The sequence below is a fragment of the Streptopelia decaocto genome (assembly GCF_964273445.1).
Source record: "Streptopelia decaocto genome assembly, chromosome: 6".
NCBI classification, from domain to species: Eukaryota; Metazoa; Chordata; class Aves; order Columbiformes; family Columbidae; genus Streptopelia; species Streptopelia decaocto.
In genome coordinates this window covers 62,433,420-62,577,598 of record NC_138660.1, presented here as the reverse complement: position 1 = coordinate 62,577,598, position 144,179 = coordinate 62,433,420, and the positions used below count along the sequence as shown (strand labels likewise).

The following is a 144,179-nucleotide window of genomic DNA, read 5'->3' as shown; positions in this document are numbered from 1 at the left end:
GCAAGCAAGATAAAAGACTTTTAAAAATGCATCTAATGCGGAGATCAGGATGAAATTCTGAGTTATGTTGCCTCCAAGGCTGCTGCTGTACTGGGAGATCTGCACCTCAGCAGCCCACTAAAGAAACCAGTCCCAGCACAGAGGCAGTTTTGACAGGGAAAGGTGAGCTGTCTGCTGATGTAGCAGTAACACCTGCCACCAAAAATCACATTAGAACAGTAAAGCAGGGGGTTTACGGCAGATGCAGAGATGCCGGGCTGCTGTGGGCACAAGGGTGTCCATTGAATCACCCCCTGATGGGCACAGAAGTGCTGACAGAAACCTGCAGCACGACCGGCGGTTATTCTGTCCACCCTGCTGGGAACTGCCTGGATGCAAGAGAGTATCACCCTCTCATTTTTTTTTATCAGTGTCTGTTATTTCAATATATTAGAGCTGAGATATTCAAAGCTGCCTGAGGGTTTGGAGAATTAGATTCAAAATGTTCTAGGCAGTTCCGAAAATTCCTAAGAGAGTGATTTTACAATGCTATGAGTCTGATCCTTCAATCCCTCCTTGTGTAAGAAGCGCTTACTTAGAGAAATAGTTTAAGTAGTATTGTCTTGGAGCCAAATTTTGACATTTAGCTGCTGGCCATGCCAGTAGCACATTTTTTCTCATGCTCTCCAAGCTACAAGTAAACTCAGAGTGAGCAAAATCTACCGTCTTGCCTTTGGGCAAGGTGCTCCCCAGGATGTGCACCAAGAGAGGAAAACCTGTAATTCGGAGATGCTGTAATTGTGAGAGACGCACTCAGCGCACCTAAGTGGAAAACGGGTTCCTTACATGCTGTGTGAGAAGTGGGAAAGACTTTAATTATTTTACAGAAAAAAAAATGTGTCTTGGTTTGTTTGCCTGCTATTGTGCTGTGGGTTGTTTGGTGGGTTTTTTTGTGGGCTTAAAATCCAGCAAAATTAACGGGCACAGAGAGAGGAAGAACAGACGCACATGTCGTACCATGATACATTTGCTTGTAATTAAAAGGTGCAGCAGAGAACAGGCTGCTCCGAGTCCTGAACCAACTACCTGCTGAAGGTACAGAAACCAGTGGGGAGCAGTTTCGGTGTCCCAGGACAGACAAAGCCCACGCGGATAAAAGACAGACTGATGACCATCATCAGTCAGACACAGACAGATAGAAGGTAAAGCAAGCTTAACTCTGGTTTTAAAGTGATGGAGGGATAAACAGGGCCTACCAAAAGTGTACAGTCCAGGGGGGATGAGACACGTTAGGCTTTTTGCATTAATTTTCAGGGAAACAAATATATGCAAGCAGTTCACTCAGTTAATCTTTCAGCCAGTCTAACCAAGCCCAACAGAAAGGCTTGAAGGCCCTGTATTCCTAACCCAGTTTATCGGCACAAAAGCTGAGACAGCGATGATGCACTTGACAACCCCATCAAGAAAACAGCTGCAGCGTGAATCAGAGCTCGGTCATAATCAAGCTCCAAAACAGGCACAAAACAGTGAGAAACCGGACTTGAGGAGTTCTGCATTTTGTAGGACTAACTACTCTAACACATTTCTCTCTACCACTAAATTTAGTGGCTGGTTTTCCTTCCCAAAGCATTTAGATTATTGTATCTCAGGTGGTAAAAAAGGAGATGGGGTGGAATGCTGATTTGATTTAAAAAAACAGAATGAGCAGCGGGATTTCATTTGGAAAGGAGCACAGAGACAGACCCATCTTTCGGAAGAAACAGCCAGGAGAAAATGAAAAACAGGTCATATCTCATGCTGAAACCACAGTGCCTGTGAAGAAAATCTGGCATGAGTAAACGATGGGAGCAAATATTCTCAATTCAAGTCTAAAATAGCACTTCCAGGCAATTCAGCCAGTGCACCGGAATGGGTGTTCAGACCCCACAAAGTAACCTTGAACAAGGTGTAAAAAATGCTGTGCGTAAGAAGCTGGCATGAGTTTCTAAAATGCTCTAAGTGTCTGATTTGATCCAGTGAAGGGTTATGAAATGAGGAAAAGCTGAGGTTTCTCCACCTTGCTCCCAGCTGGTAACTGCACTCATCATTCTTACTGTATGTAGGAGACGATGGCGCACTGTGTGAGGATGGATTTTGTTACACAGGGTAGAGATGAAGAGCCTAGATGGTATTGGCAAAAGCCTGTCAGGGACTTCAGCATCACAAAACTCAGACTAAAAATGATGGTAAGCTCAGATCTGTGTTACTCTTTATCAAATTCACTACAGCTTGGAAAGTTCAGAGGTGTGGAGGAGTTTTGCCCACGCCTACGGCAGATTCGGTTCTCTAACACAATCGCTGGATTTCAGTAACTCTTCTCTTCTGTCCGTATCTATTAAAGTCTTCTCCTTAGTGCCTGCTGGTTCTCAAAATACACATGACAAACATCAGAGGATTTTTCTGCAACACATTTAGAAAGCTCCACAATGCCGAGATTAGAGAAGGATGCTACACCAATAAAAGCAAAACCCTTATAAAGCCTTTGAGGAAAACACGAGTTCCTACACTTTCTTCAATATACTTTGGTTTCTAAAATGCACTATTCCAATCACTTCTCAAAAATGATTTAAGCATATTTGGATGAATAACTTGCCACGTATTTTCAACTAACACCTATCTAACAGCATACCATTTTATTAGAAACATTTCCAGGTCTTGCAGAAAGTAAAATATAGATTCAAATAAGCATGGTTTCAGTTCTTCAGATGAAAAGCTACCCCAGTTAGTGACACATAGTACCAAACCATATCCTAACGTGCAAGAATCTTGGTCTAGTTTATGAACCACATATTAACCTTGATTAATAACATGCCTAGGAAGAGCTTGGACACAGTAATTTCCCATGAAGGCAGTATTTTACTAAATCTCCTACACCCGGATGTTTAGGACAGTTTCACTACATTTCAACCCTTGCAACTTTATATTTGTAGGTGGGCATTTGCTGCCTGTCAGCACCCAGCTCCCCATTCCTGAGCAGGTCGTGCCTTTTAGCTCCACACAGCTCGTGCACCGGAGAAAATCTCCTTTGTCATTTGCGCACGTTGAAACTGCGAACGTTGCCAACGCAGCATCTGAGCGTTGCAGCAGTACCTGGGGGTCCAGCCCGGTCTCCGTCACACTCAGTATAGTCCTTGCCTCCAAGGAGCTAATTCGCAATGAATAATTTAGGTGACAAACTTAAGTCTGCTTGAGAAATACCCATGAGCAGATTTCAGTTTCTTCAACCGCAATCATTAGTCAAAATATGCTAAAATAAAGGTGGGGTGAAAGAGGTTGAGAGGAAGAAAGATGAGGGAAAAATGAAGGGGATCATGCCTGTATTTCTGGGCAGCACAGCATGACTCAGGCTCCTAATTTCTATTCCTCATACTCAATAGATGACATTAATTTGGGCAGAAGAGAGAGAAAAAGCCTTTCCAGACTATGAAAGTAGCTTATATCAGAACTAAAGAACTAATGCAAGTTTCACCACTTTCCATTCCAAGTACAAGACTGTCTACTTTAATTACGTTTTTTCTATCATACAGAGGCACCAGGGTGCCTATAAGAAGGGGTGGAAAATCCTGCTTAGTGCCTACCCCACATGCAGAATTCCTCTACAAAGCACAAGCAGAACTCAAGTAAAAGCCTAATTCTGGGCTCATTCCATGTCCACCAACCAGAGTGACGACATACTAACGACAAGCAAGCTACTGCAGAATTACACCAACACACTTACACAACGATATTGCCCCAAACATTACAATACTTAATATCTGACCTATCCCTTATCAGATGACTTTGCTGCTCCAGGTTTAAGGCCTTGAGGACATTCGTGCCACTTTTTTCTTCAAGTCTAACATCTGACTTGCCACTTGAATTTCTCTAGGAAAGGGAAAGGAGCTAAACTGTATTTTACTGTTACCTAGTAATTGCTGTCTTTTTTTTTGTTCAAGTAAAATAAAGCATCTATTTGATTAAAAATGAGCATGTGGCACTTAGAATATTGTGTAAGTAGCTGAGAACTGGTTCCCTGACTCATAATGATCACGTGCAATTTTTAAGACTGAACACCGAAACGTACAGTGTCTGCCTTCTCTTTAGTCCTTCAACACAGAATAACAATTTTGAATTAAAAGAAAAGTGTCCCCACTCCCTTCCTTCCCTTCAGCAAGTTTGGCAGCTAAATTACTGCCCCAGGAGCGAGCACAAGCATATGCAACTCTGTGGTATATTAGCAGGATTCTTTGACAGGCTTCTTTATTTTTCTAAACGTGAGCGAGGGATGTTTGTTATATTTCTTATACAAGCGAGGTTCACAGTGAATATCACACACAGCGATTAGTCAGGACTAAAAACATTCTTTACAAGTTCAGATTCTAAATGTCCCCTTCAGAAAGATGATGTTTGGGGTAAATAATTGCTCGGGATTGTCTAGAAAGAAGCTTATCAACGTAAGTACCTCCCAGGCAGGCAGCAGTTCAGTCTGCTGAAGACACAGCTCTGGATGGAGCTGCTTCAAAGACGGAGAAGATAACTAGACAGATCTGCCTTGGAGGCAGGTCATCGACAAGGGGACATCTCCTAGACAGGTACCTGTTCTTGTCTGCCTGGAAAGTGAGTTCTGAGCCTTTGTACAGCACCTTTCAGGCAAGGAACTGATTCGGGACTGCCTAGAAGGCAGGTCAGCAGGCAGATCCGCCTAACAGGCACAGAACTATGCGAGTCTGCCTCTCCGTACCTTCAAAGATCCCAAGACAAGAATTTCATTGTAATGATTTCAGCAGAAAGCCATTATTTCCTGTAAGAAATAATTTTCAGTACAGATGCTGGATATGTCAAACTGCAGTTTCTTTTAACGACACATTCTTAATGCCAGACACAAGAACAGAATTCCTTTCTACAAGGTTCTGGTGGTATTCTTAATATAAAAGGAAATGTTCTTTTATAAGATTTGGCAGCGGGTTACTACAGAGAGAAAAATGTCCAAAAGAACTGGAAAAAAGAAAACTGACAACAGACACACTAAGAAATTGTATGAACTCTACCCACATAAACACAGATGTTGGCGCACTGTTTTCTGTCCCATCAATGTAAGCAACAGCAATGATTGCAGTGAAGGTTTAGATACAATTGGCAAAAGCAATAGAATTAATTTAAATAGCATTCATTTCAAAAATATCTCCAATCAGCGAGGACCAGTGTTCTGAGCGCTGTGATAGTGTGTGCTGGCCCAAAGTGAAGCAGAGCCTTGGACGGAGAGTGCTTAATGGCAGTCTGAAGTGAGAAAGAAAACACCGTGGTGCTCATCAGGAGTTGTTTATTAGGGAAAGGTTGTATATCCCTAAGAAAGATTCGGCAGCATCCCCTGTGAGGGAAGAGCGCTGTTGTGGACAGTCATCTGGCTAGTGGGCTATCCCAGCCTATTGGGACCCCACAAGGCAGATTGGAAGCTGTAGTTGTTTTAAAAGAAATAGAAGCAAGAAAGAAGAGATGTACGAGGTTCCAAAAGGTGCTGTAAGACAGGTAGTAAAGTGAGCGCATTGCAGGGAGAAAGAAGTGATAGCTGTTGCTGTAGTGCAAGTTGTATTATATAAAAGACAGAAAAGAAGGAAATATAAACCAGTGCTCCAGTTGCTAAATTTAATATTCTGTTCAGACCAACTGATGTAGTAACCAGTATGCTGTAAAATATTGTGACAGTGAGTTCCCACAATATAATATCCCAGAACACTTCATATTATTGATGGTCTCTTTGAGGGTAATACCAGGCACAGCAAAGACACCTGTCTTGCAGGGCGTAGACAGAAAACACAAGCCAAACAGCATTTATTTCAACTAAACCAAAACAATTTGGCTCAGTTCAGAGCACCGGTAAGACACACTTTGTACCTGCACAATCTTTAAAGACTTGTGTTATGCGGGACCACCTGGTCTGCCAACTGTCAGCAGGAATCTTAATGAGAGTGACTTATCTTTTCTTAGTGATATCCCCATAGGCACCTGAAGAAAGGTCAAATAATCTTTGTAGACGGATTTCAGTGTCTGAAAGCTTGATCTTTGGTGTGCAATCTGTAATATATGGAAAAGACTTACTATATAACAAATTCAAGGAAGAAATTCTATAGTATAAATAGAATTCATTCATATAGTTGCAGTATACATGAGATTGTTATAGTCTGCACAGCCCCTTAATCTAAATAGCTTAGTCAAACTTATTTTACATTATCCTTCTACATTGATAGAGCCAAAATTTCATACCAAAAGCACAATACTGGCATCAATCCATCTTTGTTTGGCATCAGAAAGTAGTCTTTTAAGCTTTCAGACTGTAAACTCTTTGTTTGCCGTAATTCACTTATTATTTATTAATCTGTATTATTCCAGCTCCAAAGAACCACTGAACAGACATATTCATCAATAGCTTTGGATTTAGGATTAGGATAGAGTTAATTTTCTTCTGAGTAGCTGGCACAGTTCTGTGTTTTAGATTTAGAACAAGAATACTGTTGATAACACACTGATGTTTGGGTCGTTGCTGAGCAGTCGAGGACTTTCCAGCTTCTCAGACTAACAAGCAGGTGGGAGTGCAGAAAAGGTTGGGAGGGGGCACAGCCAAAACTGCTGACCCCAACTGGCCAAAGGGATATTCCATCCGGTGTCATGATCAGTAGATATTTAAGGGGAAGACAAAGGGTTGAAGAATGAGTGAGCGGCTGTGTGGGGCTTAGCTGCCACCTGGAGTTCAACCACAACACCATGCCTGGCCACACAACTACGCTTAAAGACCTTCCCCACCTGCCAGGCCGCACTGGGAATTGTCGCTCCAGTACACCTATTTCTCTACACGGCACTACAAAGCTGGTTGTCTTCTTTACAACACACATTTGAAACAGAAATAGCTCTGTTTTTATACACAGACACACACACACATATATTCCACTTCACCGTCTCTCAAAAAAATTGAGAATATGAAGAAATTTACCTTCACACCCACCCTCTAATATTAGTGTCATATTTCCACCAGCAGCTTAAAACTGGCTTCTCCGGTGCCAGACTGGAACAAATTGCTAACCAGTGAGGACCAACTCTTGTATTCTGCTTTTGTAACACTGAGCAATTATGAAGTAACCTTAAAATCTTGTCTACAGTTCAGAAATTGATTATTATTCTGATTATGCCATCAGCTACAGTGGTGCAGAGACGGATTAACTCGACCGGTGACAATGAAGTCGGTTCTGACTTGAACCTGAGTGACTGAAATTGAATCTGTCCTCTATTTTAATTTGAACTATGGAATCATGATCACAGATGTCTTTGTTAACAGAAGTGTTAGTGTTCAATTGAAGTACAAAGGAGAATAAAGTGAAGAATCTAAAGAATGTCAGATTTTTAGTATCTTCATAGAAGGACACTCAAAAAGCTAAGAAGAGGGAATGAAACCATACAAACAACTTCAGTTGTGGTTATATTGCAGAAGCTCCAGTAATTATACAGTCAATTATATTTCTTTCATAGGTTTTGGGATATCTTTCTATTTGCCAGCCCTACGCACTTGAAAGGAACTATTGAAAATACATCTTTTAAAGTATCTACAAAATCTTGAGTGGTATAGTGCTCTCCATGAAAGGATATTGTAAAACTACAAATACGAAAAAAAGCAGCTCTCTTTGCAAGATCTGGCAATCATGGGGGAGGGAAGATGGAACAAATCAAATGGCAAGAAGCATTTTGAAGTGTTTGCAATAGTTCTTCCACACAAGTGGACGATTCTACATCTCATGTTCATGTTCATTATTACAGCAGTTAGGTATTTTTTATACCTAAAATTCAGTTGCATTTCTACAGTAGCATCCCACCTGTTTAAAAAAAAAAGAAAAACCACTGGTCTCTTTGATACCTAATAATATATCACAGAATCACAGAATCGACTGGGTTGGAAAAGCCCTCAGAGATCATCAAGTCCAGCCCTTGGTCCAACTCTAGTCCGTTTACTAGATCATGGCACTAAGTGCCATGGCCAATCTCAGTTTAAAAACCTCCAGGGCCGGTGAGTCCAGCACCTCCCTGGGCAGCCATTCCAATGCCTGACCACTCTCTCTGCACAGAATTGCTTTCTAATAGCCAGCCTCAATTTCCCCCAGCAGAGTTGAAGCCCATGCCCCCTTGTCCTATTGCTGATGCCTGGGAGAAAAGACCAATCCCCACCTGGCTACAACTGCCCTTCAGGTAGTTCTAGAGAGTGCTGAGCTCACCTCTAAGCCTCCTCTTCTCCAGACTAAACCACCCCAGCTCCCTCAGCCTCTCCCCAGAGGTTCTACTCTTATAGATCTCTGTGACCTGGAAAACTCTAGGGAAGCTAGAAAAACTGGGTTATCCAGGAGTGATCCAACCTGCAAAGCCTGGATAAGACTTTGGAAACAAATGTAGGAAAGCATTAGTTTCTGCAAAGGCAAAACCATGGAACACGGGGTAGTGAGACAATACACAGACTGACCATCATGCTGGTGGCATGTCGAAGTGAACAGAAAGAGCACAAGCAGTTGGTACTTTGTCATAAGAAAAATTTGAAAAGTCCGTAACACTTTGCTAGATGGTGCTTCAAGTCTCTTTTGTCTATAAAAGCAACCAGAGCACTTTCCAGCAGGGCATGGTTGGGGCACGGACTCACATGGGAAAGAGCAGCTTCCACCAGAGCTCTGGATCCTCACCACCATGAGGATTTCCAGACGGACTGGCAAAGGATCTCAGCCCCCAAACCACACGCCACAGCTGAACCTTATGGCCAACATCTTCCCAAGCACCAGTCAGGCTCAGTTGGGAGGGATTTAAAAGCAATGAAAGAAGAGAGAGGTTAGGGAGAGCTCTGGCTACGTTTTGCTTTAATGAACAAAAAAGCCTCTGCACAAATACTGCTTGCAAAACATTCTGTTTCCGAGGGCAGGTATACTGTCCTTATATCATTTCAATTTGACAGAGAAAAGAATGTGCCTTGTCATCATTCCGCTGAATGCAACCACGATCAAAAATTACTTCTGAGGCAGTTAATAACAACTTTGAGAGTATCAGCAGAATCGTGTAAAACACCACTTAGATTTGGCAAGTTTAAACAGTTTTGAAATAACAGGTGAGTAATATATTTGGATTTGCTTCCGTGGGCAGCCAGAGCAGAGAAAATTACTGTAAGACAAATTTTTTGTCAAAAACTCAAGATAAACAACTCAGCTGCTTTTTGTCAAGAGTAACAGAGTGGGCGTACAAATAAAACGCAGTAGGCAGGATGTCTCTGGAGTTTAACAAGGCCCCCAGCACTCCACCACGCAGAAAACTCGTTAACACACCGGAGAATCACGGCACAGATCAATTCAGATGAAGAACAGCGATTGTAAGTGAAGAGATTGCAAGTGAAGAGGTAAGTGTCATGCTGAATCTGGCTGGGCAGAATATCAAGAAGGGACTTGTTAGATCCCACATTAATCAAGCAGGCGCAGCCCAGGGCAGAGCTGGTCCTGCTCCTCCCCTGCCTGGGTTCAAAATGTGTAGAGGATATTTATTAAAATCCAGAAGGTTCACCATCCCACCTGACATGACTTAAACACCTGAAGCCTTAAATCCACCTCACGTTTAACGTTTCTTCATTTAAAGTGCACTGTGCAAGCCCTCCTGCCCAAAAAATTCTCCTGTATAGTTCCATATTTTGACTACTCCTCAATCTTCCCTCCTTAAAATCATTCTCTTACAGAACCTTTATAGGGTAAAAAGCCATTTAAAAGATTATTCCGTCAACACGTATTGTATGGCAGTCATATTTATTAAGAGCATCAATAAAAGTGGCAACTCCGTCATCCAGGTTTGTTGTGAAGGACAGAAGTAGTTGTCACAACCAGCCAAAGTCACAGACAGACACACATATAATGAATAACATTTTGTCAAATGTATTGTTCTCACCTGTGTGGACATTTCCAGCCATTGACGTCCTTTATTTGTTTCTCTTTGTTAGATCCCTATGGAGTCTTCCTTGAATCTGCCAAACGTGAGTGAAACATCTCACGGACCTGCTTTCTCACAGCGTCAGAAGCATCCTGGATATTAATGTGCAAACAGGAGCATCACCGATTGCTCCATACACACTCACAGGCCTGGTGCCTCTTTGTGACAGAGAACAGCTCACAACTATACCAAAATTCAGGGATGTTCAATATTCCTCCCCTATGAGGAGCAAACACAGCACACCTATGGCAACAGGAGCACCATGGTGTGAGGCAGAAAAATAGGAACACTGTCATGCCAGAACAAACGTTTTTTGTCTATAGGATTATTATGTATTGCTGCTCTTGAATAAACAGGGGACTCCAGCTGAAGTCAGGGGGATCTGCGGGCACAGAATGATGCCATAAACTGTTTTTAAAGGCTCTTTTGTCTCTTTTGTTATAAGTGAAACAAATTTGGGTTATACTTCCTATATAATGGAAATACATTTGGAAGGTTCCTTGGCTGTGAGCACAGCCATTCTGAGCCACTAATTGGGACTTTTTTCTTTTGTTATCCTTTAATTAACTTGCTCTCTTCACAGGTAGAGCTTTTCCAAATTATCTTCAAAATTCTTCTTTCTTTTATGTAGTTCCTATTAACACTGTTCTTCAAACAATGAAGGCAAATTAAGAAATGCCAGCGACTAGACTGCAACTGTATCAATCACATATTTCATATTTCCAGTCTTTTGGATATTGTTGAATGTCTTCCTTACCGTGGCCGTCAGATACCTTTCTTCATGTAGCATGAAGGCAAATTTCAGGGCAAACCTTATCGCTACACAGAAAATACTGCCCAGTCTTCTGCTTTACATTCATGCAGCCCCATTCTTGCTTGTTATTAGCAATTCAGCAAATTGTAAAATAACAGCAATCCTGCGTTACCGCACCTTCCTTGAGGAATACGCTCCCCCTAGCACTTGCATAAATGTTATCCCAATCAATAACCTAGTAATTACAGTCACCAGCTTTTTGGCCCTTTTACAAGTCTCCTTATCTGGAAAAAAAAAACATTGCTTGCTCTACTTTTTCAAACTGCCTTGGAAACAGAACTAGAATCATTCAGCCACCCCTTTGTCCTTAACCCCTGAATTAGCTATCGCTGTAATGTCAGTGAAAATCGTTTTGTTCTTCTCTGCAGACACAGCAACATTTTCTTCCCGAGTTCTCCTTATTCCTTTTCTCATTCCTCCAGTTTATCAATAAGCCATAAATTCTGATTTTGGTAATACTCGTAGTAGATTTGTCTCAGGGTTCTTTTTGTTGAGGGGGCTTGCTTTTGTTTGTTTTACTTCCAGTAATTAAAAGAAAATCTCAAGAAACTGAAATGCTAACGACAGGACAACTGTGGTAAGCAAATGACTGAGCCTGACAAACAATTATCAACAGTGCTCAGCTCCTAGAACATACCAAGGGTGAAATCCTGCCTCCATTAAAGTCAATGGGAGTCTTGTCACTGACTTCAGCTGAGCTAGAATGTCACTCTAGAAATATTGTATGTGAGCAAATGGGAGAAACCCACATGGAAGACAGTGCAAGCTTGTCTGGGAACTTCATTTCTCAGGAAACTAAAAGCAGCACTTCTAAGTATTGAAATTCAACTTTGTAACTTTCTAGATCATTTACTTTTTCAAAGGTTAAGCAGACAGAAGACAGAGCTTTTAACACTATGGAAGTATTATATAGTTACATTCACACACTCTAGGGAAAACTATCACTTGCATGATTCTGAACCCGGCCTTCCCAGCACCTGATGATGAAGAGCCACATCCCGCTCCGCACCCCAAAGGAACCGCTTTGGATCAGTGGCAGGGTGTTCGCCGGCCCATCGGCCTCGTCTTTCTGCTGCCTTTGCTACCAAAGAACCTCGACCTGAAACTGTGTGTATGGCATCGACGTTTTGTTACAGAAATCATAAAAATCTCAAAAACATCAGCTGATGGGAAGCTAGAACCTCCCCCCCTTCAAGTAATATACATATTAATCACCTTAAAGAAGTTTTGCTCATTAGTATGCTGATGTATGGTACAATTAAAACAGGCTGGCAAACAGAGCTGATGAACACAGCACATAGATGTAGCCCTGCAAGCTGGTACTAGATGTATTTTGAGAGGCCATGACTCCCAGCCAAACATGTCAAAGCAGCTGTCTGTCCTGAGCGTGCGCGTCCTCGATTAAAGAGATATGACTCTGCTAATCCGGCCCTGATGGGGCAAGAAGGATTAATACTTAGACAATATCACTGCCACAAATAAGCTTCTGGGATCACAAAAAAAAAGTCAGTCAAGGATGCTTCATTGGGTAGACATGATTCATTTGAGAAAACCTGCACCGTGACCTTTCATGAGTTTCTGAGAGCAGGCAGGCTGTCAAAGTTCTATGGAGGAAAGAGGAGTAATCAACCAGTGCTCATGATGACCTTTTAATAAGTAAATGGTTGAGGCCGGCAGGCATTCTGAACAGAATGAGGAATTGGTTTTGTATCTGTGTCTAGTGCTTGCTGGGGAGGGTGATGGAATCCACTCCTGTGCTTGTTCTATTAGCTCCTTCCAAGTAATACATATATACATATATAGGTATATGTGCACAACTGGAACGGCGCAAGGGGGTGCAGATTGGGTAAAACTGTCAAAGTCTGCGCACCCTGAGAGCAGGGACGGGGCCGTTCCCACCACGACCCGGCTGCCGCGGGCGAACCTGCGCCCGCTGGAGCCCCCCGGCCCCCGCCGCAGGGCGCAGGACAGAGCACCCGGCTCCCTGCAAACCGCCGTCGCGGGCTCCCCTCGGCCCGCGGAGCCCCCGGCAGCGGGGAGGCGGAGGAAAAGGGGGGGGTTTCCCCGGGAGCCGCTGCCGGATCGAGCCCTTCGCGGCCGCGGCGACAGGTGCGGCGGCCCCCGGCTAAAAGCAGCAACCGCGCCAGGCACGACCTGCCGCGCTACCGGCGGGACACGGGGCCGCGGCGGCGGGCAGGGGCAGGGGCCCATAAAAGTCATGGGGCGGCGGGGCGGCGGCGGCGGGCGCCATGAAGGGCGGCGGGGGGGCGGCGGAGCAGGCGCGGGCAGCGGGCGGCGGGCGGCGGCGGCGGGCGCGGGGCGGCGGCGGGCGGCGGGCGGCGGCCAACGCGCGGGAGCGGGACCGCACGCACAGCGTTAACACGGCCTTCGGCGCCCTCCGCCGGCTCATCCCCACCCGGCCCGCCGACCGCCGGCTCTCCAAGGTGGAGACGCTGCGCCTGGCGTCCAGCTACATCTCGCACCTGGCCAACGTGCTGCTGCTGCAGCGGCGCCAGGCCGAGGGCACGGCCACCGCACAGCCCTGCCCGCAGCCCTGCTCGGAATCCTGCTCGGAATCCTGCCCGGAGCCCTGCCCGCAGCCCCCAGCATCCAGCGCCACCACGCCGAGGCCCATCTGCACCTTCTGCCTCAGCGAGCAGCGGAAGCGGGTAAGGGGCAGCTCCCCAGCATCTCCCTTCGGGCACCGGGATGGTGTCTTGCAGAGGGTGGTTATGGGTCTAGTTTGGGATTGTCCCAACCGAGGGTTTGGGGGTCTCCCTGGTGTCTCCTGACCTGTTTTTTATCCCTCGTACAGCACCGAGAAGGAGAGAAACCGCTGTCTGGTCCAGCTTTAAGTGGACACTAAATCGGCCAAGAAGCTCGCGCCAGCCTTGTACGGACGGTACAACTGCTCTGGGTAACATCGCTGCACTCATGCTATACATTTACACTTAAATAACACAGGCCTAAAAAAGTTGCTTTTGAAGCCTATGTGCTTTGTTTCGCTTTGCGACAGGTTTATTCAGGGTATTTTGCAAATTAAATCGAACGCTGTTGAGACACTTGCACCTGGTGCGGCAGCTATTTTAGTGCGAGAAACGTTAAACCTCAGCAGCCAAGCCCTGAGCCTGATGTCTCCTAAACCTATCTCACATGATGAAACTTGAACTTGCAAATGCACAGTGTCCCCTGTCAGGAGAAGCTGTCACGAACATGTCGTGCCGTACGCCCTCAGCCCGGCTGGGCTGCACGCAGTGCGGCCGCCCACTCCTCCAGCTGTACGCTTAGTCCCGGCCTGCGGGGCTGAGACCGACAGCTGACATGCTAGGGCGGTTTGAACGATGCTGGAGGATTATTTTAAGGTGTTCACAGAAAGTCAGGAAACTTCCAGAGAAAGCACCACCATTTGCTGTGCACATAGGCACGGGATGTAGCCAGGACAGGAGAGGGAAGCAGAGAAGTGCTGCGTAATCGACGCTCTCTTCTTATTAATGGTGAAAGTCGTGCCAGTCCTCTAAAAAGAATCACAGAATCATTTCAGTTGGAAGAAACCCTCAAGATCATCGAGTTCAACCATAACCTAACTCTAGCAGTAAACCTTGTCTCTAACAACCTCATCTAAACACCTTTTGAACCCCTCCAGGGATGGTGACTCCACCACTGCCCTGGGCAGCCTGTTCCAATGCCTGACAACCCTTTCCATGAAGAATTTTTTCGTAATATCCAACCTAAACCTCCCTTGGCACAACTTGCGTCCATAGCGTGGGTTGTTCCTAAATCTGGCAAGCACAGGGTAGGGAGGGTTTCCCAAGGGCTCTCTGCATTTCCCCGTCACCCAGATCATTCCCAAGTTGTGCCTGTACATCACCGATGCCATTTATCTCCCTCGGTTTATTAACTTGTATACTTTTTTATTTTTTAGAAGTCTAAAAAGCAAATGCGCATTTTACGTTTCCAGTTTTGGACATCAGCAAAGCAGCAGGCTAAAATCTTAAACCCCACTAACAGTGGATTTAAAAAAAATCATATAGATAGTTTAATTTTGCAATGTTTTTATAGTTATTTATAATATATTTAATTTGGCCTTAATTAATCTTAACTTACTACTTCGGGAGGCACTCTGTATTCTTTAAAAGCTTGGTAACGGTACCACTCTGAGGAGCTCTCCAAGGAATCCTTGTCTCTGTTTCTGTCCCCGATGCCATCTGCTCGCTGCTCCCGCCAGCCCCGCTGCTCCCGCCAGCTGGGAGGACTGAAGAAGCGGCGCCGCGTTGCTCACTTTGCTTTCTGCCCAGAATTTTCTCATCTTCCCCCAAGTGCAAAGCAAATCCTGGCATTTATTATGAAGAACAAGATCTTGGTGTATCGCTCATGCAACTTCACGTTGTTTACTTTTCCCTCTCCCCTCCCCAACGTGCACTGACCGACTTTCCTTTATCATGAGGAAAAAATCTGTTGTACCTCCAGAACCTGCTGTAAATTTCTCCTTTAAATCCTAATCAGGAAACGCACCGAAGCAAAGTCCCAGCAACTCCACATCACGTCAGTCTACCCACTTATTAAAATCTACATGCTGTGTTTTCCTGGATTGAGAAGATGCTTTTTGCTTTTAAAAGGTTTCTATCATTATTTTATTTACTAAATGGCTGCCAGATGATGATCTTTGTTTTGCTTTGGCATTGATTGGTGAAGCTGGAACTCTCTCATGTTTATACAGAGTGAGTTTTAATTTATCTATTGTTTCAGCATGTGTGTGGGGTATAGATTTCCACAAACATCTCTTCCTGTTTGGTTTTATATTTGAAAAAGTTTGTCTTTTAAAAAATTATTTACTTTATAATTAAAGCTGATCTTACAGCTAAGCTCTGTGTTCTTAGGAACACATTAAAGCAAAGCGCCTGACCTGCTTTACGGACAATTAGTACTAATTTACTCATTTAGCTGTATCATTCAGTATGATACCCTAAAATGACAAAAAATAATGCAGTTTTAAACAATTTTAGCAAAATTTTGCACTGCGTATGCAAAATTTTGCGATTCATAAGACAATAAGATTAATTACTTCAGGTTTTAAAAGTGTGGTGATGTTATTGCAGTTTTAAGAGTGGTTCTTGGCAAACGCAGCTTATTTGGATTTAATAGGATTATCTCTATACTTAGTTATTAAAGGAAATGAGCATAAAAATTGAGGTCCACTTGAAAGTCCACATGAAAGCTCATGACTTGAAACTCGTGAATAATCTGCTCAATTCTACAGGAATTCGGTGCTCTCACTATAAATGGGATTTTATCCCCTTGTTTTTGTATAGCATTTATACAAAATGCTTTTCGATGACAAAAGCAGGAACAGGCTGTTATGACTTGGCCATATCTCCTGTTGCATGTGGCTCAGTGTAGCCTTAAATTGTGCTCTCTTTACTCAGGAGAAACTGTTGGATTCAACTGGGCTTGAAGATTTCAGTATAATGCTTAGGGTTTCAATTACTAAATAACATTGGAATTCCAGTAACACTGATTGATCATGGCAGAAATTAGGCCCCAGAGCACTGTGGCCCAAATATCCATAGTATAGACAGGTAATATCTATCCAAAACAACTATGACACTGAGTTCTCCAAGGAGCAGACTTCAAGCCTTTGTTTATACATATGTAACACTCTGTATTTAAATGGGGGCAGATACTTAACTTTGCCTAAGTCTATTTATAATTTAAAATTTCTCTACCCTCAGGAGCAAAAATAAAAGCTACAGGACTGAGCTGTTGCTGTGTACCGAGTTTTCTAGACACCTAGGGAAAAACAATTTAATTTCTAGAGACACAGATGAATTGAGTGCTCAGATTTCACATCTAAAGAGCTCACTCGTCATTGGGTGTTTTATTGAATTTGTACTGTGTGAGTTTATGTGTCTTATCAGCTCTATTTTTTTAATCACTTGGTGGAAAGGCATTGTGGCATGCACGGATCTATATTTATAAGCCAAATTTTTGAAACTCAGCTGTCTAAAAGCAAGTACCATGTTTTCCCCCTCTTGTTCTGCCAAAGACATTGTATTTTCCACATATTTGTAAGTTCATTCTGTATGTATGAACAGAGACATGCCTAATGCCAATCCCATCTTTGTTTTCCTGTATACGCTTGGCTATTCAATTTACATGATGCATGAATAAAGCAGAAATGGTGAGATATACACCATGTGATCTTAGATCCTATTAAATGATTGTTAAAGTATTCCAAGCATAGTACTTTGTATAAATCATTGTACTTAGCCTGGTACATCACAGCATAAAACCAGCATCAAGCAAAACGAATAGATCATGTTGCTGATTTTACTGGTTAAGTTTAAAGAAGTATTTGAACATATTACTTGGGTGTTTATGGATTAATTATAATGTAAATCAAAGCAGTTACATGTTAGCTACTATTTTCAGTTCTGTTCTACAAAATGGAAGTTTCCTTTCTAATACTTTCTTGGGATATGTGCTTATTTACAAACATCTGTATTTGTTTGCAAAATATGCTTATATTTGCTGAAATAAACAGTATTTTTGTTACGAAATTAAACAATAAATGATGAAAACTATGGCGTTAGTTCTATAGCCATCTCAGTTAAGATATAAGTATTTAAGCTTTTTCTTACACTTTTTCAAACCTATCTATACAAGATTTCAGCAGCATATATATATGTATGTATGTCCATAGCATATGTATGTACATACGTACTACGTGGCACAAAAGATGCATCCTAGGTGCTTTCAGGAAATTGTAGGGCGTAACGTTTCCCCATAAGCAATTTTCTTTGGATGTTACGTGTTTGTTAGCAGGATTCGTGGTTCCTAAGGCAGCAAACAGAGCATCAGTGCAAGAGGACAAGCTTCTCAGTCAACTGATTGCATTAAACCTCTGCCAAATTTACCCTTTGAAAAAAACCTTCTGCTCACCAAAATGATTCTCTTTGGCCCTCTCTGAAAGACAAACATTAAATAATAAATCTTTACTCACCGTACTTAATCTTGCATCATCACATACTCCCCCCTTATATATATTCTATATGAAACTGTATAAGCCATTTCACAGAAACCATAGGAAATCGACCATAAATTAGAGTCCACTGAAAATTTCAGACGCAAAAATCTTTGATGCCACTGGTTACCAGATTCTTTCATAACAGACCTTCGACTTCCTTCCACTAAAAAAAGATGTTTTCTGTGTTCTGGCCTGTTGCACTGTGAGACACCAGACACTATGTTGAGAGAATCTCTCAAATACATAGAACCTAGGACAGCTGTCTAAATACCACTTTTCAAAAGGGAGTAGTAACGTCCTGATTGATAGTGAGAACTAATAGATAATAAAAGGCTAAGAGAAAGGCTATGTATAAAATTAGCTAAAATAGACTGTATGCTGCCAAGGCAAAAGATCTAGGGGGGTATATTATACCAGGAATCCTTTGAAAGTTGAAAAAAAGTGGTTCTAAAGAATCAACATGGGGCTTGTGGGGGAGGAAGGGAGAATTATTACTGGGCTAAAAAATACTGTAGAATTTTGTGAAAGCTAAGAAAAAAACATTACTTAATAGTGAGAAGAACCGAACAGTCTGCTCTGAACATCTTTCTTCAAAAACGATTTCAAAATTTGGATATAGATTCATAGCCAGGCAGCTCAGTGTCTTATTTCACCTGAAATCCTGTAGCTATTGCAACATAATACAGAGTTTCAGAAACCTTGAAGATTCATCCCACTTTTGAAGCTGTACAGAAATGAATACAGGGTTCCTCGGGAGAGGAGGAGGAGGAAGAGAGGACAACGATGAAGAGTAACCGGGAGCCCACGGAGGAGGAGATTCTCTGTGCTGCCAAGAGAAATCCTGGTTAAAGTCCAGGTCAGCACTTACCCCTACAAATGCTCTAATCATCGTAACCCTCCCTCATTCTCTGGACAGGAGTGCGTATAAAGAGTATTTGGTGTCTATTTGGGACTCCCAAGCAGCCTCTGGTTACCGGTATCTGGATATTCAGCTCTGCAAGGACTGTGCTGCAACTGGCCATGAGATGGGCAACCAAAGAGAGTTTTGTTGCTCTTTTAATGGATATTTAGATATTTATCATAATTTAGGCAACTGGGAAAGGTCCTCATGAACTGCTGTGCTACAATCAGGCACCTAAATTATGGCTAATAGAAAATCAGGATGTACGTATGCGTCCATTTTCCCCAGCAGAAGGCTAATTTCAGGCAGTCCTTCCTCCAGCTTCTGTTTCCTGACCCCCCAGCTGTGTCACTGGGTCACTGGAACTTTTTGTGGACCCCCTCTGAAGCCAGATGAGGTAAAGCATATATGTTAAAATTAAAAGAAAGAAATAAGCCACACACAACAACAAAACAAATGCATAACACACCCCCAAACTCCCAAAGAAATCCAGCTCTTGCAAGGATTTGACATCCCGATACAAGTGAACTATGATGCACCAAAGAAAGTGTCCACTGTTAGTGTAACAAAACACGTAAGATACCAGTTGCTTTAGAAAGGCCTTATCTTCTCTCATTCATTTACTATGTTCACATCACAGTAGTGTTGTGAGGTTTTAATTAAAGATTTGGAAATTGCTATGGGTTCTTTCAAAGGAAAAGCCAATATAAATAAGACAATTACACTGAAATGGATGATGAAATAAGTAAGTGATAAAAGTAATCCTACTTGTTATGGCATCTCTGTCTAACATCTGATTGTCTTTCCTTCACATTATTAAAGGAAACCCTATTTTCCAAGCATATGTATGCAGATCATTTTTAAATGCAAAGATTACAGAAAAAGGTAATTCTTTGAAGAAGAGAACAGTGCTTGGCGGAAAGGGGAGGCATCTGTCAGGTCCTGATAAGATCAGACAGCCGCGCTTTAGCCTGAAAGCGTGTCGTGAAGCGAAGTTTTCCTAGGGAAATAACATCTTTGCTATGAAAAGGTGCAAAATGTAATGAATTCTCCAAATAAACAGAGAAAATGGGAACTCTCAGAGCTCATTTTTATCTAAAATACCAGCCCTATATCAGGAGGAAAAAAGAGGATGAGAGGAGGATAACGTCTTACCAGACAGTAAAAAATAAGGTGTGGGAGGGTCATCTCTCTTTATATTCTCAATCAAATTAATCCTTTAGATAATAATCAAAGGTAAGAGGAGACTTCAGCAGCAATAATCACTGCAGAAATAGTACAAGGGCTGGGACACCCAGGACAGGGCACAGGAAGAAGGGTGGTTAAAATGGAGATGAGGAAGAAAACTGGGCAGAAATCAAGGAGAGGAACACAGTGAAAGGACAAGCAGCAATAATGACAAGTTGCAATGAGGTTGTTCCCTTTTTCTTTTTTTATGCTTAAGGAAAGATGTTTCTCACTACAAGCACGGTTAAGCACTGGGACAGCTTGTCTGGGGAGACTGTGGAAACCTCCTTGGAGAGCTTCAGAGCTTCATGGTGTGAGGCCCTGAGCAGTCTGGTGGAACTTTGAAGTTCAGCCTGGCTTTGAAAATGGAAAATGCATTGAATAACTCAAGAGGTCCTCCTCAATCTTATTCTTCATATGATTCTATGAAATGATGAGCTTGTGGTTCCCTGGAAAGGAAGGCTGTAGAACAGAATAATAAGAAAAAATCTTGAAAAATGCAATAGAAAATGGAAACAAAATGTATACTTCTGGACAGTGCCAGGATCTATTATTCTGAATGAAAATGAGGGGCATCCAGGTCTGATTATCAATGGAAGAGCGAAAAAAAGGAGGAACTGCACATGCCTATAAAGGGGATTTCCAAAAATAGAATCAGTCAGAGACAGGGCTCCATTTCTATAAGAAGGACCTGCCAGGTTTATTCTGGGCTTGAATTAGTAAAAAGGCTTTTATGATTTGTTTGAATGATGGATTAAGATTTAAATTTACAGGTGATAGCTTTGGAGGGTAGGACTAGAATTAGAGATGAACTTAAAAAGAAAAATAAAAGGAGAAGAATCATTCTTTAAAAAATGCGCTTCAATATAGAAATATACATAGTGCTACACATGGAGAGGAATTATCTACTGCACAAAAAAATATGGAGAATGATAAGCAGAAAATGCTTTTTGATGTGTTGCATATCACTAACATGACAAGCCTTTGCAAGAAAAGTAAACCTCACACGGAATGCATATTCCATCCAGACCCCTTTTGGCACTATTTTCTATGTTTATCAGAACTTCCCCGAGTTCTATCTGAAATGTCTAGCTGGGTGCAAAATCTCTTAAAAAATGTAACTTTAAAGAATAGTATGTGTAGAGAAATACAGAGTCTTAACTACTGTGCCTGTGCAAATGAAATGATGGAGGGGGACTTGAGATTGTGACTGCCGAGCTAGGTAACAGTACCACAGGATATTTGTATCTTATTAACTAAAAAAGGTCTACCAAGGATACCTGCAATGGTATAGAAAGAAGTTATGAGACTCTGAAATTGTGAAGGGTAACATTTAAAGAACACATGGTGCTGCCAGTGACTGGAGCCTGAGCGTATGCTAAATACATGGATGTACAGTAATCAGCGTGTCAGAAGTGCATGACAGAAATTTGAACATGATAGGAGGTATAACAAACTGATCCAAGATACCTGCATAGGAAAAAGGAGCCAGGCTGAGGGTGGGAAGGTCCTACTGTGTGCTGGTTTGTTGCCACTGCAACCCATTATTTTTATTTGCTACACTGCTCAAAGAAAATCTGAGTGGAAAAGACAGGCTTTAATAACAGGTGCTGTGAAAGATAACAGCCTAAGCGAGCGTCTCTGGCTGAGGCAAGAGGCAGCCTCTGGAACGCCCAGTATCTGTGCTGTGTAGGTGCAAAGCTCCAAGCCTGGACTAGCCAGGCGTAGTCAGGACCAGCAAGACAGACCTGAGGAGAAACGGCTGACAAAAGCGATCCACACCATTCCTGCACTGCACAAAATACAGCTGAGTCTGGCTAGGGGCAGGGTAAAAATCAAAGACTACTTTTCTGTTCCATAAAGCACGTTACTGCTTATTTTAGCATCTGTAATGAGACGAAGGAGAAATAAAATGCATGTTACGGTGCGCCTTGACGTCGCAGCAAATGCCGAAACATTGCAGTGTACTTCGTTACATGAGACATTCCGTTGATTGGCACATTTCAGCTGTCACTAACGTATTACACATCCTCTTCTGGGCAGAAACGATTTCTCACTGTCATCTTGGTGTGTTTGCCCATACCCATGTTGTCCAGCTTCCCGCAGGATGGGAAATACGCAGGAAAAATGACTTAACAAGTCACTACTGTTAGGAAAACACCAGCACTCTCAAAATGTTTTAATTAAGGTGGTTAAAGTGTTTAATTAAAACTATTTAAAAGACCCATTCTCATTTCCATTATGGACTTTAAAGATTTTATGGCCTCGAAGTGTATAAAGTGGTCCAAAAATAGCCATAACATAAATAAGAATTAAGGAACTTATTTTTATTGACATTATTTATAGTTACTGATCTTCTCATGTTGGTGCAATTATCTGATTCTAAAAGGCTAGCAATTTCACTGCATTACCCTCCAGATCTGGTTCTCTTTCATAACTAGTTTAGCAGATGCAAAAATAAAGAAAGAAAAAAAAATAAAAAGAAAGGTTAATGATCTAAGTAATGTAGAAAATAAAGGCTGTTGAAAGACAAGATTGGGCAATTCCTGCACCAGTGATTTGGAATTTGTTGCCCATCACCTCCATCTGCTGAAAGTTGCTGCCTATACCAGCAGAAACAGATTAAATCCTGGACTGACATAATAGCTGAAACCAGATCAACAGCAGTTTCAAAGGGCACATTGGACTGTTAGTTGTGGTTAAGGACCCGGTTACTTTTGCCAGCTCCGCCAGCCACTTAATCTGCCGCAGGGAAAGACACGCAGTTGGGGCAATGGCGTCTAAAACTGTACAGTCAGGAACTGCACAAACCTATTGTCAATATCCAGATTCATTTAGATTTCAACAAGACTTGGGTCTTTGAAAATGAAATTATGGTTTTAGGGGAAAAAAAATTCAGATGCTGATTAAAAATGACAACACACACACACATCTAACATCACCCCCTACATCCTAACACAGTTCTGTGTATGTGCTTCTAGACCAACCACTACCTGAACTGCACTAAAACTGACCAGTGTTGAAATGAGCAGGAACATGAGCGACCACCTTTGTGTATCCCAAACCGAAAACATGGTCAAGTTAATGCAGAATAATGTATAGGTGTGAACATCAGCTAAGAAGTGATGAACAGAGTGCCTGACCTCTACGTGTTTGCTGCCAGCTTAATTCCACAAAGATATTGCTTGGACTCGGTGATCTTAAGGGTCTCTTCAAACCAAAATGATTCTATCATTCTACGATACTGAAGGAGGTATGTTCTGTCCCTGCTGGCCAGGACAAGCCATGGAGCCAGTCATGGAGAGGAGGAGTTGGTAGAGATGCTCTGCTCAGTGTATTTATTCTGTTTTACATTCTAAAGACATAGAATTGAAATAAGCATTTTAGTAACTTAGCTCCAAACCAGCATATCGTGCAATCTCCACCAAGAGGGTCCCCAAGCGCAGAACTGCTGTTCCACAACCAAATGTCAGCAGAGCAGCTGAGCAACGTACAGGCCTGGAGGAGAAAGGGAGAGAGCTCTGTGCTGACCAGGGGAAAAATAACAAAGAACCCTTCTGTGTGGTTATTTGATGACATACGGTACATAATTTGAGCTTCCTTGTGAATCCCTGACAAGTCAATCTGCTACACAGAACTGGATCATTATATCAGATAACGTCCAAGTCCCAATTTTTGTCAGGATTGGTACTTCATTATGGCCATTTTAGGCAGAAATGAAGCCCGCAGCTCAGTTTGCCTCAACATTTAAGGAGAGGTTTCAGTTGCTAATAACTCTGTGTCACCTTGGAAAATTAAAATAGTACCTGTGGTTCTGATTGTGTATGAAACCATAGCTAAAACAAATTTCATGGCACTGATTAAGTGTTGTGTTCACCAAACTTTAGAATCCCATCATGGCTCTTTCTATATGGGTGTTTGCGTATGCTACACAGTGAGTAAGAAAAATCAGATTTCAGGTGCTTATAAGCCTGACAAATAGACACTGAAGTGGCCTTGAACACAGTGATGTAGTGACAGAGAGGAAATGGAAGTATTCAATATTCTGAGGTTCCTGAGCCCTCTGCAGATGGCTCTTGAATGCTTGTTAGTAACCCAGAAATAAAAGAAAATAAAATAAAGTGCCTCCAGTTTTGTTGAGGTTTGTTTTGCTTGTTTTGCTTTTTTGCATTGGCAAAATAAATAATTTTAATGCATGCGATATAACGTGAATAATAATAGTGTAGACGCTAAATTGCAGCTATTACTTTAGGTGTTCATCTCTGAACGAAATTAATGCAAGATTTAGCAAGTCCCTTGTACAGTAAAAACTCTCCAACTTCATGAGGTTAGTGTGCATTTCTGTGTTAATTAGGAGCTTTGTGAGATTTAATTCAAGGTTGCTGACGGAAGGCTTGTGATCGGGAGTATTTTAAACTTGTAACTGACAGCAACAGCAGCGCCACAGCCTATTGCCTTAGTTGGACTGTGCATTCTGCTCATCTTCACACCCCAACATCTCATTAAATAAGACGGTGCTTAAGAACTCATTAAAAAATGTGCATATATTTGTATATATTCATCTTTGTACAGGTCTGCGTTTTATAATTGATTATATAATTAAAATGCAGAAATCACATTATATGCTTTTATTTTTGTGCCTGTTTCCATGTGGCAAGTAGACCTGTGTGCAGAAATGAATTAATAGATGACCAGATGACCTTAAAATATTTATATATTATAAAATCCACTTAAACATTCACTTTCAGTGAATGAAGACAATATTAGCCGGTATCTGATAATTAGGTACCATTAGCACATACATACAGATAAATTTTAATCTGTTCTACTGCGGTGAAACTATGAGAGTTTAATATTTTTAACTTAAGAGCTTCGCTGGTTTAGGTTTCATATACATGCAGGTGTTACAATTCTGAAATAAAGTTTAACATTAAAGTCCCAAAAGATTAGAATACTGAGACTTCCTCTAATGATTGTCAGGCACTTGTGAGCCATAGCAAAAATTTCTGATCTCTTAACACAAACCTCCCTAACCTTCCAGCAAGAATAATTCTGTATCTTTAAATAAAATTAGATGATTTGGCTTGTAGGTCTGATGAAACATGTAGAGCACATAACAGATTAGAACAACAAATTGGCTGTTATTCAGTAATATACACAAGTGTGACCCTGAAAAGGTCAATAGCCAAATACTTTGTTCAAGTAGGGAAAGTTAAATATAGACTGTGCAAGTGTCGTTTATATAAATTGGTGATGTACAGTAGCCTTTGAAGGCCAATAAGAGTGAAAAAGTGTATTTAATTATCTAAAATTGAATTGACCTGTACATGAGAAAAATATGAAATATGAACAATGCAGCAGTTTTATAAAAGAAAGGAAGCAGCACTTTTAAAGATTATTACAATTTCTATTGATTTTGTGAATAATAGTGTCCTTGATTATTTTGTCTGTCTTTCCACGTATTCAGGCAGCCCCTACAAATGAAATTTAATTATTGTTTAAACAGAATCTGAGCACATCCTCAAGCGCAATAACGCAACTAGCAATAGCCCAACAACTGCAGGACGCAGAATCCAGCCCAAATTTGATTGTGCCCCAGCATGCTGCAAAACCGCACTTGTTATCAGACAAAGCCAAGGCAGCCAAGGGATTAAATCATGTACCTGTTGCTTGAATTCCTGTTTCTCCCTTTAAACAAACACTCACGTATATCCAGTGCTTTCTGGCCAAGCCTACAGACGGTGCAGGGGCAGCGACACCCCGCTGATGGCCAAAGCGGTAAAATCAACTTTATTTTGAGATATTCTTCACGCTTCCCTTCAGTGGAAGTTCTTTGAAATGTAACATTGGTGTTAATACAACCAAAGACCATACCCAGCCAGGACATTTCTGTAAAGGCTGCAGGATCGCAAACAAGATCTGGAGTTGGCAGCTGCTTTGTCATCCATGCCAGTCGTAGATGCCAACATAGAAGATTGATATAAAATTGCGTGATGTGGTATATTTAAAATGTACATCAAACTACAGAATTTATCAGGCTGGATTCATCACTAATTTTATAAGTACATCTTCCACACAGCTTAACCTTTTGAAAATACCAGCTATTACTGGGCCAAAACCATCTTTTAGCTTTTGAAGGTTTTGAAATTCAAAATGTACTTGGCACTTCTGTTTCAAGTAAAGATTAAAAGCTAGTAAAAAAGAGTTCCACACTGAGCTAAAACCACCCCAGAATGGTGTTATAAATATGCAGAGGCTACGGGGAATAAAAACAAAAGACCATTCAGCAAAGAAAGCTGCTTCCTTTTCAGGATCAAATGTGATCTCAAGACCTAAAAGAAAAAAGTAAAAACTACCAGCAACCACACAGAATGAGAATCTGTAGCAAAATGTAGAAGTATTCTTCAGCAATATGTAAAAGAGCAGGGAAATATGAATCAGGGATGCAATAAACCATGGTCAGGCATAATCAGCTATGACTAAAAATTCTAAAAATGATACTTAGGTTGTTTAATTTGAGGCATTCAACCTACACACCTCAGGAGGGAATCTGTCAGTTCCTGCCTCTGAATCGCATGGAACAGCTTTGTTCCCCGTTTAGGCTTCTAGACTGAGGCACCCAAGTCAGTCTCTGGGAATCCTCACTGAGATGACAACTCCCAAGCTTCCTGCAGAGATGGGGCAGGTAACTGCAATGAGGCTGAGGAACAGATGCTGCTGAATCCCCAAAAAAAGAGCTTAGTGTTCTCAAATTGAATACATCCAATAGTTACCATTAATAAAGCCTGACAGCGTGGTTTGTCTAATAAAGCAAACAAATTCAGGCTTGAAAAGAGAGAATACACTGTGTATGTTTTTAAAGGTTGGATGGGATAACTTGGGAGCTACAAATTCATTGGTCTGACGTCAATAATATGTGAATCTTTCGAACACACTTCAAAGGAAACAAACAACTGCCCCGTACACTGACCAAAATAGCTTTAGCCATGCCTGAGCACTTTCTCAAGAGAGAAAAAAGTAAAGGAAAAAAAGAAAAAGAAAACCAGAACAAGACTCTACACCTATTTGTAGGCAAATGAGCATAAGCAAGGCAAACACGGAGCCATCGTGTTCTCGGTAATATTCCACGTGCAGCTGTGAATATTTGCATTCATGCCAGTTGATCTGCAGAGCTCTGAAGTGAGGGCAGGGAGTGTTGGCCACGGTACCGGAGTTATCGACTGCTCTTCAAACACTGTAACCGAATCCTTCGCATCCTCCTGGACTCTACCAGGACTGAGCAGATGGAGCCTCACTAAGCAGCTCATTCAAACACAAATGCATAACAAAGTGATAAACATTAAGGGCTTGACATGATACCAAGGCAGAGGAACAAGAACAGTTTCGCTAAAAGTGCTTCTCGCTTACATCTTCCTGTGGTGCTTCCAGTAAAGCGAAGAGTTCATGGCTTAAACCAGGACCAGCAGTATGTAATTAAGTCTAAAATAAATCTGGTTTACATTAAAAAACAATGAAATGAAAACCAAAGAAAGGACCCTTTGTGACAGCACAGCCTGACTCTACTTTTATGTGATGCATGAACTTCAAGCAGCTCTACGATTTTCTGAGCTTTTGCATCCTTGCAATTAAGGCAGAACTTATCGCTCACACCCTGCTCTAAGAGACGCCTTCCAGCTTGTTTTGGGGGCTTTTTTGAAAGGTCTGGCACATTTCTCTTTCATTCCTACTGCAGCTGAATTTTGGATTTTTTTTCTCAAACAAAGCTTTAGAGAACAAATAAAGTGAGGATGAAACATTATTCTTGCTGAGCTTTTTAATTTAAAGAGAGTTGTGCTCTTCTTTCCTTTATTCTTTGTTGTTGTTGTTGTTGTTGTTAATTCCTTGACATCTTAGGGTCAGTAGAAAATACAGCATTTAGGTATCTCTCTTTCCTGAATCCATAGCAGAAACCATCCATTCCTTTGGGATAAACAAGCTGAGAGAAGACTCTCTTTTGTTCTCTTTACCATAACTGGAGCAAAATTGCTTGCACCACTGCATTATAACTTCATTTTAAAGGGGTTTTCTTAATAAATGGAAAGTAAGAGTCAGACTATAGAAAGATAGACAGTGGTAGAGAAGGAGATCTGCAAGTGGAATAAACTTCAAAAGAGTTTTCTCCTACTGTGTGGATATCACATTCTAATTCTGACATGTTCTTCCTTCTCATAGAGTAATTCTGCCTGCAAACTTTTTCCTATCAGCTCTTTTGAGTTTAATAACATTTTCACATACTATGTGATCTTGTGCATTCCAGCCCTTACACGTGGCCCTACAGTTTTGTCAGGACGCATTCCTGTCTCATTTTATTAAATACCCCGGGGACAATATTAGTTGCAACACAAGCAAGGAAAAGAATGTGAAATGGAGTCTTAATTCTGAATTCCCTGACCAGTCTGGTTGTTCAAATAGACATAAAGAGTATGGAAGAAATCCAAACAGGAGAAGGAGAACAGAGTTTTCTGTGTTTATTCAAAGGATAACGATGTCCTAAGGGAACCAATAAAAGAAAATGAAATTGTACAAAGGACACCTCCAGTACATCTAGTAAATCTTGTAGGAAAACACAACAACAAAAATCAATAATAAAAAACTCTTTGCAAGGATGCTAAATAAAGCAAGCTAGGAACAAGCCCTTTTGAAATGCATATATTGTAGGCTGAGTTCTAAGACTTCAAAACCATTATTCACAATCCAGGTTGAAATTCAATAAAGATGTTTACCCAGTGTTTACACCCTCTTTTATGCAACCTGAGTTTATACAAATTACCAGGGAAAGAGGGAACACGGCAAATCTCTTCAGTATAGTACACACCACATACAGTTTCTGCGCAAAACAATTTTTGCATTTCCCCAACAGCTGTATACATGTTTAAGGAAGGTGTAATGTGCTGGCTTTCTCCATTCGCATAGATGGTTACTCCTGTTAAAACTCGTTGTTTTTTGTTGAAGAGGAAGAGCGAAACAAACACATGAGTTCACATCAACAAAGCAGCACATTGCACCTCTTCACCAACACACCAAAAACTGCACAAGGCGCAACAGTATGCCAAAACCAGTCTGATTATTCTATATAGCAGGCTTGACACAGTGTATTTTTTATATTCTGCTCACTTGAAGGGGATAATCTGTCTATTGAAAGTAAGCACAACAAAAATAGAATCTAAACGGGTTTTGCGTAAGCTGGGAAACAGGATGGGGGAAAGTCACCAGAGTGATGCCTGATAGAAGGGCAGGAATGTGTCTTCAGATGTGCTACAAATTAAACATATTAAAAACCAAACCAAATATCTCACTGTTGTTTTAAAAGACAAGTTCCTATATACTTATCCAGTGCTTTGAACTCTGCAAAGTTTTCAAAGTGAATTGTTTTGAGTGAGACCTGCACACTTCAGCAGTACTTCTGTTTTCAGGTAACTCGAAATGTATCTTGAAGATTATTTGTACATAAAGTATTGGCATTTCAAGTGGTTGAGTCTTAATCTGCCAAATGATATATCTTAAAATTACAGCAAAAGCCTGGTTTTAGTATATTTAAGGTCTGGTCATGCATTCCAGTGTATCAATATTAAAGAAGCTTGGCAAAAATAGAGGCTATGGTTGAAGTTCATATTAATAAAGCACAAGGTCCTAAAGAAGACTTTGTATCTCACACAAGGCATTCTTAAAGATTTAACTGCCAAAAATACTAATGATATCGTAAGATTTCTCTACACTGGACCCATATTTCCTCTGGAAGAGTTTCCCACAGTTATTATTCACGGTTATTAAAATGAATGCGTATACAGAACATACAGCGAAAAGTCCTTTTTTCAGGACTAAAATCAGCATCGCATTTACATTTCAGAAAGTGCTGAATGATGACAATGATAACTCTGAAATGATTTACTGCAATCAAACTTTGTGCCACTAAAATAACTCCTACTCTAAAATACGTAACGCTAAATTAAATACAGGAAAGGTTCGAGGAAAAAGGCCTCGGTACTTATTGCGTCATATTTTATAACTAAAAGGCTCGCTGTATCCAAGTTTTAGAACACTTAATAATTACATTTCCATCTCTTTTTTTCCCTTGAGGAGCGCTTTATCACAGGGGGGCACAGCTGAGTAGGGATGGTCTCACTGACCTCTCCCTTCTCTTAAAAGTCCAAGATTAATTCCCATTTACTATAAGTGATCAAAGTTTTATGGACTAATGACAGTTTAAAATACTTTTTTCCCACTTTTACTGCAATGCTGTCATTAAGACTAACAATCTAAAGTAGCTAAGAGAATGAGTAAGCAAGATGATTTACACAGATGATAGTGCAATGGTAAGAAGTGGGGAAAGATTCTGTGAAATTTTTTGTAGCTGAACCATTAAAAAGATTTACACCAAGGTCTTTAAGTGAAAAGAGAGCATTGCCAAAGGAGTCTGGCAAGCTCTTCTATCAATAAAATACTCTGCCCCATAAATTTAGCCAAACTCTCAGCTTAAAACCTGCTTAAAAGCTCGAAGGAACTTGCTTTGTTACCAGAGATAGCCCACCAACCCAGTACCCAAAGACACTGCCAACAAAAATCAGTCAGGGTAGCAACACTGATAAATGTTCCACATCCGTTGCACCCGCTATGCTTTTTCATGAGTCCATATACAAAAATTCAGGAAATATTCAGCATGAGGGAGGACGGGTCCTAATACAAGACAAAGTTGCGTTGAAATTATTTAGGGTTGGGCATAACATTAAGACATTAAAAACCCGCCTGGACACCTTTCCTGTGTAACCTCATCTGGGTGTTCCTGCTCCAGTGGGGGATTGGACTGGATGAGCTTTCGAGGTCCCTTCCAACCCCTGACATTCTGTGATTCATGGCAAGGCTTCAAAAAATCTTGCCATACAGAAGACTCATCAAATATGTATATATTCTTATAAGGTTTTGGGTTTAACCTCTTGCAGCATGTTCTTTAGTTAGAGGTCAATTTAGTACAAGCTTATATCTTTTCGTATCCAACCTCCTACCATTTCTGTTCATTAGATATACTCTCAGGAAGCAATAATCAGGTCTGGATACAGGTGTAGGGCAGGTTCAAAGTCAAGGCTTGATTTTATGACTGTACAGAACATACATTTGTGATTTGAAAGCAGCAGTATTGATAAGGTTTTCGACAAAATTTCAAGAGAAAACAAGGGAAAGAATATGGGATACTTTCTGCTGCTCAGTATACCATAACATTATTTGTTCGGTGCTAAAAATGGGCTTAAGGAGCGTTTTCACAGTCGTTGCTTCAAGATCAGCTGTTCGCGACATTTCCATCAACTTGGACTACAGCCCATCCAGAACTAGAAAACAGGTGCCAACTGATTTTGGACTTCAACCAAAATCAGAACAGTAGGGATGGGCACTCGTGCCCTCCCCCTCCCCCTGAAATTCTGAATAAAGCAATGAACATAATGTGGGGCACTCCAGCAATCGAATTCTAGCAGGCAGAAAAGCAAGTGGCCATGGTGGTGGCGAAGGAAAAGAGCCTGTCACTTGCTTTGGCTTTTTATGACATGATAGTTCACGCATCTCTGCTGCCTGAGGACAGCAGGTTGCCACCATTTAGACATCCCTGAGCCAAATTCTTCAACCTCCAAACAGAAATACATAGAAAGAAATCCACAGGGATGGTTGCCAGGCCAGCTTGTTGACCACTGCGTACATCCTGTGCAATTTTATTCCGCAAGCTGATTCAGGACACAGCCTTGGATAACTGGACCACCATAGTAGCCTTCGGTTTCTATGGAAATGTAAAATAAGCTGAATGTAAAATATGCTGAATATGTAAAATAAGCTGACTATCAAACAGGAATTGTTGTGTTCCTTTAGCCAAGCAAGGATGAAAGGGAAAGACACCAAAAAGGGTGGAACAATCCCTCCCCGCCCCAGCTCCATAACCAACACCTTTTTCAGATCATTGATGCTATTTGGCAGTCTATAGGCAGGCGGAAACGTCAGGAAATTTAAACCACTCTGGTTACACAAAGGTTACAAACACTCTGCCAGTATTTACCTGTACATCCTTGGAAAGAGGCACAGCCTTTCCTCAGTCGAGCTTTGAGCACTTTGAGGTCCAGCTTCCACTTCTCCAGCATTTGCCCAGGTCTTGGACTACTCACTGGACAATATCAACAGCCAGCTCTAAGTTAGTGGCACAATAAAATAATACAAAAAATTCATAGAGACCAAACAGCGCATCACAGGAAACTCAACCTATAAGTCTTATTGTCAACCTTTTATCTCCATCACCGAATAAACTCCTCTACCCAAACACAAATATTATCTATTGTTCTCCAAAGTACATTTAGTGTTTCTGGTGGTATTCTGAATGAGATAAAAAAATATATTGAAGATTACTCATGAAAGTGTTTGCCATTTTTTCCTCATTTTTGGGTCAGAATTCTAAGTTTTAGCAATTAAATTTATTATTTCAAATAGCAAGAGAACCTGTCCCAGCATTACATTCGTTCATTCAAAAAGAGGCATTCACATGTGCATATGGAAGACTTTAAAGACAGATATGGCCTATAAACAAGAAAGAGGACAGAATGGGAACTTCATCATGACAAAGTTTTAACTGAACACAGAGATTTTTAGCTGCTTTACATTCACCACAAAAGCCATTTATCAACCATCAACAAGGCGGGTGAATCAAGCAAAGCTGGGAAATGAGAGAAGATGACTCAGGTAACAAGAGGATGCGATGTTTGGGAAGACATGATGGGAAACAAGTGGACACACAGTTCATCCACATTTGGATATTATAGGTAAGCTCCCAGCACTAGGAACATGGGCTCACGTGAGATGCTTTGGACTGCTTCTGCTATCTCAATCCTTAAGAGTCAAAATTGTTTCAAAAAGCAAAGAGACTCTAGACGTTTTTGTAGTTAGGAGACGGATAGCTCTTCTGCAAATGCAAATACATCAGCTCACTAATGGCATATGGTAAGATTGGTCATAAACAGAATGATTTTACTCTCTAGTCAATATTCAGACATACGATCAAGCTGTCAGGATTTTTATATAGGTTCCTTTTTCACGGGAATGAGGGAAGAGTTGCATATATTTCTCTATACCTATACAAAATATTTAGGAAAATTTAGGAGGCAACTTTCACAGAAACACAGAAACACCCCCCCCCACACACCCCGTTTCTCCCTTAGGGTCTTGTACAGCAGCCTGGAAACCAACACGGATTGTGCACGGAAAAGCAGTTTTCAGAGCGATTCATTAAAAGCCCTGAAGGATGCTTGTTGCTTATATATTCTCCCCAGATGATGTGTTGACTGCACATATACAAACCCTCATTCCTTACAGACCTGGTCCCAAAACATTGAGTAAAAGAGTTAAAAGTGGAAACACACATTACTCATTCAAGTGTGTGAAGTTAGGGAGGTTCAGAGGGGATTAAAATGTCATATTTGCTACCAAATCTTTCCACACTAAGTACTGTTTACTGCACACGTTCACACAACGTTCCCCTTTGGCTGCACAATCGTCAGCTTTCAGATTTGTAGAACCGTTTCAATCTCAAGTGTCTTACTTGAGGGAAATGCTGCATATTTCTCTTGTTCACAGTATGTTGGGAAAGACATGAAATTTGCTCGTAAAGAAGTAGCTTATTTTCTCCCACATTTCCCCTCTAATGTGAAATATGACTTTTACATACTGCATATTGATCACTTGGGCACTATTGTGATTTATAGCACTTGTCTCACTCATTTTCATAGCATTTTTTTTTTTTATTCTGAGCAATTTTTTTTTTGCTCGGCTTTGTCTTTCAGTTACTGGTTGTCTTCTACCTACACAAATTTGATAGTATTTGCCAGTATTTGTTCTGAGCACCTATAGTGCCTTTTGCCAGTAGATGGCAGCATGTGGCTGCTTAGCTCGAACTGTGCAAAATGCCTGCGGGGAAACAAACTTCAGACAGAAACAATTGAGTCTTTTTAAACTCATATTCCTCTATATTCTCTCACTGCAAAATACTGTGGTCATGTCTCTTGCATGTCCTTCAGAGGCTGAGTCAAAGAGTGAAGTTTTCCTTGATTCTTGGTTTGGGTTTTCATTGTTTGTTCTGTTGGGTGAGGGGTTTTTGTGTTTGTTTTTGGTCTTGCTTTTTCCAAACTAAAGTTTTTCAGAAATCAAAAGATTTCTGGAAAGCAGAGATAAGCTGGATGAAGTCTCTTGGCACGGATATTCAGAAAGGTTTGTAAATTTGGAATTCCAGCCTTGTATCTGCAGTTCAGGACATCATTTCTAGCAACAAAACCAGCTCTTCCATCCCTGCCTCTTCAGAATTCTTGACCACACAAGATATTTTCCTGCTATCAAACAATGTACACACATATATAACAATTTCTCCCTTTTCTATGTGTATAAAAGGCAGCAGGAGTATACCTATGTGTATATACCAAACAAATTCAAAATAACAAATTCCAAAATCTTACTACTCTCTTTGGTGACTTCCATATGATAATTTTAATAGAAACAAAACTCAAGCATGTACAGATTTCAGTTATTCTAAATTCCTCATTCTTTGCATTTTCAAAACCAAAAATGGGCTTGAGATAATGAGCACTGCTATCTGCTATGGTTTGCTCCTATGAGTAAGCAATTATAATAAATACTGTGGGCAACATAACAGAAGTGCATTCTCCTCTCCCTTGTACGCAAGGCTTATTTCAATTCCTGTTATGTGGTTCTTTCAGGTTACAAATTTTGGGGTGTATTTACAGCAGAGTTTTCACAGTGTATAGGCAGCCTTTTCATGTATTAACAGATCCCGGATATATCCTTTTTACTCTCTGACAATATTGGAGCTTACCAGTATATTTGATTGGTTATTTTATAAAAGTGCAAAGTATCAACAACCAGCTCATACATCATGTCACGTTGACACTATAGCCAGAATGACTTGGCCATTTCAAATTACATGTTAAGGAAACAAGAATCTATTTTGGATTGTTAGTGGTTTTTTCTTACCTGAAATGATCTCTTTAGCTGCCTTCTGTCCCTCAGAAGCGGCTAAAATTCCACATTTTCCACGTTGCCAGTAGCAGCTGCTTCGGCACTGTAGTGAAAGAAAGCCCTTCCGTCAAACAATATAGTGTTTTATATTACGACGTATCACACACACAATTGATCTTAATAAAACAAGGTCTCGCAAGGGCCTTCTAACAAGTGAAAGAATGTGGATTTTTTTAAAGCAGCGAGTCCATTTGGTTTGAGCTTGTCAGGGCAGTTTGCATGGCTTCCACGTCAGGGGTATGGCTGGAGCACATGGCATTGATGGGAGCACTGGTTGTGAAGCCTGGGCTCCTGGTGGGCTCATGTGCCAGAGCCACAGGGTCCTCCAAGCATCTGAGGTCTGGGACCTCAGATCAGGGTCTCTCACCACCCAGCTCCTGCTCCCCCAGGACTCTCAGCACCCCAGGTTTCTCCTTGCAGCTCCTTGGATTATTAAGTCTCTAAAAGTCCATCTGTCAAGGAGCAGAAGTTGAAACCAGCTGCTCATTCCTGGAGAGCATCGCCAGGCAATTATTGCCATAGACTATCTCAAAAAGTCCAAATTTCAATATGCCTTTGAGGTTCAGTGTGTTTTGAGTCAAAATAGGTGAGATGCAAGGAAATATGTAAAAATCCTTTGTACTGCTAAGCAATATTAATGGAGTAAAATGATGGTGAGATTTAAAGACCCCCAAGGTAATGACAATTTAAATGGTAACAATTATAGTGATGAATGGCAGTAAAAGGTCTACATCAACCTGATACTGTGAACACAGGTTGAGAGATTTTCCACTTCTCCAGCTACTTATTCTGCTCTAATATATCCTACTTGCAACTATTGCTTCTCAATTTCCGCACACACCTTATATTCAGCATGGCAACTGATGACACAATTCTTAATCTTATTGATAAATACTCTTCTCATCCTCTGATTTCTGTTTTATGTTCTCTTCATTTCCTTTTTAGTTTACCATTAATCTCATTAAGCATTATTTCCTCCCTGACTTCCCTTTCCCAGTGTTTCCTCCCCTATTTCTTCAGGTCTTAATAAGTTTGATGTACCATAATATTGGGGAGAGGGAGGAATATTCTCTGAAGTAGCACTTAACAAAGATAAGGTTAAAAGAGGGGCAGCAGGATCTGATGTCATTATATGTTCAAATAGTGCTAATAGTGCATGAGCAGGCATGCCAGAATTCACCAGCTGTCCCTAAAGGTACAAGCCAGCTTTCTGTTTCCTCACATCATAGCCCAGTTAAACCTCTGTTGTAACATATCTCAGCACAAAAAGATTATAAAATCTGCTCCACTAGAACTGGAGCTCTACTTTATCTGCTTTCAGAAACACATTGCTCTGTAGAGATAACTAACACAGCACAAGTTTAATAGTATTATAGTATTTGTTGGAGCAGAGTGGATGAGCTTGCATAACAGGAGAAGATTCTTCACAGATAGATTATAAATATAGACAACGCAATCTATCTATTTATATAGTGATATGTATATATAGATATAGATATATATGTATATAATAATATACATCTATAAATAATATTTTATATAGGGATGAACTATGATACTACAAAAAATAAGCAGAATTTGGCTTAAATTTGAGTCATGAATGGGAAACAGTTCTGGACATAGAAAGAGGGAAGAAACGAATCCTCAAATTAGCAGGGGCAAGAAGATAATTGCTCTGCCTCCAGCTAATAGAACAGCCATTGAGTTGCAGCTAATAATATCTGATCTAGACAGTTTCAAATGTTTAGGTTAATTGGCACCTAAATGCAGTTAGAAAACAAGAGATCAAAATTTATTAGGAGCTACATTCTCACTCCCTGGGCCCACTATTAGGACAAAAAGCAGGGCCAGAAATTACAAAGACAACGAATTTCTAGGTAAGTGTGTGGATATAAAAGAATCTGGATCCTTAATTTTGGCTATGTTCACCTGGATGTGCAACTTCCAAGCCTTTGGCTTTTCCAGATTACCACATGTACCATTTTTATTGATTAATTCAGTGTCTGAAAAGGATTTAGTCTTGTCTTTGACACCAATCCAGGACAAAATGCCCCCTGCCTGCCTGCTGTGCCTGTGTCTCCCCATCTTCCCGCAGACCTTCAGCCAAAGCAGTTTTATATTGTAAAAAAAGTTCTCTGAAATTCTTCTCAGACAAGCTGGTATTTTGTTAGGGCTTTTTTCCACCCAAGAGAGATTACATGACTGCTGACTTATGTGCATACTTTAGTTCTGCTGTCCTTATAATTTGTCTAGGTTGACAACATACGCTGTGTCCCACATCTTCAGTGAGCTCCCATAGGTGTGCCAAGTGCCACCAGTGGCAGATGATGGCAATGACGGCGGCTTCAGGTCAGCAATCCAGCCAGATTCAGTAGCGAGTTCTGTTCTGGTGAAGTCTCCGTTATAAACACAGAAGCCCCTGACAACAATTTACTTTGGCAAATTTTTGGAATTCTGGTTTATGTGGCTGGCTGTTGTAGGCAGACACGTATTTCACACATTGTGCAATATATAACCAACATCACCGCAGCTAAAAGTTTAGAACTGCTGCACATTAAGAAGAACCACTCTTCTCTTTAACCATTCATAATTTTACTGTTGAATAAAGGGTCTCAGATTTCATGCGGTCTTTCATAGTTTTCTAATATTGCCTGCTTTAGGCAGCCCTTGTCCTTGTGTAAGCTCCCGCACCTACAAAACTATTTTGCTTAACTGTTTATAAAACAACTTCTCAGTTCTGACACTGCCAGAAAAGTTTCAGATAAACTATCTGTCCCTCTCGTTGTTTCCTTATATGCATCAATGTTTTGGAAATGAAGCCAATTCACACAAATCAGACCTAGATTGTGAAGAGGCAGGACAGCTACAGACACCAGCTGTGATGCACGACTGAAGCTCCAACTGGATAAACTACAGCTGAACTTGAAAAGCCTAAGCACAAAAGATCTGAAGATATTTTTTAATAACCTGGCCTTGTTCTGAAGGAGAAGTAGGAGTTAGAAAGGATAAAAAAAAATATATGGGCAATATAAGCTGCACTCAGGCAAACTGAAGGCAGGATTTGATGTGGTTTTCTCCGCAGGCAAGTTCTTGGGTATGCAACAGTCCCACTCTGGGTCACTTTAGGCAACTTCTGCCATGCACAAAGAGATTCTGGAAGGAGGGTACACACCATGTAAAAGTACAATCCAGCTCACTATCATCCAGTACACAAAAACAATTGATAGGAATAACGAGCTACCAGTCCAATGGCTGAGAAGTTCACTGCTCCAGAGATGACATAGAACTAACATTTGCCAGCCAGGCAAATCACGTGAGCAGGGTTTTCTCTATCTTTCCAGACAGGATGATCCTCAGTGCTGCAGAGTTGCTGTCCTTGGTCTCCTTTTTTTTCTCCTTAGGATTGTTTATCTTTCCATGTCTGTTTCTCCTTTTGAATCCTTGAGCTGCCAACTGTACCCTTCTCAGCAACCTTATCTCTGCAGTTTCACCTTTCTCATGTCACAGGCTCTGCTCTACATAAGCTTTTGCAGCTCTTTCTATCAGTTTAGCAGCTTTCTCAGAAGTCTAAGCTGGGGTTACACAAGCATGCAGTGTTCAAGCTGGGGCTTGGATCACAGACAGCTGAACCGCTGGGAGGAGGGTTACAGGTATGACAAGCTATTCTGGAAAAAAGCTATTGACATTACGTTATGAAAAGCTGTCTCTTTTATTGTCAGATCATGTTGCTGCGAGGGAGCAGAGAGCAACAACACACACTTAATAAAATAAAAGAACCTCTTTGCATCTCATTCAACTCTGACACAGCAGCGACGGCAGCAGAGGATTCATTGTTTGGGAGCACTGATCACACAAAAGCAGATAGAAGTGCATAACAGACTCTTCATTTGTGCTAAGAAGTTAAGTAACAATAAGCCTACTTATGCCTGCAGATGGTTCAGTGCCTATAATGTTTGGTTTGGGTTTTAATGCAGAAATACCGAAACCTGTTAGTGGCAATGCTGAATGACCTCCTGCCTACAGTCAGTGATTTTCTTTTAATAGGGAACACACACTACAGAGCGGCTGATTGTATTTTGAGTCTCATTAGGCAGCCTAAATGAAAGGACAAGAGGCACTAGCTAACTGTTGCTGCCCTGACGAGCAATTAAGGATCCAGCAGCCCTCACGGGTAAAAACCTGCACACTCTGGGAACACAGCGGCATAGGAAAGGTTGCTGTGTATAACCAGCCTATGCAACATGTGCCAGGTGTGACACTGCAGGAGAAGCACAGAAAGAAACAAAAGGCACAATGGATGTCACAGCCTCGCATGTGGGACTGTGTGTCTTGTGAGATGAAGAAATGTCCGTATCTTACCGCATAATTGCATCTAACTGTGTAAACCCACTGCTTTATTAAGTTGGATTACTATATCAGTGTTTTCTACCTTTTCTCATTTGGCAGGCCCTTAAAAATGTTCCAATATTCTAATGCTGTAAATGCAAACCAACTTCTAATTAGCGTGTTTTTCCCAGTTATTCTTCTTGATCGCTGAAAAAAAATCACAAACCTCAGGACAAGAACTCAGGAGCCACTGAACTAGACCACTTGGCATCAGCACAGGTCTGCTCTTGGGCTACTCCTATTCACACATAAACGGGGTTGCAAAAATAAATGTACAGTAAAAATAGTTAAGCATTTTCAAAGTCCCTCCAGCTGCTGTGAAGAGAAATAAAAATGACAAGTCAAGCAGACAGAAGCCACCTCCCTATAATGCTTTTTCTTTTTTTTACCGTTCCAGGGTCTTTCCATTCCTCACAGTAAGGTTTGTCTTGCCCAACACATTATATTAAGCAATTGAATATCGGCCATCCTACAAAATTAACTAGGGTAAGTGTTTCTAGAAAACCGTTACAAGTGCTGCAAGCTTGTGGACATAGCAATTACTGAGCAAAAATTGCTGGTAACTTCAAAGCTTTCTGAAGTAACTTTGGAGGAGCTTATATATGTCAGATTCCACCTGCCTAAACTTATGTCCACTGTTGCTTTGACATGACATCGCTACTGATGACAAGACACAGAGCATTATCTGTTTATACCAATGATTTTGACTCCTAAAATAAATTCTGAGCTGTGGGCCTTTCAATGGGGAACACACTGTTGAAGGTTTCTACTTGCTACACTTCAACATTCACAATCTAGCTACAATGTGCCTTATGTGATCTGAAAATAAGGAGGGAAAATCTCACGCTATCTTTTAGGAAATATTGAATCCTACAAAGCGTATTTCCTTTGATTCATTACTTTATTGATGATATTTGCTGATTGAAAAGCTACAGTAGTACTTGCCCCCACTAATCATAAGATCAAAGAAGTCTGTTAGGGTTTTAATTTTGGTAACGCTTTTGAAGAATGTCTTCTGATTCGAGAAACCTAACTTTTCTCATCCACCTGGGCATTTTATTTTTGTCCTCCCTCCTGATGCCACTCTCAAAAGAAAAGAAAAATTAAACTGTCAAATCTTTCTTTCTCTAATTCTAAGACTTTTAAAGGTGGCAGAGGCTTTCATGGGTCTTTTCAACTTAGCCTTAGAACCATAAAAAATTGACAGAACTGCGCAAGCAAGACAAATGAAGAGCGTGATAGATTTCTCAAAGTCTTGGTGGATAAAAATCAATGTAACAGGACATATATATGCCTCTTGCCTCTGTAAGTGAAAGAAAACCTCTTCAGAGTCACCAGCAGGAACATTCCATTCCTCATCTTCCAGTCACAGCAGGTTTACGGTTTTGTGAGCAGAGGGATGATGTCTCCTGTTCAGTCCAGCAGTATCAGACCTGTTGATAGTGGTGATGTCCGTTAATATCCAATTTTAGATTCCTGTAACCTCAAGGCCATTGTGGACTAATTGATACCACACTTTCCAGATCAGGGGAATCCTATCCTGTTCCAGACCTCTCAAAGGTAATGTAACATTCATTATTGTACTTCAATTTTCATATAGGTATCTACCTCCTGAGCTGGATGGTAGAATAAAATCTGAGATCAACACAGAACAAACTGCAGTGCGATCTTATATAGGAAATGCTAATAGGTGACACATAAATTCTTGCTGCACTCCTTACATAAGCCAACTGATCTTAATATACTATTTTTTTAGGCAGCTTGCCCTTGTTTAGACAGCTTTTTCCAAACAATAGGCAAAGCCAAATAGCATTGACTGGAATATGTGGCAAACTTAATTGCAAACCCCTGGCTGTGCCCCAGGGCTTCTGGTCCAACAAACAACTTCCCCCAGCCAGGCTTCTTTTTCCCCACCTTTGTTTGAATTTCAAGCACCTGGTCTCCAGAGGTCATGGATTTTTCAAATAAAATCTCAGCAAATGCAAAACGAAAAGCAACAAAATAAACTGCTTTGTTACATGGAAGACCCCTTAGGCCCTCTGATTTATTCTAGTGCTCAACAAACCTTTGCGGCAGGCTTTGCCAGTCCTCTAAAATAACTGTGCTGGAAATTAAGATCTGCTCTGTCCTCATCCATAGGTGGAAGCTCTTTCTCCAGAGGGTGAAAGCACAACTTCATCCAAAGTTCCTCAGTGGTTCTGGGCTGGATTCTAAACAAAAATAAGAGGCTTATGTTGGTTTCCCCACTCCTGAACTACCCTTCCCAAGGTACATCCCTCCTCCCCCAGCAGCTACGAACACAGCTGGGCCACAGTTTAAAAGTGAATGTAGCAGACTGTCGCTTGCTCCAGCAGCTACTGTGCCTGAAAAAGGAGGAGATATTTAAAATAAAATGAAAAGATGCTGGTTTTAGTGCTGAAAATAAGGTGCTGAAGTCCACGATCACCTTTACAGTGAAAAATAATTTCCATTTTAGATGTTAGGAACGTTAAACAGGAGTTTTGCCTTACCATTGAAACTGCAACATTTTATTTTGAATATCAAAGGAAACTTTTGATTTTTACTATGAAGCAGACAAAAAGGCACCTTTAGAAGTCTGGACTCACAAATGAGTAACTAACTAGAGGCTGCAATGGTCTGTGACACCTAGACCACATTTAACAGCAGCAGGGTTTGTATTACAGGCTGTAATTCTTTGATCCCATAACCGTGGCACTGAGTGTAGGAAACCAGCGGCATGAATTGCGCTTCCTCTCCACCTCAGCTGCCTAAAGCCAAACTTACAGACAGGATCTGGAAAACACTAACTCTTTCATAGCGGCACGACATGAGGAACGCTCGAAAAATTTCCTGTTTCACTGGGACAGAAAAAATCTCTTTGTGAATAATTGGCATTGTGGAAGATAAAGGAAACAAAGAACCTGGGCTAATTTTCAGAAACAACCTGTTATATACTTTAGCGTAAGAGCCTGCATTAGTCGTTAACCTGCTATAATTGTTCTGACAACATAACACACATTCTGGATGTTTTATGAAGAATTTTATCTTGAGAGGCATCAAAGGCCACTGGGATATGTACTGCGGTCTAGCCTGGGTAGATTTAGGGTAATTAAAAATAATAAAAGAAAAAGAATAATACAATCTGACAAATGCTGATATACAATGTGAGAGTAGATGCAGAACACAATGGCTTTTAAGTTGCAAATTATGTAAATAAATAAATACACTTTTTGGTCAATTTGGCCAGAAAAATGGCTTTTTTAAAAACTACATGGGACCTTCTCAAGGAAGAAAAAGGTACCATTTTCTCTATCTTTGAAAACATTCACATGGGCATGTTATGTCTCTAAGCTACTTTATCCGTTACTAGCTAAAACTCTAAACATTTTAAAATATTTGTGTTGTCTTTTAGAACTACCCAGAGTTCACCTTGATCCTCAGTAATCATGCATGTTCCATGCAGATTTTTTCTTATTACTCCCCATCCAAAAGTTGACAGTAAAAAAATGGCATCTTTTTGTATAAGAGATTATGACTGTGTGTAATAAAGCTGAAAGTGAAGTGGATTTGAGTGTTCACTGAACCAAATATCACATTATTTTTTCCAACACTAGGTGAATCCAATAGCAAATTCTAATCTGTCAAGTCACAATCACCATGTTAATGTGGCTCTGTGCTTATTTTTTCATTGTATTACGTTGGATTTTTTTTAGCAGAATCACACAGCAAATATTTTTCTCACAATGCAGATTTGCTTATTTTGTCTCCTAGATCAAACATAAGCTACATGGTACAGGTGTGCTGATATGGTTTATTCATATTCTATCAAAAAACAGTTGAAATATGGAAACTCTTCAAAATTCTTAAAAAAAATATTTTAGAATTTAGAATCTTAGCACTAAAGTAAATAGAGCAGCCACAGCATAAATGAATCTCACATGGAGGTCCATTCTAAATGATGAAATATTCCTTTGCAAGAAATTAACTGGTGAAATAATACATCCATTTATGATGACAAAACATATTAAAAATTCTGAAGTTGGGGAAAAAACAACAACTGAGAATATTAATGCAAGGCATTCTGCCCTCAGATGCTATCATTGCTCTGTGTGAATATTTAGTATTGCAATAACTCTAGCTCATATGACTTTTAAAACCACTTTTATTTAATAGCTTTTTTTACCCAGTTACAGATAACTCATTTTCCTTTAAAGAAAAATTTTCAGCATTACTTTTTTTCATTATTATATCTTCCAAAATCTTTTCCATATTCCTGTTTTCACAAGTCTAGCCATAGTTTATAAACTTTGGAAGTTTAACTATTCTAGTAAATTATAATACATCTAGTAGATTTTAAAATAAAAATGTGGAGAACGTGATCAATCTTAACTTTTTACCGAGTGTCAAGCACTATATTAAATCAGAATTAATCTATACCTAGAGTATCCCCTGCACTTTGACATAGGAACATATGAATATATTGTGAGTGATACAGTAGATTAAATAGATAACCTTGTTTCACCTGACATAATTACTCCTATGGCTCCAGTTCAAGACAGTTTCTCTGTTGAGGATGTTTTTAAGTGACTCAATCAATGATGTTTGGCAGATGCTAAAACACTTTGTTGAAAAACTCCTCACCACAGGCTGCAGCACTTCCCTGACCGGGAACTCCTCATCATCCAAACCATTCCATTCACAAACCAACTAGGTAAATAAATACATAATTAAAAACATAACAAACAAACCCAAACAAAACAAACAAACAAACAAAAACAAACAAAAACACCAAAAAACAATACACACACACACACACACAAATAACATGCATTTCTTGTGACTGTTACAGCTGAAATGCTACAAATTCTTCCTCATGTAATAAGATATTACTATCAATGGGAATAGATGTAATCACGAAAAATAAAAAAGCTGAAATGAAGATCAATCACCAAATCGTCCTCTGGGTCCCTTTGTATCAATTCCTTTAACATTTGCTCAGGTATTTTACCTGGCATTAGACTTTGACTAACAATTACTTATTTCCAGATGTCCCTTTTTTATTCATTCATTTTTGCTCATAAAACATTTTAAATGTATTAATTGCCACTACTGCATACCTCTCAGTTTTAATTAGTGACCTGTTCTCACCAATCTCCTTCCAGTAGTGTCAGCATGTCTACTAAAAGTTTTGCTTCACCAAAACATTGTATTTGTTCGTAGCATTTGATCTGGATGCACCTTTTAATTTACTCACAGATCTGTGCTCATTGGTGAGCTGTGTTATACTTCAGCTGCTTGGATTTTTAAACTTCTTTGAATATATGCAAACTCGAGGAACTCAAAAGGAGTTAGTAGGTACTGGTGACTCATCTGTCTCTCTTTCAAATGCTTTTGAAGATGACAAATAAAGTTAAAGAGTACAGAAGAAAAACAGCTCAACACATGGCCTTCTAAAGCCAAGCTTTAAATCCCTCCGAGGATCTGAACTAGAGTTTGTCAGGGCTACAGCACAGATCCATCACCTGAGTCCAAGCAGGAGCAGTAAATAGCAGCAGCAGACCATTATTCTCTATTTAGACTACTCACTACACAAAAACCCACTACGCTAGCTGCACTGAGAAAAAGACTTGGTGCGTAAGCCCGAATTAACTGATGTGAGAGAAAATTCCAGTGGAGAGGCAATCTCTGCTTCAAGCCAAGCTTCCAGGTCAACTTAAAGACAACTGAGCACCTCAGATAAACGAGGGAATGATGAATAAAGAAAATTGAGAAGCGAAGAGGATGGAGAGCAAAGAGACAGAAAGCGCTGCTGTTAATGCAGCTGTAGAGAACTTAAGGTTTTAAATTTATTTGAAAGTCACTATACGCAGCGAGACAACAAATCAAAATATTCTGGTAGCAATGTATGGATCCTGAAGAACAGGGAGACCCGGGAATACCGATGCAGAATACGTCAGCTTGACAAGTCTTTCTTGGGGAAACAGCGCTACTAATATTCCAGCATGGACTGGAGGAAAACTATTAGGTACTGCAATACAAATCAATGGGAAGCTGGTATAGGCTTATTTGCCTAGCGCATAGCTAGGATATTTGGAGATGTCCATCATAGAAAATCAACTTGAAATGATTAAACAAACCAAAAACTTCACATTGTTCAAATTAAATTAAAGGGTAAATAAAAATAGGCTTTTAACTTAGCTGCCTGGTGTCTCAGAGTCAAGTGTCAAAGCCTAGCTTGATGAAAATTTACTTAATATTTTAAGATAAGCACAGATCACAAAAAAACAGCAAAATGTTGATAACAAAAGCTAATGTATTAGAGGCCAGAAAATGTAATAAAGCTAGAATCATAAAAATCCACATGAAAAAGTAGCCAAGATTCTTCAGCTTCCTACAAGGCCATATGGAAAGAAAAAACACAAAGCACTCTCTCTTTAGGATGAAGAAAGAACTAAAGACAGTTTAGGTGTGCTCTCAAATTAATTTCCTGCTTTACTTTTCTATATGAATGAAAATTCTGAATGTGAAGTCAAATGTAGCTAATACAAAGGGCAAAAGAAAATGGAAATGGAAGTTATAATATCCATTGTAAAACCGAAGTCCAACAGCTGATTTATTCAGAGAAGTGCAGATGCGGAAGCGCTGGCAGGCAATTTCACAATTCTGAAATAACCAACATGGGAAACTGCAAGTCAGGTAGAAGAGATTCGTAATAAATCTATAAAAATCAGGAATGGTTTGTATGTAGAACAGCAAATGCAATTTGTATCCCTAAGAATAGAGAAAGGAAGAGAAACACAATATCAGCAAACATGAGCTTTAGAAATGTGCAAACTGCTGAATAAAATCTGGAGGGAGAAGACAAAGGCTTAGAAACATGGGTAAACAGAAAATGAGATAAATTTGGTTGGATTTAGTTTGGGATCAGTTTTTATTTGGTTGTTTTTCTCTCCCTGCACCCCCCTTTTTTTTTTCTTCAGAAAGGTAGATTATTCTAGGATGATGAATATTTCATTACCTGCCTTTGATTAGGCTACTAATTTTCTAGACAAATGAAATAGGGTCATCTATCAGGACTTCAATCAAAATGTGATTGGATGTCATGTGGGAAAACATTAGATAGGCTGGAGAAAGTGATTAGGAAACAGTTGTGACGAAGGTTAGGTATGGTTTAACAGCTGGTATTCAAGATCTGAAAGGAAATAACTAATAGAGTTCATCAAAGATAGATCTTGGGACTACTACTATTCAATAAATGAATTAGCAATTCTGGCAAAAATGTAGGACCTTGCTATTGAAATTTGCTGCTGACACAGAATCGGTAGACTGCCAGTAGCGTGAAAGGTCTGGCTAAAATATTGGAACAACTGGAAGAGTAGAAAGAGAGAAAATATAATTGTGATGTATTCTTGAAAAGGAAAACACAACAACACCAGAGAATGTATTTGAGACTGCCTGGCTCACACAATTAACAAAATTTGAAAGGGAATCTATACCTTACAAACTTTTTCAACTACACATTGTTGGAAGGTGGAAAAAGAACCCATTAAGATAAAGCAGTGACTGCAAAAGGACAAATGTGTATAAACCCAGATATCAACTGGAAATTAGAAGAAGGTTTTCAAACGCCAGAGGACTGAATTTTTTGAACAGCTTCCTAATGCACTGTGGGACTCCCCCCACTCCTCACTAGCTAGTTCTAGGTTGGATCTTGAAGAGTTTCCGAAAATAATCTACATTTCACTGTCTGCAGTCAAGGGAGATGGACTGAATGACACAGGCAGCTCTTTCCAGTCCAGTGTTCCTAATATTTGGAAACAGAGTGAGGAGACTTAGGACTTAGAAGAGCAAAGGCTGGTGTCAGTGTTTTAAACTAACTCAGAGGAATGAGATTTGAGAATTTAATTGAGGTTGAATGATGGATGGGTTTGATGCTAACTACAGGTTTTTCTTGTTTGTGCTTATAAATTACTTGATAAAGGAATAAAAATTACTATTGACTTTGTGCACAAGCATTAGGCATCATGTGTTAATCAGATATTTTTTGCTGTCTTGTAGTAGCCAAGATGGTTTAGTAGGACCCTGAGCTCAGAGTTTAGTTTTTCCACAGCTGGTTTACCAATCTCTTTCTAGAGAGATTAGGATTACTTCCTGCAGTACCGACCACGTTTCCTAAAATGAACCAACTCCTTGTTATTGTGCCTTAAAATTAGACCAGAAAATTTTCCCTTTCCCATTTAAATGACATTTGAAGATCATGCTAACGCACCAAAGCAGGGGAATGCAAAGCTCAGGCCTCACATTCTGTTCTTAACCAACATTACCATGACTTTTCTGGGAAGCGATACAAGTAAGAATAATACTTATCACTTGCTGTTCACTGTGCTTTTCATCTTCAAAGCGCTTTACAAACATTTACTGCTAGTTAATCTGGAAAAAGTATGATTTAAGACCAGCTTCTGATAGCCTGTGTGACAAAGTTAATGTCATTTAAATCGAATCTGTTTGTATTTAATAGGATAGAACTACAGTACTTTAGTTTAAACACTATTGTTCCATTAAAAGCCAATTACAGAAATTCAGCCTTCCTTGAATTCATAGAGCACAGCTTTTCATTTTCAAAAAGATCTATCTAAATGCTTCATCCGAATTTAGTCTTCATAATTCTAACTAATTGCATAACAGTCTTTTCACCCCGCTGCATAATGCAATTCGTCATGAGGAACTAAAACCTCGGCGCCGCACTCGCCGGCAGTACCGCCTGCCAGCACCAGATCGCGCTCAAGATATTTTAATTTATTGTAAGGATCCCTGTCTCCTGGCTGGTCCCTGCGTGGGGTGCTCCACACCAGACCCTTGGGCACCTCCACAGAGAGTTTCCTTACGGTTAAGCCGGTAACAGATTAATTTATGTGTGCAAAATTGTAATTTCAGACCCATAAGAAACGTTACTTTTTCAATACTAAACAAAGGCATAACAGCATTTACTTATTTTTCATCCAGGATGGAAAGGCACCTTTGGGATTCAAATTCTGATAGGTGTGGTTTATGCTGATAATTCGATGTTAAAAATCAAATCAAATGGTAGCACGACAGATTGAAGACCACTAAAGCAAACAGTTAAAAAGCAACTTCTAAATATTGTTATTAAAAGTAACCATGTGGATTACATTATAATATATTGACTTAGTGACCGTCACTGGTTTGGATAGTTCTCTCAATGTTTTTTTTAATCTGATACAAATTAACCAATTTTAAAGGTTTTCTGTTTGTGTGAAACTTCCTTTGCTACACCTTTCCTGAGCCCAAATGACAGAATGCGATCTGTGGCCTGATCGCATCCATTCATTTTATGAGATGCCAAGAAGCAGAGCTCGGAGAGGAACCAGCGGGGTGTAACAACTAAATAACCACAATCATTATCTGGGAAAATCTTGTCTGCTCTCAAGTGCAGCGAGGCTGTTCCACTGGCAAGGATTTTAGAGACTGAAAACACAAAGATAGTAAAAATGTAACCTGAACATAGGCTTAGTAAGAAGATGCAACAGGACAACCAAGAAATAGGAGGAAACTGATCTGCAAAGGGCAGGTAGGGTTTGGAAACTGAAACCACTACCTGCACCTCAGCACAGAGATCTCGTGTATCACATCGCGTGTGAATTATCCATCGGCAAACACCACCAGACCTGACGCAGGTGTCACCGTGACAGGTGAGGGTGCCACCACCGCAGTCCCAGGCCACACGGAGGCACATGTGCTGAACGTGGCCGGGGTTTCCATCTAACCCTGGGCTCTGGGGCTCAAAACTTTATTTCCCCTTTCAAGGTCACAGCATTACAAGTTTGTCAATCACGCAGCTTGGAAACGCAGGAACAAAAGTCTCATGCTGATCTTAAAAACAGGTCTGGAGCATATTCATTAATTTACGTTATTAAATTGATATAACGTCAGAGTTATTTAGAGACAGATTCTCCAGCCCTGTGGGTTCCCAGCACATTCAGGCACCATCTCCCCCGGTCCTGCTCGCCCCACGGTGCCCGCAGCACCTGCCCAGCTCCAGCCGCGCACAAGGAGCCCCCTGGAATCTGATGCTGTCCCCACAGCCATTCGAGGGGACACTGTCCCCACAGCCATTCGAGGGGACACTGTCCCCAGCTGGCAGCCCCGTGGTGTCCCCCGGGCAGGCCGGGCTGTCCCACCGTGTCCCCTCACAGCCGGGGAGGAGAAACACGTTGAGTTTCCCCGCAAGGACCACGGCTTCCCACCCGTGTGCGGGTGACAGACCTACCCGAGAGACACGGAGCTGCGACAGGGGGTTTCCTGCAGAAATGGAGCTGGGGAGGGGAACATTAAGCCAAACCCTTCACCTGTCTTTCACACAGCAGAGCTGGCGGCCATGGCGGGGCCGGGTTGCGGAGACTCCCTGAGGGAAAGGAACCCCGGGGTCGCTTCCCCACGCTCTGGCCCCGAGAGCCGCCGTTCCCCTCCGGGCAGGGCGGCGAGAGGCGGCTGCGGGCGGAGGAGGCGCCGCCGCGGCTTTAAACTCGCCGGGAAGGGAAGGGAAGGGCAGGGTAGGGCCGCCCCGCCCGGGGCAGCGGGGTCTCCGCAGCGCCCGGCGGTTTCGCGCCGCCTCCCCCTCCACCCCCCTCAACGGCTTCTCCTCAACTTTAGCCCGGCCGGGCGACTCCTCCGCCCCGGTGGCACCATGGCCGGCAGCGAGGCGGCGGGCTCCAGCTCTCGGGACGGGTTGTGAGGAGACCCCCCCCCCCCCCCCCCCTCTGCCCCGCGGGGGGAGCCGCGACCGCCCGGCCCGGCAGCGCCGCCACCGCCTTTTCTTCCTTCTTCCCGCCTCCCGCCCGCCATGGCCGCCCGCGGAGCCGAGCGGTGCGGCGGTGCCGGGGTCTCTCCGCCGCCTGGCAGCGCCCCGTGAGGGGGGACAAGCGGGGCGGTGTGTCCCTGCGCTCAGCGCTGCCCGCCCCCCCCTCCCCACACCGCCTCCCCGGAGCGGAGATGTGCGAGACCCGTGCGAGGGGAGTCGCCTCCTAGACCGGCAGCCAGGATGGTGCACCTGCAGCCCCTGCCCCTCATCGTGGTTCAGGGCGTCCTCCAGCTCGTAAGTCTCCTTCCCCGCGTCCCTCTGCCCCCCCACCGCAAGACTTTAGGGAGAACCGGCGCCTTTTCCCACCGGGGAGGCGCGGTGTCCTCGGGTGGCAAAGGCAGGCTGGCTCCGAGCAGCCTCCCACAGCCCCACACCTACTCTTATTTCGGGTTTTAATTCTTTTTTTTCTAAGTGTGCTTTTCCGCGCGTTTGCTGCTCGGCGGGCTCGTTCGGAACCGCGGGGCTCTCGGTGCCCGAGCAAAGAGCGGCCCCGGGAGCCGGGGCTGCCCCGGTACCGCGGGCGGGCGCGTTTGTGAGGGCGACACCCCGAACCGCCCGTTCCCGACAAGTTGTTTTGCTGTCCTCAAGTGCCTCTTCCCGTGTGCGGGACACGGCGGGTTGTGTGGGCAGAGTCACCTGCGCTTTGCGAGCTCCCCCGTTAGTGCCGCCGTTCTGCAGCCCCGGCGAAGGGTTTTGGTGTAATTTGTATTACGAACCGCCGCACACGCCTGGATTAGGTGCTGCACGACGTGGGGGAATTGGGGGCTGACGTGAGAAGGTGAAATGCGGAGCTCAAACCTGTGTAATGGGGAAGCAAAGCGCTTGGAGTCAGGCGGAGAGCAGAACTTGTCTCCAAACCAGCGAATTATCCTGTTTGAGGGGCATTAATGCTAGAAAACAAATGATCTAAATCCTCGTTGCAGTTTTAAAAGAGAGAACTTGCATTCGCAAACAAGTTAGGCGGTCTTCACTGTAAAAAGTATTAGTAAAATGCTATTTTGAAATTGTTTAAGGAGGGTGTTTTGTTTTGTTTTGTATTTTACTTCCATAATTCATGCTGCAAAAGTTCTGCCTCCCTTCGCCAGCTGCCTTTTAGCTGAAAGTTTGTCACTGCAGTCAACAGGGAGTGTGTAATAAACCCTGAAGGGATTAAACACCCTCCTTAAGAACTGGAGTCTAATATTACAGCGTGAGTTGATTGATTAGTTTTTGAGGAAGCTTATGTCAAATTCTAATCCGGTTTTGGATTGTGCTTGTCGTGTAATGTTTTTTGCTCCAGCACTTTATCATAGGAATGAAGTAGCGAGCTGCAGTCCTGCGATAAGGCACACATTTCTTTCACACTCCTATCCTTTTGGACAAGAAAAGGCTGTTTACATTCTTCACATCCTTGCAGCCCAGTTCCCAGCTAAACAGGGGTGAGCAATGGGAAAGGAAAGCAGTAAATGGATTACAAAGTTGCTGAGCAGAAGAGAACTAAATAAAAACGCTCCTTCTTCATACCTACAACCTCTCACTCACACCCTCCCTTGTTTTCTGGATGGTGTTGGGAAGTCGCTTGCTGTGGTCTTAAGTGCTTGGAGTGAAGGTTGGGTACAGAAGCAAAGTTGCTGTCTTGAATCAAACGAAAATAATGTGTAGTCAGTGCAGGTTTTCAGGTGGATGTGCCACTCAGCTCACCCAGAAGTATTCTTTTTCTTTTCTGCATTCTTTATATACAAACCAGAAAAGTTTTGGAGTCAATTAGTTTCACAGCTTACATACATCAGCTTAAATAATAAAGCAAAATGAGAATGTGTGAGGTACTTTTAAAGCATTTTAGGCATACCTTTTAACGCTGATCTATTACTTAAAAGTTGTGTAAATACTACTACTGCCAGAACTTCTGGTTAACATCTGGTTAAATTTTCAGCTGCTTATTAATTGAGTTTGGAAATATTTGATGCCAGTGGTAATGCACTGAATAAAAGTCTCTGTGCTAGTCTTTGTTCTCTGGACAGTATTGGAGTGCCTGATGCCTTTCTGGAATCTAACTAGCATTTTAGCAGGCAGACATTGGTGATACTAATTCTTGTCTTTTTAAAAAAATTATTTTTTAAAGCAAAGATCAACTTGGTTAATAATAGTACAACACTAAAGGCTCATCCTTTCAGCCAAGAAAGAAAAAAATGTGGGTTTCAGTGCTGCGATTCAGCAGCATTCTAGTAACCCAGAAATGCTACCATCAACCCTTCCTGATGGTGCAATCTTAATTTTTTATGAAATCAGGGACATTAGAATGCAAAATATTTTGGCACTGCATTTTAGTGAATGTAGAAGTACTTTTTAAACTTAAAAAGCTTGCTTGGCTTTCAGATACCTGAGTGTGGCATGTACTTACCTACTTTTTAAAGATGCACAAATGTAGGATAAAAAAATGTGTAAAACTTCACAAATTTGAGGAGATGCTAAAGATCATGGCGGACAATCTGGCTGAATTTCTGAAAGCGGTGTTAGGTGATTGTTTGTATGCTGCATCTAATACTGTTCAATCAGAAGCTCATGTTTAGTATTTCCTTAATACAGTATGGATGTGTTTTTGTAGCGTATTCTTGGATTATTATTTTGATTAATAGATGGTGTACCGGTATGCATGCAGTATGAATACGTACAATGTTCTTAAACTCCTTTGCCTGTTGGGGTGTATTAAACAGCAAGGAAGCCTGCTGTTGCTTCAGTCGAAGGTACCAACTTGCTTCTGTATAAATGCATTTATCTTAAAACTCAGGTTTACCTTATGTTGTCCATATAGATCAAAACAATCAGTTGCAATGCACAGTCAGTACATGTCTGGGCTGTTATTGATAAGAAGACCAGAAATGGTTGTATTGTATTATATTAGCAGGTACTATTGCTTTACTATGATTTTTCAGTAAGCTCTTTCAATTGGCACATAATTGCTGAATGCCCTGTTAGTTGTCTCTTCATAAATAAACGGGGGTTACATGTTGGGGATTGAAAAGACTGAAGTGTTAGGGTTATATGGTTTATATTGTGCCTTCTAGTGTTTTGTTAAGTTAGTTTTAAATGCGTTAAAGGGATGGGGCTTCTGCTACTTCCTTGGGAATATTAGCAGTAATTTTAAAGAAATCTTCTTTAAAAGAATTAAAAATGTTGTCAGTAACCTGCATTTTCTTTTCACATTATTAATTAGCACCTTTAAAATGTCATTTTTCACAACATTGTTTGAAACAGCTTATGTGAGGTCTTCAAAATGTGGGAGATTTCCCCCTTTCCCTCAAGAAAGAAACAGGAGGAAAAAAAAAAGGGCTGTATACAGGTTTTGAATCAAGAAGCAGAGTTTGCTTTAGCAGTAGACACTTTCCTTTTGCCTTGGCAAGGTACAGTCACAGACAGGACCTGTGGTTCTATAGGGTAATGGGGCACCTTAATTATTTGTTTATTCCTACATCTTTGCACTCTGAAATTAATAAAGGATTACAGCAGCATTTTCTAGTGCCTATAGTTAAAGTTGCAACAGAATTCCTATCAAGAAACTGTCTCATAACATTATCAGAGTTGTCACCGTGTTATAAACCCAGGAATCAATTATTTTACAAAGCCTTAAAAGCAATTAATTTTTCCCAGTAGTGTTTGTATAGATGAGAAATAATTAGAAAAAAGACAAAGTACATTATTTTAAGATTTTTTTTTTTTCTCCTCCAAGATTGAAGTATAGCATTTGATATGAGGGAAATACAATGACAGATTATGTTTGCCTTGGACTTTTCAAGGACTGGGATTTTTTACCCATAATGAAAACCATTTTGTCAAACAATTAAGCCAAATTTTTTACAGAGGTTTTTTTTAAAACTGAGTTTAACAACTTGAGCTGAGAAGAACATTTATAACTTGCTGTAGTACAAGACATGACTTCATATGCAGAAATAGCTTGAAAACTGAGATAAAGCTGCATTTCCATTTAAAATATGTACACCATGTAGGGCATAGAAACACAGAGGTATGTTCCTCCTGGCTACTTTAATTTTGTCTCCTTAGCCCTGCAAACGTGGTCTGTGTAACGTGCCCTTGCAGTGAGAATCAGAAATAAGCACCGTGCAAAACTCCCAGCTCCGTTTCAGAAAGGTAAACGCTTCCCTCTGGTCATCTGGAAGTGCATAGGTGTAATTCCATCCCTCTTAATTTCAGGGAGATCTTTCTCCTGAAATATACTGGGCCCAACATCTCATTTATTTTAGTATATTTTGGTATTTTTCTTGATGCTGTAGGCATTGTAAGCCTCCATCTCATTCTTGTGTAATAACAGAAGCAACCCAAGGAATGCGGGCTGTTGGAAGATGAAGACAGCTCAACAAATGCTGGTTTCAGCAGCTTGAGAATTTATTATCCTGAATGAGGAGTTGTGGCTTAAAGTGGATGGGGCTAGGTTTAGTTTACATAGGAGGTTAACGTGCAACACTAAACCCAGCTTGTCCTGACGTCACATCTTTTGACCTAGTTCTATGGAATTGGTGACTGATATTTTTCAGTTCGTTTGTAGGTTGACTGGGGCACGGAAAGGTTAGAGATCCCGTTTTAAACCTCTACAGCGAGTCTGTTTGATGTCCAACAGACCGTGAGACACCCCAGGCTTCCCTTGCATATAGGGCATGTAAAATCCAAGTCTCAACCTTTCCATCTGTAATGTGGAAAGTACTTTTCTGTATCTCAAAGTGCTTTACCATACATGTCAGAGATGTGCTGTAAGTACTACTTATTACTGGTAGCGCAGTGTAGCGGACAGGGAAGTGAACGGGAAGATTGATGGAGCCCAAACACCAAATTGGGATGTGCTAATAGTCCCACCTTTCTGGTTTCCTTCCTTGGATTCTGCAGGGAGCTCGAGCACAATGGATAGAAAGGAAGCCGCCATAGAAATCGCTCACTGCTCTGGATTTTCAAGGCATCAAGACTCAGAAGTACAACTGTGCTCTAGGTGTGCAGAATTCCTCAGATACTGTTGAAAATTTTACCCTTAATCAACAGTTCACAAAGAAAAACATACAGAAGCAAGAGCTGCTTGATGTGGGGTGGGAAGGGAGCACTGGGCAGTAACCCTTACTGTGGGTGAGGTGTGAACATGTATTTGGCTCGACTATTGAATAAGACGTGGTAATTCATGGCATTTCTGCACTAAGGGAAGATCAGTGCTAGTCTATGCTGAATGGTTTAAGACAAAAGCTGTGATTCCATAAGTGTGGGTTGTATCTTAGTCTCTTCTGCGCAGGGAAGACTGTTGCTTTCAGTCTTTCACGCACACTTGTCCATGTATCAAAACCCAATGCAGTGAGGAAAAAGGAATAGTTTTTTGCCTTCATCACAAAATCGCTGTGATGAAGTGACTGTTTAAAAGCAAATGTACTTCACAGAACAGTGCATTTGCTCTGTTAGTCTGTCTTCTAGTCCTGATTTTCGCCCAGCTCTTAAACCCACCACTTGGCTATACCCACTATAAAGCAAAAATAGCGGCCTTGAAATTTTTACTGGATCAAATCTTGCAGAACTGGAAAAGAGCAAAGTGAAAGTTCCCATTCATGTGACTATGATAAATTCATCCTGGATTTGATGGGCAGCTTTGACCTTTCAATTCAAATCTTAAATATGCTTTTGTGTATTTCCCCGACCCCATTCAGCATTCCCATTCTGGTTTCGCGCTCTCAATTTCCCACCATGTTTGTAGCTGTAGTCTATACAGTTTGTTTAGGTAGTTAAAGAATCAGAGTTGAAGAAAATAATAGGTGGAACTGGTAGTAGGTTCTTCTTCCAACACTAGTCTAATTAAGAGTGGAGAGGGAATAACGGGCTATGAAGATGGGCCCAGAGTTAAGACTAAGTAGTTTTGTCCTCGCAGCGGAGATTTCAGCGCTGGTATGATGCTCTGCTCTCCCTGGCATGGCAGTGCTTACTGTAAATACAGAATTTGAATGACTTGACTGTAATTTAAGGTAGAATTAAAGAACATTAAGAGCTGTAGTTCTTGAGATGGGTTTTCTCTTTGTTCCAAACGATTGGTAGTAATAGATGCTATTATTAGCAGGGAAGTGAAAATGAAAGAATAGGGAGAAATAAAAAATAAAACTAGGAATCTAATGTCTCTAAAATCAGTTTTTATGTGCATTGGGACCCATTATGGTTATTGTGTCATTACAGTGCAGAGTGGAGGTTACTTTGAATGCCCTAATTCTGCTTCTCCAGATCTAGCATGTTTGGTTTATGTTCATGCTAAGTCGAGAATTTCATGACTTTATAATACTTGATTTTGCTGATGACCAGGTATTTCTAATACCACGAATCCACCAGGATTCCACCTTAATGTCTTCTTATTGTACCCATTATCTAGGAAAATACAATACTGTGCATAGAGATATTTCTATATTTTTTTCTGTTATTATGTATTATGAGGGAGAGGAAGAAGATGGAAAGAAACCAGTTCCATAGGCAGATGGAGTGAGCCTGAGGAGTTCCTGCAGGAGAGAGACAGACAGACTGACAGTAACAAAGTATTCCCAAGCTGAATTTTCTCCTTACTCCAAGCAGTTGAGTGGTTCTTAGAAGAAGAAACGTTAGAGTTTGTAGAACAGGAATAGGTACATAACAGTAGCTTTGTAGTTGGACTTCATGGTCCTTTATGGTCAATATGTATTACATACATGCCATCATTATTTTGTGTAACTGAGGAAACAAGAGCTATGTAAGTGTAATAAAATAGAGCCTCGGGGTACATTAATTGGTGTTAATTGATGTGACTTATGGCTTAGGATTTTTAACCCATGACTATTAAGGTGATGCTGCATGTGTTTTTCTGAGTTGGATTTTAGTGCTGTACCACATGCTTTTCTCAAATAAAATTCTGATATATCTACATTTTTAGTACAATAACATGATAGTTTGGTATTTTTTTTGTATTTTTATGTATTTAAAGTACAATAAACTGTATGTGGGTTATAGTCATCTTAGAGCCATGTATTTGGAAACTGAGTAAATTCAGGGTTTGTACTAAACAGAATATGTGAATGACATAAAGAAAAAGCTTTAGCCCTGCCCTTAAGTAGCACTTTGAGGAGGAAAACATAAAACATGGAAAAAAAAAAAACCCTGAATATCTTTACAGTATATTTTGATATAATTTCAGGACAAAGTATAATTATATTTATTTCATATACTGTGAGGCAGAGGTCACATTATATGATTTTGTGATTCTTTGAGGCTGTGGTCAACATGACCACATGGAAACTCTACCATACTTCTTGGTTCATTGGGTTCGAATCAAAATCTTGCCACTAAATCTTGCTGAGACCAAAGCAACAAGGTTTAAACCTAAACATGTCTAATCAACCTCCAGGTATAAATGCAGATTTAAATACAGGGGAAACAACCGTACAACTGCTGGTTGTAGGCCATGTAGCTGTGTATTCCCATGTGTCACGAAGGTTAGTATTGCATGTGAGAAACTCAGCTCCGTATTTCACACATTTTAATGTTTAATTTGGGGATAATTAAAAAAATCCTCCTCTTGTACTTTGTTCTCTTATGGATTCTTAAAATACACTTTTAGTTCAGAGCCTCCTTGGTTAAAAAGCAAATTAAAAAATCCTCTAAGACATTCAGAAACATATCTTAAATAAGTTAAAGATGAAACTTCAATCTTAAAACTTAAAAATGATTAAAGCACACTGCAGCTGGAAAAAAACTGCTGAACCTTGACTCTTGATAGGTTGGTAATGGGACATTTTTGTAGTGAGAGAATGTGGGGCGAGGAAGAAACGAAGAGCAGTTCTTTGGTTTCTTGAACAAGCAGTGTGCCAGGGAGAAGGGTAAAACCTGTCTTGTTTTCCACTCATTAAACTAACAAAATGCTAATCAGCTTTGTGGAACGATTCGTAGTAGATAATATTACTTCTCACTGTGGTACCACTGAAGATAAGGGTGTTTTAGCCTGGACCACTTCAAATTAGATGATTGAACACTTATATGTGACAATCACTAGCTAAATTGCACCTTGCTTAACAGATAAAGTTTGTCCACTGGCTGATTTCAGTTCTGTGGCCATTGAGGACTGGGAAAAGACTGTTGCTGAACTACTTGTTGGGTTGGGACAAACCCTGTGATACAGCTGCTGTTTTATGCCACACTTGGCTTTATCCTACCGTGTATAGTCATCAAGTTAGTCTTACAGTATTGGAAACATCCATTTTTGAGTTAATTTTGAATCAAACTGCAGGGTCTTCTGTGCGGAATGACAAATCTACCGCTCCTTTCTGCGTTCCTCTGGCTTGCCTCTGGCCCTCCAAAGGCTTTTGGCAAGCTGCGAGCTCCCTGCTTTGTCACCTCTTGTTCTCCCTCCCTGCTTCATCCTCCCAAAGTTATTTTTCCACACAGAGAATTCTCAAATCCTCTGGCAGAAGCAGCGGCTTCCTCACTTTCCCATTGGATCCAAAGTATGGTAGCCAGGGTCAGGTAGAAAGACTATCTTCCTGTCTACTGATAAGTAGAAAAAAATACTTCAACTTTGCTTTTTAAAACAAAACATACTGTATCTGTACATGAAACAAATTAAATATCTAGAGCCACCTTTCCAGAATCTACTAGTGGTCATTAGTTTGCCCCTTGTCTGTCCAAACTCTCTGGTAGTGGATCAGTCCCGAGACTTTATTGGCTTTGCGTCCTAGGTTGTATAACGTAGTTCTAGAGTGTTTCCATTTAAAATTGTCCGTTTTTAACTCGGTTGTTACAAGGTGAAATCTGAGTGGATATCCACTATTAAAGCAATAGGCTGGAACATGATGTGGGGGCTATCATACTGCCTTTCATTTTTTAAGGAGCAAGAACTGCAGGTTCTTCAGACTGTGCTATTTCTCTAGAAAGCTTATTTTCCCCTTCTGTCACCCTCTCCCTGTCAAGGTCTTGCTGTGGCAGTGAGGTCTGGGGTGTAAAATTTACATCAAGACCAGGAGATACAAGAAACTCCATTTCCACCACATCTACATTCTGAGGGCACAGAAGGTTTTCGGTTTCTTTACCTTTTCTCTCCTTCCCTTCAGAACCCCAAATCCCAGATTTTTTAAATTTTTTCTCCGTACAGCAGTTCTGGTGAAATAATGGATGATGTTTTTCCTTCAAGTTCTTAAAAACTGGGAGAACTATCATCATCCATCTCGTTCTTTGAGCCTCTTCTTATTTTTCTTCTCACTAAACCTCAGTATCCAGTTCCTGGCACCTAACTGAGACTAGCTTAAAATAATACCAAGGTAGCTGAGTGTCTGACAGGAGAATGAATTCATTGTTAAGACCTATTTGATTTAAAATAAATGAAATGCCTCTAAATGTAAGAATGAAGAAACATGACATACCTCATACTCAGATCCATTTTATGGTATTCACCCCCTAATCCTTTTATTCAGATATGCACAACCTGTGTATTATCAGCAGTGGACAGCCTAACAATGCTGTGACTAGGGAATTTAAACTCCACATTTTATTTGACAAAACATTTTTGTGGGTATGGAATGGGATCTGTTACTCTGCTTGCTTAGAATGAAGGTTCAGTGTCGCTGTTTTTAATACTTGGTGTAGAACAATGGGGAAAGAAATGAATTAAAAATAGCTAACTTTGTATTTATGATGACTAAGAAGAACATTCTGCAGGAATTTGCCTCTAGTGAGTTTGCAATATTCTTTCAGTGAAGAGTACAGTTATTTTTTTTGGTCGGATAACAAGAATAATATAGTGAAAAATAGAAATATAATAGGTATTGTATCTTTGGGTTTTGATGGATTGAATTGTCTTGTCCAGTTCAGTTAAACTACTAGTTTTATTTTTAATTGATATCAATAAAGCTGGTAACTGTGAAGAAGATTCAACTTGATGTTCTATTTAGATACTAAAACCGTAGTCCTGATAACACAAACCAGTAGTCCCTTAACTGACTTGTCCCATGCCAATGATATTAATCTCCGGCTGTGCCTTCGGGGAATATTGAGATAAACCGGACTGTGAGCAGGTATCAATAAAGCCCGCTCTACTATGCATATGTGCCCTGTGCCCCAATTTTTGCCTTACCCACTACAATCATTTAATAGAAACCTAATTATCCTTGAGAACATCAGTTCTGTCACATGCGATTGAAGTGCACAGAATGGCTGAGCAGTGATTTGTGTAGGGCTGATGTACAGCTGATGGGCGACAGCATCATAGGAAGCTTGATTTTTCTTAGAAAATGGACTAAAACAATATTTCAAACAGAAATGAGCCTGAAAGCCAAACCACACCTGCATCTCAGTCTGAAGTTCACCAGGATTTCCTGGGGTGGCCACGTTTCAGGGTTTTGGTTGTTACTGTACAGACATGTCGAGGATGCAGAAGACATTTTAATCTTCCCTTGGCTGTAAAGAAAATGTGGGCTACTGTATAATTAATTTGGTTCAGGAACCTCTTCAAAATACTCTCTGGAAAAGAAGTAGTGATCCATTTTAGTGGGGCAACAAAAGTGCACAAGCAAATGTATGTGGTTTTGTTTTTGTTGTGTTTTTTTTTTCCCCCCACCACACTCATTCCTTCACTTTGAGAATAACATCTTACCTAAATGTGATCAGGAACTTTATTTCTGGAGAATTCATAGTCATTAAAAGACAGCACGGGAGTTCTCTCTGTCACAGCTTTGAATGAAACACCTGCAGTTTGCATATGGTGCCTGAGAATGGGACTCAGCAAGCTCCCCATGCAGAAGGAAGGGAGATACCTCACAAGGTCTCCAGAAGAAACAATCAGTAGCTTCAGATATATCCCTTTTGGAAAGTTCAGAGCCTTCCTCTGGTCCTTTCACTTAGACTAACAGGCTTTTTAAGGGAAGCTGGTCAGCCAAAGCTAAAACAACTTTTAATGCCTAATTAATAAGTTGATGATAATATCTCCAGTCTCACAGTGCAAATGTCTGCATGTATCCCCTAATTTGGGTAGAAGAAGGGAAAGCGAGCTTGCATCTCTCAAGGCAGTATCATGTTTATCAAGGTAGATGGTATTTACAGCAGGGTGCTCAGCCCCTGCCCTCAAAGGGACTGAGCTGCTTGGATCTACCTTTGGAGAAGAGGGAGAATAAGTACAAATTTGTTCATTTTTTGGCGGTGGAGTATGTGTGTTCAAATTCAATGAGAATAGGAAAGTGGCTTTCCTCTCACACCTAGCAGAAGATGTACTTGCTCCTGCAAGGAGACATTGGATTTTTAAAACAAACAAACAAACAAAAAACAACTAAAAAAAAAAATAGTTTTCTTCTTTCTATAACCTGAGTCACAGGTGTGTGAAAACTCCTCCTGGATTGGATCCTTCGGGGAAGAAATACCTAGACTTGTATCCCAAGACAGCCCATACATGGATTCGAAGCTCAGGTGCCCAGTAAAGCTTACTCCAAAACAAACTGAAGGGAATTTGCATTCTTAAAACATAGGGATGGCTTGTGTCATGCAACTTACAGGAGGTTTTACATGTTATATTATATTTAGGACCTGGGCATCCATTATGAACCTGTGGTATCACAGTATCACAGTATGTTTGGGATTGGAAGGGACCTCAAAAGATCATCTAGTCCAATCCCCCTGCTGGAGCAGGAACACCCAGGTGAGGTCGCACAGGAACATGTCCAGGCGGGTTGGAATGTCTCCAGAGAAGGAGACTCCACAACCTCCCTGGGCAGCCTGTTCCAGGCTCTGTCACCCTTACTGAGAAGAAGTTTCTTCTCAAATTTAAGTGGAACCTCTTGTGTTCCAGCTTGATCCCATTACCCCTTGTCCTATCATTGTTTGCCACCGAGAAGAGCCTGGCTCCATCCCCATGGCACTCACCCTTTATATATTTATAAACATTAATAAGGTCCCCCCTTAGTCTCCTCTTCTCCAAACTAAAGAGACCCAGCTCCCTCAGCCTTTCTTCATAAGGGAGGTGCTCCACTCCCTTAATCATCTTTGTTGCCCTACGCTGGACCCTCTCCAGCAGTTCCCTGTCCTTCTGGAACTGAGGGGCCCAGAACTGGACACAATATTACAGATGTGGTCTCACCAGGGCGGAGTAGAGAGGAAGGAGGACCTCTCTCGATCTACTAACCACCCCCCTTCTAATACACCCCAGGATGCCATTGGCCTTCCTGGCCACAAGGGCACAGTGCTGGCTCATGGTCATCCTGTACTTGCTGTCTCACAAGCTCTTCCCGCTCTTTTGTTGTTGAACTCAGCAGCTGGATACCAGAACAAGCGACCTGACATCTTGCTGTCATGTAGGATGCTCACACCAAACACATCCCAGTATTCCTCACTAGATTTTTTCAGAAGGTCCCATGATACTCCCTAGGAAGCTTCACAGCTGACGGTATCATATTGTTTAGTAAATTCTTTTCTAATACTGTACACAAAGTTTTCCTAATTCCTTCCTGTTATGCTCAGCTATCTTCTCTTTTATCACTCATGAGACACTTTGCTTTCGGCTGCATTATTTGCTGGTTCCTGGGGACCTTTTCCTCAAAAACCTACAATGTTAGCACTGCGAGTCACAGCAAGTTTTGCCTCTTTATTGATCTTTTTTGCTGATTGCGTGTGTTTGGACTGACTTCTATCTCTTCTTTTTCCCTCTTTCCTGTTGGTTTTCACAGAATATCTTAATAGATGTTAACCATAACTTGTTAGGGTCAAAATATACCATCTGAACGTATAGAACTCTTGGAGAATTTAGCAATTTTTGGATTTATAACTTCTGCTGCAAGCTCTTCAAGGGCGCCTTATGCTTTGCGTATGGGACTGGGCACACATCAGTGCTCTGAGTAAAGACAGCGGTGGCTGACAAGAAACATAACAGCAGGAATTACACAGAAACAGATTGTATGCCTACATGTTTTGCTCAGTCTCTAATTTCTGATTAAAGAAATATCCCACGAATTCCTGAGGGACACGTTTCTTTGTGAGCAGTGAGAACCTCTGTAACTGTCACTGGGTAAGAAAAACTTCTGTTGAAAGATGCTGTAAAGAAGCATCAGATGCTCTGTTGCTGTAAACATTATGTTGCTTCAGATTTCCCATTCCTGAAAGAAATATGTTTGGAGTAGTCTGTAAAATAGTCTTTTTACCTGGAACCACCACCTGTTTCTCATACAAGTCATCATCTTTAATAGATAAACTTTCCATCAAGAGCTAGACAAGATGCTAGTTTTTCTGGCAGCAGTCAGAAACAAGAACAATAAATGTGTGGGAGAAATGCATCAGTTTGGTTAGGAACATCACAGTGTGTGCCTATCTGAAATATAGACCATGTGGAAACAGAAATAGGTGCAGGGGAGGCTCCAAGTGTAGAATTATTGACCCTGGAAGATAAGATACAGAATAACCTTCCTAGGTTGTACTTTGTCAATCTTAAGTAGTGTTTGCAAGATCAGTGTTTTAACAGTTTCATCCCCCTCAGCAAAGGTTTAATAATAGATGCATCAGAGCTTTTCCTATTTTTTTCCTTTTATAAATTACACTACTGTAAAAGTACGCTAATATTCTATGCATTTGCCAGTGTTCTGTAAGATGGTATAAATAAGTACCGCTGGCTGATGTAGCTCATAAAAGTACATAAATGTGTTTGTTTTTCTAGTCTGGTTGCTCATTTTCTGATCGTGGTCTCAATTCTGGGACCAACTGGTTGAGCTCTCCCTGTGTTGTGTCAGTCCTGGAAGGGACAGGGTCTGCAATACTATGACCATCTGTAGGATGATTTAGTCAGTAGATCACAATGAATCTTTTTTTAAATTTTTGTGAAATATAAATATGATTATCAAAAGATAACTCAAGATAAATTCTTCTTTCCCACAGTGCTAATCAGATGTCTGCACTGGGGTATTTTTAAGTCCATCAGACAAAATAATTATGTTTTCTTCAAAATGCTTTGGAGCATTCATCCTAACCATCTGTTGAAGAAGTGCACCGTCTTCCACACATCTCAAATATGATGCAGTCTGTGTCTAGCTATATTACCAAGCAACCATCCTCTGACATGTTTTGTGTGTGTGTATATAATATATATTATATATATATGACCATGTCCTGGGAAGTTAGCAGATGAAAGTTGTCCTTTAAGTCTACCACACAATGCAAATATGACTTCATTTCAAGGAATGTGTCCATTTGAAACAAGGAAACAAATTGCTAAGTCCCTATATATGCTGCCATTCAAAACCTATTATTCAGATAAACAACTTGGAACCAGCATGTTTAAAAAATAAAGCTGCTAGGGTTTCTTTTTTAAACTGGCAGAGCAGGAGGAAGGCGGCAGCTCTGCCTTTTCTGGTAGGTGCTTGCTGAACCTGGTGACGAAATTCCCGGTGCTGTTGTTCTGCTGGCATAAATATGGGTCTTGAGTGGTAAAAACACGCAAAGGTGAAGAGGTTTACTTAAATAATCAGCACCCATCAGTCTCTTTTGAATCGGAAGTTCCATTAATATGGAAATTCTGCGTGTTTAGTGACACCTCCAGACTCTTCAAACCCCACGGCAGCAACTTTCAATGAAATATTTTAAAAATAAGTTTATAATGAAATTGGAAGCAAACAAGATTGTTTAAATCATCCTCTTTGGGTAGATTAGGTTTTGCGGGTTTTATTTTGTTTATACTGTTTTTTTACAGCAAACTACGTCAAAACTTTTCAGTAATGATAGTGATTATGAAAATTTAAGCCTAGAAAATCCCCTTGCGAATTCAGTCTGTAGTCTTACAGAAAAATGAGACTGTTTGGTTTTGACGTCCCATTAGAGTATGGCCCATTAACCACTCACTACCTCCTGATTCTGAGCTCAGCCGCTTTTTTACCCAAACAATAGTTGGCTTGTCAAGGTGGTCACGTCCCAATGTGGGACAGAGATGCTTGGGAGACTGTGTCAAGAAGTAGGTGATGTTCCTCTGCTTTCTCCTCATCCCCAGATCTAGTCTTTTGATAATTATTTAGCAAACAGTTTAGTCAAGCGTGGTAAATTTAGTAAAGCCATGGTAAATCTATGCTGGCTGTTCCCAGTCATCATCTGCCCCTTCATGTGCCCAGATATGACTTGAGAGAGGATTTGCTCCATGATTTCCCCAGGGGCTGAAGTGAGTCCGAGCAGCTCGTAATCTCCCAGATTGTATTTAGCCTTTTTTGAAAAACAGTCACTACATTTGCTTTTTTCTTCCTGGTCATCAGGGACCTCTCCCAATCTCCAAAACCTTTCAAACTCGACAGTGAACAGTCTCATAATAACACCAGCCAGCTCTTCCAGCACCCTTGGGTGACACCCATCCAGCCCTGTGAACTCTGTGTGGGTTCAGATTTCTCAGGGGATCCCTGGCTCAGTTCTCTTCTGTGACTGGTAGTAAGGATTAAGTAGGGAATAGTATCAAAACTTATCATATAATCATAGAACAGTTTGGGTTGGAAGGGCCCTTCCCAGCTGCCCCAGTGCCCCCCCTGCCATGAGCAGGGACATCTTCACCAGCTCAGGGTGCTCAGAGCCCCGTCCAGCCTGGCCTGGGATGTCTCCAGGGATGGTTCAGCCACCACCTCTCTGGCCAACCTGGGACAGGCTCTCACCACCCTCAGTGTAAAAAAACTTCCTCCCCATGTCTAGCCTGAATCTCTCCTCCTTTAGTTTTATACCATCACCTCTTGTCCTGTCACAACATGCCCTTGTAAGTAGTCTGTCCCTATCTTTCTTATAAGCCCCTCCTAAGTACAGAAAGGCCACAATAATGTCCCCCCAGAGCCTTCTCTTCTCCAGGCTGAACAACCCCAGCTCTCTCAGCCTGTCCTCATAGCAGAGCTGTTCCAGCCTTGGGTCATCTTGGTGGCACCTCTGGCCCCTCTCCAACAGCTCTGTGATTTCAGGGGACTTGCATAAGTTGCACTTAGTTTTACAAGAATCAGATTCGTCCCTTGGAGTTCAATACTGTATCACTGAAACAGGCAGCACCGTTTCTGTTTAGTGATGGATGCTAAATGATTGTTTAGCCAAAATCTAAATAACCATCTGCAAAGGAATAGTTGCTATTCACAATTTTTTTCTCTAAATTAACTAGAAGGACCTGAGGATCTCCTGAGGAGATCTAAGCTTTACTTGCAAGGACAGGTCTTGAGTTTGGTCTTCCAAAATTGCAGCAGAGAACGGTCTTGTAGAGGCAGAAGGAAATGTGCTACGGGGGCATTGGAAATGTTCCTTGCAGCTGAGGATGCTCAGGGGGAGCAGCAATGTGCATTCTCTACCCCTATATATATAATAGCTTGAACATGGTATATTTTTCCCTGAGGTCTACACCAGCAGTGTACAAGATTCAGCAAAAATTATGAGTACAGCGTTAGTGTGGGTTAGCCCTGTTTTTGGAGTAAAGACTCAAGACCAACTTGCTTAAAATACTGATGTCTATATTCTCAGCAGTGTTATATTTTAGCAATACCCAAATATATTGGAATGATATGCTTAAGGCAGGCACAGAAAAATTATTTGTAATTCTTTGTAAATCTTGTATTTCTGAATTCAACTGGTGTTTTATGGTTAGGAAGGTCAGAGGTAGAACTGCCAGCATATGCTTCGAGTCAGACTAACAACTTTTGCTCCTGCAAAAACAATTTACACTTTTAATCATCTGCTAGTTTGTGTCCTACATATTAAGGGCTTGTAGATAAATTATTAAATTGAGAAATACTAGATAAGCAAATGAACCTCAGAGCAATTGTAACACCTGGAAAATTTACCAAGTGTAGTGCTATTTTTTTCAGCTACAGACAGAAATGATGGTTAACATTGTCAAGCACTTGCAGTTTTCTACCATACGGGAACTTCATTCTGCCCTCGGTTTGTTATCTGAGGTAGCGACAAGCTGCAGAGAGATGACAGATTTAGCGAAGGATTTGGAGTCTGAACACCTGTGCAGTGTCATGCATTTAAAAATAGAACGTGACAACAAAACACATCAACCCTCCAACATCCAAATGGAAACCACAGGGGTTTTTCCTTCAACTTTTATGCAGAGAAATAGCTCTCAGTCATCGCTGTCCAAGTAAAAACATAAAGCAAAAGCTGTTTTGGTGAGGTCCAAATTAAACAGGAACAAATGGGAGTGGTAGGCATGGATGAACTGAAGCCATTCAGTAGTCACCGTTTCTTTTTTCTTGCTGATGTTTGCATGTCCTGCATCTTTGGGGGGTGCAGATCATTAATGTTCAGCAGGAGTTTCTTCAGGAAGCACTTGCTGGTGGGATAGAAGAGATCTGGCAACTAAAGCTGCTTTGCATACCTTGACTTCTCTGCGACTCATCCAGCCCTCCAATGAAGCTGACAAAAAGAACCCAGCCAAAACACTGTTTTGTTTTGTGTAATCTTCTCTATGGGAGAAAAAAGCATAAACCAAGGACAGAAAGATAAAAACAATCGTGCCTGATGACTGGGTTAGATTTGCGCATTCTGCTCTCCGCTGAAGGAGCCGACGTCACTGAAAGCATTTGAAGGGAACATCTCTGCTCCCCATCTCCTTCCACAGTAACCTTGAAACGTTAATTGAGACTAAAGCACATGGTTTTTATTTTTCTTTTCCACAGAGGGAAGGATGTTTCCCCGTGTGTGAGATGCTGCCAGCGTGCTCCGCACTGAGCACCACTGCTGGCAATGAAGCCCGGCCATCCCCTTGTCCCATTACAAAGTGCTAACCTTCCAGCACAAACTATTTCTTCAGCAAAACCTTTGGTTTTGAAGGTTATATGTTTTTGGTTTTTTTCTTCATATTCATATTCTGAGAGTTTTTCGGTTCTCTTTTCTGTTGCACTTCTGTTAATTGTATTAAAAAGGACATTTATTCAGTGTTTTGGGACAAGAGTTTTATGTGAATATGTGATGAGCAATTAAGGAAGGTCCATATTTAGCTCTTCCGTGCTCTCATTTGTGTATGAGAAGGACAGGAATCTACTTTAAACTCAGATGAAATGAGCATTTTGGATGATAAAAGCTATCACACAGGAATGGCTTACTTCTTAAAATCAATGCAACAAATAGACTCCCTTTAGGAGTTTAGGAGCATCTGGCACCCTTAGAACCTAGTTCATATAATGATATTTCTGTTTATTAAAAAGAATTATATAACAATATGGTTGATTTATTTCAAGATGATTGGCTTAGCAACTTAATTGGACTATGTAGTATACCAGAGGAAAAAAAATAGCAATTAGCTCATTCATTTGTGGATGACTGGAAGCACCGTGCATCACGCTCGGCTTGTTTAAAGGTGCAGCCCTTGGATCCTGCAAGGAACCAAACCTTTTCAGCTTCCACAGAAACCACCTTTGCATCGACAGGACCATCAGCACGAGGCTGATGTTTGGGCATCGGGATGCAGTTGGAGCCCACAGAGACCAGTAAGAAATTTGCTTGGAATGCAGAGAGTGCTGGATGGCTCCTCGTGGGCACAGGAACCTTCCTGGAGAAACAGCGAGACAAAATTGGGCCTGGAAGAATAAAGCTCATTTTCCCCCACTGGGGTCTCTCTTTTCACTTGAGCTGAAACTCCCACCTTCCAAATCCCAAATTCTATTACCGTACCAGAAAATCAGCATGCTGCATGCAAGTTCTGTATTCATCCCAGTGCAAATTTTTATTTCCTCTGTTTCCACCATGACTACTTAGACGTGAAAAACAGCCTCTTTTTACACCATTTGACTGCTTTATGAGGTTACCACCTCTCAGCTGAGACAGAACAGTAATATTTATTATTATTTTTAAGATTATTATTGCTGAACCTCTCAGTAACACAAAAGTAAGAGTTATCTATTGACATGTGTTCAAATTACTTAATGCCCAAATAGTATTTTCAGAATAGCATTTGACAATGGTTCAAATAACTTTGAAGAGCTCTCCCCTTCATTTCAGTTCCAAATGCAGTTTGTTGTGTCAGCCAAGAGACTGCTGTCTTGGGGGCTAATTCCACTTATGCTGATGTGATTAACTCCACTTAAGTTGTTTCTATACTTTAGCTTTACACCAATTTAAATAAAATTAGAGGTTTGGATGTTGATTTCTCTTGTGCTGTTAATTTAAGATACTCTAAGTCCCAGATGATTTCTTGTTCCGTTTCTATAATTGAACGCCAAACTCCCCATTTCTCTCCCACCCCTCAAAGCACACAGCAAAGAAGACAAAAACCTAAATTAAAATGAGAGTCAGGATTTGACTTAAAACATAAAAGAAGAAATGGGGCTGAAATTCCATACTTATCGTACCCTGTTGTACCTAGATATTGCGGCACATCTGGCGTGTGAGATAATGCACTGTTTAGAGACCGTGCTACAAACACAGAAAATTGGAAATGGGTTTCAAGTCTTAACGCTACATTTCTTCGCTACTGGGAGCAAGTAAGGCCCTGGTTTTCACCCTTTTTGTAGGTTGTGTGATTTGATTCCCTCTGTTTGTTTGCTCTGTAAATAATATAGGCATGAAGGAAATCCGTTTTTTTTATATTTTTTTTATAAATTCGCAGAATGTATTCCATGTTTTAATTGTAATATTAGCCACGGCAAAAAATAAGAGATGCTCCATTGAAGCCATGGGTGGAGCAGCAAAACCCACATGTATCTTGTTCATTAATTTAAGAGGTAGTATAAATAATTAAAACCAAAGGCAGTGGTTAGCCATTTTTGACCTGCAACAGAGCACATTCTCTCAGGACTACCTGGTGTTATAATTCATTTTTGTCATGATCACACATATCAGTTATTTGCACGAGTCTAGCCTGTAGCTATCAGGCAGGAGAAGTTAAACCTTCAGCCAGTCTATTTTCCAGTTACTTCTTATGCGACTTGTGGATGGCTGCACGGGTCTGGCTTATGATAGGGAATGTTTTCCTCACACAGTCATGCAAAATGCAAGGTTTAGCATTGAACTAAATATACAGGAAATTGAGTACGTCTCTAAATGCGGAACATCAGACTGTATCTGACCTTTTTGTACTTAGATTCTGAATTAAATGCTTTCTCTTGGTTTTGAGTGTCTGTTCGCTGACAGCAGGGAAGGAGAAGGGTGTCCAGGAGGAGACAGGGTGTCTGTAACGCAAACCTGGTGTTGGTGACATGCTCCCAACATGCAGCACCAGGCAGGGTGGCACCGGGGGACACAACAAGCAGGGAAGCTGTTGGTGTGTGACTGACACCCCGTTCCTGAATCCAGAGCTGAGTGGGAGCAGCTCTTGGACATTGAGAGGAAAGGAGTGGTGGTGGGAACATCACGGTCTGGCTACAAGACCAGGAAAGCGGCATCCGAAAGGGTTGGACTAGATGATCGTGGGTTGGAGTGGGTGGGATCTTCAGCGGTCCCATCCAACCCCAACCATCCTGTGAAACCAGAGAGAGGAGCGAACCAGCAGCGTAGTGACCTCTCCAGTCTGTGCTATGATTATCCTGGGTACTGACCATGAAGACAAAGGGAGGAAAAGCAGCTGAGTGAAGCACACTGTTGGCACCCCAGAAAAACCATCTCCTGAGTACTGAGCAGCAATTAAGTGCACATCAAAATTGTTTAGACATTTTGATACATACTCAGCCATCAGACTTTTGGCTGAAATTCAGCTGAGCCCCAAGCAAAGTCGAACACAAGCCACATACATCTTATCTGCACTAATGAGGTATTGCCCTTTGCTGACTGGAAGGAGATCTGCCAAGATTTTCTTTTCTGGAGCATGATTTGGAAACACCAAGTCTCTGTTCAGTGAAATAATGTATTCCAATTCTTGTTCTCTGAATGGAGGGGATAACAACCCTTGTTTCTCACTGCAAGTCCAGCCGTCCCACTCTCCTCTGTGCATGGCATGTGGATGGAAGAAGCTGCTGCACCTCGAACAAGGGCTGGAGGGCTCCCTGCTTTAACCCCAGCCAACACGAACAGGGAAACCAGATTTATTTACAAATTTCTGAACCAAAATCTGTAGCACCCTACTATGCATACACTCTGCCTAACGTGATGGTCATGCCTGGTCCAGATTAAGTTTGTACCCGTGGGTACACGGTTGCCCGTGTCCCAGCCCCTGCAGCGCTGCGGGCAGGTCGGACAGACACACCAGCCCATCCTGAAACGGTTCATCACAGCCAACCGGCACTTTCATAGATATCAGGAGTTGTAATGTTATTGGATGTAATGCAGTTTATTGGTCTGATCATGGAGACTCAGATTCATAAAATCACATCTTTATTACTGATTCGGTCATGCACATACATATTTATAGGCTTCAGAAAATCTTTGTAATTGATCTAGTAGGGCAGCACATTCAATTTTAATACAAGAGATTACTTGCTGTCCCTGTGGAACCACCTTTTGTATCCACAGGAGGCAGTTTAAAACGTTTACAAGAGAGTTGCCTTTTTGTCTGTCATATGCTCATTACCGACTTTGGCTTAGGCAGCAGTTACATTTAGATTTGTTTCCTTCTTTGATCTCCACAATCTGTATGAAAACACACATTAGAAACAAGAAGGAATACATGACTTTTTAAGCCTGCCTTCACTTACGCATCACCAGTTCTTGTACCTTCTGCTTATCAGCTCCTATCTCATATCTCTTGCTTTAAGAAACCTCTTGTTCCTAACCAAAATTTGTTTGGGTTTTGAGGTTACTGATGCCACTTGCTAACATTCAGTCCCAAAGCCATTCATAAATTGTGGTTAGGCTTCTTATACAGACTCAGAATTTTACTATTTAATTAAAAAATGCTTGTTTTGTATTAAGCCTTTTCAGACAGTGCATGAATTAAGCGGTGACCTGCAAGTCACATTTGCAATTATGAATTCTTCTGAACTGGTTAGTTCTGCTTTTTAAAAAGTAGTGAGAACTGATTACTGTAGAGTGGCTATTTTCAGAGTAAATTTTAAATTAGCACAGTCCATTTTGGGAGCAAACTCATTATCTGCCAGGGAGGTCAAGACTGTGGTCAACTGGAGAAGAAAAATCCCCAAAGAACTTTGAATGTGGAACAAAAGGAACACTTTGGTTTTGTTATTGTGTATGGTGAAGTCCAGGAGCAGGGAGGAGAGTCAAAGGGGTTGTTAACAGAGAAATGTGGATAATGTAGACACTATCTAAGCTGTTGGGAAAGATAATGTCTGTTGTGAGTGAAGCCAAACAAGCCGAGAGAGCAGAGATTTCTCATTGAATGCTTGTCTAGACTGACCTCGTATTCGGGCCTTTTGAGGTTTTGCAGTCAAAGGTTTAGGATCCAGTTGGCCATTACAGCCCATGCATCCTCTGATATTTGCATTCCAATTTGCTTTATTGGTGCTAGCATAGGAAAGGCTTTTTAGGGTTATGTTTTTATACAGCCTTCCCTCTAAAATGCCTCTAGTGTACGCATCCGAAGAGAACACTCCTTACTGTCTTAGTTGTGGGATTGTACATTTTTAGGGTACATGTTTTAGACACGTGTGCCTTAAAAGTGGGTGGTTTATCTGCCTTTGGTGCTTGTTTCCCTCACCGCAAGCCCCCTGCTGGTGTGGTTCTTTTATACAACCTGAAATTGTTGTTCTTTCTGTGCCAATTGATATACACCACATGCATCGTGGGATGAGACCGAATTAATCCTTGGGGTTATGTGCACAGTAATTCACAGCAAAAGGAGGCCTGGAAGATGTAAAGATACGTTCAATGTATTTCCTTTTTGTTTGATACAGATTCAGCAAATGTGGAGCAAATAGGTTTGAAATGATATATTTTTTAATGCAAATGACAGCAATTTGTGTTAACTCCTATTGTGCTCGAACGTACCGTTTTCATTTGATGTGAGCCTGCCCTTCTTCAGACCTGCTTTCTGTTCTTAAAGTGCAAGTACAAAGTCTCGGATATTAAATATCTCAGTAAATTACTGAAAGAGAACAAGCCACGCACATGTGACATTCTTCCAGTTGAACTAGATAGCAAACCCATTGCTTCTCCCTTTTTTAAACCCAGATAATGGATTTATTATCTCAGGACAGATGATTAACCAACTTCTAATTAAGCCCTGTTAAAACTTACGTGGTCACTGGATTTCAAATTTGGACCTTGTCACTTTTAAAGTGTCTCAAACCTATTTTGGAATTAATATTTCATGTACATAGCACTGGGCTCGAATTGAACTAATTGTGGTTTGTCTGTTTTAAAAACTAATCCAAAAAGACAAGTTTTTATGTTGATACTTAGCTAAAAAAAATGCTAAGGAAAATGTTTCTATTTTAGAAAGTTTTTAATTTAGGTAAGATTTGATCAACTTATCTCAAGCTGTTCCCCAAACCTTCAAAGCGCAAACAAATTCATGCTGAAAGGAATTCCGTTTTTCCTTTTCTTGGGGACATAAAAGATGGCTGAATAAATTAAAAGGGATTAAAACTGGATTTCAATAGGACCTTATAGTATGAAGTCATTATTAGTACACCATGATGCAGCTCACAATGGCTGCAGGCTTGGCTGGTTGCTGCCGGCAAAACCTAATATTGTTTTACCTTAAAACTTAATAATAAAGCAGCTTCAGTCAATGATTTTCCCTTCTTTAAGGAAGTAATTCATTTAGGAAAGCAGCATGTGTGCGTGTGTTTAGGCAGCAATAAATATCTCCAAGTGCCCCAATGTGCTACCGCATGCTAAGTGGTTTGCAAAGGAAAAAGATTTTAATTTAATTTAGAGAGCTGCTGTGGTCTCCCACGCGTTCTGCGGGGAGGAGAGGAGCCGTGAGCCGGTGTGCGGACACGCGGGTTCTCCCGTGCGTGGTGGGGAGGAAGCTGACGCTCGGCCCGGCCTCCACCCCGCGCGGCCCAGCCAGGACGGGGCCGGGGCCGGCCCGGGAGGCTGCGCAGCCCATGCCAGCCAGGCTGTTCCCAAAGGGCCTCCGCTTAGAATTGTAGAATCATTTCAGTTGGAAGAGACCCTCAGGATCATCAAGTCCAATCATAACCTATCCTAGCACTAAATTATGTCCCTAAGAACCTTGTCTAAATGCCTTTTGAACCCCTCCAGGGATGGTGACTCCACCACTTCCCCGGGCAGCCTGTTCCAATGCCTGACAACCCTTTCTGTGAAGAATTTTTTCCTAATATACAATTTAACCTCCCCTGGTGAAACTTGAGGCCATTTTCTTTCATCCTATCACTTGTTACTTGGGAGAAGAGACCAAGCCCCTCCATGCTCCAACCTCCTTTCAGGCAGTTTCAGACAGTGATCAGGTCTCCCCTCAGCTCCTGTTCTCCAGGCTGAACAGCCACGGTTCCCTCAGCCGCTCCTCATCACGCTTGTGCTCCAGACCCCTCACCAGCTTTGTCATTGCTGTGCTTCTTGGTCCCAGTGAGGACATTCCATCTGAATATGAGGAGAACCTTCTTACTTTGAGGTGCCAGAGCCTGGAACAGGCTGCCCAGAGAGGCTGTGGAGTCTCCTTCTCTGGAGACATTCAAACCCACCTGGACACCTTCCTGTGTGATCTGCTCTGGTGAACCTGCTTTAGCAGGTGGGTTGGACTGGATGATCTCCAGAGGTCCCTTCAACCCCAACCAGCCTGTGATTCTGTTTGGGTGCCCCTCCCCAGGCAGCCTCACCCGCAACACACAGCCCGTCTTGGTGACCAGTAGGTCACTTTTTTCCTCGGTATCAGTAACAACGCTGCATACTCTTGTAATTCCCACGTGTTTCTATCATGAAGCTTTTAAGCAGAAATATTTTTTATTAGGGACATGTTCCCACAGTTTGCAGTGACTTGGGTCTGACTGTCCCCGTCTCACTGCCTGAACAAAAGTGCATGTGGGAATTAGGATTCCCAGGAAGGAACATCATGCTGGAAGTGAACAACAAAATGTGTTTTCTGGAAGAAAGCTTTGAACTTGAGATCACCAGTCATTCCCCCCATCCCTGCCCGTCACATTCTAGTCATTCTTGGATACATCCACATGTGTTCTTCAAATAGCTGGAGGATTCAGGAGGAATTGCCAAGAGTCACTGAATGACCCCAGTTAACACGGTGTCTTCCAGGAACGGGCTCTTCTAGTTATCTCCATCACTTCAGTGACAGGTTGTTGGGAAATGCAGCCTGCAGTGAAGCAAGACAAAAGTCTTACGACTTATTTAAATAATGGTGTTCATTGCCTATTAAAATGTAACTTCTTACTTTAAAATAGGATTAATTAAAATGTACAAGAACGCAATTCAGTTACATTTTATGCCTCAGCCCAGCGCATACTTTTCATAACTCATTCCCAGAAGTGATATTCAGGGCAGCATGGCATTCTCAGCTCTGCCATTAAAAGCACAAATGACTATAAAACCTGTTCTTTTCAAAAACTTGGCTCAAGTATCGCCATTGTTAGATTTTTCATAACATATTACTTTGGTCATTACTGTTTTGCAAGATAATTGTATCAGTGATCTAACTTTTGACAGTATCCAAAGTGGCTGAAAATAGTTTGCTGCAGCACCTTTGTCTTTTAAAGGCCATTTGGGGCTTGTTATTCTAATCCTCGTGCAGCCTGATTTATCACTTCAAACATCTGTCAGCTGTGCTTTGTCTTGAAATTGATAGTGATGGTGTTACTGATTTTTCAACAGCAGCTGTTAGAGGTTCATTAGTTAGACTCTCAAAGGGGGTAGATAACTGTAATATTTTTCTTTGTTAATCATCTCTTACGCCTTGTAATAATACAGAGCTTGAAATCTGCTAGAAATGCACAGCCTCTCTCTGTTCCAAACTTGTCAGAAGCATCCTTTTCTTCATTTAATCTGGCTCACTTATTAAAACTCTCTTCCTCATAATGCAGTAAAAGAATGAATAATGGCACGTGAGTGGTGAGATGGAGAATCAGCCTTTGCTGTGTCGTACTCAGCACGGAGGGAGGTCACTCAGGGTCTCGGAGTTCGCGTACAAATACGAATCAACTCCTAAAATGATATTAAGGGATGTTCTGTAATTGATTTTTAATTTAAAATACACAAGGCATACAAAACCTCAATGGCAACTTCGGCAAGATCAGGTTCATTTCTAAGAGATACAGCGGTTTTGTGTCAGTGCGTATTCCCTACCATATCAAATACTCTTCGTGGTTATTCTTAAAGCATTTCCCCCCCAAAATCCTGAGGGTCATGGGCAGTGATTCCTCTGTGGAGCTGGGAGGGACCTGAGAGCTGCCGAGTCTCCTGCAGCAGCGAGCGGATCAGCGCCACCGCCGCTTCCACCAACAGATAATTACAGTTCCAAATTAGTATTTTAATGAACTGATCTCAGCAAATGTAAAGCGAAATCTCCCAGGCATTCAAGAAGTAAGCAGGAGGGAAAGTTATTAACTGTGAAGTTCAACAGACGGCTGGGCAGCAGGTGCTGGCTTGGCAAAGGGCTTGAGTGTCACCATCTCAACGTGTGGGAGGAGGTTTGTTCGGGTTCTGGTCCTGCAGGGTGCTGAGCAGCGTCTGCAAGCGGCACCGTCACTTCAGTGGAGATTGAAAACATCTGGGACATCATCTCACAAGCTTTCCAGGTGAACAGGAATGTCTATTAAAAACAGCTAAATGCCAGATCATCTTTAAAAGCTCAAGTCTTAGTCCCGTAAGACGACACACGTGTCATAGCACCAGGGAAGCTCAGGGCAAAGCAGAGCACGAGAGCACAGCCTGAATTTCAAACAAATGTACACAGGGATTCAAAAAGCGCCTGTAAATCAGTTCCTTTCTATATGTTATCACAGCATGAATTGTGTTTTCTTCTTAAGGATGGACAGGTACCTTGATCGGTTTGCATCAGGCACCACGGTCATGCCAGGGCTGGGGAGAGGGTTGTGGAGGAGGAGGAACAAACGAGGAGAAACGTTCCCCCACCAGCTCTGATGTGCGTTTAGATGGCCAGAAGTCACGGGCCAGCACCAATGCTCGTTTTCCTTCTGCTGCTTCTTCCTCCCAATTTAGTTTCTTTAAGGAAGTGCCATTTTAGTAAAATACTATTTTGCTTTGTCACAAAAATCGGAGAATTTTTAAAGTTTGGTTTGATTTTTTTCTCTGTAAAATATGATACTGAGTTTGAAGTACCTGTTTAGGTTAAAAATATGCCATGAAACCGTAGCCTGAATTGGAACTTCTCCCAACACACCCCTTCATTTTAGATTTGTATTTTTGTCTGTGGGTTATTTGAATGTTATCATCTCATATTCTCAGTAAAGATCCCCGTTACCTTCCCCAGCCTTTGGGTATGCGCGGATGTAGACAGAGCTCTTTCTCTCTCAGATCTTTGGAGGTAAAATGGCAAAGTGCCTTTCAGCGCTGTGCTGTGAACCACACTTCATTAGCTTCTCACAGAACACACGAGGAGCTTACCATGTCATAGATGGAAAAATAGTGCTGAGTTACACACGGGCTTTCATGTTTCCAATTGATGTTTTCTGACTCACCTTCTGAGACAGTCAGAAACTCCTGAAAGGCAAAAGGCTAAAAAGCGAGAGAAAAGCTTCAGGTTCACCCCTAGTGTCGTGTCTCTTTCAGGTATTTAAGTGTGTATTTCTGTTTAGTGCTATAAGTGACTTTCAGACAATGGGACCAGACTCTGTTCAGTGGTGCCCAATGACAGGATGAGGGGCAACGGGCACAGACTGAAGCACAGGAGGTTCCATCTGAATATGAGGAGAAACTTCTTTACTTTGAGGTGCCAGAGCCTGGAACAGGCTGCCCAGAGAGGCTGTGGAGTCTCCTCTGGAGACATTCAAACCCACCTGGACACCTTCCTGTGTGATCTGCTCTGGTGAACCTGCTTTAGCAGGTGGGTTGGACTGGATGATCTCCAGAGGTCCCTTCCAATCCCACCCAGTCTGTGATTCTGTGATATGTGGATATATGGCCTCGAAAAGTTGAAGGCCGGGCTGGATGCGGCTTTGAGCAACTTGGTCTAGTGGAAGGTGTCCCTGCCCATGGCGGGGGGTTGGAACTAGGTGATCTTTGAGGTTCCATTCTATGACATGTCAGAAAGTATGAATATTCACAATCAATATATTGATCTGTAGATTTATTGTCATTCCTCGTTTTCTTTCTGCTACTCCGATGCTTTCCCAGCGGTGTCTTTGGAGGAAGCCCCGTCACCGGCGCATGACCAGGACGCGGTACAGCATCCCTGTGCAGGAGGAACGGCTTTGTAGGATTCATTTGGAACCAGAAAATTTAATGAGCTGCAAGGTTCAATCGTGAAGGCTTTTCTTTTTTTTTTTTCTGCTGAAGCAGCTTGTCATTTTAGTTTTAACTACACGAGACAGGACAGAATTGTTAAAACAATTCAATTATGTCAGCTATTGAGCAGGGGATTTCTGCCCACCTTTTCCGAGTGAAAGTGAGTAGGAATTGTGCATTAGCCTTTAAAATTTTGCAAGTTGTAACCTCTGTAACACGACCAGGGGACTTGGAGAAGTCTGGGTACTCCGCTGCCATCCAGCTGCAGTTCAGCGCTTGTGACGATCCAGCAGGTTCCCCCCAAAGGGCATCTGTTGAAATTGAAACAGTCCCTCTTTTTGATCCATTTAGAAACGAGACAGAAATCAAGCAGCTGAGCTCTGAATTTCCGACTTGATTTTATCTTTACACCGGACTATTCCAAAGAGTCTGTCGTCGCCCAAAGGAGAGAGAAAGCCAGTCAAGACAACTAGCTGGTATTTATTTATTTGCAGTTTAGCGAGGGAGAGGTTGTACAGGTGTGGGAAAGTGTTTTGGGTGCCTGGAGAGGAAGGACATCCCCATTCTGAGTATTCACATCCCACTATCGCCGTACACGGTGACAGCAATTCCTGTGGAGTCTCTTCATTTACGTGGGGAAATAATGAATTCTGAGCTTTTGACAAATGCGTAACGAAACTGGGATGGCTCAACGAATCGGGCCAATGGGCAGGACCTTCAGTGTTGTTCAGGTCCCATTTTGCCAGCATGTTGCTCGCCCTTCTCCTCTCTTCCAGGCTGCAAAAAGCCACAAAGGACACAGAATCCCACTCTCAACCTCCAGCTCAAACATCTTTTGTTACTTCTTCTTTTTAATTTAAAAATTCTGATAAATGTACCTTCCTGTTCGCTCTTCCTTCCCACCAACTCGGTGCTTGAAGGATTATACAGGACGCAGCTCCTGGGGCTCCGCAGGGGTCAGACCCGGCTGCCACATCAGTGTCACCAGGACCTGGGGACCACCATGTGCTGGCTGCGGTGGGGACCGGATGGTCACCCTGAGCACCCCGGGGTCCCGCACCCACTGCACCATAACCACGGCAGCAGAATTTGGCTCAGGAGGTAAAGCAAGCAGCCAGATAATGCGGCCACGTTCTAGCAGTCCCTTCCTCTCAAATATTTCAAGGCATTTTTGTGCTTTCTTCACAACTGAAAAAAAATACAGGAGTTATTTGTATTTCTTTGGAGCTCCCTTGTTATTTTCCCAGTATAAGAGCCACATACCCTGCTGCCAGGCCCTCGGGTGTTCACATGTGCTGTTTAGCTTACAAACCCAATTTCTAGTAAATAGCTTCTACCAACTCCTCTGTACTTATTTAAAACACCTTGTGAGAAGAAACACAAACTCCAAACCATGGCAGGATGCTTCACGCTTCCCACAAAGCACCGTGCGCACTGAATTTTCACTTGCTGCAGCTCCCGTGGTCTCATTCCCATTGGCACGGGGGCCAGTTGTGCTGATTGCAAAGACAGGACGAGGAGGAGGAGGAATCACTGCGAATCTTAGGACCTGGCTGGAAATGAAAGATTTTTTAATTCAATGCAAAACAACTTGTTCCTTGGGGCAGGCTGACCTGCACTATTTGGTTTTCTCAAGGGAAATGCAAAAGCTTCCCAGCAGAATTTTTGGGAGAAGGGATTGAAAATCAAAACCATCCAAGTGCAAACCTGAGCATGCATTTGTGCAGCTGAAGATCCTTAATGATTTTCCTGCTTGGCGACCCGACTTGTTAATTCACAGCTTTCATTCCCAGCAAAAGCTGCAGCGCGAAATGAAAGTTAATCCACTTTACAATTACGAAACTATGTGGGTTTATAACATCCTGGGAAATAAGGCTGAGACTAGATGGCACAAACGTGGCTCTTCCATACAGTCCCGCTCAAAGATGTTGCTTAATTCCTGAATTCCTTGAAGCACTCCTGACTGCAATCGCATCTGCTGCCGAAAAACCCATCGCGGCCTCTGCCTTTGGGAAAAACGTATTTAATGATCAGCAAAGTTCAAGCTCAGCGTGTTTTGATGAATTATTAGAACCTGTCATCATTTTCTTGGGGAAAAATAAAAAAAAAAAAGGGCTATAATGGAACACAATTTTACATTTTCCCATTTAATTGATGACGGGCTGAGTTTTTATTAATCATCCTGGGCTCTAGTGTAAGATGCTGAAAAAGCTAATATGAGATCATTGTATCTGGTTAATGTGTGTGCTTTGCAAAATTGATAAGGCCTATCAAGACATAAATTATTTAAAATTTGATAAATGTGTTGAAATCATTGAATTTTCAAACAGACAAAGCAGAGCCATTTCTCTTCCCCCTCCCGCCCCTTTGAGACGGAGGTTTTTGTGCCACCGCATTATCCCTGCGGCTGAAATTACTGAGGGACTCAGAGAAACGTGCGGCGGTGACATGAATACAACCCCATGAGACACAGCCTTGGGGATGCAGGTAACCAGGAGCGCAGAGGCCATGGGGAGCCTCCCAGTATGAGTTTGTCACTGGTGAAACTGGGGGCGGGAGGAGGTTACTGAGAACCACCTCCCTCCTACTCAGCTGGTGGGATGAAAAGCTGCACCAGGGAGCAGCCGAGTGGTGTTTCCGAGCTGTTTATCCCAACAGACCTATTAATTTCAGCTAATTGCCAGGAGTTTTTAAATTATTCCTGGCAGGGGTGAAGCTCCAGAAATGATTGCTGGTGATTGATGAATAACCTGGGTGAAATACCCAAAGCATCGGAACCATTAACTCCTGCACGGGTGCTTAGTGCCCGGCCCACAGAGAACGGCGTGGGAGCAAGTTCAAGAAGAACCCCAATTTATTTGGGCAAATAGAGAAAATACAGCATGTGCTGATACCGATGTCTCACCAATGTGGGCTCCTTTCGCAAAAATAGTTCACAGGGAATGTTGTTTAACCCTGCGCTGCTCTGCCATGGGCAGGATTATTCATGGAAGAGCAAGGTTTGGAAGAGCAATCATCTTTCAGAGAAAGAAGCAATGGTTTGAGGTTTAATTCTACATAGGGTAATAAAGATGCTGAAGGGAGTGGAGCATCTCCCATATGAGGAAAGGCTGAGGGAGCTGGGGCTCTGGAGCTTGGAGAAGAGGAGACTGAGGGGTGACCTCATTAATGTTTACAGATATATAAAGGGTGAGTGTCACGAGGATGGAGCCAGGCTCTTCTTGGTGACAACCAGTGATAGGACAAGGGCAACGGGTACAAACTGGAACACAGGAGGTTCCACTTAAATTTGAGAAGAAACTTCTTCTCAGTGAGGGTGCCAGAGCCTGGCCCAGGCTGCCCAGGGGGGTTGTGGAGTCTCCTTCTCTGCAGACATTCCAACCCGCCTGGACACCTTCCTGTGTAACCTCATCTGGGTGTTCCTGCTCCAGTGGGGGATTGCACTGGATGAGCTTTTGAGGTCCCTTCCAACCCCTGACATTCTGTGATTCTGTGAAATATCAACCGCCCCAGACTTTGGTTTGAGCTGTTCTTGTGGTTCACATGGCAAAAGAAACCGGCGAGGCAGCGTGGAGCCTGAGCGCGGGTGCGAGATGATGTTTCTTACTGGAAAATACCTACAGCCTGATGGAAACTTTAGGGTAAGTGCATGACATTTTACAGCCTCTGTAATAGGGAAAAAGATGAGGTGATTTCTTCTGTTTGGAAATTGCTGGTTTGGAGAGAATGGGAAAATGCAGGTGCAGCAGAGAAGAACTCCAGCAATAGCCATCTATTTAAATGTACACACCAACTTCCCTAAGCAAGTATTTTTCAAATAAACCTACTAGCAATAGAGAAGCATTAGAGTGAAATGGCAAGATGCTGAGGAAGTCATTTTTTTCAGCGTGTGCTGCATTCTTTTAATATACATTTATTTTATTTCCCGGAAATTGCTAACCAAGGTGAATGAAGAGCCGAACAAAGCACATCGGCCCATCCTCGCTAACAGCAAAAAGCCGTCATCGAGCGAACGGCCTGTGCGATGTATAGAGAACGATGCATTAGAATTTGGTTCTCTTAAGTGCAGAAAGCTTTATTCAAAATAGGAATAAAAATCTGCACGCACACACAAAGAAGGTTTGACATGAAAAAGCAAAAATATTATTCATGTTTCTAACAACGCGCCCTCATTCCTGCGCCGGGCGCTGAGCAGAACCAGGCGGGTCTTTGTTGGACACCTGGTTACTAAACATTTGCAAAACACAAGGAATGTGTGACCTGGAGCCGCAAAGTCCCCTTTCGTGCAACACAGCAAGCTGACGGCTTTGGGAGCCACGTTCCTACAGGGAAATCACTGAATCAAGACACGAGTGGGGTGAAGCGAAGAATTGAGGCTCTATGAGACTGGAGAATCCTGCAGACTATTCCAAAGAAAGAAATAGGAAAAAAATACTGAGGTTCAGCGTCAGGTAGCACTTCCAGCCATGGCTGGTGATCTCTAGGCCTTATACAGCAATATTACATGCTTGTAATCCAGCGTATTAATGATTTCATATTCCTGGTTTATGAAAGCGTTCTTGTTGCCACATGAAATAGTTCACATCACTGTAGCTCTGGGGACGTGTTTCATTATCGCATTAGTGCACCTCACCGGTGTCGCACGTAGATAATTAGCAGTATTAATAGTAGTTTAGCACAACACAACCCTGCAATTCCACCATCACGGTTTTGAAATAGTTGTGCCCTAACACCTTCCTGGTGTGGCAAACCCCCCAGGTTTTATCATGCATTAGTGTTTCCCACCCTTCAGCCATCCTAAAACTTACACCTACATATTTCTTCTTTCTATAACGGAGCCTGCCGCAAAAAAAGCCGTTTGGAAAGCAATGTTCTGCCAGCTCATTTGGCCTGAGAGCCCCCTGAAGAGACATCCATTGAGTATTACCCAGAACACACGGCTCGATGCCCTCCAGATCTCTTCATAAAAGGAGAGGGGAGAAAAGCCAAAGAGCCACTGCAGGGATTTCAATAAACATCGCGAAAGAAAAGTAGCCCAGAAGGACAACTGTGTGTGTCCCGTGGCCTTGCGGCAGGACGGGCAGAGCACGAGCAAAGTCACAACCTCCTGGGAACCACGGAGCTTTGTTTTTAGGTATTTCTCCTTAAAATTTCCAACCTACAGCTCAGTTACAAGCAGCAACACCAACTGTAGGTGCCCACAGTTTCCAGTGGCCATTAGCATTTTTGTGGCAGATCATTTAGCTGTGCAGACACACAGAAAAGTTTCCAGCATTTCAGCACTGCTGGAATCTGGAAATACAGCAAAAAACCCTCTTTTTTTTTTGTGGCTCTGAAGGCCTCAGGTCAGTTTTGGGTGCAGGATGGGTGAGTGTGTGCATTAGTTCTTGTTTCGCCTCGGTAGCAGGAGTTCTCTCACCTGGCTGGTCCTGAGCTTGTGGTCAGGCCCACGAGTGGCTGAGGAACCTGCAGGAACATGAGGTTCACAGAATCACAGAATGTCAGGGACTGGAAGGGACCTCAAAAGCTCATCCAGTGCAATCCCCCCATGGAGCAGGAACACCCAGATGAGGTTACACAGGAAGGTGTCCAGGCGGGTTGGAATGTCTGCAGAGAAGGAGACTCCACAACCTCCCTGGGCAGCCTGGGCCAGGCTCTGGCACCCTCACTGAGAAGAAGTTTCTTCTCAAATTTAAGTGGAACCTCCTGTGTTCCAGTTTGTACTCATTACCCCTTGTCCTATCACTGGTTGTCACCGAGAAGAGCCTGGCTCCATCCTCCTGACACTCACCCTTTATATATCTGTAAACATGAATGAGGTCACCCCTCAGTCTCCTCTTCTCCATCCCGGTGCAAGCAGCGTGTCCCCCAGCAGCGTGACGCCAGCGCTATTTGTGTTGGTACGGATAAGCATCCATCACAGTTTTACATTAGAACCTCTTGGTTTCCTGGGTTCACAGCTCAGCCATAAACTTGGTGTAGAGGTGGAAAGTAGTCACACGAGGTCTCAGGCCGATCGCTGTTGTCTTCCTCCAAACTTTCTAACCTGAAGAAGAAAATAAGATATTTGTGCCGAGACACACGTGAGCACCACCTTTAGATCCAGACGCAGATTTCTGTGGCAATACAGACAGCCGCCTTTCAGCATTCAGGTCATGAACCGTGCCGGCTGCCCTTCAACATTCAGTCTCAATCACAGCGTCAGGGATGATCAGGAAGAACACGTGGTAAGCGGGTTTGGGCTCTGGTTTAGAGCCTATTGCCAGAGAACAGGCCCTCAGTGAATAGGAAGTTTCTGATATTTGCCAGATGATGAAAAGCAAAATGCAAGATGATAGAAATAACATTTTGTATGAAATACTGCAGGTGAGTTTTTCTTTGGACCTTAGGGTGATGGCATAAGACAGTCCTGAAGAGAACAAAGCCTGAAAACACATTCTCCGAAATTTATATTCAAGCTTTAAAGTACTTAAAAAGGAGAAGGTAGATGATCGTTTCTAGCCTGTTGAAACACAGATCATGGTTCTGACCTCTTGAGCATATGCTCAAATTCTGCATTTTCAACAGGGAGAAACACACGCAGCCAATGTGCTTGTACATTAAATTGGAAATCTGCTATTTACTGAGACCTGTGTGTTTGACTCTGAAATCTATCGCTGGTCTGTCGCTACCAGAAGTAGTTATTTGCCTTCCGATTGCAAACAATTTTGCACTGGACGTAGCTTGGCCTGGTCACGTTTCTGAGAAGCGATGAGATGTGCTCTGTGGATGGGCCTTGCTAAATACAGGCACCGTAGCACCCGAGACCAACACACGGAGAGCAGGGTTATTTTCAGAGTCTGTCGCAGCTGCAGAGCACAAACAGGCACCCTAAGGTTGGGAAAAAATGGAAAAGCAACACAAAAAGAGACAAAGATCTAAGAAACGTTTTGTACAGGTCAACACCAGAAGCACCCGAGTGCAAGAGGACTTGAAGCTTAAAGCAGGTGGGAAGTTACGTGGGGAGAAAAAGCAAAAGGGGATGGAAAACTGTGCTTTTCTATTTCACTCCATCTTTCGGCAGAGGCGCCACTTTGCTGTTCAGGTTTTCCAGCATCATTAGACGTGTTTTTACCTCACAAACCTGTGGGCAAAGGGAACTTGTCCCCAGTCCTCGGCCTGTCTGGAGGTTTATCCGTTTGTCCCGGTGGATGCAAAAAGCTCGGTGGGAGCCGTCATCTGTAACCTACTTTGAGTCAAATCCTTGAGCTTCCATGGGGCAGCAGAAATCCCTCATTACAGCAGCCCACACGAACGAGCCGGTTGGACCCTACTGGTATAAAACCAGATGTGAGCGGCTCCTTTTGGACCCTACTGGTATAAAACCAGATGTGAGCGGCTCCTTTTGGACCCTACTGGTATAAAACCAGATGTGAGCGGCTCCTTTTGGACCCTACTGGTATAAAACCAGATGTGAGCGGCTCCTTTTGGACCCTACTGGTATAAAACCAGATGTGAGCGGCTCCTTTTGGACCCTACTGGTATAAAACCAGATGTGAGCGGCTCCTTTTGGACCCTACTGGTATAAAACCAGATGTGAACGGCTCCTTTTGGACCCTACTGGTATAAAACCAGATGTGAGCGGCTCCTTTTGGACCCTACTGGTATAAAACCAGATGTGAGCGGCTCCTTTTGGACCCTACTGGTATAAAACCAGATGTGGACAGCTCCTTTGGTATCTTGCCAGTTTTCACACTTCATACAGTTCTTTCTTTCTGTTTGGTAACAGGTATTTTGTGAGGCCAGTCGAGTCGTACAAGCCCCAGACGTGCTGGACTGGGAAGACAAGGATGCTGCAGAGACGCTGGTGGACAGCGCGGTCCACTCCCGAATCATCAACCCTTTACGCCTGTTTGTGAAGCCATCTCCAGTGCTGAAACACGGCCAGGTGTCCTACTCGGACAGCATAGAAAACTTTTGGGATTGGTTGTCCAACATCACAGAGGTTCAGGAATCTCTTGCACGAACTAAACGCAGACCTATAGTAAAAACTGGGAAGTTCAAGAAAATGTTTGGATGGGGCGACTTCCACTCGAACATCAAAACTGTTAAGCTGAACCTCCTGATCACAGGGAAAATCGTCGATCACGGCAATGGGACCTTCAGTGTTTATTTCCGACATAACTCCACGGGTCTGGGGAACGTTTCTGTCAGCCTGGTGCCGCCTTCCAAGGTGGTCGAGTTCGAACCGTCTCCACAATCGACGCTGGAGACCAAGGAATCCAAGTCCTTCAATTGCCGAATCGAGTACGAAAAAACAGACCGAGCTAAAAAAACTGCCTTGTGCAACTTCGACCCTTCAAAGATCTGCTACCAAGAGCAGACTCAAAGCCATGTCTCCTGGTTGTGCTCCAAGCCCTTCAAAGTGATCTGCATCTACATCGCTTTTTACAGCGTAGATTACAAACTGGTGCAAAAGGTCTGTCCCGATTACAACTACCACAGCGAGACTCCGTACCTGTCCTCTGGCTGACCCGGAACCACAGATACAGCGTCGGGCATAAAAATAAGCATTTCCATTCACCTTTTGGAGAAGAACATGTTTTCCTATCAGGTTAAAAAGTCTTTAAAAACCGTAGCTGTGTTTGTGCTGTATCGTAAATAACCAAACTATTTGTGTACCAATCGTTTTCATTTGAGGCCATTGCGTTTTAGCGCTCTCGTCATTAATAAGGGAACTACTGGGCGGACATGACAAAAATCCAACCAAATTATGTCTGGAATGACCATAGATCTTTAAAATCAGTGTTTTAAACTAGACTCGATGGCAGAGAGGTCGCCTTTTACTTGAATCAGCCAGCACTTAGCAGATCTTATTTCTCATTGGGAACTTCAGAAAATTACTATTTAAAAGAAATGTGAAGGAGAGCGCAGCTGCTTCTGCACAAAAATCCAAATAAAACGCTCTAAAGCTCTCCCACTAATTTCATAAAGAATGTTACACACACAGGGCTCAAGGAATCAAGTCCAGATACTAAGAGAAAGTGCTATTTCTAAGACAAAAACAAAGGAATGTGCATTCCTCTGAGCTGTAGTTATTGTATTCAGCGAAGTGAAGAGTGAGTAGTTCTTCCTTCAGACTTCTTACCCGTGGATATGCAAGGATGTAATTAGACATTGACGAGCTTTAGTTTCTTAGACACAGGGGGTGTGCAGGTTTGGTGGACATTTCTTCCTTCCACGGTCACCATTGGTTTTGATTCTTCTCAAACATTTACATATACACCAGTACTAGTTTTATGGTGATAGAGAATATATATACACACCTTGGAAAAAGAGAAGCTGTTTAATTCTGATAATAACAGGACTGGCAATTCTCTTGCTCTCCAGCCCTCTTAGCGCTGTAGCAAGGAAATGAAATGACTGTGGCAGCTCAGATAGACTCATAAGATTAATTCTGATACAAAGATACAAGATACAAAGAACCCAACTTGTTAAAAATACACAAGTAACTGGTTATTTTGTTTTTCTCTTTAGGCGACAAATTTAAACGTGTGGTTTAGTTCGATCAATAATCTAAATGTTTTCCTTCATCATCTTCCATACAGAGTCTCTCCTGGTCTAAATGATGTTTTTTAGTTTGTCTGTTACTGTTGATCCCTACAAGATGGTCCACTTTGTATTCTGTATAGCGTGTCCTGGTTCTGGCTGTACATAAGCTTGGATTTACTGCCGAGTTCAGTGGTTGATGCTTTTGTAACTTAGCTGTAAGCCATGATTTTATTGCCATGCATTTTTACTCAGCACTGTAGGCAATTAAGAGAAAACCCTACATGCTATTTATTGTAGAGTATGTGGAAAACATGTATGTATATACACTTAAATATGTGTACATATACAGAATATAAGTGTACATGTATTTGTATGTAAATAAAGAGAGTTTGCTAAATCCGGCACGCACTTGTGGCATATTTGATTTCTTTTAAAATGTCATGTATATAAAGACAAAGTAAAAGACACTGCAACACATTACTGATGTTTTTCCTAGGTGATATTTCACTATGTGCTGCAGTGACCTGCGCTACACGCCCGGGCAGAACAGGTCCAATAGCATTTTGGGGTGTTTGAGAAATGAAGTGTGTGTTTTGGTAAAGACAGTCATGAACTGGTTAACAACTGCACAAGCTGCACTGAGAGTAAAGGGGTTATAGACTACATTAGAAAACAAGCACGAGTCCCTCCCAGGGGGAACGCGGGGGGAGCGGGATCAGCGTTTCCATGGGGAGCTGGGCCAGCGGGAGCTTTCCAGACCTCAGGAAGCCGAACCAGGACCCTGAGCGTACAAACTCCCCTCGGAGACCCCCAGGGCAGCTGGGCCAGCTGAGGATGCGCAGGGAAGGGCTGTGACGAGCCAGCCACACGCATTTTCACAGGTTTGACGCCTGAGCTGCTCAACACTGAGAAGATGCACCAACCCGCAGCGTTGGGAAGAGCTGCTGTCTCCCACCTCTGAGTCCCCCAGGGGCTTTCCTGCCTCCAAACCTAAAGATACGGGAGCGACCACTGTCAAACCCGCTCGGCTCCCTCCGCACCTACAGAACAAAACAGTCTGGAAAAGCCAAAGTTTGCGGACAGAGGCGCCTTTGGAGACTTTTGCTTTAACACCAGAGTGTTTTCTCAGGGAGAAGTGACCCCTCCGCGGCAGCACTGGACCGGTTTCGGATGATCTGACGCTGGGGTGATGGGAGAAGCTCCACCAAGCGCCGGCATGAGGCGGCAGCTGCACCAGGAGCGGGGGAAGCCGTGGTACCAAACCCCATCCACGCCAGAGAATTCACCACCACGTATTTTTTCCAATCACGATATTTTAAAAATCACCTTAAAACTATTACATTTTTTTTTTTCAGATCAATTTTGAGAAAGTCATTGCAAAAAAAAGGCACTTGCAATGTCTTTGCAGCCAAAATCAGATTAAGAAGAAATTCTGTTCACCTAGCAAGGTAAGCAAAATACAATCCAACAAATCGAAGCAAGTGACAGGCTTCATTAGGTCAAATTGCACTCTGCCCATGTAAACGGAACCAAAATTGATGTGATTTCACACAGGACAGGGCGTGTTTTAAAAACCACTTTCCTGTGTAACAGGTGACTATTTTAGACTATTGCAGATGTCAGTGATCGTGCCTCTCATGACTCTTATTCAAAGGCCTTTAAAATACAAATTTGGAAGATTAAATCCCCAAGTGTGCAATAAGAACTTATGACCACAGCAACTTAATCTACAAGTTTTTAAAAGACATATTTTAATCCAAATCTCACCAGTGTGGCTTTGCATGCACGGGTGTCAATGCAAACACGTATCTAAACTCCTGACTAAATACACTTCCTATAGTTTTCCCCATCCTGTGTGTATACATATTAAAAAATGCCCGTTCAGTGCAAACCTGCACCCCGCACCGCCTTCTTTTTTGTTAATTATAATTCAAGGACGTTGGAATTCGCTATTTGTTTTACGCTCTGTTGACCAGCATAATCTGGATAATGTTTTATTTATAGTATAATAATGATTTGTCATTACCACTGTCCCTATTCAAATATGCACAGTTGAAAAGACAATAACAAGTCACATAGACTAAGTAGCTCAATGAAATGCACATCAATCAAGTGGATTTTTAGCTGTAGGGCATCTCATTTGGAAAACCAGGCTTTGCTGTTCCCATCTCTGTCTCTTGTGAACAGCTCGAACACGCATCCATCACCAGGAGCTTCCTTCGTTGTTTTAAAACTAGCAAATCAAGTGATGTTTCTCACGTGTTGGCAACCTGCACCAACACTGTGTGTGAAGGTATTGCCTGTACTGTATTCAGCTCGGACAAAAGAAAAACCTAGGAATTCATATAAAGCACTCACAGCTTTACAAAACCAAAATCATCAATTTATATGGTTGATACGGGGGTCCGGAGTCAGTGAACAGAATCCCAGAATGTCAGGGATTGGAAGGGACCTCAAAAGCTCATCCAGTGCAATCCCCCCATGGAGCAGGAACACCCAGATGAGGTTACACAGGAAGGTGTCCAGGCGGGTTGGAATGTCTGCACAGAAGGAGACTCCACAACCTCCCTGGGCAGCCTGGGCCAGGCTCTGCCACCCTCACTGAGAAGAAGTTTCTTCTCAAATTTAAGCGGAACCTCTTGTGTTCCGGTTTGTACCCATTGCCCCTTGTCCTACCATTGGTTGTCACCGAGAAGAGCCTGGCTCCATCCTCCTGACACTCACCCTTTATATATCTGTAAACATGAATGAGGTCCCCCCTCAGTGTCCTCTTCTCCAGCTCCAGGGCCCCAGCTCCCTCAGCCTTTCCTCACACGGGAGATGCTCCACTCCCTTCAGCATCTTTGTTGCCCTGCGCTGGACTCTCTCAGCAGTTCCCTGTCCTGCTGGAACTGAGGGGCCACAACTGGACACAATATTCCAGGTGTGGTCTCCCCAGGGCAGAGTAGAGGGGCAGGAGAACCTCTCTGACCTACTGACCACCCCCTTCTAACCCACCCCAGGTCCCATTGGCTTCCTGGCCACAAGGGCCCAGTGCTGGCTCATGGTCACCCTGCTGTCCCCAGGACCCCCAGGTCCCTTTCCCCTACACTGCTCTCTCATAGGTCATTCCCCAACTTACACTGGAACCTGGGCTGGGGTTGTTCCTACCCAGATACAAGACTCCACACTTTCCCTTGTTCTATTTCGTTACACTTTTCCCTGCCCAGCTGTCCAGGCTGCTCACAGCTCAGCCCAGCCCCACCTCACCCCGCTGCCCACACAGCCCCGCTTGCTGCACGTACAAGGAACACACTGCGCTCCCCAAAAAACACAAAACCACTGCAAATTAAAAAGAAATGCTTTCCAAAGATGCAATTCAGTCTCCCACTCAGCACAAATCCAGCACTAGCCACAGCCTAATTAAAAAGCAATTATATTCATGGGAAAACGCTTTATTCAGGGAAGGGAAAAAAAAATTCAACCTACGTAAACCTTACAAGACTCCAAAGAAATAGCAGCACCTTGCTATTCAACAGCAATGAAACAGCCAGGTGCTTGACAGTATTTCTTACACTGCTCTCTGGTTTTGTCCTCAAGTCACAACACGGAAAAACAACAGAATCCATTAGTTTAGGGATTTTTTTTTTTAATGTGTTTTCTTCATCTTATGAAAAACGCACATCCGTGATTTTCTGATGTCCCACCACTCACCTCTCACTTTAACTTGTCAGAAAACAAGACAGTTTTATTAGCAGCTTGGTCCCAGACCCACACCTCATGTTCTAGGCCTCATCCTGCCCTTGGCAGCTCCACCCTTGGGCCACCTCAGATGCAAATCCCATTTCTCCATCTCTTGCCTCATTCCCAGCCAGTACGTGGCTCTTTCATCATTATGCAGTCAATTAAGCTTTGGCCACCTTATCTTAACAGCTGCAAATAAGCTGCTGATCTTCCTGAAAGGTGAAACATTATAATTGGTACCAAACCAGCAAGAAAGAGAATAGTGAAATATGAGACTTAGAGGTTATTTGGATTAGCCCCGAAGCTAAAAGTGGCCCAAAAAAAGCACCTGAAGTTATCAGGGTGATTGCTTAGATCTTCTAGTATTGGTCAGGTTTGTATCACCAGCACAGAGCGACACGGGTGAGAAGATCCCAGGTGCCAGGCCTGGCAACAGGGTACATTTCAAGCACTCACACTCTATAGGTCTCTCTGCTATATATACATTTACATATATGTTTGGAATCCACAGCTCGGGGAAGCTCGGAGCAAACAACTCACACTTGCTCCCAGCTGGGACTCAGAAGCTTCTTGCATTGCTGCAACCCCCGTTTTCATCCTGTGACGAAAGCCATAAACACCTAAGCAATAAACACCCGACAAGAGTTGGGTCCAGATAAATGTCTTAATTAACTATGAGGTTTTTAAATGAGCAGGCGGCAGTTACACCCCCTTTTATCCGCATTTCAACAGCCCTCGATGAAACACGGCTCACCTGAGCTCTCTTAGAGAACACCAAAGGCATCTCCTGGCAGGGGAGGATTTGGGGCTGTGCCCCCGTTTTCAAAACGCGTCAGGCTGATATTCTCAAACTTGAGCACGTGTGTTTTGGCTTAGTACAAGAACCAACCAGCGAGGAGCCTCCAGGCTATGGAGCCAACAGTACTCACACTGTTCCACCAGCTTTTCTCGTAGGGAGGATCCGAAGCACAGGCCGGCACGGCGGGTGATGCTGAGCAGACCGGCGCTGCTCACCTGGGATGCCAGCTCGCAATATTTAACACACATTTCTGAGCAGGTGAACCAAAGGATTAAAAATGCTTCAAGTTGCCATACTGAAGATGATAAGCAAGGCTATTTATTATACAGTACTTAAGGCTACTTAGTCCCAATCCACCTCTCTTGTCAGATATATTTAACTGTAGCGTTTCTGACTTCAATCATCGAAGATTTGGATTAAATACAGTACTCTGGGAAATGAGATGTCTGCTCCCCCCAATTGGGAATACCCACTCTCATCCCTCTCCTACTACCGGTTTTAAGGTAAATACACCATAAATACCAGACCCACACCAAGCACAACCCAACTGCTCAAAGTAAAAGCGGCACCACTGATGAACCGTGTGCAAGGCGGCCGAGCCCCATGAGTCAGTCAAGCTCATCAGTGTGTCAAGGCATTAGGGGATATTTGTTTTATTTGGCAAAAGGAACGGAGAAATGTATTTTGATTTGCCACACCAGTTATCTTTAAAACAAGCAGAGCCCCTTATTTGAAATATGAGTATTGAATTGTGTTGCCAGAAGCAGATTAATTGCAGCTTCCAGGAAAAACTCTGAGCTTATTTCACATTGACTTTTATTCCCACTTGAATTAAGTTCCTTATGTTACACCAACTCATTTGAATTTTTTGAATTGGTTTTGCACAGTATCATTTACTGATGTACTATCTTTAATTACATAACACACATACACTCTCCAACTGCATTATTAATGAAAGTGTTTTTAATTAAATGGCTCTCAGCATAATATTCAGTCATTAATTTCACATGCTCAGGATGTGGAGAGATTCTACACTGATGGTCTGAGGAAACTTTGTACTTTAGATGAGGGATACTTCCAAAGCGATAGTTTCAGAGAGAAGCTGAAAATCATTATGAGCACTGAATTACCCTCTGAGCAGCTGGTGCCGCAGTTCTGCTCTTCTGGGTATTATCTGTTCTTCAGCTCAAGTGCTCCTTGTGCTTCAGCACCAGTCATTTTCCAACACCTCTCACTGGATTCACACACCTTCCATAGAGAATAATATCACAGTTATCTGTTAGTAACAATTTATACTTAGACAACGGCACTAAGGCTGCACCCTCTACAATAAAAAGCTCTGCACCCTCCTTTCCAATTATATCCCCCACCTGCTCTAATCTTCCAGTGCTCTTCGGAGTGACAAAGAACATTCACACTCTTGGGGTTGGGCTTTTCTTGCCCATCCACCAGATGGAGGCACAGCCATGAGTTCATCCCCAACATCCACCTGCTGCTAATTGCCAATTAGGGCCAAGAGACAAAAGAACAGTCTTAAAACTTATTTTTCCCCTCCAAACTAGCACAAATTTAACACAAAGATAGCAAATAGACCTGTTCTGCAGCCCGGCGTGGGAAAGAAGCCCACACGAGCAGTGCTGGACAAGCTTTTCCCTTCCACAAAGTCTCCAAAAAGGACTCATTTTCACTTCACTTTATGCCTTCTACTTATTAATAAGTAATCCCTATGACAGCATTTTCCAGGAGGACTCTTAGAAGTAATTTTTCTGTCTTTCCAGAAGAGCCCAAAGGAACTTGAGAGTAAGGAGACCGCACAATGCTGCTCATGTTCGACCTGTGTGTTCTGTGCTAAGTTTACCCATCTTCCCCAAAGGCAACTGCATATAAAACAATATTTTGGTAGGGCTATTCCTGAAATTCTTCTAATCTAATTGGTCTTTAGGCAGTTAAGTCACAGCAACACATAGTCCTGGACCTTTGCTTTTGAGTAATGAAGTGCTTCACCCAAAAAATGTTCTCTAGTTTTAGGTTTAAAAGCCTTCTCCTCCAAAGAAGAGGAAGGGGAAGATAGACGGGGAGGGTATAGATTAGAATAAATGCTCAGAAACCTCCTGTCAGTAAGGTGAAATCAATCCCTTCCTTCCTTGGGAACCAAGAGGACTGAAAGGACTTTGGTGAGGAAGTTCAAAACCTCACTGAAAATCAGAGCGAGACTCATCTCAGACTCGTTGGGTTTTAGTGCTAAATTAAAAAAAAAAAATTAAAAATCTCCTAAGTCAAAAAATATATTATACATAGACCTCCAGTGGATTTAAAATGCACTTCAGAAAAGTAACTCCAGTGTTTTTATATTACAAGACTAATATGTGCCATATTCCCAGCATTTCATGTCTACATAAAACACTGCACCATAATGAAGATAACTGAAAATATTACTTCCATCAATATTTAATTAGCATTTGGTGCTAACTCATTATTTTGCTATCATTAATTCCCCACCTTGCTGTACGGCCTGCACAGATTTCCTTCTAGGGGGCTGATCTCGTGTGGTACATAGGAATATCAGAAACATGGAGAACACAACATACATTTTATTCCACTGTGGGATACAAAAGCATAACATTGAAGCTCAAAATTTGCACGTATTTAGCTAATGCCTTTTTTTTTTTTTTGCTATAAGGGAAATATTCTACTAAACTAACGTTAGAAAACTAATGAAACCATCACCACAATCTGCCTTTTCCTCACCAAATCCCCTGGCTTAGGTACCCAGTGATCATTTAGTAAAAGAGACCAGTAGTGCATAATGTTACCAATTTGAAACCGCTGTAACTAACAATTTTAAGATGAATCCCCATAGATGTGTAGAAACCTCAACAAAAAGGTGGATCTCCAGATGATCAGAGAAAGCAAGATGACTCCTGATGAGTGGGATCTACTTTACAACAGCAGGCAAAGGACAAAAGATGATTCTGTCACTTAGTCCAACTTATAAAGTTACTCCAGAGAGGTCTTAGCAGCAGATATAAAGCAAAGTGAATACTTTGCCTTCTACATCTTAAGAGAAGTGGATCCCAGAAGATACTACAGTTAGTAAATGGGGTATTGCTGCCCCATGGGATGAGATGTAGGGAAGAAAGTAGCAAAACAGCCTCAACGGAAGGGAGCTGAAAATGCACTGCTTGCATTCCCAGATGTGCAATGAAGTGCTGGAATAGATCCCGAGCATGTCTGAACTACCTTGCGTCAACACTGAGCCCCTTTCCAGAAAGAGAAAGCAGCCACATCCACGCTTAGTTAACACCTAATCCAGTATTTTTCAAAGACAAGGTAATACGTACCATAGGACAGGTATGCAGCTGGTAATATGTACCACAGGACTTTGAAACCTGCTGCAACACATTTGCAATTGTCGTGCACAGGAAGCTTAAAAGATTTTAAGCATCTTAGAAGTTGGCCACATGGCCCAAAATTTGAGATGCTCGAATCATTGTTTTCCTGCGCTTCAGACATTTGAATGGAATGTTGAACAAAGCTTTAAGGAGTGTCACAGATCATGAACCGGTACCAACAGCTGTGAGATGTTTTATGAGTTGCTTTCCTTCACTTTGCACATGCTCACTTTTTTTATTCAACATAATCCCCTAGAGCTGATGGAGTTTTTGAAAAATATACGGGTGAGGAAAATTCTAACATGTACTATTGGCATGCTATTTTTATTTTTAAGGAAAAATGGTTCTTTTTTTAATGATTTTCAAGTGAGGGCAAATCTAATTAAAAAAAAAATCATGCACCGTTGTTACTTTTGAAAACTAATAAGGCCTAATACTCACGTCTGGCATGCCAATGTAGCAACGCATTTACAGCAGCTCGGCCACACGCATGCTCAGAATCACAATACTGGCCACGGCACTCATGACCCAGCCAGAATCTATTTCTTCATGTAATTTCTCTTCACAGAATCCCAGAATGTCAGGGGCTGGAAGGGATCTTGAAAGCTCATCCAGTCCAATCCCCCACTGGAGCAGGAACACCCAGATGAGGTTACACAGGAAGGTGTCCAGGCGGGTTGGAATGTCTGCACAGAAGGAGACTCCACAACCCCCCTGGGCAGCCTGGGCCAGGCTCTGCCACCCTCACTGAGAAGAAGTTTCTCCTCAGATTTAAGTGGAACCTTTTGTGTTCCAGGTTGAACCCATTACCCCTTGTCCTATCACTGGTTGTCACCGAGAAGAGCCTGGCTCCATCCTCCTGACACTCACCCTTTATATATCTGTAAACATGAATGAGGTCCCCCCTCAGTCTCCTCTTGTCCAGCTCCAGAGCCCCAGCTCCCTCAGCCTTTCCTCACCCGGGAGATGCTCCACTCCCTTCGGCATCTTTGTTGCCCTGCGCTGGACTCTCTCCAGCAGTTCCCTGTCCTGCTGGAACTGAGGGGCCACAACTGGACACAATATTCCAGGTGTGGTCTCACCAGGGCAGAGTGATTGAAATCACCTGCTCCCATCGCATCTGTGACCCAGGAGAGGAGGAGACACAATTTTGCAAGGTGCAAAGGGGGCAGTATTCAGCCTGCAGTGCAAAGTGTCACGTCCTTCCAGCTCACACCCACTGGAAAAAAGAAAACAAAGCACTTGCTGCCCACACACACTCCTGCTTATCCATTATTTGATGAATCCTCCATTCTGAATATTTGCTTAAGACACAAAAGAAAGAAATCCACCACATAAGCAAGCTGCAGCGGCCCCTTTCTCTTTCTGGTTTGCAGACGACATCCCCACACTAATACACAAGAATTAAGTGTGAACAACCTCTTACCAAATCCTAGTGGACATTTTTGCTGAGCGTGCACGCACATAGTCAAGTGTACCTTGGGGAAATTAATCATAAATGCCTGGAGCCTGTAATGAAGGCGATAGTGTGTTCAGCTGCAAATTCCAATGATGCAGCATACTCAAATACATTTATAGTACACTTAGAGAGCTGGTTGGAAAAAAAAACACAAGCGTTTCTAGTGGTGGAAAGAAGTACAGAAGAAGCTGCAGACTAGACACAAGGCACCTCCCTTATAGATGTTTAAACCCTGTTTATCTGCAGGAATAGAAGCCTGTTCTGTCATACAAAGTTTATCGCTATAGGAATCAAGTCAAGATTACAAAACTATGTCAGCGCTATTGATAGTTCTGTAATAGGAAGCTCTATCTAAAGAAGCTGCTGCTTTTTATTACTGTTGTGGTCTCAGTGGAACTGAACGTTGCTGAGCCAGCCCAGGGTTTTGTGTTTGTTTGTAAGGAATGAAGAAAAACACTCACACAAGGAAAAATACCCTTCCATCTCTGTAATTCAGGCTAAAACACAAATAAGGATTATTGTTAAAGGTAGTCCCAGTGCAACAGCACCTTCCTCTACACCTTTTGATCTGGAGGAATCGGGAACAAGTGTTTGGTTTGCTCTCTGCAAACAAGCAACAAGGGAAGATGATGGACTTGCTTGCCTAAAGTAAATAAAAGGACTGTTCATAGAATGACTATGACCGAGAGAGGAGAGATTATTATTCCTACACAAAATAAGCCCAACTTAGAAATACTCTCAGTTTTATACCACACAGAGTATCCTCAAGAGCTGCTTATTTTACATACTTTTTAGAAAAAAGTAAAACAAAAAGAAAGCAACCAACAAACAAGACCTTTTAAATTCTTCCCCTTAACATGAAGTCATGCCCCACCTGCACTTCTTATCTCTCTTTTGGTCACTGCCCAGAATCTCGCCTCACTGGAGAACTACAGCCAGCGGCTGAGCCTGTACAGGCTGTTCAGCTCCCCTCTCAACTCTTCCTGAACATCCATACTAACATTTATTTCAGGATAATTCTTCCAGAGTGTCAGTTTCAATATTCTGCTTGAACACTTTCGATTAACATTTGTACAGAATATTCACAGAGGTGAATACAAGCAGGGACACTACTGCTCCAGAAAACACCATATATTGAACTAAACAAGTGGGGCCACCAGAGCCCTTTGTTTTACTCTTTTCCGGTGCTGTGCACCTTACAGCTTGTGATTGTTTAAACCCACACGGTTCTCTTCAACTCGGTGAAAGAGAACAGGCATTCTGCAGAATCACAGAATCGACTGGGTTGGAAAAGCCCTCAGAGATCATCAAGTCCAGCCCTTGGTCCAACTCCAGTCCATTGACTAGATCATGGCACTAAGTGCCATGGCCAATCTCAGTTTAAAAACCTCCAGGGCCGGTGAGTCCAGCACCTCCCTGGGCAGCCATTCCAATGCCTGACCACTCTCTCTGCAAAGAATTTCTTTCTAATCTCCAGCCTAAATTTCCCCTGGCAGAGTTGAAGCCCATGCCCCCTTGTCCTATTGCTGATGCCTGGGAGAAGAGACCAATCCCCACCTGGCTACAACTGCCCTTCAGGTAGTTCTAGAGAGTGCTGAGCTCACCTCTAAGCCTCCTCTTCTCCAGACTAAACAAGCCCAGCTCCCTCAGCCTCTCCCCAGAGGTCTTGTGTTCAAGTCCCTTCACCAGCCTTGTTGTTCCTGGGATCAGCTGACTGAAGCCAGCTCGGCCGGAGCAATGAGTGAAATCTCAACGCTACAGGAGACACATCTTTATTTTTACCCCTTGAATCTCTATGTTTTCTGTCCCCACGTCCTCCCAGACGCAGAAGAATGCTGAAATGGTGTAGAACCAAATGGTAGCTTGGGCAAGATCAAAAGCTGAGTATAAACATCAAAGAGGAAATTCTAATTATAACATTCCTCCTCAGACCTCAGTACCATACCTCACTGTCCGTAACTCGGCCATGCTGACTTGTTTGTTTTTGCAAAGTCCCACCTTGCATTATGTTCACTGTAGCCTCAAGGTATATATATGTATTTTTTTTAGCAGCTTTAAAGCATCTCCTTTGCACAAAATCTGCTGATTAACCTGCCAAATATTAAGTACTAGTTCTTCAAGTGAAATCTTTATTTCCTGCCAACCTATCACAAAGTTTTATCCTACTGCCCTTTTTTCTACTATTGAGAAAATAGTTCTGTTTGATCTCAGTTGTTTTCTCTGGGTGAGCATTTATATCAGAAGAGGCAAGACTAATTAAGCAGAAACCAGAATTGTTTGGTGGTTGGTCAGTTTGTTGTTAGGAGTAAAGGTTAGATCATTACAGAGCAGCACGGAAAGCCTGTGCCCCTATGCAGACTAAAACCCAACGGCTTTCGAAACATCATGCTACTGATTTTAAACATAAAATTCATAGGATGGTATCTTTGAACAAATCCCTCCTTGCGTGCATGTTAGGAGTAGGACAAAACCAAATGACAACATAAAGGAGGCATATAGAGACTGTAAAAATTAACCTCTGAAGAGCAGATGCCCTTTATCAGGATTTACCTGGTTTTGCCATCTTAGAGATGTAAATATTTTCCAAAGCTGGTGTAGACCCAGGGACGAGTTAAGGCTCCTGATGATACATCTGCATCCCTACCTTCCCTTCCTATCCACTGAAGAATGGGTGGGAGGAAACTGCTTTACAGAAAAGATCCAAGACCTGGGTTATGTCCAAATTGCTTCTTACAGAAGCAGCATATTAAACTATCTACTGCATCTACCACATTCTCCCTGTTCGGCTGAAAAAACACACTGAAAATCTGAAAAACCTTGATGCTCCAGAGAAATGACAGAAAACTGCCTCACCCACATATACAAATCTACTTGTTTTTTTTAAGAAACACTGGAGCCTGAATATGCAAATTATAAGCATGTATTAATTATCATTAATCATTCCTTCACAAAGACTAGAACTAATTGGAGAAATAATTCGAGAAAATTGAAGTACACAACAAAGAATTAAAATCCATTAAGTTTCAGTTCTTTGGTCTGTCAGCTTGTCAAAGTCGATGCCTGCTATTCTGGCACTACTGGTAAAACACTTCGTATTTTCCTAATCTGGTATACAATTTAACCCTCCTTATAGCTTATTCTGAGATTAACTACATCTGACACGATACATTCTTTGTTCAAATGCGCTGTTACAAGGAGAAGTTGTATCTCCATTTCTTTTAATCGGGGAAACGGATCTTGCTGAAATTCCTTTATAAAGCATTTGCAGGTTCACTAGATATTTTGTACTTGTATTATCTGAGAGGTGCTAGCACGTATCCTAAAAACCAGAACCACAGGAAAACAACCAGACATTCGAAGGAAAAGCTACATTTAAAAAGATATCCTCACTCTTTCATTATCTAGTAAACTCATGTCGTAAATTTTACGTCTAATTGTTGCCCTGGGATAATCCCCCAGGGTAAGTTGTACCGGTATAGACTCTTTCGATCCAGCAGAATAAATCAGTCCCGCTGTAAGGGAGAAACAAAGTCTTGGTACCGTAAACTCCCACATGCATCTGAAAGGATCAGCCTATCTGGAGGACCTGACAGCGACAAGATACAAAATTTAAGACTTTTCTTTTTTCTCCTTAAAACATATGGTGTAGGCTTTATGGAGAACATCACAGCTCTTCACATAGGGATGGCGCAACTACCCTAGCAAGATTTAGTTTGCCGACCACAGTAAATAAACATATATTTGCATACTTCAGGCTGGCAAGTAGGTGGTTTGGTTTAAAATGTCAGGACTTTATAAACTAAACACAGCTGGGTTAGAAAATCATGTGTACATAATACATAGAATTAATTTTAAAGCTTATAGAAAGTTACCAACTTCAAAACGAAAAATTTAAATATTTACTTGCAATTAAGATTAGGAGGTTAACCTGCAGTTAAAGCTTCTATGCTTTAAGAAGTCACCCTATTAGAATTTGTTGCATATACTCCAAAATTTACCTTTATTATCTGCAATGGCTCAGTCAACCACGCAGTGAGAAATTTGGGAAATGAAAAACAATAACTGCTTAAAATGCGGCACAAGCCGCCTCCATTCTGATCGGCAGCGCAAAGTGACATAGTGCAACTTATTTTCTACATGACTATCACTGCCAACACATGAAACATGCATAAGCTTGGCAAAGCACAGCTTTTCACTCATTATATACGTACCCTCGATCGAAATACAGTACCTGCGCAAAAATATTGATATGCTTCAAACTCTACTACGAACACAAGACAAAAATATTATGTCAGGTAATGTTTTCAGAGGAACTCAAACCCGCTCTCTGCTTCGTGATCACCACATAGTGCTACTGCTCTAAGTCTCCTTCAAAATAGTTTCTCTGAGAACTCAAAACACCCTTCATAGTTTCACTATAAACCAAGGCCAAGCAAACTCTGCAGAATTGCTTTTTCCCTCCCCACTCTTGAATCACAAGCTCATTTCTGTTATTTATACTTATGTGAATCCCAATTTAACGCTTAAAGCATCGACTTCACATACTGTTTAAAATGAACTTATCTGACAACCACTGGAATGCCACCTCTATTCCAAAGCACTCAAATTGTCACAGCTGAGTGTTTGGGGTGGTTTGGTTTGCTCTTGTTTGTTTGCTTTTCCCCTGGGTGCAGTTGTTGTAGTGGAAAAAGCAAATCCTTTGCATCACACATCTCGCAAATGCTCCATTCAACTTCTGCACCTTGTATTTCTTCCAGCTTCCTCTAAGAGAACAGAAAGGAATCTTTGAAACATGACAACAAAATCCATGTTCCTCTAGTGGAAAATTACCAAGGGGTTTGCAGAAAGATAAAGCCACTCTAATATTAACAGTAATTAACAGCATTTCCTCTGTTACTGTACTTTCTTAATGTTATATGCAAAGTTATTTGTGGATAATTCAAGTAGTCGGATAGTTAATGTAATTTACTTAATAAATAAGTCATGTAAAATTTGTAGTGGAGTGGGTAACACTCATTTAAATAGTAATTGTAACAGAAGTAATCTAAAACAGAGAAACATTTAATATTAAAAGGTTATATTCTTCCATATACAACATAGCTAAATGTCCTGAATTCTTCATGAAAAACCCAGTAAGTTAGGTAAGATCCTAGAATAAATCAGAATTTCTCATGGTAAAGTTAAGATGCAAGTGTCACAAATAGTCAAAACCACCATGAAGCTTGGAGAAGTGGCACAAAGCCTAAATTTAACCAGTATTTCTCACCTCTGAGTGCTCAGGCTGCGCTGTGAAATATCTTCTAGTGGCAGCAATGGGGACTGCTTAAGCTGGGACTACTCAGGACACCAAACTAAGCTTCAGCGCACGGTAGGGCCGGTGGCTCTGTGCAGTGAGAGATGCTTTTCACTCTAATAGCAGATCTCACACATTGAGATTCATTCCTGGAGCTTTCCCCTTTTAAATTTAGGGGAAAGGGACATACATTGGACTTCACGTGAGAATTCTCAGAAAGCTGCTCAAGTTACTAGTTAATATTTGAGTTAAACCAAGATTCAGATAGGTTTACACCGTAAAATACCCTTTTTTTTAAATTTAACAGAAACATTCAACTAAAAGGAGTTAAAGCTTTATGTGCCCCATCTCCACACACAGCAGAATTGCTTTTAGAAGGAAAAAAGGTGCTTTTTAAAATGAACGCTAATCAAATCCATTTTGCTGATTGATGAAGAAAACCTTTGTATGGTGATAAACATCTCGGAAGAAAAATTACTTCAGAAAGACTAAGGATAAAAATATAGCCTTCAAAAAAATAAATCTTGAAGTTTAATATTCTTTACCTAGAACTTGAAGCTAACAGCAAAAATTTGGACTTAAAAAAATAAGTAATTACCATTCACAGCTATAACCAGTCATGTTTACATTGGGGGTTACTGAAGCCAAGGTGTAAGTTCTGCCATTGCTGATATAAGCCCCACGAGGAACTTTGAGCTGAATCACTGCGGGGTAACTTAAGGGATGTATTTTTTAAAGAAAACACAGAGAACTTTGCATGTACCTACAGCCAAACCAGCGAAGTGCTACGCTGAGACACCAGGGCAGCCCTGTGATGACACATCTGTATCCTTATTTGTCACCCAAGAACTGCAATGGACAACTCTGACACATTCGCGCCGTACCCTAGATAACACAAGACAGATATTATAATTGTGTTTATTCAAATGGCCTGTGTCACTTATTATAAAGTAACCTACCTTGACATCCTTGTCCGCAGTTCAATCCGTCCAAAGTCCGTCCACAGAGCAGCATATCAACAGACCTAGATATCTTTGCAAAATGCCTATAAACATATTAAACCCCATGAACTCCCCATAGAGATTATTCCTGCATAGCACTTCTGTAAGAAATACAAGCAATTCCTGTTGCATATGGTCATTATAAGCTTACACTCCTTGGCAGGAAAAATGACAGTTTTTGATGGTAGGTGGAAAAATAAACACAATCTTTTGGAAGCCACGAAGCCCACCTTCATAAGCCCAGGACAAACCCTTCTTCCCACCGAATTTCGGTTCTGCTGGAACCTGTGTAAACGCAGTTTTTCTCCAGCAATTACAAGCCGTTCAGAGCTCTGAGCAAATGTCAAAATGGAAAAATGACAAAGTTAGTGGAGATCAGAGCAAGACTGCAATGTGATCCTCCCCAAAAAGGTTTTAGTGGACAGCAGTACATGTTACACTGGACTGACTGGCAGTGCTGGTAAAACACCATTCTCAAAGGAGAGAAGCAAAGGCAACGGGAGCCGCTGTGAACATGTAAGGGAATAAAGACAAATACAAGTCACACATTCTGTATAAGTAACAACTTTATTGTAACTTGATGTGCTGAAACGCAAAAAATATTTTCAGCAACAAGGTACAAAAAGTATTTCACCATTAACATCAGCTGATAAAAAAAGGCTGGATGGTTTGATACAACTGTTTACATATCTGAATTCTCTTAATCATTTCCACCCCAAACCAGGTCTAAGTCATTCCACTGGTTTAATTTCTAAAATAGGACTCATTGATCTTAAGCCTTCAAAAACCAGGTTACAAATACAGTGAAGTTCCTTGCAAAACACTTGAAATAGTGAATTCCCTTTACAAACATAGTCCATTTACTGTAAGCAGAAGCCAAGTTATGAGACTAAGTCAGTGTTTTGCTAGCTAAGGAGTTAAGCTCTGCACTAAATATGCATCAACACCACACACAGAGGACAGTTAACATTCCATTTGTCAATTACAAAAAAATAAATCAGTTAAGCTTAGGAATTTTAACCAACTGTAAAATTCAATGATATTTCAGGTAGCAATACTTCACAATTGCAATTCACCGTCTTTTATGAAACACAGTTTCAAATACTGCACTCCGGTTTATTCTCCCAAGGGAGAAACCTTTCCATGAGGGTTTAAAAGGATCATCATGTCCATGTAGGTCTTCTACTGACCTTCTGTGCAAAGGTGAATTTCGTTCTAAACACTCCATATGTTTAGAAAAACATCAGAACTAGAATAGCTTGTAAAACTAACTTTGTGTCCACGGTTATCACAGTTTGACATACACTTACCTTGTAACAGCAAATATTTTCACATTTTCACAAAAATATACCGTTACTTAACTTGTATCTGTAATACTCCACTTTTTGTGTGTTGTTTCTACCTCGGTGAAACTGAATTTAGGAAGCAAGAATCAACATGCAACAGAGCTCAAATGAGTAATTTGTAACTTCTCCACCTTAACCGCGTATCAAATACCGTTCTCCTTCACCTTTAAAAACACCTTTCAAAAAGACCTTTTATGCCGTTACATCTTTCCTTCATCACAACAGTTTCCTAAAAAAAGGCACAATGTGTTCATACTTCTGCATGCAGTAAATGGACTAAGAAATAAGGATAATTTATTGAAGCATCTTCCACCTAAAGCATCTCCTTAGGAGAGGTTCAAATGGAAAACAAAAAAATACATAATAGCATTTTAACAGCAAATTGAGTCCTTATATTCAGAAAGTCATTCTTGACAAAAAACACCGCACAGTCATACACACACGCACACACAGGACACATGCAGGTTCTCCCCAGAAGAGCATGGAAGCGATGGTTCACACGGATCTGCGGGAGTAGTGTTGGCAAGCCAAAACATGGCACCTTCATACATTATACTCTTAATCTGTATATAAAACTAAGAAAAAAACAAACCCCTAAGACTTCAGCCTGAAAAAACTGTCCGTTGTATCAGATAGCTTCGTATCTGCTGCACTTAGAACTGACGACTGAGGTTTCAAAGGGCAAGCTCTTGAGATGTGGGGAGGAAAAACAAGCTACTGAATCCCAAGGAGAAGGCTGTAATTACCACTGAGAACACTGAGTGTGGGTAATTAAAGAATAGAAGAGGTGAATAATTAGTGCACTCAAGAATACAGCAACTGTTTTACCTTTTTCTTAAGAGCTGACAAAACTTGGAAACATACATAATAAATAAAATCAAATCTAAACAGATCAATTATCGTGTTCCTTATTTTTTTTTTCCTTCCTGTTAGTGTAATGTATGGTATACACTGTCTGGCTTGAAAAGTGGACACTTTATGATGTAGATAATATTACAGCACAGTGTCTGACATTTTTTGGTACAAAGTGTGCTATTAAGCTTGTAAAAAAAAGTCTTCATAAAAGTCCTTAAGTGTTCCATTAGATTACTGTATGTTACTTTAGAATAAGATGAACTGGACAATCATTACAGCATTAAATATTCAAGTCACTTTGTATGTTAGAGCTGCAAGTTTTACCAGTGATGAATATGAGGATATATAGTCCTAACGCATTTCACAGTGCAGCAAAAACATCACTATTTTGGAGGGAACAATTACCTTTACATCTTATCGTGAAGAATGCTTATGAGACCTTATTTTAGATAAATATTTAAAAACTGATAAAAGGATAAATCTCTGTAAATATATAATTTGATGCCTTACGTACTACTAAATTTTCTGATTTTACACTTTATCCATGATAAAGATTTAGTTAGAAGAAGGAAATGCATGTTTAGAGGTTATTGTATTCTTCAAAACTGGACCAGACATTCTTCCCAATTTACCTTTGCTAACGGTTTACTAGTTGTCAAATATAAAACTATATACTCTTTCCTCTAAAAATTTCATTCGGAGCAATTCAGATGAATCTTAATGAAATGAGGATGGAGATAAGTTTTAGGATAGTAAACAATCCGAAATTCTTCCTCTGTAATGGGCAAACTAAAATCCTTATGCAAATACTTTTATAAATTAGGTGAGATCTCCTCCCATTCCCACTGCTAAACCCAAATCTTCCCCAAAAAGAAATATAGCATATTCTCACTATTACAGTAAACTCAATGCAATAACCCAGGAAACATTTAGAGTGTGCACTACGGCGGACTTTTCCTCCCAACTGTAAACACAGCTATCAAACACTGAGGATGTTGGTATTAAAGCTAAGGTTCATAGAATAAAGAACTGGCCCATGACAAGCAGTTGACAAATGTTTCATCCTTTTCACATTATGCAGAATTCCAATCCCATCCACAATGCTAGTACAATAACTGAAATGCAAGACTGAGCAAGTCTCTGCTTGCAAATACCATCTGACATTTCAGGGAAATACTCCTCTCGATGTGAACATAACCTCCTTAGGTGCTAATGGAAGCTGTGCACATAACGTCAAGATGGAAAAAATCCCTTCAAAGTTTTACCATTCACATGCCTCTTTCAAATACGCGAAAATGTTCTGTTACTTAAATATGAAAGCTGCAATCGCCACCTTCGATTGAGTCTTAAAAAGACATGCCTTTCTTTTCTAACAAAACTAAATCCCATGTGGCTGTGGGCATCTTAAAATGTATCCAAAAAGTTAAGCCACAATTACCTGTACCTCATTAATTCATCAAAAGCAAAATATATATGTACCACACAACATACAAAAGTTACACATTAAAAGTGCATATTCAGAATCCATTTGGCCCATTTCTTCAATTTACATTTGGTCATTCTATGCATCCTTTACTTTCCTATGTAACCATACATGTGGGATCTATTTTTTCCATACACAATACTATTCTGTTTTCACATTGAACTCGTCACTTCTCGTTCAGTTCTGCATTAAATGTAAACTAACGATGGACCGTAAAGAAACACAAGCAAGAGGTTTATTCTGTGTTTCTTTTCACCATTTGGACAGCTTTGACACACACACAATAAGCATTACAAACTGTAATGAAAATACATTTTTGGGCCAAACCATTGCATATTTGCCCCCACAATGAAAAATAAATTATGTTCAAAGCAGTATATTGCCATAAATAGCCTGCAGGCATTTGCTGAAGGTAAACAGGCTCTCCCTATACGTAGCACTTGTCTGGGGTACATTATGTGCCTCTGGTTCAAGCGCTTTAAATGAGAGGCTAGTTAAAACCTTCCAGTTAGCACAGGACCGAACTATAAACATTTTCTTCTCTTCTGAAAATAATGGAAGATCCCTTTCAAAAATTAATCTTCAGTTATCAGCTTTACTGCATTACGGAGCTAGTGCAATCCTGCAGAGCCTAGTCAAAAAGACAAGGCACATTAAAAAATAATTAAAAAATCAAGATACATTAGACTATATGGACTAGAGAGTCATTGAAGATAATTTAAGGCCTTTCAGTGAATTAGAGTAATCAGTCTAATTTAAAGCTGAGGATTAAACCATAAATTATCCATCTGAAAAGCAAACAATAGCCTTTTCAGCTTCTGTTCTGTGGACAAGGGTAACAAAAACTCTCGTTATGGTTTGTGAAAACACCTCTGGACATGGAGGAGTAGAGTCAATTCAATTTCTCTAAAGTTCATGGAAGATTTCATGACTGTTTTAGCCGTTTGCGTGGAATGCCAAACTGTGGACACTGTGCAGACGCTAGTGCGCGAAAGGCCTCTGCTACTAAGTGAGGGTGGGAGTGGATCATGGACTTCCAGCCTGCCGTCTCCATTATGTCTGCCGCTTGGCTGAAAACAGAAGCATTAACAACAGTCACACAATTATTTTTACAAACCAAATGCACAAATGCACAGCAGAGAAGAGAAGAGCAGGCAAGGCAGAACTACTGCAGAAGAGCAGCTGAGCATTATCTGACTACGAATGCCAGGAAGGATGCCATTGGAAAGAAGCAGCAGATTGCAATGTGGGTATATTAATATCATCACATGGGACATCATCGGGTACTTATTCTGCTCTACCCAGTACGAGCAAGACCTCAGCTACAGAACTGCGCCCAATACTGGGCACCATGTTACGATAACCGCCTTGAAATTTCTCAGGGAAAAAAACCAACAAGGATAAGAAAAAAACTAGAAGGAAATGCAGTCTTGTATAGAGAAGAAAAGCAAGGGAAGACATGATAATCTCATTACATGGAAGGGCATGCTCAGTTTGGGGAGAGAGAAGGACGACACGAATCAGATGAAACTGCAGCAAAAATTATGGAGTCCCTCCACTAAAACAAGCCATGAAGACAGATTAGCTGGCTGACTGCAGAGCCCTTCATTGGGAGCTTGCAGTCTGAATACCAGTGGAGCATACTGAAGAATATCCCCTTTCTTCAACACAAGACCGTGTACTACATTCAGAATTCAGCAATAACAGATTTCAGCAAGTATCGCAATGACAGCCAAGAGATTAAAAACAATGCATTTACTCAAAGTATACATTTACTTTTTTGTGAAAGAATAGGGAATAAAGCATAAAATTCACTCTGCATATGAAGAATATTACACTGGTGGGGCATGCATGCCACATTGATACAGGATAAACTTGTAATTTGGAACCAACAGCTTAATGCATCAATCCCAATTTTCCATTGCCCTGCATTTTCAAAAGCCTTTCATGAGCACTCTCCTACTGTTTCAAGAACATTGTCAAGCATGAAGTTAGTACCTGACCTCTACACTACACAATCTCTAAAAAACCTTTTGCAGATTTCTAATGCAAGCCTTTAATCTTCTGCTGCAAATCAGTAAAGGTAAGTGCCGTGAGAAACAATATCAAAGGTCAGACTCCCTGGTGCCCAGAAGCAGTAAGTTAAGCCTGGCTCTCTCATATTATTTCTCTGATTTATTGTAGATACTTTAGCTGAAGCAAAGATGACCAGCATCTTCAATAGCAGTTATCCAAGACAGAAGTCAGTTCAGTAAGTTCCAAATCACTTGAGAAGGAACACATCAACTAGTTTATATTGTTATGTATTCTGATTTATCTTTATTAGTTTTTCTACTAGTATTTTACTATTTCCCTCCTACCATCTCCCTCCTTTTCCACATCATGCTCAACCATTAGGCCTGCGAAGACTTTTTTAAAAAGGAGAAACACTAGTTTTAAAGTAACTGGTACAACACAGCTTTTGACTTCTCCAGAGATTCTGGTGGTAAAAAGTAAGTGCTTTGCCATCCTTTTACCATTTCCGCCTACCACTGGTTATTCTGAAGCTGTCTGTCTTCTATTCCATGATTCACATGAGCTGTTGTGAGCGTATGCTGCAATCAGTCCTACAGCCTGAGCCACCTATTTCCACAGCCGGCACAAACGCTCCCAGAGCCAGCCGGATCAGAGGGACCTGACTGACCAGCCGTGTGGCCTCAAGTGCCGGCATGTGGAAAGGTGCACAAACATTTTGCCGAAGGCAAGAGCAACAACTGCCCTCATTTCTTTAGAAATACCGCAGGCTCAGATTGACCTAAGCAAGTCTTGAAAACACAGTGGGGTTGCCACTCCTCCAAGACAAACCTGGTTAGTCAAGAAAACGGTTTCCTTTCTCTTGTGGTGGCTGCTGCCACCATCTCACAGCACTGATATGTCCCTGGGAGAGGAAGAAAAACCAGTTTTTGTTAGGATCTGACACTGTGCCCTCCAGTTGAAGTTAACTCATCTAAAGGGAAAGTCACAGCCATAACTGGGGTAGCATCTCCTGAATCCTGCTTTACTTACAGTGGCAATGATCTGCAGTCTATTTAGCAGTTGTTTGTACAGAACAGTGTGAGGCAGGGAAACTTACTTGCTATTCCAGTTTTTCCCATCTTTACACCCAAGTTGTCTAAGAACACTGCACCTGTAAGAGAGAACTGTGCTAATATTGAAAAGGTACACAAAGCAGAAATACGGATATTTAGAATCTCATAAATAGTACTTGCCTGTTAATAAAGTCTATTGCTTGTGCTTTTAACTGTTCAGCGCTGTGCAAATCTGCGAGGATAAGAATGTCAGCAACATTTTCTACCGAGAGGTTACTACAGAGTGCTTCCTCACACATGACCTTCAGCCGTTCCAGTGCATACTGATAAAAGAAAAAACTACACTAATCATTCTTCAAACTCATTCTTTCTACCATTATCTCTACAGTTTTTAAGACAGTTCCAGTCATGAAAACGTTTGGTGCCTCTTAAGCTTAAGATCAAACCGCTTCCAAACAGGTAATTCGAAATTCAATACGCCGCACTAAAGACTCCTCAAATGGCAAGACGTACATTAGGGTTGACACAAACTGATCAAATGCTTTACTGAGAGAACTTTTATTAGAACAACAAAAAAACTGCAAAGGTAGTTGAAGAAATTGCCACATTCTCAGCTGAGAGTGAAAAAGTTTCAAATTACACACATTAAAGTGAGTATTTTCTGGATTCTAATCTACTCATCTCTACTCATGTCTTTCCTCAGGGAAAGACAACTGTGTGTCCCTTGAGGACAGCAAACTGAAATTTCAACTCAAGCTGTAAAGCAGTGACAAGAAAACAAGGTATTGGGTCAAGTTTATAAAAGTTAGAAAACTGTGTATTATAACAAAGGGAATAATCTCACCTTAATTGCTGCACTAAGTCCCCTCATCTCAAAAATCATAGCAGAAAAAGTATTGCACAGAGTGCAAATTAAAGAGAACACAAGATTCCCAATACAGAAGAGATGAATGATTAGCACTATTAAGTTTGCAGGGGAAAAAAAGATGAAAGTTCTGAAGCAGCAGTACTTTAGGGAGACCGGTTAATTCAAACACTTGTATAAACCCTTTTCAAGAATACAAAAATCTAGGATACGTTTCATTCAAGACCAATTTTCCAAATCACATTAATGGCCCCCAATTTCTAAAAAATGTGGATAGTAAATACAATTAACATCTGAAACACTTCTGGTCAAGAAAGATTTATCAACCTTCTACTGCTAAAAAAAAGCCTATTCTTTCTCATCTTCCATCATTTCTGATGAGATCTGTTTCTCACATTAAAAAAAATACATAGCTATCAATCTGAAAATATATAGGTAGATATTTAGAATAACATTCCACAAGCAAATACCAGGTTTTAAAACTCAGGAGTCAATTACTTACTTTGTCTGCAGCTGCCAACAAATTGTCAGCCATTTTTTCAAGGTTTGGTGCTTTTCCTGTGTAAATGAATCTCATCATTTCTTTAAAAACTTCAGGGTCTACATCATTTATTTCTACACGATTCTGGTAAAGAAGAAGAATCAATAAAAGCCTCTGGAATTTAGCTACAACTTTAAAGTGCACATATCAGATATCATCTGCATGCATGCACGCTCCAAGTTTTCATTTGCCATCCATCATACAGAATCCTTACAAATTTAAGTTAGCAATCAACAAAATTAAGCAGAAAGTAATCAAAAATCAGTAGCTCTTGAAGTCAGGTAAAACCAGCTTAGGCAATAAAAAGTAATTGCAACTTTTTTCTAGAAATGCCTAACTATGGACTCCACTGCACAGGCTGAACATAAAAAAATCAAGGCACAGTTTCAGGAATATGTAAAAGTGCTGCTGAGTTTCCAGCCCCACAATGATGTGCTTGGAATACCAGAAGCCAGAGCAGCAGATAGAATAAAGCCATTTTTTGAGCGACTTAAACCAAGTCAACACGGCCTACATCTGGATCTCACAACCCAAAAAGCAAACAAAGCAGCACATTTAACTGACATGATGTAGCTGAAGACTGTCCTAACAAAACTGTGGTATTGCACGCTTGACTCCATCCCCTAATAGTATTCCCTATAAACAAATAATGAAGTAGGAAATTATGGCAAAGATGCAGACGAAAGCACCGAACTTTTGAATGAGGTACAAAAATCCCAGGCTATCAGCACAAGGTGTACATGTTCTAGTTTCCTATCCACTGAAGCAGATACAGAATTTAGGAGTAGGGGAGCACTGGAGATGTATTGCTAACATGAAGGCAAAGGCATCTGACATGGCATATTACTGAAATTTGGACATGTCTGGGTTTGAGTCCAAAAATCCCAATAAAATGCTTCCAATATTCCAATTCTACCTGTGAAATGTTCTAGATTGCAGAAGTGAAGGAAGAAAAATGCCACGTTTCTGCAACTCAGTTGTACTACAGCACCACATTCATCTGAATTCATCTATTTCTTCACACAAGCAGCATCATTGCAGCCTCCAAGACCATGTGATGATCATTTATTACAACCCTTTAGTGAGCTGACCAGCTCCTTGCCTTTTCATGGATTCTGCCTACAGCAAACCCATTTTAGATAATTCTTCGTGAAAGACACAAACAACTCCTTGCTGTGGGTGACAGCAAGTGTACAAAAGCAGAAGCAGCTCTCTGTGCTGATTAACTAACTATGCATCCAAAACACTTACACAGGTCAAGTGCCCGCAGAAAATGTGACTGAAAAGAGCGCTTCACTGCCTCAGGCCTTCGTTGGAGTCATAATTCAGCTGTTGTTTCTTTGTGTCCTAGCTACCATATAAAACATTTTAATACACTATAGCAAAACCTTAGTCAAGTCAATAGGCTTATGCGAAGGTATAAATTAAAGCAAAAAGGGGCACCGTTAATAGGTCACATCAGTAGCTAATGTTAAAAAACAAAACCAAAAAGAAAGAACAAATCCTCCAACACCTCTCCACAGTCAGCCCTATCTGCTCTTTCTACACCAAGAAACTCCTGGGAGGCGTTCAGGAGACGGAGCTCCTCCACTCACACAGCATCACACAGCACTTGTCCTCAATCTGCAATACTCCAAGTTTTCTGTGACTTTTCCCTTTTTGCACAAATATTTACATGTGAAGTTTTCAGTAAGGCTTACCTTTTTGCTTTCCTCCATTTCATGTTCAAACATTGCATTAAAAACTGGAGATCGTGCTACAGCAAGAAAAGTAAATATTAAATATAACCTGATTTTAAACTTTTAGCAGTTTAATTACAAAATAATAGCAATACAAAAGTAGAAAGTACCTGCAAGGACAGATTTATGAGCTTTGAATTCTTGTCCTCCTACATAAAAACTGCAATCTGTAAATCTTGTTGTTTCCCAGAGATTCCCTAAATCTTCTGCTAGTCGACATTCGGGTACCTTCAAAGTGTTTGTGTTGGACTGTCCTGATATATTTACAGAGTCTTGGACCACGCTTACCTAACAGAAAAAAAATCACAGCAAGACAACTCCTTCATTACTGAATGCTAAATATAACTAAATTATGGTTCCTATTGCTAGAAGTTCAGCAGCTACAAAGCAAAACCAGTGGTGCTTCTGGCATTAGGCTGGAACCATAAACTAATGTTTTACAGCTTACTTTTAAGTCACATAAAATAAATTGGGTTTTACTTAAAGGTTCTAATGTTGTGTATTTATCTAACCAAAACAAAAAGAAAGAACACAATACCACATGCCACCTGGTAGAAATACCAAAGAAGTCAAGGACACATAAGGTTCTTGGGATATCAGTGAGATAAAAAATGTGAACGGTATATCAGAGATAAATTAACAGTTCAACACTCTTCACACATTTAAATAAAATATATACAATAAAATTCTAAACAGATCATCAGTATCACAAGGTCATAGAAAAGTTTCATAAGAATAATGCATAGACATTTTGAATAGTATGATATTCCTAATTACAGTATTTCATATTCAACCTGTAATGTGATAATGGAAACTAAGTGCAAGTAACACAGCCCCTTCGTTATTTCATTTTAATGTGTCTGGCTGACGCAGGAATCACAAGCGATTGTCTTCCAAACAATATTAAAAGACATTATTTTATAAATGTAAGTCACTGAAACATAAGATGTAGTAAGTTCGTTCCACAATGAAATGCACACTTATAGGGGCAATTTCTGTACAGAACTAGTTAAGAAAACTGTGAAATATGTGCATCTGAAGTGAATATATTGCCATTATTCCCCATGTTTAAGTCTTTCACATAAGTAGTAAACAGAACAACAGCATTCTTACTTGCTTTTTTCAGGTATCTGTACACACCGAGTCCTTTTAATTGGTATGTTGGGCAAACAGAAGCCATACTACAAGATCTTGATTGCTGAATCTCTCAAGTACAGAAAGTTAGGATTATATATTAAGAAAAAATGCTGATACTGTTAAGATCAGTGCTCTGTTTGATTTCTAGAGGCTAAGCATCTGGAATAAACCTGGCATAAAGCAAAAATAGCACAGCTAAGCTTCACAGAAAGTCAAGAGTACTGCAAACCAAACTCCAGAGCAGAAGAGGAGGATGATCCAATTAAGCCAGCAGCTTCGGGATTTCAATCATTGCCTAATTCCCTGTTTCATCTCATACCCCCTTGTGATTATAAGAAATTCCTCTATGTTCTTCCACCTTTTAAATGGAAAAAAAATACTCCAAACCACTGTGAAATTCCACTTGCACAGTAAGACTTCACATTTATAACACAAAAAGACCTATAGAGCTATTGTATACTCTATTTCGCGGTTTTCATACACACAGGAGATACACACAAATGGAGTTTTAGCTTAACAAAGCTAGTCTTCTGTTGCCAAAGGAGAGTTCTGCTTCTCCAGAGCTTGACCCAAAGTTCATTATTTGAGTTGTCCGCACCCCATCCTCCCGTTTGCTGCAGACAGTGACTAGGAAGGTCACCTACACGTTCTTTACATGTATTTAAACTGACCTCTGATGTTCCAAGCTTCCATTTTAGAATGGTTTCTAATACTGATAGTTGTGCAACATAATTTGTTATGAGCCACCCTTTTTAAGATATAACCCAAGCAAAATCTTAATTCAAGTCTCCTACATCTTCTGAATGACCTGGCACATATTGTCTGTAGGTTATAACAACTTTTAAAGATCCTGAATACAAACATTTACAAAGGCTGAATATTTCATCTCGCTTGTCCAGATGGTATGCTTAAAATCAAGTGCTTTTTTTTAAAAAAAATATTTTTAGATTTATTTAGATGAAAAAAGTATAAACTGGGACACGAACAGCTTGTGTGTGTGATGACAGTTAACACTGATAATGTGTATAATTTTCTTGGGTTTGAATCTGTGGCGATCTAATACTAAAGATGACATAAGTAATAGCCTGGACTGCTCTCATCAACCTAAGCTAGGTAAGAGATCTGTGAAAGCACTCACTAGGAAAAACATCACCGCAGAGGATTTACTATTCTATTAGCAAATTAAAATACAAGGCTTCAGTAATTTCAGATTATATGGAAAGTGAGAACTGGGTGAAAGAGATGAGTTTGCTTAAAAAAATAAAATAAAAAGTTGTATTTAATCAATACGTCACTTGCTAGTGGCAACAACAGACTTTGCAAAGTATTTATCCTAACAACCCTTCTGTTTCCAACCCAAAGACATATCCCCAACTGACCTTAAAAACATTCGGCCACAAAAAAGGAACATCTTTGTTGCCACGGAAAGCCAAATAATGACTCTGCAACCCAACAGGCAGAAAAGAGCCAACCAGCACAGCTCGTACTCAATGACCTTTACTGAATACCTGCTATATCTGTAAGTTTGACCAAGTCAAGTGCAGTTTAGCTTTAAGTGGTCAGTGTTCCAACTAGGATACAAGTAGGAAGGCGAATACAGAAATTGGAAATTACAGTTAAGTATTAGAAGGACAAAAACTTAAGATTGTCTATGGAAACAAGTTCTTCAAACAACACCTGTCAATTCTAATGACAGCTGAAGAGCTAGAAAAACACACCCAAATAAACAAATTTTAAAAATATTTGGTTTTCCTTTTTTCTTTTGCCTGAAACAAGCCAGGAGCTGCTTTAACATGCTCACTGCACACAACTAATGTTGTACTTTCTTCAGCATTTATAATCAGAGTAGGTCAAACACTTCGCAAAGCCACTCACATTAAAACATCAAGAAGTTTCGTAGGGAAACACAGTTACATTTACCGCATCAAAATTTAAATAACAATATTTCTCTCTGGAAAATTCAGTATTTGTTTAGTTTATTTTTTTAAACAAAACTTTGTCTCTAAAATTACATAGTGACCTATTTCCAAAACCAAATGCTATTTCTGAGAGCTGTTCATTCACATCAAAGTATTCATTACCACGAGACTTAAAATGAGAAAATACTCAGAAGTATCTTTACAGAACCATAAACCACTTGTTGCATCTGCTTTTATCACCCAAATAATTGTATTCATAACAAATTTATCATGCAGCTAATTTAACTTGTCTAAGTGAAAATAAGATGCACTATATTTGCAATATCTAGTCTCAGGGGCCACGTTTCAATTATTCTTCCTACACAGCATAATGACATATAATTAAATAGTAATCTTGCCAAGACAATTTTACACATTTCCTGTAAATACACAGATCAAAGCAAACTTATTAGCACTTAGAGCATCTATCATCCCCCTAAGCCACTAATCACTTTATGGCAGGAAAGATAACCGGCCAATGTATATTTAACATATGTTGTATTACATTGCAACTTTTTCCAGTTTCAGTTTTTAACACTAAGCATTTTACTGAATTTTAATAGGACACTTTAGGTTACCAACATAACTGATATTGTAAAAGTGACCCATAATACACATTGAAGTTAAATGTCTATCACAGCTCTCCATATTAAAGCAGTCCTCCTACAAGAGAGCTGCACTTGTTCAGGAAACAAAATTTAATAATTATTATAAAAATAAAGTGGTTAATTTACTTGAAAGACGTGTTGATTGGTTTAAAGCCATCAATTACAATATTACAGGAATACAGATTCTGAAAACTAGTTGTTTTTTTTAATAATGCGAACCAGCATGCAGACATTTCCTTTTGTTTATCCAGTGAAAAACAATCTTATAATGTCAAATAATAAAATATATACATATTTTTATATATATAATATATAAATATATATAACTATATATATCTCTCTATATAAATAAATACATATATAAAATATGGCTCCTACAGATAGCACATATCAGTCACCTTTTGCATAAATAATTCTACAGTCAATTCTACTGTAATCCTGGCAGACTTATGAAGAAGTCCAATGGTTTACAAATGATCAATTCAGACTTATTCTACACTTCATTGTACGTGTATCAAAAACCAAAATACAATGCAGATAAAGTGAGCAAAGGTGTATCTTGACAGATTTATAGTTTACAGAAAATAACTCATAGCGTGTTACTGTTTAAATCAACATAAACCTCTATTTATTAGCACAGAAAATACTTCATTTAAAAGTTTACCACTTAAAAAACTATACTCACCTCACAAAATAGTGTAAGCTTGTCATCTGGTAAAAGACCATTAGCTTCATCTAGTAAAAAATCTCTTCGGATAAATTTCTTAAAACCCCAGTCCTTGCCTTGCACAAATCGATATGCTCTTTGGCTTTCTGATAAAAAACAGTTACGTACAAACAAAGCAAGTTAAGTAAAAATATTAACGAATAATAACACCTAAAAAAATCTATATTAAGGATAAGTGCTATTTTATAAAACACTTGATAGAACTTAGTACAGCACAACTTGCAATTCAATCCTATCAGCTTCTTAGATGTTATCTAAGGCATAATCCAGAAAAAGGCAAGTTTTTCAGTTAATGTTTAAGAATCCCAATGTGTCAAAACAGCATTCGTTCCCAGAGAAGCCTGATTACAATGAATCTGTCATCACAAACACATTCTGACAACACTTCTGCAGTTGTCATAACAATCTGTTTTGACTTCTTTTCTTCCTGAAATGAAAATTCTTGTTTCACAGGTTGAAACTGTTTTGAAAGTATTAAAAAAAAAGCAAAACAGAAATAAAAGCTTCCAAGTAAACTATTTCTTTGGTCATAAAAATATATCACTAATATTTGTATTTTCCTTTTAGCCATAGCTATGAGAGCTATTTCTTTAACCCATCAGATTTGCTATTTTTTTATCTATATCTATATCTGGAGAGAGAGACTATAGATACAGATTTGCTATATATAGATAGCATTCTGTCCAAAATAAAGACATCAGCAAAGTGTCTTCTCTACGCTATAGCTAACTTGGTAGTTTTTACTATTACCAGCAAGAACCAGTGTTAACTCTCTGAAACCAAATGACCTGTAACAATTTAAGTATACAAAACTACAAAAATAAAGCAGCATAAAAGTGTAAATGTATTTTTTCTTCTTTCTAATGAAGTTAAAACATTAGTTCGTTACCTACTTTATAGACAGCTTCATGACTTGAAGCAGCAGTCTATGCATGAATTATCAATTTACAAAGCACATCTACAGTTGGGCATCATTCTACTCTATAAATAAAAACAGAGCATCTCCAGAAGCAGATGGTAAATGGCTGGAAAGTCCAAGAAATAAGATTTCTGTTGGTAATTTTCCCAAATTAAAAGATGTTTATAATTCCTGTAGTGCCAAATACAGGATAGCTACTATTGTAGAAATAGAACACACGTACTCATAGGATTTCAGGGCTTTAGCACCTTGTGATTTTTAGCATTCGGTACATGGTCTCCAGATTCTTAAAATCCTTTTGTCCCACAGTGCATGTCCTTTATTTAGGAGATCATTATGAAGAAAGCTCTCATACATTTCCTGGGAAATCAGCACAACTGAGTGCTGCTCTGCAGTGGCCAGAAGCTCACATACACAGCACAGGGAAGAAAGAGGAGGAAAGAGAGGGCAGGCAATGTGAGTGACCTTGTGCTCAGTGTCTGCTGCAAACCTACTGACCAGAAAGAAAGAGACGACTGGTGACAGGGGTCCTGGTGGACAACAGATCAACAAGAACCAGCAACGAACCCCTAAGGCAAAGAAGGTCCAGCAACATCTAGTTAAACACTAAAATGGGTTGCTCAGATAAGTTGTGAAGTCTCCATCCTTGGAGATCTTCGAAGCACAAGTCCCAAGCAAACTTCTCCAACTGACCCTGCTTTCAGCAGAGGGTTTGGACTAGGCAACCTCCAGAAATCCCTTGCAACCTCAACCACTCTCTGGTTATCTCAAAATTCTTGCTGATGCACACACTGAAGCTTCATTATATGCACCAGTCCACTACTGGAATGGAAGATTGTCTCAAGCCAAAAGCCATGATCCACCAAACATATAGAAGTGGAGCTTTGTTCATATAAGCTCCAGAACCAGAGGCTTCCAGAGAATGAAGCAACCAACTCCATCAGTGGAAGAAGATAAACAGAGGAAAATATATACATTTACTTCCCTTCCAAGAAGTCCAAAACATTTAATTTTTAGATTTGAACATAGTTTTGTGCATTTACTTTACAGATTCCAAATGGGCTAGTTACACAAGGAGGAAGTAGCATGAACTTTGGGTTCAAGTACTGGAGAACTATAGATCTTTCCAAGAAATGCAGAACTTGCAATGGAACAGACCCTGCCAGAGCTCTTAAGTCCTAGAGTAGGAGGCAGAAAGAAAAGTAGACAGATCTGTCATACACAGGACAAGCAACTGCACAAACTCAGTGCAGACCAGCACTAAATTACACATTTTCATGAGAATTCCAGCTTTCTCAAAGTGTTTCCAGTGAAGGTTGTTCCTGTAAGTTTGAAACTAAGACCTATATATTTTTTGTATCAAGAGGGCAATTCAATCAAATCACTTATTTCAAAATCTTCTAATTCCTTGGGTACACAGCTTATGGTTTTTAAACTAATTACAGTGTAAATCAGATGAAATAGACCAAAACATTGTAAAGGAGTGTCTAAAAAAAAAATATATCCATGCATGTTTATCCTAATTAACATGGAAATCACTTACTTTCACTGTAGCCAGAAACAAGAAAATATACCCCTACCAATGGGAAGCGAGAATAATCTGCTAGAAAAGCCAAGTGACAAGAATCTGGAGTGACAGCAGTTAGTAGTGCGCTGTAATTTATACTGCTCAGGACGGAATTAACATAGCTCAGTGATCAGAAGTATGCGAAACATGAGCAAGATTTTTAATTAAGATTCTAAAGGGATATTAAAAAGATATTTTAAAGTTTATCTCAATATTAAATTCTGTTCTCAACTGAAAAATAAATACAAAGCTGATTTTCTTTGGGATGTTCTCACAAATCCACATGCAGTACATTAAGACTCTCTTACCCATTGCTTTTGTTTCTTCTCTTTTAGCATTCAGTAGGGAAAATTTGAATTTTGCTCTGACTTCACTTTTTGGACAACTGACTAAAAGCAAATATAATGACAGGTAGTCTTTGCTTTCATCATCTAATCCCTTTGGATTCACTCTCAGGCACCTGAAAGAAATGCAGAAATTGTACATTTTAAAATCATACCCAGAATAAATTCAGAAATATTTTTATAAGATACAATGATATGTGCTACTAAAACAAAAGCTTCCCTTAGGACTGTTGAAACTTGGAAATGAGAACCAATCCATACCTATAGTAAAGCTTCAGATGCCTGAGTTCTAATATTTATTTGCAATTTAACTTAGGAACTTCTGCAAGTGGAAAACCAACAAACAAAAAAAAACCCCAAAAAAACCCAAAGCAGTTGCTAGAATAAAGACCTTACCACTTCATTTTGTCATTTGGCCCTGATGAAAAAGTAGAGCTCTTTAAAACTTCACCCATTTCTTCTCGGCAAAAACTGAAGTTATTAATGGTCCACATGTAGGAAAATTTTACTACTTTAACCTGAACAAAAGATGTAAAAAATGTCAATAAAATTTAACTTACATATCAAGCATTAACTATGAGAACTAGTTCGACTATCAGCACAACTCTTTTTAAATTATTATGACTAGAAAATAAAGCCATTGGAATTGATATAGATTACCTGTGTGTAACACCAGCTTTCAGCCACAGGTCCACTGGACATCTCCCCAGGAGGAGGTGGGGTGGGAACCCTTGACATTGCCACTTATTGCAGGTTTATAGTATCAAGATAGCAATCCAAACTTCAGTAATTCTCCTAAAAAAAGTAATTCATATATTTTGTTCACCCTTTTAAAGTGTGAAAAATAATTCCATACTTTGACATCCATATTAGTGTGTTTACTAAACAATGTACGTGAAAACTAAACTTGAAAAGAGGACAATGGCTTTGGCATTTAGACAAGCTCGGTGTCACACACTAATGACCACTTGTACACAAAATCTGCAGGCTGAATCTTCATGCAATACTTCATAGGCAAGTGCCTATGCATCAGACAATAACCCTAATGACATTGTTTCAACATCACCTTTGCAAATTACCACCCCGACCACTCCAGTCATGTTATAACTTTCTTCAGGATCTTCTCCTTTGATTTGGAGAGTAAGTTGGGCCCTGTGAGCACTCAGTTATTAGTACCAATGCGTTAGTTGTCCACACACACATAATTCTGTACTGAAAGAGCATCAAGCCACCCGGGAGTAGAACGGGTTCAAAAACCCCTGGGATTTCTCAAGGGAAGGCAAGAAACTAAACTTTCATTTCAAGTAGTATTTTCTTCACACATCTTTTGTGGATGCCTTGTATCTTTAATACCAACAGATCCAGCTGAAGAACTATAATCACCACAACCATATGCTCATTCCGTACCAAAGCACAAAGCCAAAAAGCAGTTTGAGTAAACTCACCAACTCTGAAGAACTTTCTAAGAGTACATAAAGTAATTTTCTTATGGATTGTCACCCAGCAGAGCACTGCAATTTCTCCTGTCCCTCAGAAATTGAGTCACAGGCCCCACATTCATCACACGGAGCTACAAACACGTAATTAGCCTGCTTGCACGAGCCTTTGTGCGCAGCTAATGAAAGAAGGCGGCCTTGGCAGAGGGTAGCTCTGGGTTACTGGGCTGGCTCTTGTAGGTTAAGGTTTGCTGTCATCTTTGAACAGGTCCCTGCCAGCAGCACAGCTTCGCACTTAAGCGGCTCCATTAAGTTGCTAAAAAGAAGTTAAATGAGCCCTGATGAAACCAGATGAAAGTCACAATTGTTTCTGCCACACAACATTTTCTCTCCTAGTGCAGAAAGCTTCTTTAAACATGTCCTGCTATGGCTAAAGCAACATCAGAAGTCTAGAATCTTCCTGTAAGGTCTGAGTACTTCACCATGTAGGTAATTTTACTTGTGACAGAACAGTGTTAATTGTCTCACTGATTGCACACCACTAGTCACATCGGAACTGTTCCTCTGGGGACAGGCAACACAGTTGGAAACAAGTTATACGCAGACCCATAAGAAGACCATGTACAAAATTGAGTCACAACGTGAAAGCATTTATTATTCCTATGGGAAAAAGAATTCTCTGCAAATCACTATGATCCTCAGCGGATTCTTTTCCTCTTTTCTGGTGCCCCTTCTCACTCGCAATATCAATGAGCCCTTCCACACTAAAGCCTGCTGACACAGGAATTGCTCTGAATCACGAATGTATAAAGCCATGAAAACAAAACTACTTCTCAGTTTTTATCAGATGAGGAAGCAGATGCTACATAATCAGATCTCTTAATAGATCTCTACTAACAGATCTACTATGTCAAGATGAAAAAAAATAAAATTAATAGCTCTCCTGCAAGATATGGATCACTGAGACGTTCAAGTGTAATCACAAATATAACTCGTCTGCCTCTCATAAGTAACTTTCCTTTCCAAATAAAACTTGTATTTATTTATGACAATATTCAGTACTTAATTAGTATGTACCATAAATGAAAACTAGTAATAAACAGCCACCCTAAATTTAAGATAATGAAACTTGTTTGGCCCATATTTTTAAAGCAGGAGTCACATGTATTGTACAAGCTGTGTTTACATAGATTCTGTTTACAGGCTTACAAATTGTTTCAGTTCTCTGTACAGCACAATGTAGAGTAAAATTCCTTGGAAGGATACATGTGAACATCTCTCTTTTGTAAAACAAATATTAGTACTTATACTACTATTATTTCTGAAAGCACATCCTATTCAATGGTGACAACTGAAGCAGCTACCAAATACATGATAAATTTCATACAAAACCATATCCTGAAAGTGTTTGAACCTCAGCCTTACCAAACCTGTTTGCTGCTCTTCAATTCTCCAAAGCTAAAACCAAAAAGAAATACAGACCATTCCTTGTTTTGCCATTTGCATGAGATGCACAGGACTGTCTCATCTCTGATCTGTTCCTTGATTCTTTCAGTCCATTAGACCAGTCAGCTCCCAGGAACCACCAAGGAACAGCAGATCTCAGCCAAGTTTGCACTGAAGGGGTCTATAAACTGACAAAGGCTGAAAATAACTGCTGTATAGTATCCTCTTCAGTGACCTTATTCCAGCGACCATCAGTTATCTGGCCCTTCCCATCTCACAGCTAAATCAGCTTGATTCACTGAGAATTTAACTCTAAGTGAAGGTGGTTATTTTCAATTATTTTTAAGTTGGTCTGCTGCCTTGTCTCTGTACCTATTCTACCAGGGCATTTGTACTTCCAGAGGCTGCTTCCACCTGCTGCGTGGCATTTATATTTCAGGTGCTGACAGACGTAATGATTTTACATAAGTACACTTTTCAGATCCTTCTGAATAGTTTCAGCTTTTTGTGAAGTTTCTCATTACAGCATTAGGGCCAGACAACTGATTTTCCTGAGCTCCTAATGTCTTTAAGGAACAGATTTGTATCTTGCTTTTTAGAGGATCAATTTACTAAGCCAATCAAATTTTTAGATTGACAAAATCAGGACAAAGCAAGAAATTTAAATAGTCTGACATCATACTGGGAGCCTGTGTTAAGGCATTTCTTAATATACCTGGATGCATAATTAAAAACAAAAAAAGGGCAAAAATCAACCTACAGCAAACTGAACAACAGAGAACAAATAAACAGAGCATCGGAAGCTCTGTAAGACATACTGAAAGACTGCCAGCAGGGAAACAGTTTAGCAGGTCTCCTGATCTGTCCTTCACTTTACTTAATCCATTAATCAGGATTTGGGTGAGAACTTGGGGGTATTTACCAAAACTACAAGGTGAAAAAGAACATGAGCTTCAAAGCTGTTATGGTGAAATGCAGAGGTGTTTGGGGAAGGAAGGATTTTTTCAGTCCCCAAGCTGACACCCTGACCAAGTGGACCCTGCATGGGCAGACTGAAGGTGAGAAGAAAGATGCACCTGCACACCCACCCTTTGTTCTACCTACCATACTCTGCTCAGGGAGAAGACTAAATACTACTTTGAAGAAGGTGTTTATGTATCATTGATTAACAACTGTCACCAACTCCAACGAAAAGGTTTTTCAGCTACCAAACCTCATCACATCAAATGGCTGGGAACAAACAGAGCTGCAGTTCACAAAACCAGTTGGAGAATAACTGGGCGGAATTAAATCTATGAGGTGCAGGAAGACAGGCCTGTTATCTGCAGGACAAAACAACTTAGATGGACAATTTTCATGCTAGAACCTGCACTTCTTCCTCTGCAGGCTATTATGAACAAAGCATCAGAGGTGACAGGACATTATCAGGTAATACCTCCAAGAGTTTTCAGGCAATGCTATGCCTGTCCAGACACGGCTTAACAAACCAGTCCATGTGGCCATTTTGCCAGGCAGAAGTCTCTGACCATCAGAGGAAACGTCCTGGGAACACCAAACCAAGTTTAAATGCATGAGGGAAAAATAAATTTCTGGCTTCCAAAATGGAAATTACAGATGTATTTTAAAGTGTCTGTCAAGTACTTTTGTTGTTTGTTTGGGTTTTTAAATGAAATTATAAACCCATACTGAATGCGGTGCAGCAGTCGGTGATGATTCTGGACCAAGAGTTTGCATTACTTCAGCAGAGGAAAGAAAATTTCAAAGATATTTCATTTTATTTAACTTGTACTCGCAGGCTCCAAACATGATGGTCTTATCACTTCTTCTACTGGTCTCTTAAGGCCAGTATTGGTTTCACCTGCTAATCACTCTGCCAAAGAGACCAATTTATCTTAAATCAGGATCTTCACAGAGCTGAGTACTACTTGCAGAGCACTAGTGGGCAGGTAGGTAGAGATGACATGGAAAAAAGTTATTTCTCAAAGCACACTGTATTTAGGAATTGACTGCTTGCCTATTCAAACAAATACTTGTGTTAAACTTCAAGCCATCTGAAGCTGATTATCTCTAATTACCTGCACATAAAGAAAGCATGAGCTACTCTCCATAAAACATACTTACACCAAATTTCATTAAAAGCTGTATTGGGTCTCTATTTTCCTAACATTTAAGAGATTTTAAGATTCAAAGATACTTCATATATCAACACAATATGAATTTCATCACACATACCTTGTTTCCCTTCCCACAAATTGAATATTTGTCAACATTATTCTAAACAAAGTTACTTTTTAGCTTCTAAGAGCTAGACAAGAACACATTCCCAGTCTCTCACATCTTGTGTTGGAATCATCTCCACAACTTTCTCACTAAAAAAATTACTAGCTCATTAAGAAAGCACCACATGCACATGAACACACAAAGAGGAATTTTCCACTCTCTCAATAATAAACCTGTACAACACTTCATAAACCTATTTGAAGAATTGCCCAAAGTGTAAACATGATCTTTTGCCAGCTGTCATGTCTAAAAGGAGAAGCTCACTACAACCACCATATCCTAATAGTTATTTCAGAGTAATAATAGTGCAACACGTGCATACAACCAGGTGTGCATTTTAACCAGTCACTACAGCAATGTTTTATCTTTATATTTCAATAAGATATTACAGTCAACAAACTCCTGGCAGGAGTGGCTAGATAAACTGCCTTTTGCAGGGTATCCAACACACCCTGAAAATCAAATCCAGCCTGCCAGAACCTAACCTGCAGATCAGTTGGCCAAGTAATCAGTGCCCTTGTCCCGCTCCCTCCAAAGCAAGAAGAGTAAGTCCTTGATGAGTTCCTGCTGCTCTCTGCTCTCCTTTCCAGGGCTTGAGCCTCCAACATGGAAGCGTTTCCCTCCCAGGCTGCCCGTATCTTGGCACATCATAGGACTTCAACACCTCATCACGATACAACTGAGCATGAGTGAGCTGGGCACAGCGCAGGCTTATTCTCAAGTCCTATCCAGAAAGTGAGTGACAAAGCAAGATGTCATGTCATGGTGCACTTCCCAACCATGACGGCACGAGGTCTCCATGATGCCCCAGAGGAGGTGACAGAGCCTGTCCCGCCTGAAACAAACATCTCTAACCAACAACTACTCCAAGTGTTTAAGAGCTACTGTAAGAGTAACTTGCTGCCTAAGAGTGACCAATATTAATACCATTTAGCAGTTTCTGAGGAAAATCAAATAAATGACCATGCCAATAAATCCCACGTGCATGTATTGCACAGTTCAGTCCATTTGAACGATGACAATAGTTTCCTGAACAGGACTGAACATTTCAAGAACTGCAAAGCTGTTATGAATTAACTTCCCCCCCCATTTGGAAATATTGATATTTCATCACAGGCTGAAATAAAAGATCACCTTCTGAAGGTTAACTGGCAAATAACACCCTGCTTCCTCCAACTTTTTATTCCTAGTAAATCCGTAATTCAGACAAATACAGTTTGTCTAATAGTACAGCCAAAACTTTGGTGTTTAAATAAATCTGAAGTGAATAACACTTCCATTCAATAAAATCACTTTCCAAAAACCTATTCAAAATAAACATGCTCTAGCTACAGAGATAGTAATTTTATTTCCTCTCGTTAAACCATCATCACTGAATAAATATTACATTGTATTATATAATATATAAATATTATATATAATGCCATCTATCAGTATTTGTTATTCAAGAAATCAATCAGTTTTGTTTTTTAAAATACTGAGGAGGCAAATTATTGGGAAAAATATTGAATTGCTTTATGGTGAACTATGTTATCAGTTCTTGGGTGAGAGAGAACACATATATGAAGCTAAAGATGAAGGAAACAAGCCAGATCAAAATGGTTAAGTCTGAAGTGAAAAACATTTTAAGGCTCAAGAATGAGTTACTTTTGTACCACTGCCATCCAAAGCAACGCTCCAGCTGACTTCTGCAGTTGTAGGCAGCATCAACTTTGGAAAGCCAAACTGTTGAAGAGCCAAGAAAACTAAATCCCTTTCTCTTTGGTCACAGAGGACTTGTGTAACATGTACCCATCACCCGGGCCACGCTCACCCAGCAGCATGAAACTCCTGTGGCTGATCAAACTGCTTTGAATCCTGCTCAAATCCACTCAAAGACTTAAAAAAAATACCCAGTTGAGGAGAGAAATTTACCATTTCTTTCTGTTTAAGAGTTTGCCTTGTAATATGATCATGCTCACAAAAACTCATAAGACATTACCTACAGAAAAAAAAAATCTTAACTTCGTAGAAGATAGGATTGTTTCTTAATTAGCAGGATTTAGATAGCTCCACAATTGATCTTTTTGAAAGAACTGCTGTGTATTTCCTACATAGCTAAGTATTAGACTAAATTTTCTGCTGGATGATACACAACACAATAACAGACCCTTGAAAGGTCTATTAAGCTTCGGCAGTTTTCCAATTTGTTCAGTATCATCATTTGCTTCTCTGAAAACAGACTTATGATATACCTAGAAAATTTAAATACAGTGTTTAGTATTTACTAAATTTCATCCCTATCACTGCAACATTTGAGTGAATAGTATTACTAACACTTAAACAATTGCAGTCATATATATTCACCACGAATAAGCTAGAAAAACTACAGGTTAAGGATATACCAATTTTTACATTATTAGTAGTACTTCCAACACACAAAATATTTTGTTTTCAGGGCAAGTAGAAGTAAATAGCAGCTGGGCAACCCACAAGAAAATCCTATGACACTTACTGAAGAAATTAGAGGCCTATAACAGCTAAAAGGAAGGTTTTTGTTGTTTGTGTTGGGGTTTTTCTTTTTTGTTTTAAGAACATCATATTAAAAATGCTTATTTAAGTATATGTTTGCTCTGGAACCACACAATATAGCAACCAAGCCTACACAAACCTAAACTGGCTTTGGGGCTTAAATCACAAGCCGAGGCTGCTCTCATCCGTGCCATCCCTGAGCTCTGCTGGAAGCTCCCACCCAGCCAGGAGAAACACCTGCACCACAAGTCAAATCATAACCCTCTGCGCAGCTCTCCAGCGAGAGAAAAATACTACCTTGGACTGGACCATGACAGCTGACAAACTACGTATACATCCCCGGGCACCCCTGCTCCAGGGCCAGCGAACTCCAGCAGAGACAGGACAGGCAGCCGGGGTCACAGACATCTTAAAATAGCTGCAACTAAGACTCCAGAATTTAAAAGCGCACATCCTCGAGGTGGTTCCAGCAGAAAAGCTCCAGCAAGGCAAAGTCCAGCAGGTCTGAAACGCCCAACTTCTCACCATGGGCATGGTATTGTAGCTGTGACTGATAACATTGAAGTCAGAAGCTCAAAATTAGAAAGATTATCAGTTGTAAAAATGATAAAGCTGAGTACATGTAGTTCTCAGGCTTTTCTGAATTTTCTTTCCCACCTTAAGCCTCTGAAAAACAAAGCTGAATTTTAGCTCAGTGGAGAGAAAACCCAGTGCCCAGCAGAGCTTGAATTGTGACTGTCTAGTTTACATCAGCCAAGCTTATTAATAAAAATCCCTCAGCATTAGCCTTGCGCTACTGTTCTGTAATATAGAAAACTCATCATGCTTCTTATTAGATAACCTAGACCACTGCCTACAGGAGTCATGTATGCATTTCCCTAGAGAAGAAACGCAAGATTATTTCTTACAGCATATTTCAATTTCATTGCCCAGTCTAGTTTTATGGGACCTGAAAGATGGATATTTCCACCACGATTCCTCTTGGGAAGCTATTCTATTCAAATAATCTATTGCTGTTAGGTTTTTTTTCCTGGTATACAGCCAAAGTGATCTTTTCCTCTCCTTAGTTTCACTCCATTACTCTTACTCAAACAAATCATTGGCATGTGAAAGCATATTAAATGAAGACATTTTTCCCTAAACACTTCAGCTACACACAAGAGTTCACCAAATTGAAAACACTAATCTCAATTTCCATTCTTGCACATGAAACAGAAATATCTGTATTAGCCAAAAGAAAGTTGACTTCAATCATAGCAAAAAAATATCTTTTTCCAGCAGATTCACAGTTAGTTTGGGGTGTTATGTTTTTCTTTTTTCTGAAATCCATAAGATTTGTGAAAAGCACTGGGCCATATTCTCTGGAGACAGGTGCTTTCAGGTGCTGCAGAGCAGTTGTACAGAGCAACAGCAGCATAATGCTCTCCTCATTAACCTCTGCAGACTGCCAGCACCTGGAAAATTCGCACTGAAACGGCACAACTGCTTTCAGCAGCCAAAAATTCATACTCACAGATGTTACCAGGAGGAGTTTTTTGATAATTCATTTGCCACTTTGTTACCTGTCATGGCAAACAGTGGACAAATTTGTGTGCACAGCTGCACCTTCATGGAAATTTTGTGAGAGGTACAGCTCATTTCTGATCTGGTTTATGCCTCTTACCAGACCAGTCAAAGACTACTACACTTTTGTGCAAAGAACAACTACACTTATAAGCTAGGAAATGGAGAAGAAAAACCTACACATGATTTTCAAACCCCAAAACTCAATTCTGTCAATGGACCAAACTGCAGCCGATGGTAGGTTACCCAGTCTTGCAACTGAACTGATTTCAGTAGACTGGGTATTAAATTTAATCCACAACAGCTGATTAGACAACATCCTAGGGGAGAGAGGTAGGTCAAGGGGTAGAGCTGCATATTCACTGGCTTCGATGAATACAAAATAGGAATCTCTGAAATAATAGCTATATAAGAGCAGATGAAAGCCATAAAGGCAAGCAAAACGTGACATCTCAGTCTTGGACTGCAGCTAAACAGGTTCACACCCATAGAGGTAGAAGAAAATTCTAGAAGTTCATAGAATATCTTGAGTTGGAAGGGACCATTCAACTCCCAACTTCAGTACAACAGAGACTGTTTTCTGAAGTTCGAAGACAAGTACCCAATTCCTCCTACTCCATTGTTTCAAACACATCCAGATATTAGTTGTTTTGCTTATACTTTTACATTTAAGAACAATTCCAAAACAATCTACTTAAGAACCATTTTTCTATAACAAAAGTGATGCAAACCTTTGCAGTTTCCTAAGACTTTTCCCACTTATGGCACAGTCATGCTTGATCAAGACAAAAGGAAACTTTAAAAGTATCTCTTTCTTCTCTAGACAGAGTAGTTGAGCAAATTCAGCAGCCATAAGCTTTTACAATCATGGATTAAAAAGAGTAAATCCTGAGACCAAAAAACAGTATTCACATTTTTCTCTCACAAAGGTTAAGAATTAAGTTTGAGCATGAAAAGATTTCTGTAGCTTTCCATTTCCTTGGAACCATTTACTGCCTCACAAGAAATGACTCCTCAGCAATAACCACTTCTTGTCTTGTGTCTTTTCCAGCAGTGGCATCTGCACAACTCCCTGCTCTGATTTGCAACCTCGGGCTGCTTACCTGAGGTGAGAGGGAACGGGAGCAGCGGACGGCGCAGCTCACACCCCACATCCCGCTCCCCTGCCACATGCCTGTCTCCAAATGCTAACATGTTACCTGCTTGCTTGACAAAACCCGTGCAAACTCTTTGAGGGTTAGAACTGAGGCCTAATACTGTAGTCAAAACTATAGGGAAAATGCTATCTTGCAAAAAGCCCTAGTTACCAAGGTGCGAGTGTGTAAAATCTTACTCACACCTGGCTGAACAGGATATTTGTTCACTCCTCCCCAGTCCTTATGCCATCAGTTTGTTCCTCTACAGGCTGATTGTTTTACTAAAGTTTAAAAACAAGAGCAGAACAAACACAACACAAACACCTTGGTGTAGGGGCTGTCAGGGTGGCCTGGCTAATCCGGCCACGGTTAACCAGATTTCAGTTTCACAAAACCAACGTGGCTGATAAAAGGCAGTAACTTTAGTTTGGAGAAGAGGAGACTAAGGGGGGACCTTATTAATGTTTATAAATATATAAAGGGTGAGTGCCATGAGGATGGAGCCAGGCTCTTCTCGGTGGCAAACAATGATAGGGGTAATGGGATCAAGCTGGAACACAAGAGGTTCCACTTAAATTTGAGAAGAAACTTCTTCTCAGTGAGGGTGACAGAGCACTGGAACAGGCTGCCCAGGGAGGTTGTGGAGTCTCCTACTCTGGAGACATTCAAACCCGCCTGGACATGTTCCTGTGCGACCTCACCTGGGTGTTCCTGCTCCAGCAGGGGGATTGGACTAGATGATCTTTTGAGGTCCCTTCCAATCCCAAACATACTGTGATACTGTGAACTTCTATCAGACCAAACTCTCTTTATAAAAGGTGCTTCCATTGCCTTTGAGAAGCTCTTGCCAGCAACATGCTCCACAAACCACCACACCATGAACCATTACTGCAATCGGCTGCCTTGTTCACAGAAGTTCTGCCTCCAGAAAATGGGTTGCCCGGGCTGCAGACCCCCCAGGCAATCACCCACCAACATCTATGCTTGAATAAGCCAAATATCCCTCCTTGCTTTGCTGATACCCTAGCACCATCAGGCTTGCAAAATCCTCCACTGGCTATGACAAATAAACAGATGTGTTTTTACTGTCGGTACTGCCAAACAATGCAGACCAAAAGCAGCTGCAAGTCTGCTGGTTTTTTGCCTCCATCCCCAGAAGATGGAACCTTGCTGTGATCATCCCGACAAGGCCGCCTCAAACGTTGTGCAGTGCGATGCCTGTGGTGCAGCCACAGAAAATTGCTTTCACAAAAGAGAAAAACAAACAGAAGGAAAAAATGCAACTTAATAGCAGGAAATCAAGAAGTCAGCTAACACCAAGTGATGTGCCCATCTTTACAAGCGACTGAAAACGCCTGTGAAGGCTCAGACACTGTAATTTATTAGTAACCCAGACAACATATATTTAGTGATGCTACTGCCATGTATTTTTCCTCTCAGCACTCAGTGAGCACCATCTCACAGCTGTTGGAGGGGACAGCACATTCCCCAACACAGCTGGGATTTAAATTATTAAAAATGATGCCTGGCCTATAGAACAATATTCAAAACTACTGACTACAGGATAAAGGTTGATTTTGCTTGAAAATCTTATCAATATAAATAATTACATTATCTAACTCTGGACACAAAGTCTACCATATACAAATTTTGAGCAGACTACTGCCTACATAAGCTTTTCTTACAACTCTACTTATGCCATGCTTCCCCCCCCCCTTTTTTTTTTTTTAAGAGAACAAACACACTTAAGGAAAACATTATTGATAATGTGCCTTTTGCCATAAGCAAGACAGGAACTCCATTCATGGGATGTAACAGTACTAATTCAAATCTTCCAGATGTATTCACTGTAATTTTTTTCCCCTCAAATCAGCCACTTGCCCAGTGCAAAACTTGCAACAATGTAATTATGCAAATTTTTTCAGAAGTTTCAGTTTCTTATTAACTATATCACCTTCTACAACACAAATATTCTGCTGCAGTTTTTAAATTTTAGAAGTTCGTTTGCTATATGCATGTAATGAGCAAAATCTACCTCGACATATTCTGCAGGGAGATTAAAAAAACCATTGAAACTAGATTTCATATATTCTGTTCCTCTGAAACCACCATATGCCAAACACAGTACCAGACCTAACAGTAAGATCACACCAACTCCGACAGTCAGTACAGCAACGTGTTATATTAACCCAAAAATCACCCAAAGCAGCTAGAGATTTCAGAAAATTTAGTTTCTAGGATAACATTTCCAGAACTGAAATAATATGACTCAAGTCTTTAAATGAGTTCATCCAGACTGTAAGAACTTTCCAAAAGCATGAAAACATACCTAAAAAGAGGTACAAATCCAGATATATGCAAATAATTGCTGCAATTAACTTCGCACACATCACAGACACTGAAATGACTGTATTTTGTCCTCTGTTACAAAAACAGTTATTCAATTTGATATGTAAATATCAGTGGGACCACTGGTACCTACAATGTTAATAAAAAGGCATTAAAGTTTAACTTTATCACTATATATTGCTTCATCCCAGAAGCTGAAGCAAACTATATTAAGAACTTGTTATCTGAATTTGTTACAAAACAGTTCTGATTTTATCTTTGAGAGTTTTTGATAATGAACAAGTGACTCTGAAATTAAGCTCAGTTAACAAGGAATCCATCTGTTTCTAAATTCAAGAAAAACTGCCACCAAGGAGTGCTGTTTTGTTGCTGAGGTAATGTCTACAGATCAAGTAATTCAGAGCCCTATTGTGTTAAATGCTGCAGACAGTAAACAAGTGTCTTCTCTGAAGAATTTTAAGAAATTACTAGCTAACTAATCTGAATCATTACACCAATACATTAGGCATTCAAAGCAACAAATGTCTAATGACTTTAGATTTTATTTCAACTTAAACCAGTGATTTTTTTACTTAAACTCTGTGTATTGAAGTTGGCTGTCCTTCACAGGCTATGGGCCATGCTGATGGTGAAAACAGATCCATCAATTAGAAACTGAATATGAACAAAGAAAGCCAGGAAAATTAAAACATTTAGGAGAAGTAGTTTTCCAAAGAAAAAGTCAATATGGAACAGAGAACCAGAAAGTATGACACCAGAGGAGAAAGTTATACCAGCTGTTCCTCAGGCCAGAAAGAGTTCTGCACCTACAAGTAATTTCAGTTGTTCAGGAAGCACCAGCTGACTCAACTAACCCCAAACCCTTTTAGAGACACCCAAGTCTAATTAATTTTCCAAACATTTAATACACAACAAAACAAGTCATCTGAAGGAAATCAAGTGCAAGTCATCGCTCCCCCCCCATTCCCTTCATCTCCATTCATAACACTACTTATGAATTGATTTTGCAAGTGACTTGACCAACTGGTAAGTGAGCTCTTGGGAGGGGACGAACATTAAAGGAAGAAGCAGGAAGGAGGTCAAGAGAAAGCTGGGCGCCCAGGTGTCACCCAGCGATCCTCTCCACCACACAAGAGAGGCAGGTACCACAATACAAGGTTCCCACCCCATGAACTTCAGAAGTTTCCCAACTGCTGGAGATGTTTACTCCAGGAGCAGCAACACTGACTGCACCAAGAGCTACTCCATTGCATCCTCCCTCACACACAATTGCTTTTTCTTTCCATAGAGCTGCCAGTTAAATTACACATCAAATGATAAATTCACCTTTGAACTACTTAAGAAGTCACAATATAGTGCAAAGAGCAAATGTCACATCAAGTGAGGTGGATGGAACCAACACCAACTGCTCACTGCTCGATTGATAAAGTACCACCGCTTAAAGGCTAAGCAGCTGTCTATTCCAAAGCAATCCTACAGCAAGAGAACATCAAACTAGAGCTTCAGATAATGCTTAACAGCTAAGTGAGCTGAGATCTAAAGTTGGGGGTTTTGAGACTTTTTTTGTTTTTAATTAAACATTCACAGACACACAAGAAGTAAATTAACATCTTGCAAGTGCTCGTAAGACCCACCAACTTCATTTTATACATTTAACAATGAAAGCAAGGGAGAGCACACTAGACATTTCCAATGCTTAAAATTAAAATAAATAAATAAATAAGGTTATAAGTACTTACAGCAGTAGTTTTTAGAGAGTTCAGAACTCAACACAGAAATTCTCCCCATTCACCTAGCATTCGACTTTATGTGAAGCCCATATTGAAATCACTTAGTCCATCTTTCATCTCTGAACAAGCACCATGGAAAATAAACTACCTTTTTCATTAAAGCAACTGTCAAATTCTGGAAATAACATTTTACACTTGGTTTATGTCACCTATTTTGATTATTTCCATAGAAAGAAAAAGACAAGTAACCAATGAAAACTGGCAAATGCAGTATTTTTCACAAAAATCAAATAATAGCTTTTGGGAGATACAAGGCAGTACCAAGGATAAGTAATGTAATTCAGGGAATTTGTATGTGTGAGATCTCTAGATTATTCCATGCCAATGAGTTTCTAAATCAGCTGAAAGTGTATCTGACTTTCCACTGCATTTCCTAAATGCTATATGCAAACACTGATCACAACAACTTAGATACACGTACGGTTGCAAAGCAATTCCTTGTAAAGAACATTAAAACACCTTTATAGCTGACGAAGAATATTTTTAAATCGGGTTACCAAAAAACACATTGGAAAGCTATTGAACTCAGGTAAAACGTGACCATGAAAGTTGAGGAATTTTCTGCTTAAGCTTACTCCAACATTGAACATATACTCCTGCCAAAATTCAGCCCCACCACACAAGTTGAACAGCTAAAACATTAACCCAAAAATGAACATTTATGCAACACCACACACACTCTATAATATAGTACACACAGTACTTAAGAAACTCACTGAACGAGGGCAAGTGAGGGTCTCCTCTCAGTAGCAACTACTACAGCATCTAAATTGCCACGATGAAAATACCTCCACCCCTCACACAGCTGCAACAACTCTCCCCCCAAGTACTAAGCACAAACTGAAGGTGAGACTTCCTACTTCCATTTGAAAGGACAGTTTCAATACAAGTCCTTCTGATGCTGGTGGGACAAGAAGTAGTAGAAGCGAAGTGCCATAAGGACATAAACAAGAAAGTTTCTCCAGAAATCAAAGCAAGGAAGAAACCTCCTATGAATATGCATGCATTTTGCAAAGGGAAGAAAGCAAACCAAGAGCCAAGGTATGAAAGCCTCTTGCAGAGGACATCTCTGTCGGGATGGAGCAGGCATCCGACAAGTGCTGAGGCAAGGGCCTTCTATTTTGTCCTAAAAATGAAGGGCTCAGGGCACATGTGACAAAACACAGAGCCTGTTTAGCTGCCCAGCTGCTCTTCCCCCCCAGTCTGATGATCACCACAGAGTAAGGAGAGGGCTGCCTGTGCCCCCAGCTTCACCGTGCTCATGGCCTTCTGGAACTACACCATTCTCACAGGTTCATATATCACCAGTATATCATTTTGCTGCCATGTAATTAAATGACTGTGTGGCAAATCAGCTGATTTGATGGAGATTGTTATGGAAACACGAACTGTGGCTCTTAAGAAGGCAAAGTGTTTTACCATATCTAGTGAGGGAAGATCTAAAAAAAAAACAAACAAAAAAGACTGAGGGGAATGACAGTGACACTTTTCAAAGTTTTCTTGTTTTGATTCACACCACAGTATTTTGAAGTTCAGAGGATCTTATGATTACAAGTATCAGGTTACTGCTTTTATTGAGTGTAACAATCTCAATTAGATTTCCTTACTCTTAACCACATTTTGCCAAATACACAGGAAGCAGCATGCCATAGACTGCCCTTCACAGAGTCAGAAATGCCCATATAAGCCTGTCACAAAAAAATGATGGAAAAAATACCACAAACATCTACTTGTCATCAACATGAAAACAAAAACAAACCCACAACAACAACAACAAAAAAACAGACCAAAATGGCTCTGAGCACACACCAGAACCTGGAAACAAAATCAACAGGACAAATTTCTAACTGCAGTTATTTCTACAAGGGCGTAACATGCAGAAAGAAAAAAGTGCACAGATAAGGCAGATGTGAAGAAACTGTATATGAAAGAGTGGGGAAAAAACAAACGCAGACAAAACTAAGGAAAAATGAATAAAAAGTCAATGAGATCTACGTGTCAGTCTCCACTATCTACTACTGCCCTCAGCTATTTCTTTTCCACTTGAACTTCTGCTGTTAATGACAACTGGTTTAATTCTCTCTCCTGCGTGTTTACCTTTAGGTGCTCTCAAAGGCACAAAAACTAAGAGATAAACACCACATATAGAAAAAGGTACAATAAAGTAGTTTTGTAATATGTGATTTCAACTGAACATCCAAGAACTATAAGCGGTATTCACTGGCAGCTGAAATCAGTGATTAGGCCAGAAAAAAACTGGTGGCTTTTCAAGTTCATTTCACATTTCTCTATAGCATATAGAAGTTTTTAATAGCAACAAGTAGCTCACAACGCCTATGCAAGCTCAGAATGTAATTCTTTATTTTCACTGACAGTTTAAAAGCAGACTGCAGAGTACTGAAGTTAAAAGTTTGGCAGAAAGCTGTTTCAAGGCAATATAACACCAAGGATATTTCTGGACACTTAAAATCTCAGGTTTCCAGAAGAGAGTTAAAAGTAGTTTCTGGTGATACACCAAACCCTGCCATGTTTGCAGCTTTATCTATGAAACACATACTGTTTAAAAATTATTTTCCCTTTCCCAAGCAAACATCCCCTTATAGAGTGGGGTAAAAATCCTACACACACACTGGAAATCCTCCACAAACATTTATGTTTGTCCTACTCACACATCTCAGAAGGCCCAGAGAAGTCAGGTAAAATACCTTCAGAGGTGACAGTGACTGATAAGTTTCCCTCTAAGAAAGGATTTTTATTTCCAGAATTTTTTATTTTTTTTTTTTTTTAGTAAAAATGGAAAAAAGAACAAAACCTTTTCTAAAAAAAAAAAGTTAAACAAAATGCTTTGGCAGTCATACAAATGGCTCAGCTCCAGCACCACTGTGGTACAAATTCTTCCAACCATATGGGATAGTTATCAGAATAATGCATCCTGCAGAACTGATAAGAATAAGGAATGACCCAGCTTGACTCTCATAGATTGTTCTTCCTGGCAGGAGGTTAGAAACAATCCTTTTTGTTCAAATGGTATTTTTATAGCCCTTAACACCATTTTAGAAAACAAGGTAAGAGTATCTTCACAGAGCAAAGGTATATTTCAAAATAAACTGTTGATTTCTAGTACACTGCAGTCAAAAAAATATTGTGGACTCATCAACAGCACTCACATTGTTTTCTTTGTTTTGCTTTTTGCCATTCTTTATGCTCCTTCTCAGCTACTGCTGTCCTCAAACTGCTTTAAAATGACGCAAATTCCCCCGGACCCCAGCGAATTTCAGATGACATCACCAGGTGCAAACCCGCGTTAGTCAACTCCACTTCCTGACCACGTAGGAAATGGTGCGCGCAGAGCCCGTGAATCAACCGGGAGCTTCGCAACACTATTCACCCGCTGCCACAGCGTCCTCCAAAGTTTGCCACAGCCCACAGAAAGGAGACCAACCCCCCTCCCCCTTTTTTTTTTTTTTTTCATGACAAGACGAGAACTTCCCCAAACAAACTGTCACGTCGCAGTTTGAGATACTAAGAACGCACGCGGAAAATAAAGCGTATGGGGTTGTTTTGTGGGAATGCTGAGAGCGCTCATGCCAGGGCCTGCAGAGCCCATTACGAAGCGCGTCCTGCCCAAGGTATGGATTACATACGTGGGGACAACACCGGTCACAAGCCCCTCCGGGCCGGCACCGGGTCCGGGAGGCTTCGCCAGAGCCAAGGCGGGGGAAGGGCCGCTGCCCTGGGCAAGGGGACCCGGGCCCGCCCCGCCGGGCAGGGCAGAGCACAACAAAGGCCCGCCCGCCACCCGGCAGCGCCCCCGCCGCCTCCCTCGCTGCCCTCCCCCCCCGGCCCGGGGCAGTACGTACCGGAGCGCGGCGCTGGCTGGGCGGCGCGGCGGGTCTCATACTGCCGGGGTGGGGGAAGGTGTGGCGGTCACCGGTGGCCAGCGGGAGGCGGAAGCGGCGAGGCCGGGCGGTGGCGGAGCCGCATCGCTGCACCGCGCCGAGACCCGCTGCCGCCCGCTCCTCCGTCCCTCCCCCGCGCTCGGCACCTCGCGGCTCCCGTACGGCCCCGCTGCCGCCGCTCCGGCCGCCGCCGCTGCACTTCCGGGCGGGGAGGGGTCACGCCGCCTCGCGCCCCGCCGCTTCCATCCGGGCCCTCGCGCGCAGCCCCGCCTCCTCCTCCGCGGCGCCCGGGGCGGGGCGCGAGACCGGCCGTTGGGCGCGGGCGGGGCGCGAGACCGGCCGTTGGGCAAGGCGCGAGGCCGGCCGTTGAGCGGGCTGGGGCGCGCGGGGGCGGGTGCGGCTGAGGGGGTGAGGAGATGGTCGGAGAGACGGCCAGTCCCGCCGTCGCTGTTGTGCGGGGAGCGGCGGGCGGCAGGCAGGGTCCGTGAGGAGGCGGCGGAGCGCTTCTGGGAAGGCTCCGAGTGCCGGGGCGGGGGAGCCCAGGGGTTTGTCGTGTGAGGTTTCAGTGAGGAGTGCTCCCGTGGAGCAAGTCCCTGGTCAGTATCCCTGCTTACCGACTGGTTCACGCTGCGGGGCCGATGGTGGTCTTCCGAGGACACTTTTTTTTTTTTTTCGGATTAAGTTAACATGAAAATGACACTCGTGAGCTCCATCTGATTATGAGGGGCCTAGAGCACCTTTCTTATGAAGAGACACTGAGAGCGCTGGGTCTGTTCAGCCTGGAGAAGAGAAGCTGAGAAGGGATCTCATCAGTGGTGCCCAATGACAGGATGAGGGGCAACAGGCACAGACCGAAGCACAGGAGGTTCCATCTGAATATGAGGAGAAACTTCTTTACTGTGAGGTGCCAGAGCCTGGAACAGGCTGCCCAGAGAGGCTGTGGAGTCTCCTTCTCTGGAGACATTCAAACCCACCTGGACACCTTCCTGTGTGATCTGCTCTGGTGAACCTGCTGTAGCAGGTGGGTTGGACTGGATGATCTCCAGAGGTCCCTTCAACCCCAGCCACTCTGTGATTCTGTGATCTGCTCCAGGTGTTAGGACCTGAAAAGAACAGCCTTTCTGTAACTGCTCCCCCACATCCAGTGCTGATGTTGGGTTTTCAGCCCTTCACCTGATGCACAGATCTGCCCCGTGCTCCTCGCTGGCCCAGATGTGGGCTGAGTCCTTCCCTGAGGAACTCCCTGACTGGGGCATTTCCTTTCCCTCTCACATGTGTTCACCACCCAACAGTTTGGAGAGCTATTGTTCAGATCTGTTTCCCTTAGCCCAGGTAGAATGAATTTCTCTAAATCATTGGCTTATCTTCCTAGTAGCTTCTAACAATAAATGATGTTATAATTGTAAATTCCACATACAGTACTGCAAACTTCTTTGTGGAGGGTTGGAAATAAAACTTAAGCAGTATGTTTTGGGTTTGTGGTTGGTTGGTTTTTTTTGTTTGTTTTTGTTTTCTAAAGGCAGAGCTTTAAGGAAAATAATCATCTTTGGAGACAACTAAGACTCAGTGACACATTAATTGCATGCCTTGAGATAGGGCGCTAAGAATACACACACATAGCATTGTGCTCAGTAATGATACCCGAGCTAGCAAGGTCTCAAAATCAATACAACTGCATTAGTGAGGCCCAGTGCGCTGGATAATTCATCCTGCAGGGAAAAACTGCACTGATGGGGCCATACTGCTTATGGTATTACTGGTTCACTCAGAACTGTTTCAGGAAACAGTCCAACATTGTGCTGTATTTTCAGATGGCTCAGCATTTTTTGTTTGGTGGGAGTCTTTTTCATACCAATTCCTTGTAGGAAATAGCGTTACAGCCACAGCCAGGACTTACCTCATTTAGCTGAACAACATTCTTGGAGTAGGACCAGGCTGTTACACTCTATATGGCCCACCACTTAGAAGAAAACGCAGTACAACTTTGTGGTTTTATGAGACCCAAGTAGAACGCAGACTGTCAGAATTCTTGGTATTGCAAGCTGAGTAGTTCAGTGCTTGGAGATGCTGTTGCAAATGGGAAGTGAAAAATGTCCATTCTTTCACAAGACAGAATTCAGTCTCTACTGGAAGTGAGGGGTGCATTCCTAGTTGTTATTGAAGAGTCTGTAATGGGAATCTTAATGATTCACAGAGAGTAACTTAGCACGTAGGGAAATCAATGAGCCAAGTGAATTTTCATATATCGTAACTAACTGCCATTTCCCTTAAATCCCGCTCTAGAGAAAGTCTGCAAAGATGGTTCATTAGCAGAAGCTGTGAAAAACACATGCATATTTGTCAGCAGACAAAAGGGGAGATTACAGCTCATGCATCCCTTGGGCTAAAAAGTTCTTTTGCTCGCCCTCAGATCTATAATATTCTGTGTGTGTGGGCAAATGCTACAGTAGGACATGCAAATGGTTGCCAGGTTAAGTGACTAGCACTTTCCAGATCTGGAGTATCTGGTTGGTTTTAACAAAAGTTTAATTTATTTTCCTATACTTTTCATCCACTGCTCAATCCCATTCCCTACTATTCCCTCTTACATTCCCATTTTCATACCAGCAGTTTGTTTCTGCTCTCAGTGCTAAATTAAAATGCACCATATAGAACCAGCCTCCCATGTCACATTAAGGTGAAATACTGTCACATCAGGATGCACCCGTATAATTTGCATTATGGCAGCACTTAGTGGGTCAATTGAGATAAGTGGCCCTTTATGCCAGACATTTTACAAAACATATGAGACAAACACAGAGTTTATAATCTAATTAGACCAGACAGAAAATGGTAGAGAAAAACAAGACAGGGTTAAATGATTAAGCACACTTACAGAACAAAGATTCTGGCAGAGACCAGAGGGGGAACCAAACTTCCCTTCGTCCAGAGTGAATGCTCTAGATTTTGCTTTCTCAAACCAGGCAGGAGGCGACACAGAAATACACACTTACAATATATGCTACTTTCTGGCAGAAATTTGGGGGTATTTATGCTTTTCAAGGTTTTTCAGGAGAAGGTGCTATTTTACTTTATCATTTAAAAAAGAGATTAAAGGAAGAAGAAGAAAAGCACCATTGTAGATGTTCTTTCTGCCCTGCTTCCACTGGGACAGAGCAACGTTGCCACCCTTCACTGGGAAGTCCTCATGTAAGAATGGAATGGCATAGAACAGAATAATAGAATATTTCAGTTGGAAGGAACTTGGCACAATCATCTAGTACAACTGATTCTATTCCTCTACTACAGTCAATCTGAACCCCTTCGTGAGGGCTGTCTTTTTCAAACACCATGTCTAATGATTATTAGGGGTTTCTTTATAAAATAATTTTACTTAAGAATGCTCCTGGAAAGAATAAAGAAGCATATTAACATACAGTTACAAAAGGATTCATATTTTAAGTTCTCTAGTCTGGGCAGGCAACAGTCTTTCCTCCTTCCAGGGTGATCAAGTTTGAGACAGTTGAGACTTTCACCTTAGATAAACCCTTCAAAATAAAAATTCTGTCTGCTATATATTAAATATCAGATTTCCTGTGCTTCTGTTTGAAAGAGATAATTTATTCTAGGTTCTTGACCAGATTTCCTCACCCCTATTTTGTGATATGAGGCAAACTGTCTGAATTCAGCTGCTGTACATGATGATGTTAACTCTCAGAGCATGTAAAATAGATTGTTTTCCGTATTAGGCATATGAGTAGTCACACGGATTTAAGGGAAGTAGTTGTATATGTAAACATCTATTTAAATGATTTGCAAAACGAAATTAAAGGTGGAAGTTATTCTCTACCCAATAGGTAGCCACATTTCAATAGTGAAGTTATGTATCCTAATTACAGATTCATTTTAAACCTTTTTGAGACATTTTTGGTGAAAGAAAGCATTATACACACACACACAAGTGTAAGCACATTGCTACAACATTTTTTAAAGATTCACAACAGGATTACATCACAAAAATAAAATTTTTGAAAGAACTGAAAGACAAGAATGTTAATTTCATCTATTTTTTTAGATCAGGTTACTATTTTTATTACCTTATGCTAGAAAAATCAATGGCCAACTACCCAAGATATTGTTCATGTCACATGCTTTCTCATTTCCTTTGCTGTTTGTTGTCCAAGTAAGAGCACTTTCTGGAGGAATCATGATAAAACCCTAATATAATATTTTATCCTACCCTACTTACTTTTAAAAGAGCAAACAGACAGCATTGCAAATGTACTGCCAAGATACATGGGTGATTTTTCATTAAATAAATGCAAATCCGGATCTAGCTGATTTGAGTCACAGTTCATTTATGGACAGTTTTAAAAGTGTATAGAATTTCAACAGGGAAGGTTTTAGTCTTTTTATAATATAGTGGCTTCAGAGTTTGAACTGCTTTTTGGAATTTGAAATTCCATGGTGTTAAGGCATTACACTATTTAAACTGATTTTCCCACCTTAACTCTTTTTATATTTTCCTTCTAGGTTTTCCTCCTGAAAAGGAAAATAACAAAACCCGTGAAGCTGCAACAAACAGCTCATTTCTTACAGGTTAGTGATACAGCTCTAAAATTACTCAGTAATATGTCAACAGAAGGAGTCTTCACTTGAAAAGGTTAATGTTTGGAAACCAGCACTCTTCACTGTAAAATATATACTAGTTTTGTCAGAAAGGTTTTAACAAAAATACAGTTTTTTTCTGAGGGAGGAGGTGAGATTGTCTGAATAAAGTTTTTCAGTGGCTACAGCAAAGAGCCTGCCAGCGCTGGGTGAGTCAGATTCACATCTGTTTTTCCTGATTCAGTGAGGATTTTGATCTCCTGTCTTTCATATCACAGATAAAACCTTAGCCAGCAAGCCACTG

General features: G+C 41.1%; 3 protein-coding genes across 5 annotated transcripts; 2 read left to right on the top strand and 1 right to left on the bottom strand.

Annotated features, from left to right (window-relative positions):
• Window positions 1-13,050: 13,050 nt before the first annotated feature.
• On the top strand, window positions 13,051-17,372 carry LOC309441567 (basic helix-loop-helix transcription factor scleraxis-like; the record flags this gene model as incomplete). 2 transcript variants are annotated; one of them, XR_014184419.1, is made up of 3 exons in its annotated part: window positions 13,051-13,470; window positions 13,617-13,718; window positions 15,027-17,372. XR_014184419.1 is itself a non-coding variant. In XM_082056368.1 (2 exons), the coding sequence occupies 2 exons, from the start codon at window positions 13,051-13,053 to the stop codon at window positions 13,665-13,667; spliced, it is 471 nt and encodes a 156-aa protein (XP_081912494.1). In that variant the 3' UTR covers window positions 13,668-14,908. The 2 variants fall into 2 exon arrangements, 1 of the variants encoding a protein (XP_081912494.1); XM_082056368.1 differs by lacking the exon at window positions 15,027-17,372 and having other exon boundaries at window positions 13,617-14,908.
• Window positions 17,373-50,162: 32,790 nt separating this feature from the next.
• Window positions 50,163-88,456, top strand: NXPH2 (neurexophilin 2). The gene is made up of 2 exons (XM_082055658.1): window positions 50,163-50,542; window positions 86,292-88,456. The coding sequence occupies exons 1-2, from the start codon at window positions 50,489-50,491 to the stop codon at window positions 87,033-87,035; spliced, it is 798 nt and encodes a 265-aa protein (XP_081911784.1). The 5' UTR covers window positions 50,163-50,488; the 3' UTR covers window positions 87,036-88,456.
• Window positions 88,457-104,269: 15,813 nt separating this feature from the next.
• Window positions 104,270-139,519, bottom strand: SPOPL (speckle type BTB/POZ protein like). 2 transcript variants are annotated; one of them, XM_082055382.1, is made up of 11 exons: window positions 139,250-139,518; window positions 121,539-121,673; window positions 121,275-121,396; window positions 120,843-120,994; window positions 118,007-118,134; window positions 113,729-113,906; window positions 113,580-113,635; window positions 111,841-111,963; window positions 110,654-110,796; window positions 110,518-110,571; window positions 104,270-108,475 (listed from the first exon to the last, which is right to left on the bottom strand). In XM_082055382.1, exons 2-11 carry the CDS (start codon window positions 121,614-121,616, stop codon window positions 108,331-108,333), a joined length of 1,179 nt encoding a protein of 392 aa, XP_081911508.1. In that variant the 5' UTR covers window positions 121,617-121,673; window positions 139,250-139,518; the 3' UTR covers window positions 104,270-108,330. The 2 variants fall into 2 exon arrangements, with proteins under 2 accessions (XP_081911508.1, XP_081911509.1); XM_082055383.1 differs by lacking the exon at window positions 121,539-121,673 and having other exon boundaries at window positions 139,250-139,519.
• Between the last annotated feature and the right edge of the window lie 4,660 nt (window positions 139,520-144,179).

Excerpts from the sequence above, each read along its gene's own strand:
- NXPH2 (XM_082055658.1), top strand. The coding sequence starts at position 50,489 with ATGGTGCACCTGCAGCCCCTGCCCCTCATCGTGGTTCAGGGCGTCCTC. Across the intron at positions 50,543-86,291 it reads TTCAGGGCGTCCTCCAGCTC|GTATTTTGTGAGGCCAGTCG; the intron begins GTAAGTCTCCTT and ends GTTTGGTAACAG.
- SPOPL (XM_082055382.1), bottom strand. The coding sequence starts at position 121,616 with ATGTCAAGGGTTCCCACCCCACCTCCTCCTGGGGAGATGTCCAGTGGA. Across the intron at positions 113,636-113,728 it reads TCATAAATCTGTCCTTGCAG|CACGATCTCCAGTTTTTAAT; the intron begins GTACTTTCTACT and ends TTCTTGCTGTAG. Across the intron at positions 110,797-111,840 it reads TGTTGGCAGCTGCAGACAAA|TATGCACTGGAACGGCTGAA; the intron begins GTAAGTAATTGA and ends TTCTTTTATCAG.